Below are 121,896 nucleotides of genomic sequence, written 5' to 3'. Positions count from 1 at the left end.
CTAATAATTACCATACCCAGTAACTTCACAGACACAGTAAAAATTGCAAGATACATGGTAGTCAGGTGTATCTGATACAGATATATATACATTACACCAACCTATCCAGACAGTGGGGCTAGGAATTCTTCTGCCGTGATACAGATGTGTGTGAAAGTCTACATCTGTCCCATGGGTTGATGGGTAGAAACAGGCATTTGTGAGGCACAATCTAGCTCACGCAAAAGCAGAAGACTTCAGTCAGCCAGATGAACCATAGCACTGAAGTGCCTGTTACACTCTTTTCCAACGAAAGAAGAAAGCTAATTAATTTACTCATTTAATTGTAGACATTTGCAGTTAGATCAGACAAATTACATCATAGGTTTTAGGGAGAACAGTAACACTGACTAGCCTTTTGCAGGATAATGAACTCTAGTCCCTGTGGCAATCAAGGATTTTTTTGCTGTGTATTTAAATGGGATAAGATTGATATGCCATACTGCATTTATTCAGCCTCCTTTATAGAAAGAAAGATGTAATTTAAGTGCTCAATAAATCAGACTTGTCTGCACATATTTAAACTAAATGAGCTGGGTTCATTTTCCAAAGACATCTGTCTAGTTCCATTTTAGACAACTTACATGGTCTCCAGTAGCTTCTTTCAAAGGTCACAGCTCTTCCAAATCTCTCATGTCACTGCCTGCTGACCTGGTGCAGGTTCCTCTGATGGCACTGAATGCTATATTTAGTCAATTGAATCTCAGCAAATAATTAGAAAAAAGGCCTGTAAGCAATTCTAAAGATATACAATGTTTGTAGGAATAACTGTGTTAGTTCCCTGGGGCCATGAATCCACAGATGACTGTGTGCTGTACTGCAGCACCCATCTCCAGAGGAAGCCACTGAGTCAAAATGTACAAGTGTAGAAAAAGATGATGGTAAGCTGGGATGCTGTGTTATTTACTGTTGGGAGGAGATCATGATTCATGCAGCTTGTACTCAACTCATGTTGAGCAACTGCTCCTAGCACTTATGAAAACATTCTGCAGCCAGTTTTGTGCTGTGACGAGAGACTGAATGGCCAAAAGGACATTCTGATCTGTTGGAAACAAATGTTCGAGATGCCCCACGACTAAACTTCACTCTGAGTCTACATATGCTACGTGCATCGCAGAAGAACTACTTTAGAAGTGGTTTTCTAATCATGGCAAATGCAAGTGCTGTAGATTTTAAATGGAATGCTTAGTAGCAGCTATGGCTGATGGGTTTAGTGAATATTCTTGAAGGTGGACACCTGAAAATTTATATAGTCTGATACAAAGAATACAAGAAACGTACACGTCTATTCTCCTTTCAACCATCACGTAGTCTTTATTAAGCAGAATATTAAATTAAATATGAACAGCATTTATCTCCTAAAATTCAATTTTTCTGAGCATATGTCAGATAAAGTCCACTCCATCTTCTATCCGATGTTTAACTGCTTGCTAAAGCAATACCTATTGCAACTGCATGTGGTAGGAAAAAAAAAAAAGATGAGATAATTGTCTGGACTCAGAGTAAGGCATCCAAAATAAATTTGAGTAAAATGACCTTAATTCAACAAAGTGTTTCAGCTTTAAGCATGCAAATAGACAGTGAATCACATGCTTAAAGAAGACTCGTGTATGGTATGTGCTTCTTGCTAAATTAGGCATAAATTACATCTACATATCAAATGGCAGCAAAAGCTCAGTAAAAAGACAAAACAAAGGAAAAAAACCCCAACTAACCAAACAAACAAAAATCAGAAAAACGACCCACCCCACCCCCTGAAATTAAAGATAACCATGAAAGCTTTGGTTCAGGAGCAATAGTTTCTCAGATGTAATGCAGTCCACATAAGGCTTGTTTTGTTTTTACTCAGTTACTTTATTATTTATTGCTCAGTATCAAAAGGAATCAAACTGACACTGATTAAAGGCCATTGTGATTTGTAGGTATTATTCATATAATTCTTTGAATAGTATGATGCACATTGTAGGGATAAATCAAAGTCATAGAAGACTGAAATAGGAGGGAATCACAGTATGATGCAATCATGTAAACAATAGCACATATGTATAGATTAATACAGATTTCCTTTTGTCCACTTGACAGGCCTGATCAAAAGTAGCAAATATTGTAATTATAATAAACTCTTGAGTTTTTCCATTCAAAGGGTGAATATAAAAGAAAATCTTATAAATCAGAGTGGATTAAACGTGTCTCTACTGCTTTTCCTCTTGATCTTTAAGGCTTATTAGAATCCTCTCCCACTGAGTTTATTGGTTACTTAGGAAAATGAGCTGAGCAAATGTTGTTTGAAATGAAAAAAAAATTGCTGATATTTCCACAGAAGATATGGAATCAAATACTTTTGATCAGCCAGGAGGTTGTTTATAATCAGCATGGACTGCTTACATTACAAAGGGCCACATGTTCCCAGTTGACAGCCTTGCAGCTTCCTCCTCTGTAAATTAAATGGTACACAGGAGCTGCAAAACATATCTGTGAGAGGCTGAAGACCGATCTGCTCTGTGAACTTCTGGCCTAGAGTTGTCCTGGATTTCATAAGGCTCAGAGCAAGACCAGCTATTCAAATAGGGCAACTCAGCTACTGAGACCTGGATTGTGCAACGCAGATTCAAACTGCCTCAGTGTATGGGAGCAGGACTGGTAACTTCCTTTTTAGAAGTAGTGTCAACTATGCAAAGGCCTATACTAGCCTGCCTTACGGTATCAGGATTTAGGACATCAATTTGGGATGATTCACAGAAAGGACAGGCATTCAGTTTCAAGCTAGTCAAAGAAGGCATGAATTCAGCAGGGAGCTTTAGGATAGGACTTAATCTCTACGTCATAATACATGCTAAGCTGCTTAAATGTATTTGGTGCAATTACATCCAATTAAGTAGTTGGAAATTAGGTTCTCTGTCTTCAAACATCATAGGACCCCTGCTCTACAGCAGAATTGGCGCTGACTGGCTTGTGGAATTTGGTCAAGACCCACAGGTCCCACAGACTGCTCTCCAGGTACCAAAAGGTTCATGTGCCCAACACCTGTTTGAAGATGGAGGCTACATGGACAAAACAGAGATGTCTGCACAGTCTCACTAGGATGGAGAGCACTCATGGGATGGTCATGGTGGTTTATGCCAGGGAGACATTCATGTCAGTCTATTTACTGACGAATCTGTAAAACTTCTCTTTAGCAAATGAAGAGGAGAGCTTTAGTGTGTGAACACAACTAAGATACTCAGTGCCCTTCTGTCACGAGTTCTGCATTTTGATGATTACAGACTTCACTCCTATATGCAGCCTGTCCTTTTACTAGCACTTTCAGTCTTCCAGGGGTTAGTTAACTGTTTTATTTTTTATAAATAGGATTAATATATAAAATCTTTTTAAGTGCAATAAACTCAGAAAAATATAAAATGTTTCAAGCCTGTGGCTCTCTCCCAGACTTTTACTCATTTCACCAGATGAAGGAAACACAGAGGGATGCTTCCAAGCAGGCTTGTGAACTGGAGGACTGGCTATTTTTGAGAGCTATGAGAGCAGCCACCACACCCAACATAAGCTGAGAGCTTTTGTTCATATACACAGAAAACAAGGGACACACAAATTCGCTACTCTTTCATACGGGAAGATTGCACAGAAAGAGAAAATTGCCAACTTCCAGGGCACAGTGCATTTCTTGAACTGACATTCACGTGGTGTCTCCAAACTGCTTGGTTGTGAGACTGAATACCAGGACTAAACGCTTAAACTCATTAGTTGATACTGGGGACAAAACTGTAGAACCACAGCCACACTTTACTACAAGCATTGGACTGTAGTACGAGGACAGTTTGAATGGTATTTCCCCCCCTCCCCCCGAAATACACACTTCAAACAAGAAAGCAGTCCAACAATTTTCTAAGACACAAGAACAGGACAAAAGTTTAGTCCTTCAGAACAAGCTGTCTGTCTCCATCAGGGTTGTAGCAGCCATCTTGCACCAGAAATCAGCCCGGGCTTTTTTTTCCCCTTACCTCATTTCTGTTAGTATCCAAGGACCTCTCATTTCCATGGTGGTTTCTGACTATATTTTCTTTCAAACATTCAACTTATTTCTTAGTGTTGCTGTGGCAGTCTAATGTCTTTTTCTTCTTGTTGTTGCAGTTTTCTCACTATTTCCCTGAACATCTGCAAGACAGCCCAGCTGGGTTGACACAGTGTGAGATGAGGCAGACAGGCATTGCCAACAAAGGGCTCCTACTGCAGTGAGTGGGCTGTTGAAATCAGATGTTTTCTAAGACGTCTATGGGGACAAAGCCTTTCTTCTTCCCGCTGTATACTTTGATAAAGCCATCCTGTTCCTTTTCAGAAGTCACACAAATCTGAATACAAAGAAGGTATGAAAATATTAAACTCTTTGCTGTGATCAAAGAGACAAATTATTCCAGGGTATTTATCAGGTAGGTTCGGCATCCCGCTAGTTACTTCTATAAGTAGAACAATCCCTTTTGGACTCCCTCTGCTTTGATAAGAATCTCAGACTCATATATTTAGAAAGTTAACTTTCCCCCATCTCCCCGAAGTGCACATATATATGAGAGACATTAATATCATTAAGAACTTGTGGTTGATAAAAGATTTTGAAACTTGAATTATGACTTCAGCCAACTGTAATGCTTATGCTTTAGTTGTCTGTGGTGCAAGAGGAATGGGTGGTGAAAAGTAATCATGATGCCAAGGTGTGTCACTTGTAGCAGCTGACCTGAATGCAAACATATTCTCTTTTGCAAGTTTAAGAAGCCCAGGTCTTTCTCAGATGAGTAGTGGATAATGTTTCTTATTCAGTCCTTGTGCTTACAGATGCCTGTTTTGGATACCAAAATATGTGAGCCAAATTCAGCTCTGTGAGCGTGTTTGTATGACATCTACTCCAAATGGAGGCAGTTGTTGTGAAATCATATGGTCTTTACAATAGCACAAATATTACACTGTGGTAAAGGTTTTAATTTCCACCTTAAGGCCCTTCCTGAGACACCTGGTAATGGCCAAGCCATTTGAAAGCCTAGTGGCACAGGTGCTTTGGGCTGGGGACTTGAACACAGTGCCACACAAAATAAAGAATTGTTTTCAAACATCTGTGCCAAAGAGCTATATATTTCCTACTAGTCAAACCAGGCTAAAATATAACTGGAAAACTGATAGTCCTAGTGAGACCACTGAACTCAATGATTTCTCATGATGTCAGTGCCTCTCTATCTGGACTAGCACTCATCTCTGTCTGGTGAGTATTTACAGTGTTTATTTACAATAATTCAGAGGGTATGAAATTAATAAAAATAGCTCTGAAATGCTCCTGGGTAAATCCATTTCAGCATGACTGCTAGGGGTGACACCTAAATACCTCATCTGAACTCTGGGCCAGGTTGTCCTGTTGTTTCGTAAAATTTATTAACAACACCGATGCTGCCAGAGAGAAATGAAAGGTCATAAGAAGGAGGTGAAGCTGCTTCATATTTGCCACCTCCAATATTTGGAAATAGTGAGGTGCATCTCTGTACCTGCAAACAAAGTTTTGGAAAATAAATGGACTCATTAATTCTCTTACCTAATCTACCTACTCAACATTAACTGAATTAGATCCCTGGGGCAGAATGACTGAGCACACCAACAGGGCTGACATGCAATTAAAAAGAATAATGTATTATTGTCTGGGCTAAATCACATGGAAAGCATGGGAGAGGTATAGAATTGATGCTGTTTACTTTAGGTTCTGTTTCAAAACAGCAAAGCTTATTTATATCATGAATCCCCAGCACAGCATCTGCTTCCCTTGCAGTCAGGTTGCCATTCAAAGCAGAGGTGTAAAGCACATGAACACAAAAAGGAGTTTCTGATTACTGCTATGTGTTGTTCTCTGTCTCTGAGAAAGACTATAAAAACTGCAACAATGAGAGAAAAAGCTGGCAAAGAGGCACAAGACTAAGGATGGTCAAGTATGGCAGACTATGCAAGTGTGGGAAAGAGCATCAGTTGAAAGATGTCCCTCTCAGCCGACCCCTACTGCTGTGAGCTTTTGCAGCTTCTCCATAACTAGAGCTGGCTGGTTAAAAGAAATACCTCACTCCATCACTGTACTTTTCTCCTAATTGAAGATATCTACAAGACATCTAGCTTTTTGCTAGAATCCCCAAAATAATCACATCACAAGAAGGTCTACAGTGTTCACTAAACAAGCTGCATTTTTTTGTTTAACCTCTCTTGTGCTGTGCAAAACATATTGCAAGAACAGTGCTTTTCCCTGCTGTCTTGTATTGTCAGTATAATGATTTGTGGACAAAAGAAAAATACTGATCTTTCTGAACACTGATTTTCTTTATTTTGTATTTTGGAAGTGAAAAATTATGGCAGATTCATTCTTTTCCCAGTGATTTTTGTTTATTTGTTTGTTTGTTTTTTCTTTCTTTTCTTTCCCCTCATTCTGCTGCTGGTTTAAGCACTCCTTGAGCGAGAGTGCTCTGTTACAGCAATAACTTTAGATCTTCACTGGGCATGAGGAGTACAATGCCTTTAGGTAAGAAGTTCTCTCACTCTACATAATAATACATAGGTCTGAATTCTCCCAAATTCCAGTTGAAATTCTATCAAACTGAGATATTAAGCCCTGTATGTGATAGACCCCAGATGGCAGAGTTTTTTTCCCACTACTTTCCAAGGAAGGGGAAGTTTCAGGGACAGAGTGAGTTTGGACACAATATGCCACACTTCCATAATCCTGTGCAGCTCAGGAGGTATCTTGGGCCTGTGACAAATGCTGGAGCTTTGCAAAGACCTGGAGCCGCTCCAAATTCTGCCGTATCAGAAAAGAGTGAACACAACACCATCTTTGACCACTTTTGCTCTCATCCTCTTTTATGAATGCTGCCAAGGATTTCACCCTCAAGTTGTAGCCTGGGGATTTGGCTCTTGACTTTCTTACGTGGGTAACGTAACCTCACATGAGTTCCCGGTAGTATCCAGAGTTTTGGACTCCACCTGATGAAGCAGCTGTTGTTGAGGATTAGCGCTGATGACAGATGGCAAAGATGATGGTTGTGAAGGCACAAGGCACCACAGCTACCATCAGGTGATAATGGTTTTCTGCATAAAATTGGAAAGTGCTTAAAATGGCACCTACTCAGGCTGATATGTTCTGGGGGGAAAGCTGTTGGCCTGACAAGAAAAGTGAGCCAGAACAACCACTCTCCAGTGAATTTGGTAGGAACACAAATGGAGACAAATTGCTGGGTTTTTTCCCTCTGCACTCTGGCTCAAAAGATTAGTAATGGAATAAGCCATGGGGTAAGAAACAACAGCTCGGCCTATTTCTCACTCAGTAAGTGATCTTTGGAACTATTTGAAAGTGGGATCTAATATTATAAAGTCAATCTCCCATTTTTTCATCTCATTTTGTTTAAAAAATACCTAAAACACTCAAAACAAACCAAACAACTGTTCAGATCATGACTGTTGTCTGAACTTGTCAATATCTGTCCTGAGAATTTTTTATCAGTCAGTCAGCCCTGAGCAGGTGTGGCACATAAACAATTAAGAAACGATCCTTTAAGTTGCATGGTCATTAGTACTTTCCTGTTCTTTGAATTTGGGGTCAAGTGGCCAGTTCTCTTTGTCTGGGGGTAATTTTGAACTTGCCCTAATTTTCTGCAGCTGCCTTCTCTTCTTTCTTCCATATACTTAAGCCATATGTCAGCCATAGAATGGTTCTGGTGAAGTAGGAACTTGGCTATGAGGACAGTACAGTTTCAAGAGCTGTCCTGCAGCCTGCAAACAGTGCCAGGTCAAGAGGTCTGTAAGTTCAAGTCTTTTGTTTGTAAGAATGACAGCACAGGGACACTGTGAGTTTCTACACCTACTGCTGCCAGGGCACTGAAGTTCTTGCCTATGTGAGCTTTGTGGATAGAAATGATAAGCAGTTCAGTTTTCATACCCATTCAGTCCTAGTGCAAATGATGATGACAGATTTTATTAGACTTCATATGACATGTTTCATTAGACTTTGTTTTTAAAGAAGACCTGGACTAAACCTGATGCATAATGTCCTGTGTCCCTTGTTTGAACTGTTGTAAATTTTGTGTGTCACTCAGTATCTCTGAATGAGTGGGGACACCCATCCCTGCCCAGCAATACTGACGTCAATGGAAATCAGAGGTAGCTGGAAAAAGACACTGTTCCCTTTTAGCCTAGCTGTGAAGTGCAGCAGTTACAGCTGGGGAGCTGACGAAGAACTGCAACATCAATTTCAGTGCTGAGTTTAAGTAATTTAATCCTAAGGCACAAGTCACTGTGATGAAACTGATTTTCAGAGGCAGCTGACTCATGCTCTTAGAAGTTCAGCTTCTTTTAGAATATCCCAAGAATGTGGGTACATAAAGTACCTCCTAGACAACGAGGTGAAAAGCCAGGTAGCAAGAAAGCATCCAGACTTTTTTCCCAGGTCTGTAGACCCAGCCTGCAATCCTGCCTTGTTAAGCCTAGCCTTGTGGATACGTTTAAGCCCATTCCCAAGCTCTCCTGGTGGCTGGATCATATATCTGCACATAAAAACACTCTTTCTGAAATTCCTGTGTTGGGGTGTTGGGGTAAGAGGGAATTTTGTCCCCTGAACTGTGGTGTCAAGAGGATAGGAAGGCTGACAGGTCTGGTTTGGAGATTGTAGCCATCACAAGAGTAGTGGTCTGTTTGGTGTAACTGCAGGAACTGGTTAGGAGGTGTTTTCACCAGCAGGGCTAGTTTACATCAGTGACATTTATAAATATCCATCACAAAATGGATCTGTTGCACTGACATTTATATATACTCACAGTGCACATCTGAATGAGGCAAAGAGTTTCTGATTCTCAGTCTTGTTACAAATGTTACAGTTTGGGGTCATTTCTATTGCACAAGATCACTTAAATTAAAATCAATTGTGTTATTTAATCACAAAAAGCCCAACTCTAAAGTTGTTTGTATTAGTGTGACTGTAGATGTCAGAGGCAGCCAGAAAAAGTTGTGAGTAGGTTTTTTTTTAAGATTATTTCCTTTCTTTAAGTAGGATAAGAGAAGTAAAAACAGACATTCAAACAGTGGATTATTGTGACTTCATTACAAATGAGGATGACCAAAATGTTAAAAACATTTTACGAGGTGTTTTTCCAAGTATTGATGATATATTGGATATTGTGTTTGTGAGACAGCTTAAAAGAGTGGAAAGCCACAGAAATTGGCTGGATTTGGTTTCCCTGTTAATAGCTTTGTTTTAATGATACCAGGGGCTATGTCTGCCTCCCTCCCACAGATTCCCGATTGAGCCCTCTGGTGCCCCAATCTTATGAATTGGTTTTAGAACTCACAAATCTGTCAGTGAACCCTAAACTCCAAGATGTTGGGGTCTCTGAAGCAGTACACTCTTTCTCATATTTCATAGGGAAATTTTCAAAGGATCCTTTGTGAAGACTAGCTTGTGCATATTGATCAAGATGGGTGAGAAAACTGTGCTGTTTCTTCAGTCCTTTGTTGAGTATTGGCTTTGCCAGAAAGGTTCGTATGAAGCTGAAATTCAAAATTTTATTTCCAAGGCAGGAAACTGCCAAGTGATTGCAGAGAAAGTCTCACTTACTGTGCCTCAAACTTTGAAAATATCTCTGCTTGCCTAAAATAGCTTTTCTTAAGGTAGCCATGTGTCTTTGTTGATGTGAATATATTGCTTTAGCCTTACAAGAATAGACTGTGTATATGGGAACAGTCATATAAGGCACAAAGGGAATAGAGACCAGCAGTATAAACCACGGAAAGTAACAAGCAATATAAAAAAAATCACGTTATTTTCACTGGATAATTTTTTCTGTTGGCATATCCTCCTTGCCTTTGTTGTCAGAATGGCTCTAGACTCTTGTCAGACCACACGGAAATTGACTCAATGAATTAACAATAAAATTGGGGCAATTTGCTGTACTCTAGTCACAAGAATTTATTAGACCAGTTAATGAGTTTTTCCAGGTAAAGTGAGACTTGACAAGAATTGGTAGCAATGAATAAATCTCCCCTTTTTGCTAATCTGGAAGAAGTCAGTGCTTTGCACGTAGCAGATATATTGCATTCACAGCACTCTGGACTCTGCCCAGAGACAGGTAAAATGGCTAATGACATCCCACAGAAATTCCCAATAGAACAAAAACAAACAAAAGTTTTCCAAAGTTTTCTCACAAATCCCATTCAGATGACTTCTTTTTTTCTATACCTTCCCCGATTGCACTTTTATCTCTGCTTCACATGGAGAAATAAAGAACAGAAAATAAGAGAAATGACTGAAGAAAGAAGAAAGGAAATTCGACTTTGGAAATATAAAGTAAATTTTTAAAGTAAAGAATTCCCAGTAAGAATTAAAAATGTTTTTTCACAGTAAGAGTTTTTCCACAGTGAAGGCAGAATTCTTCTGTTAAAAAAAAAAGAAAAAAAAAAGACAAAAGTCGTACTCTGTGTTGAGGGACAGCAGGAAGCAGATGAGTGTCCATGGCCTTGTTGTGACTATCCTGCCTGGAAATTACTCAAAATGGCCTTTAAGCTACTTTAATGTATCCCTTTTGCATAACTTGTGTGAGAGTGGAGAGCAATCAGTTTGCTGCACTCCTTTCCCCTCATGTCCCTGCGACCACGTATTTGTGCAGTCTGATCTCTGCCTTCTATTTCACAACAAATATTTATTTCTTTCTTCCTCTGAAACTTCTCTCATGTGGAAAGAGCACCTGACAGTATTCACATTCAACCTCAAAATTTGTGTGGGCTCGCAATAGAGCTGAAAAAGTTTACAACACATGAGAGAGGTAGTAGACAGACAAGATGCATTCATCCCTTTCTTTACCTCCTGCCATGCTGGAGATGATGAGGCACTCCTGACTTCAAGCTCCCTTGTGAGCCTATTATGAAATAGGGATAATAGGAAGGTCTTGTGTTTAGATAAAGCTGCTAGACTTGCCTACTTGGAAACTGTGGCTTTGTGGCAACTGAGGAAAGAAACTGGGCTCTCGCTGCTTGCAGCAGCAGCCACGCTAACAGAGATGATCTGGTGTGCCCACTAACGAGAAGGGACTCAGATCTTGACCATTCCCTCATGTTGACATGCCATATTCCAACACTACCATTTCCCTAAGCTTTGCCCTTCTGTATTGCTTATTCTAGAACACAAAGCCTGCAGAAGCCCTTGTTCTGATTTGGTAATATTTGGGTTTTTTTCTGGTCTGTGTGCATATATAGAGAGCTATATAGATATATAAATATATAGATACATATACATCAAAAGAGGTGTTGGGTAAAAAAAGTTTAAGAACCTTCTCTCTTTCTGGCAACTTCAGGGCTGCCCAAAGTACTATGCATATAGGGGCAGTCAAAATATGGTCTGGTCACTGCATTGCTGTACCTTTCTTAAAAACCTGTGTAAACCCAAGGATTGTTAGCACCTGTATGTTTTGCTATGCCACAAGACAGCAGCGGTAAAGATATAAGTTAATCTTATCTGACAGTGCAGTGAAGTAGTACAGAAGTTCTGCATGGAAAATCTATGGCCCTGAAGTCCACACTGATTCTAACTCCTGTTCTACTTTATTAAAAACAGGCAAAAAATTACCGGTGAGGTCACATCAGTTGCCAAAGGAAAGACCCAACCAGGTGGAAGAACAATAGGCTTCACAAGGCACACTGAGAAAAATCTAGCTTTTTATTACATACAGGTGTCAAAGAACTCAAGCTGTGTGTCACCCTTAGTCAGCCATCCTCCTATTTACATGAGCTTAATGCAGTTTTTTGGGCTGTGGCCTTGCCTGGTGAACCCGCCTGAAGGACACAAAATAAAAGGAGCTGCTGAAAGTACACCAGGGTGAATGGACCCTGTAAGACCTCACTGTATGTGGTGTAGCTTATAGCAGCACTTATAGGTTAGAATATATTATGGCCTGTAGAGAGGGTATGTAAGTGGTGACACAAAAAATTAATGATTAAATAGAGTTTGCAGCTGGTGACCAAGAGTTAGATTTAAGTCTCATAGGTTGATGTGATGCTGTCTTAATTCTGTTCCTGCTGAAGCCAAAACCATGAGCTATGTTTAGATTTTTAGGTAAGTTAAAGTCTGGGGAGGGAGCCCCTGTCTTTTATTAGATTAGCTCTAATAATGAGGAGAAAAGTCGAACATTTTTCAGGCACAGAAGGCCTTCCACTAAGACTGTGTGTTTGTTAAACTGTCGCTCTGAGGGCAGTAAGAGAGTGTACAATATACAAAGGATCATTATGAACTTTTGTGAGACTGAAAAGGTTGGCTGTATTAGTGTGGTGGGTCTGGCTGAGCCGGAATTTATTTCCCCATAGTAGTCCTCACAGTATGGAGAGTTGCACAAGGCAAACACTGCTCTTAACTGGCTACTAGACACAATTGCCATGCAAATAACAACTCTTCCAGTAAAACTGCAGTGAAAAGAATCTGCCTGTCCTCATTTTGCACAATTTTTCCTCCAGTCATTGGTAAGACTGCTGGATGCTCTGGTCCGCTGAGGGTCCAGCACAGGAGATCTTACCTGGTTTTCTTTCAGAGTTATCTGTCCCTGTTCCTTGCAGCCAATGAATGTCCTGATACACCTGTAAATCTTCTCATTTTGTTGCACTCTTTGAACAAAGTTAGCAGGAAAAAATCCAGTTCTGTCATCAATTCTCCCCTATGGAGATAATGTATTAATAGAAGAAGATAGTTAACACCAGAAACTTTAATGCAAGTTCACAATTGAAAAGAATACATTTTTCCCTTTGGAAAGAAAACAGATATAAAATAATTAGCACATACCTTCCACCAGTCTTCATTAGTGTCTTCCAGAAGAGTGATCATGTCCCCTGGCCTGTAATTAGAAGAGGAATAGTAGTTGACTCTTAATCGCCATGATGAATCAGCTTTCATAATTCCCTTCTAATAAGAAGGTGTTTCTTTAACGATTATTTTTTCTGAGCATTCATTGCAGGTAGACTTAATGAGGTGGCAAGGTTTTCTTCAGTAATACATGTTAATGTAGAATGAAAGTCTCTGTATATTGGGGCTAGATTTGTTTTGAGACAACATCTGTGAACAGGAAGTTTTGCTTCCTGGTTAATAAGAAACTGTCCCTATTTTTTACAGGCATTATCTTTTTACTTGAAGACATTTGTTGGGACACACTACTTCATCATCTGTGTTTTCAAGCTGTGATTGCAGAAGGAAGGCAGCAGGAAAAGAGTTCTATTTAGCTGACAAAGGCAATTAGTCAGCAGGGATATAATTCTGCCCAAGAATGTCTTTTGGATTCAAATGGGATATATTTACCTTTCTAATGTGTGGTGCTGGGTTGTAATTGCTAAGTATCAGCATCCAGCTGACTAGTTCCAAAGCAGATCTAGAAGAATAATTTGACTGGAAACACTGATAGCAAAATGTGCTGAGCTGATTTCGTGCAGGTAGTTGAACAGTTGTTTGACCTCTTTCCCCCCATTGATGGAATTTCATCATTATTATGTAATTATTATAGCGATGTGTTGTAGACAGTAAGTGGCAGCTCTTTTCCAAATGGATTAATCTCAGAACACTCTGTCTACTTGATAACTTCTTTGATTTTAATAAAATTAAAGGCTGACCCCTAATTATTCAGTCTTCCTTGCATTCCCTCTTAGGCTCACTGTATTGTTGAGGCATCAGCACAAGAGCCTGCAAACACATCTGGAGCATATGATGGATAACAGGTCCAATTTAAAAGGTTATTTCAGAGCATGTGTAGAAAATGTGGATCTGTCCAGGATGCAGCTGGAGATAGGGTCAGTGGTGGGCCTCTTTGGTCCACCTCCCAAGGGGTTATCATTGCTGCTACAACTGGAGAAGTGGACATTTAGTCATCTAACACCATGCAATCTGAAAGAGTTTTTCAGCTTTCACCAAAAGATGCTTGAAGATTTTCCTCAAGCCCTCCTCAAGAACCTCTTTCAATGTGTTTGGAAGAATAAAATGTTGCTGAGGTGAGAAAGGAAGCTAGAGAAAATTAATAACTTGGTATCCCAGTGGTGATTTTCTTTTTTTTTTTTTTTCCATGGGAAAGGACATGAGACCTCTATTACAGTTAATATTTAATACAAAACACTCAAAGAGGTTTTAAGGGAACCCATGACTTCAAAGTGAGTAGACGGTAACATAACTGAAGCTCTTACACTGCAAGGAAGAACACTTTTAAGATTTAGAGAGCCCCATCCACCCAGTACTCTGCAGCCTGGTTGTTAGAAAGATAGCCTAGAAAATATAAAGGTATTTGACTGTCAGAGAAAGATGGCAACTGAACCTAAAGTCTCTCCATGTCACTGGTCTGAGCACTGAGATTTTTACATTTAAGACCTGCTGATTTTGCTTTCCTTTTTTTTTTTTTTATTCAGACAGAGCTAATGTAAATGGCTATAAACTCCAAAAAAGGATTCAAAATAGAAATCCCAGCTGGACCTATATTGCTTTTGCTGCCTAGATTTAGTCTGCTAGTCCCTGAACAGGGGTGACCTGCTTGGTGCTTACTACTGGTTGAAATCACTCTCAGGTCTCATCTTTTTCTTCTGTAAATTACAATCCTGGATAAGTTGCCTGCTCTGCCTCAGTGAAGTAGATTGCAGGAAGTGGTAAGACAGGCTGTCATGTAGGCGCCTTCCAACTATTCTATTCTATTCTATTCTATTCTATTCTATTCTATTCTATTCTATTCTATTCTATTCTATTCTATTCTATTCTATTCTATTCTATTCTATTCTATTCTATTCTCCTGTCCTGTTCTAGAAGTGTATTACTGCAATGTCCTATTATACTTATTCCAGAGCACTGGAAAACCTGATTGGCTGCTGCTGCTGTTGAGGAAGAAATCAAGGTTGTGGTCAGTACTGATTGCTACTGAAATCCAGGCTTCACATCTCCACTGCAGTAATCTGCTACTCATTGCATCCCCTCAGAGCTGGGATCTCCACAAATCTGTCCTAACTCTTCTTCCCATCTCAGGTCCTTCCCCTGCTACTTGCCTTTGCTGTTAGGGCTGGTCAGTACCTGGCTGGTTACTGACCTGGGTTCCCAGAACGGTGCTTGTCAGTTTTGACAAGATTGCTATGCTGAATCCACCTCCAGCACCACAACTGTGTTTGAAAAATGGAAATCCATGCAATTGAGATGAATCCTGCCTGGCTTTGCAGAAACCAAACACCACCACCAAGTATTTGGCATCCCTTATGAAACAGTGTTAACACATGTATTACTGAATTTCTGACCATGGGGCAAACAATGCTACTTGTAGCTGAGTAGTGCTAATCTTAAACCTCTCTGGTGTCTCTAGGCAGAGCCTGTTAGTTGCAACAGTCCACATTTCAGACCTCAGGTTGCTTTTTCCCCTAAAATGAGGGACAGGAGAATCTTCAAGGATGATGTGTTTTCTGGATTTCTGTGTCTGGATGAGGATGGTAGTCCAGTGCAGGCTTGTCTGAGTGGAGTTCTACTTAATGGAAAAAACTTGCAAGTTAGAATACGCTCCTAAAGGAGCAGGATGCAAAGTGGAATCCCTCAAGCAGAATAGCTGTCAAGTTGCACTAAAGGTTACTGTACACTGTGGTTATTTCTTGAAGAGCTGACATTCCTAAACTAACAAGCAGGAAATGCCAGCAAAGCAGAATAATATGAAAGCTTGTAATTTCTTCCTTACATCCCACACTTTAGTTCTAGAGTGATTAGAAGGCAGAGCTGGGAACAGGAAAAAGGCTTTCTGTGAAGGAGATGCTGACGACAGGGGCATTTGTCTGGCAATTCCCTAAATCCTGTGGCATGTGCATGATTATTTTGATATAGGGGATGCATTGAAGAGAGCTGACATGTTTCATGACAAGAGTTCTAGTCAAACCATGTGAAATGTGAGTAGCATGAGCAAACTAGTTTCATTGAAAAAAAAATAAAAGATGTCCTTTCCCTTCAGTGGGCTTGGATTAGACCTTGTAATGCTAGCAACTGATGCAGAACTGAGAAACGAAGTGCTAAAAATAAAAATAAACAAGGTTATTTTGCTAAGCTCAGGATATGTCTTTCTTGTGTGAAAACACTGCCATTCAGCAGCTGGACATCATTCCCTTTTCTCAGACATAACCTGAATATGAGGGAGGATCAAACAGGACTGGTAAAATGTTCAGCATTAGCATGAGAGCTGGTGATGAATTCCTATTTGAAAACTTCTGGTCGAAAAACAAAGCAACTGAAACCAGAGCATTTTACATCTGAAAGTCATCTTGCTCCTGAAGTGACATAAGTGTTTTAAGTCCTTGCCAAAACAGTTGGTCACCAGTTTTTTTAACTGTAAGAATAACTGTGTATCTACAAAGAATATCTTTGTATCTACAAGTGGATACCTCTATAAAAAATGTTTATTAAAAATATCAGAACAAAGCCTTTCTTCCCCAAAGTCATATGTAACCATATGACCATGAGTTAGAATGGGTCAAATCAACTAACAGATATTTTGGGGTTTACCTCATCTCCAAGTCTTCATTTTCTTGTGGTACAAATTTGTACAAGGCAACGTAGGTGTTCATTTGTAACGTGCTTTTATAAAATGGTCCCTTCAAGAAAAAAAGAGAAAGAGAAAATTTAAATATCTGTTCAGTACAGGAATTTGATTCACTTTGTTAGACATAGAGGAACCAGGACCTGATCTTACAATAAATTAGCCAGAACCATCTCACTCCTTTCACAGCGTGGAGGACTATAGCCCAGGTACATTGCGGGCCATTAAGGCAGTACAAATCTTCATTTAGAAATAAGATTATTTGAACCTCAAGATCAAACTCCAGGCTTCCAAAGAACATAAGTAGAAATCTGCACAAGCTGGTCTTTAGGGTGAAATCTTAAAAACGACTTTGCCTTTTGCTCTCTGCAGTCTATGGCTCTTATGAGCCCAGTAGTGTATTATTGGCATTATATAAGGTTTCTATTATACATTCTCATTAAGGATGGAGATAGAATCATACAGTGCACGGATCCAAAAGTTGGGGTACAAAAATCACTTTCTTAAAGTGATTTTAATGTGTGAAAGCTTTCTGTGCTGGGCTTTCCACAGAGAAGATGAGCTACTCTTTCTGCTCACTTTTTCCACTGTTAATCTGGTGGAAAAAGAAAAAAAAGGCAGCTAAAATAAATACCAAATAATTTTCAAAATCAAATCTGTGTTTCTTATGTTACAGAAGTTCTATTGTAATTACATGGCCTCCACACTGGATCTTTTGTATTCACAACATCAATTTGCAATAAACAGAAAAACATAAAAATGACCACAAAGGGTAAACCAAAAAGCCATTCAGTACTGTGTATTGCTTCTATCTATGGCCAGTGGCCCAGAAATGGTATAAGAACATGACAGTCAGATATCAGTGCCCCAGCAGACCTACTCAAGCTCCTCAGACAGCTATAAAAACAAGACTTTTGTATGACTTCCGTTCCCATTGCATTTGCACAAAATTTATGCTCATACCGGGGAATGTATACTTTTTGGTTCTTCTCCAAAGTGTTCTGTGCCATTTTCAGAGTATGTAAACACTGAAATAAAGCAAACACATGGCATATTAGGAGTAGTTTCAGACTCTTCACCTCAACCTTGATTTTTTTGAACTCTTTGCTTTCTCCCTTATTTTCTTTGATTCCCTGTGCTCTCCTCTGAACCCTTCTACACTCCTAACAAAACCACGTATCCTGCTGGCATATGACACAATGCCCTCAAGAATTTATAATTGTAACAAATAAATAATTTTGATCAGATGAATATACACAAGTACAGCATTAGGAACAGAACCTAGGTACTCTAAGTACATTACTATTTAAAGTCCAGCAGTCTTTTTCTCACATTGAATACTGTGTTTCCATTATCAGATAACCAGTATTTCTATTTAAAAGCACCTGCAAAACCTGATGACAATATATGAGCAATATCGAGGTAAGTTTGTATGGCAGACTCCTTCTTTCCCCTCTTCGCCCTCTATCTCTAAGTGTTTGATAGCGTTCTTTGATCCCTCTCTCCAGCAGTCTATGCCTGGGCTGCACCGGATATGCTGCCTCTCTCTTGATTTTACAGGAGGTACCTGATTTGTTTTCAGACCAGGAAGAGTAAACTGAGACACATTTTCACCTGTACATGTGAAAATTTTCTTCTAAGTTTCTAAATCAGAATCTCTTAAAATAAGATAACAGTCACAACACCTAACATACCTCATATCTAATAGGTTCCTCTCTATTGTAACTGATTCATGAGCTGTGCTGAGTTATCTCACTAGAAAAACCACAGTGGCTTTATTGCATTGACTGAATTCCCCCTTCACATTTTAAGAACTGCCTGGTGTTTCTTGCTTCTGGATAAAGTCTGAATACGACTTTACTAGCTGGAGTTTTTGAGCATCTAGAACCATCAGTGTCTTCTCCTACCATGTGTGTCTGCAGGTATTTCGAGCAGTCTCCAACAATTCAGAAAAAAATAACCAAAGTGGTAATAAGTATCAGGCTGACTGAGCACGTTTTCTTTTTGTTTCTCTGTCACACAGTTACATGCATTCAGGGAAAAGAAGCTCCACAGAACACCAAACCACCAAATTCTTCTCCTCTGCTCTTTCACCTGCTCACCCTTTCTTCCATTAACACATATTTCTGTGACTATTCTACACTGTAAGGGACAACCCAATGGAGATTCTGTGAAGAAGCTTTATGTGGGAAATAGTAGGGTTCTTTGATAGTAGAGAGTTGTACTTCAACTTTGAAAGACAAGATAGAACGTCTGTTCTATTCTGTAACAAATAGAAGATGGGGAAAATGGCAGCCACAGCATGCATAGGAAATATTTTGTACCAAGTGACATGCATCCATGAGCACACAGAAGCATATATTCTCTGATAAAATGTAAGACAATGTTGTAGTCATAAAGTCCAAAGTGTGAATATGAAGACAGCATGTGAGTTGATACTTGACACATTTAACCTGAAAATACCACAGTTTGTGTCCTGGTGGCCTGACTGTGGCTGAGCTGGGCCTCAATATGCTTCTCACCAAGTCCTGTTGCAAAGGCATCTGACCCTGCAGACTGTCACGAATACCAGAGGAAAACCTTACAAACAAACCTAATTTCCTGTATCTTTTATATAGGGGTATACGTATGTTTGATATCTGTATGAAGGGATGTAAACTGCTTCCATTACAATTTGGCAGTGTTTAAATCCTTCTCAAATTACTGTGCTTCGTTTAACACATCCAAAGGAAAGGGAGTTAGGGAGGCAAATTAAAGGTGTTCTGGTGAATACTGAGTTGGGTAACTAGCATCAGGACTGGGAGAAAGTAATTTACCAGACAAAGTAGAAGTATTTCAGCTTTGTAATTGGGTGTAATTGGAGTAATTTCTGCTTGGTGAAAATAAAGCCAAGTTGCTCATGTACAGCCCTGTGAACTGTGGAGCTGACCCTGCAGGTGGGGAAGGAACTGAACTGTATCCTTGTGTTTGCTGAGAAGTGCTCACCAAACCTGGGTTTGCAGGGAGGGGCATCCCATATTTGACTCAAGGGGAAAGTGCTTAAATCCCTGTAGATCACAGGCTCATACATGTCACCTAAAATACATTTTGGCTTGTGGGGCTTTTGTTACAGATGGCAATTCATGGCAGTGAAAGAGTGTAACTGGCTTAGAGGAGGCTGAAGGGCTAGAAATTAGGTATGCCATCTCACGGTTGTAAACTGGGAAGCTTTGCCTCATAGGATGTATGCCAGGTCCCAAATGAAAGAATCTGCCCTTGAAGTTGTTGTCATAGGAGTCTATGGGAGCAATTGCATGGCCATAGATGTACTGGGTCCTTTCACCCTTCTGCAGGCTGTGTCTTTGCTGCTGTTTCCCTTTACCAAAGAGTATCAAATGTATATTTTTCTAAATACTTATTTATAGAAGAGAGTATTTTAATAGGGAAAAAAAAAAAACAACAAAAAAACCCTGACACAAAACAACCCAACTGGAATGGACCTGAGTCATCAAGACATTAATGTGGCACTGCCTGATAAAGAGGTAGTGGACAACTGAGGGAAAAGGAGTCATGAATCATCCTGTAACAGCATTTTGAATTTAGTCTGTTAAATTTTTAATCTATGTTTAGCTCATGATTTCTGGATATTAATAAGAGGCACTCAAATCTGAAAGCCATAGAGGTATGTAGTTAATATCTCCACACAACAGAAATCTATCTATTTTCATATTTGTTTGCCCTAGCAGCAGCAGACAAAAAAAAGAAAAAAACCAGGATTTTTTATACTCTGAAAAGGATTTTACCATTTCCATAGCCTGTGCAAACAGTGCAGGCAGTTTATTAAAAATCCACCAAGAGGAAATTTTTGGAGTGACTGATGCATAATTTATACCCCGAGCCTCTGAAGGATGGATTGTAAAAAAGCCAGTGCTGATCAAAGGAATCGTTAATGTGCCGTGGAAGTTATTTGGAGGTTTGACACATGCTGAGTTTTTAAACTAATCTCTTTAAGTAAGTTCCTTGAATGCCTTTCAGTGCATTCAGTGAATACAGATCTCAGAGAAAAAAAGTTTCTTTGGGTTTCAGAAATGAAACTACTGACTAACAGAGAAATAAAAAGTTATCTGAAAACTCAAACAGGGTCAATTTAATCTCAGGTGGGCAGGATTAAACAATGTGATAGAGACTGAATTCTATATCTTTAACCAGGTCAGGTCAACTTGCAGTTGCAAGAGAGAAAACCTAGAAAAATTGTCAGGAGAAATCAGATAACATAGAGGAGATGTTCACGAAATGAGAGGAAGGAAAAATTGAACAGAGTGAAGAGAGGTGATAGGATCAAGAAGGGAGGAAAGGAACAAGAAAATAGCATAATATAGGAATGGACAGCTGAAGCTGGCATTTCACCTATATCAACTGGTAGCCTCATGTAAGTAGCACTGGGGGTGCTATGAAGAAAAAGCTGTACTCACTATGATTTGTTTATGTAGTGTACATATTGTGAGATTCAGCAAAACAGACTTCAGGTGCTGCTGGAGAAGTTACTCTGATGGTTTGGGCCTGAGTTTTTACTTAGCAATAACCCTCTGTGTTTATGACTTCCCTCACCATGGCCAAATTCAAGAACAGGATCACAAACACCAACTTTTGGTGGCTGAGGTTTCATTACTAAGCTCTCGATTGCTGTGATGGTCTTTAAATCTCATCATACTAAGCCTGTAAAAACATCACTTCTGCACTTCAAATCAAACAAAGGAATTGGGCCATTAATATTACTGGGGACACACTATAGTTGTATTGAGAAGTTGCAATTATAATCAAAATTCATTGTGTTGCATATTTTACAGCATATGGACATTTGGATGTTTTATGATTCATATTCTGTCCCAAAGAGGTTATGGTATATAAAATAATGCAGAAAAAGCAAACATATGGAAAAGAAAGAGAATATTATTTTTATTCCACTTTGCCACTGTGGAACTGAAGCACGTAAAGTGGTTAGTCTACAGTCATGTTCATGAAGTGAAGATAGGAGATAGGGATTGAACCTTGTTCAGTTTCACCTCTGGACACACCAAATTGAGAAAACTGGGACTTGAATTTCATCTCAGTGACAAAAAACATTCCCCAAATACTTGCATCAACTCAGCTCCTGCTTTGAAAACCAGAATGCCGCTAAAACATGGACATGCCACAGCCTCCCATCTCAAATAGTTTGTACAAAGGCCTATAAACCAGAAGATGTTGTCCTGGTCTGGCTGCACTCACCACTGTTGCTGCGTTTCCTGCTTATGTCAAGGGTGCCTGCAGAGCTATTGCCTTCCTCCGGAACTTCTACCAGGTCAGCTGTCTGCGGGAACAGAAAGAGTAAATGAGACAGGATGAGCCAGAAAAAGTGACCAAAGAAGTGAAATAAAATCACAGCAAGAGTCTTTGGGAAATACAGTACTTGGCTGCTATCAGAGCAGAGCAAGTCAGCCTAATGGGATCACAAAAAACACTGGGTCCAGTGATGCACAACATATATCTACTTCACAGGGAGCAGTAAAAGCCCGGAAAAAAATACTCCAGACCAAGTTTGCAATCTGGAGTACAAAAGATTTCTGCAGTATAAAATGAAGTGAAAGTTAAGGAACAAAGGATTATGTTCAGCAATGTGGTTCTCTGTACCAAATAGAAAGAGCTTGAGGGAATTTGCAGAATCTGAAGGTATACTAAATAGTTACCTACCAAGGAGAGTGGACATTAGTTGAAACTATTGACTATTAATATATTAGCCTTGAATATATTATTCAGTAAAATAACTGTAATATAAGGGTTGTTTTAGTTCTGTTAAAATCCTGTAAAAGAAAGAGCTGGAGTGCCATGGAGTTGATGAAGTCAGTTTTTAAATATGTCTGCCCTCACTTTCTTTTTAAACAGTCATCTGGCTGGTATGGTTAGGGAAAAATGAAACCCAAATGTTGTTGTTAGAATTACTATGATTTCTTACTTGTACCACATTAATGTCAATCATGATTAGGGACCCAATGTTCTAGAGTGTAGAAAAACGTGGGATGACATAATCTTAAGCCTCAGAAGTATACTCTGCACAAGGCACCAGATTCCTTGGTTGGGTAGTCAGCTTCTCCTTGTACAGCCCAACAGGAGCCAAGAGCTGCTCCAAACAGCTCTACCCGAATCTTAACGAAACTTCAGTTACTGAACTCTCTACATCTTTGATTACCATAAAAAACCCAAACACTGAACTTGAGTCAGGTGCTTGCTCTAATCTGAATAACTATAAATCCTGACATGCTCCTAAGCTTTATTTATTTCTTGTTAACAGTATTTTAAGACACATGAAGGATCTAACTTCATTATTCCATGACATTTGTACTGTACACATAGCTCTCTCTATTGCTTTGCAGACCTTTTCCTGCATCACAGAAAAAAAAACAAGATGAGGAACACTCACTGCTTTTGTTCAGGGAGCCCAATCTAAATTGCATTATAGATTTTATATGACCTTTTTTTTTTGCTTTTACTAGTGTTGACAACAAAGCTTTTTTTTAGAAGGTAATTTCACCTCTTTATTTCTCCTATCTAGTATTTTCCTAGCTACTTCTCCATTCAAGGAAACTAATGAACAGTTGAAAGTAGACTTGTGCCACAGGTGTCTTGTGGCTATCCTGTTTCACTTGCTATTTAAGAGCCTTCTACTTCACTGCTCTGTTACTCCTTTTTATTAGACTCAGCCTTTTGCAGCAGATCAGGCTTGCCTTATGTCTTGCCCAAAAGGGTCATCCCAGGATGAGAAGGCACTGCTATAGCAATGTTAGCAGAGAGTCAGTGTAGAGCCTATCTGTGGATTTCTAGTGGCTGGTTGGAGAAAAGAAAGACTGGCTTTCTTGAAATAGTAAATCCCAGATATTTTTCAGCTCATTGCTGTAACATGTTCCTCAGTCTTCATAGACTAGCTTTATAATTGTTGATTAACTTTGTATTTTGTTGGGTACTACTGTATATGGGATGTGTAGTCACTGTTTCTTCAGGATATACCTAGTCCAAAACTTCCTGAAATAACCCCAGTTACCTTTAATTATTTTTCAGTCAAGAGTTATATGACAAATATGACAAATTCTAATAGAAATGGTAGAGCTACAAAGCTGCTTTTGACAGGAGCTGATGTACAAAAAAATAACAAGAACTGGATTCACATTTACATCACCTCAAGTGCCTTTCTGTATAAATGTGGGTTGCAGAAGCACAGTTTTAAAGCAAGCAGTAGGTAGTAAATCTGGAGCATATGGCCCCTTTCTTTTATGGGAAATGCAGAATCCGGGCTGAAAAATCACAGTACATACGTCCACACTGCTCAGTCATGTTAAAAATACCTTGGCTAGTTCAGAGGAAGATGGTTATCTCTACTTTGTGCAGAGACATGAATTCCATGCAGTCTGGAATCTTCATGGCTGTAGGGGCAAGGCACAGATCCCAGGCTAGTCACCTTTGCTTTTAACTACCTTTAGCAGCAGCAACAGCTATGCTACACTGACCCAGAGCTTGGCCTTTGACATCTTGGACATCACCTGTGACGCAAAGTAGTAATCTAAGTATCACCACAACCCTGGTATCCCTAATTTGGTGACGTTGCAGAACCCTGAAGCACATTCCAGCTCTCGGGGCTGGGACATGGCACAGCTGCAGAGCCCTTTTGCTGCTGTGAGCCTCACAGCTGAGAGGAGCAGAGCAGCACAGAAGTGAGGATCACTTGTGAAAGATCCTAGTCACTGTGCACTATTAGCTACACATGTGCTTCTAAGGGCCCTGTGTCATGTCCCTGTTCTGGTCACTAGTCAGTGTCTATTCCCAGGTCACCATCAGTTTTAAAGCTCCATGGTCCCATGGATTTGTTTCAGGGTTGTGTCTGCCCTGGTTTTGTCCTTGTCTCAATCCACAGGCTGGCATTGGCACAATTTATGGTTTCCAAAGTCTGTTTATTCAGTTCTCTAATGTTTTCTATTTCCTGTATGCTGACACGTTATATTCTCTCTCAGCTTCAATACCCTGGGGAAATTCCTGTAACAAACTTGCGTTTCTCATTCTACACCCACATCCCACCTAGTTATGATCAGCTCCCTCGGGTAAGCTGACACAGCATTCGTGATTTCTATGCTTGAGTTGTCATTTATAATTCAACATAATGCTTATTGATTTAGAAAGCAATAATTACATTTGTAGAACTTCTGTTTCAAAGTAAATTAAATAAATGAAAGAAAGAAATGTAATCACAATGCGACAGGTGGTGGAGTCACTTTGGGTTTTAAAAATGAACGGAAATTACCAAATTTCTTTTGAGGCATAAACAGAAGTAGATAGAGGACATGTCCCTTAATACATTCCCTGCAGACTTCACTTAGTTCTTGCTTAAATTTGTGTGTCTTCTTTCCCATCTTACATGGATTGAAGTATGTTTAGAGTCCACTTTTACCACCTTACAGTTCAGCCATATAAGTGAGCATACATTGAAATGCAGGGAAATGTTGTACCTAACATACACAGATATTAGCACAACTTGGAATTAAACATCTGAGTATGTTTTAAGGCCTGGAGATGAAGTCTTATCATGTCTCTGTGCCTGTTGATTTTTATTCTTAGGTGAGTGCAGAAGAGATTGTCAGGTAATGTGGGTCTGATTTTTAGACATGACAATCAGCTTTAGCCTTCAGTGTATTCAGGTATGATTTTTTTTTTTTGGAGTGGTGTGGAGTTGGGAGGATCTTTTTGGATGGGAGTGTATGAAATGTTCTTACAGCAACATGAAAGAGCTCCTGATCTCATGGATCCCAAGACTGCTGAAATAGCCATTTCTGTGAGGAAGAAATTGATAACTATTACTTTTGGATATAGTAAAAGCAGGGCTAAGGGAACTACTGTTTCCCTTGTCCTTCTCCACCTCTTCTGCCATGGTCCTGAAGAAAGTGACTTTTATGATAGGAGAGAGTGAATGACAAATGTTAACATAAAAGCAAAAAGCTCTCTGTCTGGATACAACAACCTGAGCATACTTGCCTATATTTGGGTTTTGGAGAGAGAAGCCCAAATCTGTAATGCTTCCCTCCCATGATTCTACACTGGACTGGGTGAGGGTGCCAGTCCACTGCCTTGCTGTAGTAGCAGTAGCTTAATTTTGTCTGAGAAAAACTTATGCTGTGGATCTTGCACTTTTAAATCTATGTTCTGAGGACTTCAACCCATCGCTATCGCTTGTATGAAGAGTAAATGACCACCACCAGCAAAAGGAAGTATGCATCTACTCCAGCATGACAGTTAAATACGTCTGTTACACATCTACATGGATATGCAAAACAAAAAGAATAATATTTCCTTTTCTAATCCAAGAAAAATAGTTTATTCATTTAATTAGTATTTTTCTCTTTCTCTCAAGAGTCATCTAAGAGATACTTAAAACTTCAGTTTGCAAAAATAATGTATTTTCTGGTCTCAGTTTGGAAGCTGAGAGCAAGATTTTTTAATTTTTTTTTTTACAGTGTTTTTAGTTCAGTTTGAAATATTGAAACTCTGAAAGTTTTGGGAGCTCTGATACAAGCTCATGTGAATGAATATCTGTTGCTCCTCTAGAAAGGTAATAGAAGAAAGATGTGGTATACTTACAGAGTTTCTGTTGGGAGACTCAGATCCACTCCCAGAACTTCCCTTTTTGGTTTTCTGAGCTAAAGAAGTCCCAAAGCGGAGAGTTTCATACACAGGGTCAACCTTATTTCCACAGGCTGCAACAAAAGGAGCAAGACATGCATCAGTACCTTGAAGATATTTCTGGTCATGTTCCTCTTCACTTGGAGGAACACCTACTTGTACCAATATGTTGGAGTGTATGCTTAGTTGAGAGACTATCCTGATAAAAATTGTCTGATAAACTTAATGGAACTGCTCTTTCCTAGCAGTTTTCTGCTGCGTCTCTACTCCCATAAAGTTTATTCTCCCCTCATACAGGCTCTTCAGTTCTTGGCCATTGTCTTGTCTCTTTTCACCTGCCAGTCTCCTCTTGTCACCACTGGTGCTGCCTATGCTGAGGTAAGAAAGACAAAGTACCAGAAGATTTTAGTGCATGTCTATTCCTACCACTGACCTCTTGAGTTGCTCTCAACAGTAGACACTTGAAGGAAAAGCTCTGCATTTTACCTGAGCATCCTTGTCATATGAGTGGGTTGTTATCTTGATCCATCTACCCTCACAGTGCTCCTGCTTGGCTATTGCATATAAACAGGATGGACTAGACCTTCCCTGAAAGGTACTGACATCCCCACTCTGGGGCTTTACGGACTCTGGAGGCAGGCATGAGCAGACACCTGATTTTAGGGATGTGCTCTAGCTTTTTCAGCTCAGCCTAGGGGTTACCAGAAAGGCCATCACCCCACTGGCATATGTCTGTTCAGTTCTCACTCCCATTCTTCCTTATAGTTAGCCACAAAAGCCATCTCCTATGGAAAAAAATGTATGTCTTCAATGGGCACAGGTAATCTCAGTCCAGACTCTCTTTTACATACTGTATTATTAGCTCTCAACCTCCCTTGAAATGCAAGGTAGTAGACTTGTAGGATACAGTACATTTGTTAACCAAAGTACTCAGAAAATACAAGATATTTTGGATTTTGAGTAGAGCAAAGCACTTCTTATTTGTTAGCCAGAGTTTGTTCAAAATGCTTCTTCTGATAAAAATAATGAATACTTTTTGGAAAGAGAAGCTTTGATGAAATCCTGGTAACTCAGGTTTTTTTAACTGCTGCAAACAACAATGCAAATGTCCTCAGACAAGTAATTTTAAACTGACTGCCTAGATTTGATTTTCATTTTTTTCCACTTCCAGATTTGCCTGGTTAGAGTAGCATCAGGGAAAAAATATTTTCCTGAATAAATTTAACTTCTCAATTTCAAAATGTTTTTTCTTTTTCAGGAATATGGTATTACAGTGAGCAGAAAATGGTCTTTTAAATACTCTGAAAATCTGTAGACATGATCAAGTAAGGAAAAATGTGAGGAAAGTAAGAAGTGTGCATGAAAAAGGACAGTAACCTAGTGACATCCTTCAAAAGCTAGACCAGTAATTTGAATGTCTCCTGCTGTTTTGATCTCTCTGTCTTTTCTTTATTTCTTCCCAGCTGAGACCTTCACCTCTGTATTCAAGTGTTTCTTCACTTCTAAGTTCCTGCCTTGATTTCAGGTAGTTATTGTTATAAACAGGGTAATTGCTAAGAGGTATGTATATGGAGTTTTGAGTGAAACACACAATAAACACACCCTCTCCTCTTCCAGCTTTGTATCTTTGAAGTGGTCCTTTCCTGAGACGGCAGAAGGACATGCAGTCAGCGAAAGGAGCTGGAAGGCTGCTGAGGGCAAATACCATGGCTGGAAATCTGCAGCTGCTGTTGCAGAGCACTGCCAAAGGAAGACTGAATGGAAAAGCAATCAAAACCTACCAATCGGCATCACTTCTTTGATGCAGCCAAACTGTTCATGAATGAGTAGTGGTGAGCTGTAGTACCGTCGAAATCCCTTTGGCTGGAGGGAGAAAAAGCAAAAACAAGTGAAGGGCATTGCTGCCTTGATTGATGTCATAGAAATAGCATTTTGGTTAATGGTGTAACAGTTCTGTGAGTCTGGAAATTTGCCTCCTGTTGTTCAGTCACTGTGGGGTTTAGAGATAGGGGTTTATTTGATTTTTCTCCTGGAAAAAAACAATTTCCTGTATTTATGTGGAAGGAGGGGCTCATTTTCAGCTCCCCTTTTTCTTTTGTCTTTCACAAAAGCAGCACTAATTAATTGCAGCACAAGTGCTGAATCATCAGAGGTTCTGGGAAGTTTCCTTCTCCCTACCTTCTTATATAACATGAACTGGCGTTGTTTTGCATTTGTTATACATCTGACCACCCTTCCCCACCCTACCTCCAAATCCTCATATTCCCACATATACACTTGTGAAACCCAAGAAATTTAGAGCCTTTCTATAGATTTTTCTAAGTTTTGCTGCTGACTGTCTGCAGCTTTCACTGCCTTTTTTTTTTTGTCTTGTAGGTTCAAAAAACTCTCCAAGTTATCAGCAGATATCCCCTCAGTGTACACTTGTATAGAAAGGTACTATAGCAATTCAAGCTTTAATATTAAAGAATACCACAATATGGCAAATAATGGTGCCCTATACAACTCTAAAAAACATTCTTAGAAAGTTAAACATTTCCTGTTGACTATTTAATATCTTAACTCAGTACTGATCATTTGATTAGTACTCAAAATGAAGGTGCTGGAATCTTTGCAAATGCCTTTTAAGGCATTAGAGATTCACAAATGATCTCTTAGACTTCTAATGTTTCCAGGCTGTGAGAACTTCTAGTCATGGTGAAAAGTGGAAAAGATTCACAGAAATATGCGTATTTTTCATATCCTATGTTCAGTATACATCAAAACATGACAGAAAACTAATTATTCAGCTAAAGAGCTGCAGTATAAGATCAGGAATGAGTGGACTGATAATCTTGGTTTCCTAGAGGAATACATTCTAGATTCTTCAGCCTCGGTTTATCTCCAAGATTCAGATGCAGCATGAGCTTACAAAACTCCTATGACTTTGCTGACAACTTCCTCATGTAAATTTGGTGTCTATTATTCTGTTTTTGTAAACTAGTGACCACAAGAGCTGAGGCTGGAATCAAGAAATGCATGAATCAGTTACCTTGATGCAATATTTGGCTTGTCTGAGGCTTGCAATGAGGTCATTCAGCTCTTCACAGACCAGCTTCCTGAACCAGAATGCCTCATGCTAGAACTATGATTATGGTTTAAATACATAAAGACTTGCCTCAAGGATATAAACAACAACAGCTTTCACTGAACACTCTTGGAGAGAAAAGATGTTTCCAGTGAAAGGTGAGTTTTGTAGCCCTTTTCAAGTCAATACTTGCATTTTTCCCATCATTTAACACAGTGAAACTGTTTGGTTTTAGCAAATATTTGCCCAAGTGCCTTCAAGTTGCAACAAATCTGAGAACACATGAAACATGAATATATGTATTTAGTTTTCATATTCCAAATGGTCTTTTTTTCCAAAAGTGACTAAAAGAACCATATTCCCATAAAAGTCAATCATATGGTTTAAAATTATCTAACAACTAAGGTGTTGTGTCTATACAGAGGCAGGCTTCTGCTCTTCCCAATCCCCAGCTTAGAGATTGCTTCAAATTCTTTGTTGTCATACTGAAATATTCTCTGGTTTACTTTTTAAGATGAATTATATATTTTCTTCAAGTCCTAACAGTGGAAAACCCAATAAAAAATAATTTGAAGGATTTTTCATTTGTTAAACTCAATTGAAATGTTTTGATTAATTTATAGTATTCCTTGAGAGATTTACACTTCAGCAAGCGCAGTTTAAATCAAGGTAATCAATTCTGTTATTTATCTGGATTTGGATTCTGCAACTGCATTTTCACATCCACAAAAACAGACCAGATTTGTGTTTTGGTTTTCTTTGGGTTCTTGAGTAGTAGCAATTGACCAAATTGATAACAGGGCACTACCTGACTTTACGTTTCCCACCTCAGTAAAGTGATCTGGTGTCAGTTCTGCTAATGCACCAGCTAAATGGCAGCTGGGGGTCAGACACACAAAGTGCAAGCTGGTGCCTCCCACTTCTCTTTCTGCCTTGAGCTGCTCACTTACCAGCTTGCCCATGCAGCGCTGCTGTCCGATACTGTCTGCACACTTGTGATGGATGCTCATCTTACAAGCCTTACAGCGCAATCCGTGCTTAGCGTTTGTCCCTGTGAAATGCATGGAAATGATTTAATTAGACAAAATCAATAGTTTCCATGCATTTAAACAAATGACCTGAAAGAACTGATGGGGTCAGTTGCCATGGAGCAAATATCGACAGCTTTCTTTGCCTTACCTGCTTTTCAAAATGCCCATTTATATACACATTTTCTTTACAGTCTCTCCATTTTAGGCATTTCTCCCCCAGGCTCTTTCCCAGGCTATTACTGCCTTTAGACATATGTATTGGATCATGCTCTGCTATATGATAGTCTTATCAGTGATGTCTCTGCCTCATGAACATCAAGCAAAATCCCTTTGCTAATTTGAAAGGGCTTGATATGAGAGCTGTGCAAGGCTGTGCTCCTGTGAAGGAGCACCCATGCTCTGGAGCTGTCCTGGAGAGTTTGGCCATCAGTTGAGGCCTGGTTTCATGGGTGAGAGGTAGCTCCGAGGGCAACAAGGGCTAGACTGGCTCCTTTGCCATTATCCACCCATGGGCAAACACAACTCTGTTTGGTTTCTTTTTCCTGCGTGGTTGCACTTGGATTAGTGTACTATGAGAGTTTTTTTGGTTACAGTTTCTTTTCAATTATAGATGCTCAAACCAATATTGACAATTGTGCTCAGGGATTGCTGCTCTCACCATCCTGGGCCAGTGTTCAGGGGGTGCTGAAAGGGCTCCCTGTGTATCCCTGAGTGGAGCAGTGAGGATGCTACGAGTCTGACCTTGCTCTCCTTCACTGGCAGTGAAAAAGTTCTGTGTAACAGCTAGGGGAGCTACAGGAGAAATTTTGTCTTACAGAAGCAGACTTGCCCTATTTGGCCAACAGTATTTCTGCATTATCTTCAGGGTGGACCTACTCTTAAATGACAGACCCAAGTCTGTTTGCTTCCAGGCAGGAACAGTCACTCTTATTCAGACAACCGTAACACTTCCTAAACCATGCATAAGCAGTCATGCTGCAGCAACTCTTTTATCCCCATAGGACTGGATAAATGAAATGAGTAAACAACACGTCAGTTCATTATCATCTACTGTGGGAGTGAGTAAGAAACAAGGTAGTAAAAAATCCCCTAAAAAACTCTTGACATTTTAACCAGCCTTCATTAGTCAGACATGATAGGAATATTAGTCAGAAGGATCCTACATCTGAAAGTACTCATGTAGCTCTTAGTTATTTGAGTAGTCAGTGCCGTGTACATGCTGTTGGATTCATCCAGTGAAACACTATGTCTGAAAGAAGCACTTCAGGGAAGGTTTCATCAAGTTGGTGCCAAAATCCCAGGTTTGACAAGACCACTTTCAGGGGAAGAGGTGCCTGAAGCACTTCCAAGCCAGATAAGGTAGGCTGAAGTAGCTGTGGGTGGTTGCAGTGAGCCAGGCTCAGATGTTTCACTTGTGTGCTTCTTGTAGGAGAGGGAACCTCCCTGCCTTCCTATTGAGACTCCTGAAGAGATGGAGAGTTAATGGGGTTGAGTAGGGTGTGTCCCAGGGACTTCCATGGAGTGGGGTCAGTGACTGCTCACTGCTTCTTGCCTACCTGGCCACTTTCAGCCCTCTCTCAGTATGTGCAGACATCTAGCAGAATTTACTAGACAGAATTTAACACAGAATTTGCTAGAACACATCCCTGTTTGTTTTGTTTCTTTTTCCTGTGTGGTTGCACTTGGACTAGTGTGCTGGGGATACTTTTCCAGTTATAGTTTCTTCTCAATTTCAGATGCGCAAACCAATATTGACTCCAGAAGCTTTGTGCTTTTATTACTGATGATGAAATGCTGAATCACCCTTCCTGATGATCAACAATTGGCATTGAGGAAACAGTACTTCCTCCACAACTTTTTATTATATTTATAGGAGAGAATGAAAAAAGAAAAATGACATCATGCTTGCCTAGCAACACAGCAATGGTTACACTGGATCTAATTCTCCTCTCACTCTGGCCTATAATGGCGTAACTCTTACCTGTTCTACCAACTTACTCATAAGATTCAGCTGCGAAAAGGCAGACAGTCTCACAGTTCTTTCTGCTGGCTCTCTTATGCTCTTCCAGCCATTTTAGTGTTCACATTACCAGGAGGATATCGGTCCTTATACGTTATAACAATGTGATCACAGAAGTTACGCATTTGTCAATAAAATTGTTTGCCCAAATGATGTGCAAAATGAATCTAAAGTATCTGTGCTGCTTTCAAAATTCAAACCCCAACATTTTCCAGAACAGAAATTTGTGATCATGTGAAACTCTGTAAGACCATTACAAAAGAACATGCCGTATTTTACATGTGGGTAGCTAAGTAGTGACTTCAAAGAGAGGAAAAGCATTTTGGTCATCCACTTAAGTCTACAAGAAGTCTTTGTAAATCAAAATGAAATTTCCTATAGCTACCAAAAGTTTTGATCTTCAACTTCTTCTTATTTCTAACTTAGTTTGCTATGGGACTAGCTTGGAAAAGAATTTTCATGTATCTCCCTGCCTCCCACTGAGGAATAACTAAGGGCTTAGAGAAGAGTCATTTATGCTGTACTTACACTTAACCATCATATCTCAAGCTCTGAAAATGGCATTTTTACAAGACACATCTTCTTTTTTCCACATGGTAATTCTTTCTTCTTCAGTTTTATCCCCATTACACTAAATCAAACCACATAAGAGAACAATGGCTAAGCTATTTCAAAACTGCACGCCAGGGATTAGACAACTACATATTAGCAGTGTATCTAACCCAAAAGTTCCTGAGATTCAGAACTGAGGCACAATCACAGCTCACATCAAGGAAAAGAAATCATATTTTGTATAGGTGCAGATGAGACCAGGGTTTGATCTGTTGCATCAATTACTGGCATCCCATTTAAGCAAACTTGTTGGCTTTGCAGAAGCCTGAATGGGGCTGATTTTGGAAGGCATCCTGGTAGTTTGAAATAGTGAAAAAGCAGGCAGAACATGGATTTTGCAAGGAAGTTATTTAAAGCTGAGTGAATACAGTGAGTGTTCTACGGTCATGCACCAGTATAAGAGAGTTATTTCATGATACCTAAAGTAGTGGCACAGCAATATGTTGAAACATTATTTGCCAATAAATTCCCCCAGAGAGAAAAAGAAAGTTAGGAATTTAGCCTGAACATAAATTAAACAGTAGAAAATAACTGGTATTTATGACTCAAAAAAGTAAAAAAAAATTGACACTGACAAAGATAGTAATAGTAATAGTTATAGCAATAACAACAGCAACACAATAGGGTAGACTTTTTAAGGAGAATTTGTATTATTTTACTGCACTGCCATAGGGTACCAGTTGAAAACCTCTCTGCAGTGTGCTTATTCCCACTGGTTCAATCTTTCTGTAGACTGAAGCATGGGGAAGGGGTAGTGTAAGGAAAGAGTTCACATTTGAGGTGGTTATAGCAGTGTCTGGAAGGTGCAGTGTTCCATCTAGTGAAATCTAGGATACTAAAACACTCTCCTCAGAGACTTCGGCTGAACAAGCTCTGATGACCTGCAAGCCTGACCATCACCCTCTAGTTTGATTCCTGCCCCCCTAAATAGCTGACAGCTTGACTGCAACCTATTGTTTATTCCAAGCAGCAGATATTCCTCTATGCCAACCTTAAAGCAAAGCTGGAAGCTTCTGGTATAGTACTCACTGATATGTCTTAGCCCACCTGGAATAATTTTAGTTTGTGGTGGATCAGAAATACAGGAAGCAAAGGCTTAGCAATTAAATAAACTTGGAGCAACCTAGCTACTTTTTCTATGGTTTTCATTCAAAGGGGAAGTAGAGTAAGAGTTTTGATGGATTCTCTGCTATTACCTTCAAAAAGTAATCATCCCTCCTACCCTCTTCTCCAAAGACCCTTACTGAGGTTACCTAAGCCAGTTGTTAAATATGGAGCAGGCTAGAATAAAGTTCTGCTCAGTCTCTTTTTGATTGCAATCTAGGGATATGATTGTCACTATTTTGATTCAAGGCACACTACTTCATTCACTGAACAGGGCAGACAGTGCTCGATGAATAGGCAACTCCAATCAATATTTCTATTTTACTTTCCTTGGTCAATGTGTGTCCATAAGCAACATCTCCTGAGTACCACGCTAGCCTTGTTCCAAATACAAAGTGATTATCAGCCTCATGAGCTTTCCAATGGGCTCACCGTCTTTGTCTCTTGCTACAGCTTGTATGGGGAGTCTCATTCAGTGAGACTGAGGAGTAAAACTGTCAGAGGTTTCACTAATACTATTTCAGTCCAGATGATGGTGTTTAAGTTGTAAAAATTGCAAACTCTAAAACACGGGGTTTAGGATGGAAAGTACTAGGTATGCTTAGCTGGCTTACAGTGTTCATGAACATAACTGCAAATGTAGTCATGAAAGTCATATAGGGAAAAAATGCAAAGACATTTGCACAAATCTCCTCTGTGTCCTATTCCTTAATGTATCAATTATCTCATAGTCTGTAAAGGCTGGTATTCCTTTTGCAAACGAAAAAGCCAAAACTGACAAAAGAAACTATATTTCATGGAAAGCGAATGAGGAAATTTCATGTCAGAATACCTGAGTAGCTCTTAAATAAGCTTACAAATGAGTCATTTTCCTTGCATAACAACTAATGTATCCAGGCACCTAGCACTGGAAGGGTGCACTTTGAGAATGTGTTTTTAGAAGCAGGTCATGTTTAATAACACCTTGATAGAAATACTCTATGACTGGGTCAGCTCCCATTTGAATAGCTAAACCAGCGGCTAGGTTTTCCAGAACAGTCACAGAAAACTGAATCTTAAACTGTTCTGATAATATGACCTTAAATAAAACTAAAAGGACACACTGCATCACTTTTGTAAATCCAAGCCTTTTTTGGAGGCAGCCTAAATGGAAACAGAACACCTCAATTTAGGTGAATGGAAATATTTGGGAGGCAGAGACAGGCAGGGGAAACAGGGCAGAATTTGATTCCAACTCTTTGTGTCTCCTATAAAAGCACTTTAGTAACTACTGTTTCAGGAAAGTGACATTTATTCTAAGGAATGCAAATGAGAATTGGTTTGTCACGCACATGTGAAGGGAACCTGTATTATCCTCTTGGCCAGCACAGGTATGGCCACAGCACTGCTGGCTGATTTGTGCCCTTTGTTCCAAGACTCAACATAGGATTAATAGCTGAGAGGGAGAACAAGCCCTACAGTCTTGAGAAATTTCAAAGAAAACTGCATATATTGGTAACAACATGATGTTGCGCTGACTGTATAAAGATAAATACGCTAGGCACTTATGTTGAAGTGTAGAACAACAACAAAAAAAGAGAGCATAAAAAGATACAGGTCTATAAAAGAAAGAGGAAGGGAAAGGGACACAAAGAGACTGTCACCTCCAGCTAATCCAGCTATGACCCAACCATTATTTTTTATCATTTCAGCTGAGAGGAACATGCCAGTCAGAAATTGTTTTTATTTAAAACTTGCACAAATAAATGCATTTAGAATTACGTCTTTTCCATAACACTTCAACTTCTGCTGTGGGAGGATGATAAAAATAATGAGTGCCTTGCCCCTTTCTCCCCAAATGCATTTACAGTTGTCACCAGGAAGCTGCATCCATGCCAAAATCTATGGGAAATGGAGAATTTTAAGCAAGCCTGAGCCAGTCTTGTAGCAGTGAAGGGTTTAGAATGTCACCTTAGAAGGAGGAAATCCCTGAAATGGCACTGGTGCCCCTGTGGTCATCTCTAAGCCTTTGTGCACCCTCTTCTCATGCCCCCTTCTCCATTTTTAATTAATTGGTTTTGTGTAAAAGCTCTGATGCTGAAAGAGATGACTGTTTTCAAAAATTCCTCTATGGCTACTTCCTGCCCCTGTGGGTGTCTGCTGCTGGACAAACGCTTGCCCTCCTCCTTCCCCTATTCTATCTCAATCAAGAGATAGAGTAGATTTGAGTACATCAGAGAATGGCACTTTCTACACAGGACACCCACATCTCTAAAGTTAAAAATCTTGAGCTTAATTCCCCCAAATCGTTAGGTTTGTAAGGATGAGCTGGGAAATGCTTTTCGTCCTTTAGCCTCCCTGAATGCCTCCTGCCACCTTGGGAACTACCCCTTTTCTCTGTCCTAATGCCTGGCACCCTTCTGCTTCTTTTTCTTAACTGATGCTGCCCCATCACTTGCCCCAGAGGACATTGTGGAGAGGACAGAGGCACAGATTCTCATCCAGTCATCAGGTGAGCTACAGACCAAAGCCTGAACCCAGATTTCCCCAGCCACCCTGGATGGTTGAGCACTGGAAGCCACTGCTGTCTGATGCCAGACTGATAATTCAAATTGATGGGCACAGATTTGCCAGGTACATTGACTTACACACAAATATTCACCTCACATAAAATTACCAGTACTATGAACAATCTTACTATTGCACTTTTCACTGTTAAATACAGGACTAGATGGGTTATTAAAAAAAAAAAAAAAAAAACAACCCAACAAAAAGAGGACATTATAATTTTGTGGTTTGCTGCATGTCATTCCTAACTGAGCCACAGAAAATATATAATGGCAGTTCCTGGCATTGCCATTTTGAATATCCAGAAGTATTAATTTTCCTTTTGTAAGAAGATGAAATTGAACTTTAAGAGTACCCTTGTCTTTTGACCTGACTAGATAGCCTTCATTCATTTGAACACTATGACAAAGGCACTTTTATGCATGAATAACAGATGTATAGAACAAAAAAGTTTAAAAAACAAAGAGAAAACTAGGCAAAAATCTTACTTAGGCAATTTTTCATAAATGATAGCAGCGTGAGATTGACTTCAAAGGTTTTATTCTTCAGTAATGGATTTTTTTTTTTAATTAGGTTGTGGGCTTGGTGGTTTTTTTTACAGTTAAATGTGCTAGTTTAAAATGTACAGAGTTTTGGGTGGGTTAAGTCGATAGTTTCTCGGGATGGGAGTATACTGTACAGGGATGTCCAACAGCATGTTGGAACTAGAGGAAGAACCCCTTCATTTGGGACCAAGCTGTCAGGTCTGAACCTGACACTTTGACTGGCTGAAGTGTCCTGTTTCCCTGAGTCCACCTTATGTCAGTCTAAACCAAATGGGGTGTGGAGAGAAGCTGGAACTTATATATTTATGTTCTGTAGAATAGGACTTGATATCCAATCATGGTGCCTATCCTTTCAAATTAATGAATTTTAGATTATATGTCACTGAGAGTATGGGTCCATTTGAGTGCCTACCCCAGTTTCTCCATAACTATATCCAATGTTTAAATAGCAAGAAAAGTTGCCTTGTATATAGGCAGGCAACAAAACAGTGCATAAAATTAGAACTGACTTCCTAGTGACATCGTTTTCTTTAGAAATGACATGCTGAGAAAAAAATGAGGCAGTAATAGGCAGGTTTTTTCTGCAAGACTGTTATAGAGATGAAAAATATCCCTGCTAAAATAAAGTCTTTAAAAAATTTGGCCACAAGAGGTTTTTTCTTTGCAAAGCACTTTTCACATATTCAGCAGCTTTGCTATAAAAGTCTGTCCCTGAAAGGAAATATCCACCTCCGTACTTCTTAAAATATCATCTCAGGGTTTTGATCATCTAAATGTTAATTAAGATGCTGGAACGCCACGGTAAATAAACTAACAGCTATTATTGAAAGAAAAAGTCCCAGTTCATTAGACACTACACATGATCAATCTTATCTAACCTTCTTTGCTCTGAACAAACTGGCACTGATACATCAACGCCTACTTTTCTAGACAATTTTCTAGACCGATGAGCCTGTGCTTGTAGGTCTTTGCACTGGGCTGCTTTGCTGAGAAAGAAAACAGCCCAGAACACTTGGGTACAGACTTGCCTATGGGAGGTGATGCTGAACTGCTTCAGAACTGATGATGGTAGCAGAGCTGAACAGGACAAGGGAGAATGGAGAAATTAAACTTGGTGTGTTGTCCCAGTAGAGGACAAGTAGAGATCAATGGCTTGGTGTCAGTAATATTAGTAAACCAGACCAATATTATTTGGTCTCAGTAATATTAGTAAACTCTTCTTGAGATGAAGATGATGAAAGTCAGATTTCAAACGATCTCTGTTGGCAGGCTTAGGTTATTTGCCCTTGTGTTCTCACATGTGTTGAATTGAAAAGTCATCCAGTTGCAACCTTTTTCTTCTGTGTTTTGAAATGGTTTGAAAAAGTAGGGCCACTTATATATGCCAAAACTTTTGTCTTTCAAGGGCCTTGTACCATTATAGAGGAGCTGGAAAACACAAACTCAATATTTGAACAAAAATTACGATGTGAAATGAAGAGCAGGGCTATGAGCTTGCTGAAAATGTGGGAAAAGAATTACACAACAAACAAAAGAACAGTCTGTCCTCAACAAAGGGATTTAATATCCTCACTGGTCTCTTAATGGATTTTTAACATTGCCTGTTGCTTACGTAGCTTCATCATCATCAGTGAACTTGAAATGAGAGGCTTCTATTTGCCAGAAGATCAGGACAATCAATTAGAACTAAAAAAGGTTTAGTTAAAACAAACAAACAAACAAAAACACCAGGAAAAAAAGCGCCCCCTGATTTGTAAATACCAGTTGCTCTATGGCTTTTGCTGTTTCAAGCTTACTGAGGGTTTTGGCTCTTCCTTCCTGCAGCAAAGCGCAATGCCTCAGTGTTGTTCTTGGTCTGTGTTAGCACAGACTGACTGGCAGTGCCTGTGGCGATGGGCCTTGCACGGGAGATGCTGAAGTGTGAATTACCATGACCACAATTCATCTCCCTCCCTCTTTTGCCCATTTCCCAGTAACTAGTGATGGAGACGGGAAATGGAGCTTCCACCTAAATCTAATGGCTGGCCAGGATGTGGCCACACACAGAGGTTTCTGCTCCAAAGCCATTTCTTCCCTTGGATCACACGTAGCTGAGGTGGTTTTCATCAGAAGCTACAGTGTAATTGACACCACGATTTGCTTGGATCAGAGATAATTCAGGGCATCACCATAAGTAACTGGGGAGTTATAACAGTTTGGTGGGATCAGTTTTTGGAAAATTTATTTCTACATTAAGTCACAATGTGTTTTTTCCTTTCAGAATTTTACAATTTCATTTTATAACAAAGTGTGTTTCAGTTCCTTTTTCCACATGGGAAATATGGAATCATAGAATCAGTTAGGCTGGAAAGGACCTCTGAGAATGTTGAGTCCAACCCAAGACCAAACACCACTTTGTCAACTCGACCATGGCACTAAGTGCCACAACCAGTCTTTCCTTAATCACCTCCAGGCATGGTGACTCCACCCACCACCTCTCTGGTTAGCCCATTCCAATATCAAACCACTGTTTCTGTGAACAAATTCCTCCCAATGTCCAACCAGTGGAAAAATATTCAAATTCAACCTTTCTCACCAAATGCAGGTATGTTTCTTTTTGGTTGTTGGTTTGGTTTAATGTTTTTTGCCCTCAGTGACATCACAGAGGCTGGGTAGTAAAACCACTTTATTTACTACTGTCATCTACTCAAAGAGGCAATATCTCAGCCTTCAGTGTTACAGCCTGGGATAATTTATTATTTGAAACATAGCAGCTTAGAAAGCACCTAGAGATACACTTCCATGAGGCATCAATTATTGTTGAAATGAATATGAAAATTTCTACAAATCATTGTACAGAAGTTTATGTGGTTCAGCAAAGCAAAAATAACGTTACCTGCCTCAGGATCAATCTGGGAGTGAAAAAATACAGACATTAAGCTGAAATATCTATTTCTAAATATTTAAATCTTTAAATCAAACCCATGAAAAAATTGCTTTCTAAGATTTAGTCTATCAACAAAAATAATTCAATGCATCATACATAAACTGTCCATGGTTAGAAAGTATTTGCATAATCTGAATTCACCCTCGATTCTACTAGGAACAAGCAAAGTCAGCTCAAGCCATAGCTCTTCTCATCTACACATGTGGTTTGCACCAGCATGACTATGTTTTTTGCTGTCCAAAAAGCTTAATTAACATCAACTATAAATGTGCTACCACTATCAGAGATAAGTACACCCATAAGGGCTAGCAATAGGCTTGGCAGCTATAGCTATCTGTTGTACAATGTGTATAATGATATAACATACAAAAAAGTCCAGCAAAATCCATGAGACAACCCTGCTTTTAGCAAAATGGCTTCCAGTGCTAGAGGAGCTGTTGGTGAGATGTCTAAAGGCACAATTTGGAGGGGAGAGAAGAGGAAAAAAAAAGCAGATCAATGTGTCAGAAGGTACTGGCACACAGCTGGATGTTACTAACAGATACTAAGATTTAGGAGCTGTCATAGGCAAAAAGGAGCTGAAATTGTGAACACAAACAGGCAGCAGATAACTGCGTGTCAATGCAGGGCTGAATCTGTGAAACTGAACTCCCGAACTCTCAGACAGGAGACTGCTACTTGCAAGCTGCAACCACTATTGGCTGCTTGGAAATGTTGATAACACTTTGACTAAACAAAAGTGCTGCATCCCCAAGCCTCCAATTAATAAAGAGACAGGAGAACAACCCACTGGTTAAAAGGCTGGCCATGTGCTGTTTTTATGCACACATATTATTTAGACTTTAGGAACTGGGAACATGGTTTCCAGAAAGAAGATCTGGTACCAAGATATGAGTTCTTGAAAGGAAGAAGTAGTGTCAGAAAGCAGAAAGGGGCCCAGAAAGAAGTTGAAGATCCTGCCCTGGGGCAAGGTCTGGGAAACAAGGGAAGACCCTCAAAACAAGGAAACCGTGGACATCAAAGCCAGGGACTCTGACCAGTGGCACTTGAGATGAGTAACTGGAAGGAGCATCACAGTAGGAACAATGCCCTCCTGCCCAAGCTGCACAGGCTGATAGTGACCCCTCTGCAGGGAAGAGGAGACTTTGGGAATTAAATGCTGGTGGGGAGGGAGGGAGGGAAGGAGTGTGAGAAAAATGAAATAGGATAAAATCTGCACTGTCATTGTTTCTTCAATAAAACCTAGTATTCAGATCCTCTCCACACTGGAATTTATGCTGTCTCACCCTTGGCAAGAGCTGAACTTAATCTTTGATTCTTTGATTAAGAATCAGTCTAAATTTTCAGATGGGGTATTTTGAAAGAGCATCTGTGATAGACACGCTCAAATCCCATCAACGTCTTAAGTGTTTTTTCAGCTAACTAAGAGTTTGTTGCCCTTAGAGAACACCTCTAAGCAGTCTAGTCAAGCTTATTGATGATGGACCTCTCTAAGCAATCAGCAATGTTAAGAATTCGTACTCCATGCTTCAACAAAAAAACAAACAAAAACAAAAAAACCCTGGGGTAGAACAAACTCTGTCTGGAGAGTTTGATATGGCACAGATCTTGGGATATGAAAGGTTGCTGCACTTCTGAGAGGTGTAGCTAGAAAAACAGGCAATATCAGCACTGCAAATAAAAGTCCCCTCATCAATACACCCAATCCTCATTCAGAGGGATCATCCTATGTGCATTAAACCTATAGCCCTTCTTTTGTGATTTCCAGGAAGCCAAACAGGAACATACCGACTATGATGTTGTAGTTCATATTGGCTCAGTGATTATACCAGCTGTAATGCCACTTCCTCTCCTGGCTGTGAAAATAAAATTGTTGCAAGGAGGGGAGGGAAGACATAGCTACTTTTTTTTTCTTTTTCTCTCCCTCCCCACCCCACCCCCCATTTTCTTTCTTGCTTCCATCCCTTCTATTAAACAGGAAATTATCTAGTGCTCAAAAAAAGAAAAAAATCAAGATTTTCAAGATCACTCCCTCTATGTTATAAAGGAAACTGCAATGTAATCACAATTTTCAACTGCATGTAATTTTCAACTGAGCATGTCTTCAAAATTAGAAGTAAGAATCCAGGTGTCTACAGCATCCTTCAGCATGTAAGATAAACTTATCCCAAAGAGCAAAACAGTTATAGATTGTGCATATCTGGAAAACTAAAAATTCGGCCGTTTAGAGAAGGTAATTGGTGAAGTTGCAGTTACTTACATTCCTATCACCAAAGCACAAAAACACGCGATGCTCCATGTGAGCCACCAGGATCACTGCTCTCTGAAACATCCTTCTATATTAAGGACAGCAACAAGCAACTGTGGGTAGGCATTTTACTCTACGTGATGGCAGTGTTCTATTTCTTGCAAAAGCATTTCTGCTAATTGCCTCATTTTAAGGCTTCTGCAACTCACGGTAAGGTGAAGCTTCTAATGATTTTGCTTCCAGTTAATGCTTTTGTTCACTATGCGGCAATGTAATTATGCGCATAACAGTGGTACTCTGGTAGACAAAGACTCTAAACAGAAAAATAATGTTTTTACAAGAAGGTCAGCTTTAAAGAAGATGCATTTAATTTGCTTTTCTGTAAACACCTGATGTCCCATATGAGCTCAGGAAAAGAATATAGAAGGACATAAAAAACCCCTCGTATTCTGCTTCATCTAGAGGCCTTTAAAAAACCCTTAAGCTTACCATTATGTTCTTCACTAGGGCTGATTTCAGGAGTGATGGCCACTACTGACTAGGGTATTTAGTGGGTTTTCATGTAGTTTTTGGTTAAAAATCATCATGGCTAACGTCACATTAAAATACGGATTGTAGATGTACTGGAAATTTTTATTGTTTTTCATCTAATTAAACAGCAAATGTTGTTCAATATTTTTAAAGTCTCTTTTGACTGAGGATTAATTGCAATATCATATTAATAGCAATTTCCTCAAAATTACAGTAAGCTTGAAAATTATCTAGTAACAAGTGTGAAACATGTTTGATGCTGTTCAAGGACAAATTAGAATTTAAAATATATTTCCATCCTCTTTTCTCAGCTAAGCAGTTCCTGATTATCCAATTTACTGATAACATTCTTGCCTCATCTCAGAGGAGGAAGCCCTCCCAGAGGGTAAACAAATGAGACATTTACTTTTCAATATTTGCTTTAAAGTTATGTTTAACTCTTTGTTACCGAAGAAAAATAATAATTTAATGCAAGGATAATGTGTGGCACTCTGTAGGTTCTCTACAAACGTGGGGCTGTATAAATTGGATACTTTTTGTCATGTTTATCAAAAATAGTAGTATCAGTAGATGGAGCACACCTATACTGTGTATACCATACATGTTTCTACCTCTTTCCATCTGTTCATCTGTTTGGAAATTCTGGAGAGTCCAGATGACATTACCTATGCCTGACTAGTCTATAACTAATGGTTAACTGCACACTGTACTGTTTGGTTACCATAGAACTTAAATTCATATTTCCAGAAGGCTTTTGCTACCTTCTTACAGGGCTCCCCTCAGAAGCAGGAAGGTCTACACTTAGGGAGACATTTTAACTCAGGAAAGATAGGAGAAGCCAAGTTCAATTTCAAGCCAATAGGGTAAAATAACTATTTTGCACCAATTCTTTGCAGATGTGTGTTTACAAAATATAATGTTTTTGCTTGCCCTACACCCTAGTACAGCGGGTGAGAGATGACTTAAGCAATTCTTACTCACACTGATTCTCAAAAGTGCTAGAAAATTTAGGTGCCCAGAGCCATTTGTCATCATCAACTGGAGCAAGAGCCTAAGTCTCCTAAATCCAGGAGTAAATTTAGTGAAGGAAAGGAGGAGGGAGAGACAGACTATGGATCACTCAGTAACATATGCAATGGCACCTAGTACCTGTCATTGAAAAGTTTACACAACAGCCCTTTTTCAAAGAATCCCAGAATGATTTGGATTGTCAGGAACATCTGGGAATAATCTAGTCCAATCCCCTGGTAAAGTAGGCTCACCTAGAGCAGGTTGCACAGGATTATGGTCAGATGGGCTTTGAGTATCTTCATAGTAGGAAACTCCACATCTTCTCTGGACAACTGTTCCAGTGCTGTCAACCTCACAGTAAAGAAGTTCCTCCTCATCTGCACATAGATCTTTCTGTGTTTCAGTTTACGCCCATTGGTCCTTGTCCTTTCACTGGGCCTGGCTTCATCTTCTTGTAAACCCCACCCCAGATACTTCCACAGACTGATGTTATGTTCTCTGTCATCTCTTCTCCAGGCTTATCAGGCCCAGCTCTCTCTGCCTTTCCTTGCAAAGGAAATGCTACAGTCCCTTAATCACCTTTTTGCCCTCTGCTGGGCCCGCTCCAGGAGCTCCACGTCTCTCTTGTCCCCAGGAGCCCAGAACTGGACACAGTACTCCAGGTGAGGCCTCATCAGGTCTGGATAGAGAGGCAGGATCATATCCCTCAGCCTGCTGGCAGTGCTCTTCCTAATGCACCCCAGGATGTCCTTGGCCTTCTTGGCCACAAGGGAACATTTCTGGCTCACGGACAGTTTGTTGTCCCCCAGGACCCCCAGGTCCTTCTCCGTAGAGCTGCTTTCCAGCAGATCAGCCCCCAGTCTGTACCGGTGCATGGAGTTATTCTTTCCCTGCACTTGTCTTTGTTGAATTTCGTGAGCCTCCCCTCCGCACAAGTCTCCAGCATGTCCAGGTCTCTGGATGGCAGCACAATGCTTGGGGTATCAGCCACTCCTCCCAGGTCTGTATTGTCTGCTATCTTGCTGAGGATGCATTCTGTTCCCTCATCCAAGTCATTGGTGAATAAGTTGCACAAGACTGGAGCCAGTACACTGGTAGCTACGTGCCTCCAAATAGACTCTGTGTCACTGATCACAACCCTCTGAGACCTGCCATTCAGCCAGCTCTCAATCCATGTCAACATCCACTCATCTAGCCACACTTCCTGAGGTTGTCTATCAGAATGTTTTAGGAGACAGTGTCAAAAGCCTTGCTGAAGTCAAGGCAGAAAACATCACTACTCTCCCCTCACCTACTCAGCCAGGGTAGAAGTCCTTTAGATTGGTTGGGCACAATTTCATGATTCTTCCTCACAATCAAAACAAAAGGAGGCTGGATTCAGCTGCTTTTGAAAACTTCTTTTCATAGGGAAACTCTTAATAATAAAGAACATTCAGACTTACAATTTTATACCATAATAGTAACAGGGTATCATCTGGAAAATAGATGTGGGAAGGCTCAGCTGTGACTGCACAAGCCCGTTGGAGAGATGGTCATGAAGCTGCTGTCACAAGCTGCTCCAGAGGTATCTCCTCCTCACTGGCAGCTCTTTACCCTGCTCTAGAGGGGACAACTCCCATATTGATGCAGTGGCAACACAGATCTCTTTCCCCAAGGTCATCTGGGTTGGAACATGCTAGAGAGACTGGGGAGAGTGGAGGGCAGAGTGAAGACTAAATGAATAACATTATTTTTGTCAAGCATATTCTTTATGAGGGAGCTGATAAGACTGGAGGCAGAAAGCACTGTGTCATAGTTCCTGTGAAATTTTGCTATATTTAATAAACATCCACATAAATTACAGTTATATAAACACTTCCTCAAACCATGGAGTTTTTCCAGTACTTATTAGTCGCACTTACTGATAGTCTTAGAGGAAAGGTTCAGATGCAGCAACTAATGAAAAAGGGGGACCAAGGCTCCAATCCAGACCTCTTTCTTTCCTTTATTTCAGCATTTGAAAAGCTGGGCCAATTTATCAACCCTGAGCTTAACTTTATGGAGGATGTTCCAGTACAGCTTTGGGGATAAAAGTAGTTAAAAGTTCTAGTAGCCACAACTGCACAGTGAAATAAAGAAATACAGGCTGCTTTTAAAAGGTATGCTGAGGAACAATTATTCATGGTACTGCTTTGGTTGTTTGAAACTCCAGAATGACTGGCTAAACCAGAACAGACGGTGGTAGGAGTGAGTCGATGCTGAAGGAATAGCACAGTTTCACTGCTTAAGTCTACTGATTAATAGACTGAAAGTCTATGCTGGAGTTATATTTTGGGTTTATTTTTTTACTTGCTTGTTTATTTTCTACAGGTTTCTCTAACTAACCTAGTTAGTTACTTGAGGAGATAGCTACTGAGCTATTTACCTCCAAAGTTGCAAAGGTCTGGAGAATCTGCATCCAAACCAGAAAATTGTTTTTCCTGAGAACACCTGTAAGTTCATATATCTCAGTTACCTAAGCCAGTGATGGCCATGATCCAGAAGGACGTGGCTTTGACAATTATTGGACACTGCAGACCATAATTTTGTCTGGTCTTTCAGAAAGTTTGTGGCCATCTAGCATATTTTTCCAGGCAAACATATTCTGACAGGTGTCAATAAAACAGGTGTTTGGTTAAAATCCTGTGGCGGAGCTAAGGTTAAGAATGGAATGAAATAGCTAAGTACATTTAGGAAACACAAATAAACATTCAATGATGTTGTGATAAATGAGCAGCTATTTCTTTAAAACACAGCTTTAAAGGATTGACTTTAAAGTAATCTATTTTCAAAAGCAAAGTGCTTTACTTCTTTGCTGCATTACTTATATTTGACTTAGATGGGAATACATTAATTTCATGTCATATGCTTGGAATGTGTGGAAAATAACATATTTTCCATGTGAATCAGCACAGGAAATGATCTGCAAATGAGTAAAATGTTGAGAAGTCTACAGATGGAGGTTTTTTCAAAAAATACACAATGTTTTTCAACTGTAGAGTACTGACATCATATTTTTTTCAAGAGTGAAGTATTACAGAGATGATTGATGACACATCAGAGACTGAAGACAAGCAAGAACTTACTTCTGATCAGCATAGTTTTAGACTGTAATCTAATGCAACATTAATTTTACAGTATCCATCTTTGCTAGTGCTAGGCAGTTTTGCCTCCCTTTATTTGCCATTGCCAAAGCTTACCACATTCTTGCTAAACACGGAAAATGGCATATAACGAATCAAGTCAGCGGTATTCTGACTTGATTTTCTTTTCACTGTGATGTAAAATTAAAAAAACCCCAAACCCAATGCCTTCTAAATGATGATCTAGTGATACATTCCATAAGATAGTTTGATTTTCAAAATTTTTCCTTGCTGAGGTTAGATACTAAAATAGTAATAAATACTATTACTAAGAACAGTAAATTAATATTTTTCTAAGAAACATACTGTGAGAGGATATTCAAGGGTGGATATGTTTAGGAAAATACGTAATCTACCATGGAGCTGAAACCTCAGTCCTAAACTAATGAACACTAGGCACTCACAGCAGCAAAACTGTGGGTGTGAGAAAGGAGTACAGATCTGCTCCAAGACACCATTGATTTGCTCTGAAATTACATAAATTATTACTGTTGAATTATTAATTAGAACTGATGATTTTATTGGAGTATTTGACACTGTAAGAAGCCACCATTATCGTAAAATGGATCCTCTGTGCACTCCTCAAACCTCCCTTGAATTTGAAGTTTCCTCCTTTATTTCATTTCAGAGGAAATTACTGCTTCTCTATGAAATTTTTCCTCTGTTTACTGAGGTGGAAATTGAGTCCCAGTCTTGTACAGATAGTAGTTACACTTTGACTCCTGCCTTTAACGTGAGGTATGAAGCACACTATTAATACTAGCTTTTTCTTTTTTCAAATCAAATCAATAAACAGGGTTTCTTTTGAATATGTTGCACTGCACTCTCTGGGGTGCATAAAAAACATTTGAAAGAGTAAGTTTGCATTATACTGATGGTAGTAAACATTGTCCTCTGAATGTTGAAACCAATTACATCTATTTGGCCTTTATCTTCTGACTGTACTTCTGTCAAATGAACAAACAGGCACACGGGCTGCATCCCAAAGGCAATATTTTGCTCATACTGCCCAACAGTCAAGGAGAGATGATCAACATATTTTTTTTGTAGGAAGATAAACCCTTGCAAGCTTCAATTTCACCATGAAAAGAGCAGCACAGGGAGCCTGCTGCCTCTGCTCTAAGTGTCCTGTTCGCTCTGAAGCTACAGACAGATTCTGCCATGCAAGTGAGACTGAAGCGTGCACTACAAGTTCATGCTACGCACAGTTCATCGTGCTGCCCTGTACCAGAGCTGCTTGGTTCATAGATCAGAGAGCCATTTAAGGTGAACCTGGAATCATTCTTGGTGGCAAAATTAAAACCATCTAAAGTCAAAACAGGATTTTCCTGGACTCTTTCCTCCAGTCTTCAAAACATGTGTCCGTCTTTGCCTTTATTCTCATCAATAAGGAATTTAAAGCCATAGACTCATTACTCTTAAATGTCACTGCCCATGAACAATGCAAATTCAGAGTCCCTGAACAGAAGAGAAGTTTTTTCAGTCCGCCTTTGGGAGCCTGCTTTGAAAGGGTTTCCTGAAAAGCTGCCTGCTTTGCTTCAGCATTCCCATAAGCAACAGTTGCATAACTTATATGGATTAATTGAACTGCAAACAGTAACATCTAGATCTCCCATGCTGTTTAAAATGCAATACAGCAAAACCAGGCATGACTGCAGTAAGGATCAAAGAGAAAAGATTACAGGAATGGAGAAGATGTTTGTTTACAAGAATTAGGGCATCTAGACGTTAGGGTATTATAAGGTAAAACTCTTAACATCTTTCCTGCCTTACCTCCAAGAAAAGATGAGCTGGAGGAGGTCAGAGAAATTCACCTGACTCAGACTGCCACCAGACAAAATAGGTCACGTTAGCTTCTTCAGCAGTTATAAAAGGCTTCTTTAGCTAATGAAGTGGCTGAGACACAGAACAAAAACCCAAAATGCTCAGAGGATAGAAGAAAAAGTTCAGAAGGCGGGTGGGGTTAAAGCTGATGTTTTGAAGCTTGGAACTATGCTTCAGGACTTTCCTATTCCAGGCTGACACAGATTGCCCAGCAAAGGAGAAGGGCATGGGTGTTTATGAATTGGATTTACTCCCTGCAAAGTTTGCTGCCAGTAATAATCCATCTTGAGCAGAAGTATTTTGAAACACTATTGCTGAGTTGTGCAGATTTGTGATGATACTAATCTCCACACAACTTCACAAGAAGCTGCCAGAAATGCAAAGAACTTATATTTGCAGTATATATTTGTGAAACTAAGTTTTGGTAGAACATCCATCCACATTACAACAGGAGACAAGTTCTGGGCCTGTTTCCATTTAAAAAGTTATTTCAAGTAACTAATCTTCCAGACTTCTTTTCAGTCTCTGGACTGTGAACTTCCCTGATACTGATGCTTTACTCCTCCTCTCTTTCATTTATTTTAGCACTTCAAGTAGAAAAAATTTAAAAGACTGGAAAATAACACCAAAAATTTAGGGTTAAAATTCCTCAGTTTCCTTGGATTCAGTAGAGCTGTGGTGCAGAGAGGATGTGATTTAATTTATGGAAGCAGGATTGTCTTGCATCAGATTTAATGTTCTGTAGACAGCTGCCTTTTCCAAAGAACACGAGTTCCTCACTCAAGTGGGGAACACTGAGCACCCTCATCTGAAAAATGTTGAGCAATCCCATCAGCATCCTTCAAGAACTTACCACACTGTTAGCTGAAAGGCAGTGACTTCCATGCCAAGGGGCACAAATTTCTTACAGTAAGCTATACAAATTACTGACAATATTTTGTACTCAAAGACCTATACTACTTCTACATGAAGCTATACCAGTTTTTAACTTCTTGCCCTGCCTTAAAACTTGGAAATCGTGTCACTCACTTTCACATGGGTAAACTGCCACTGAATTAATTCCTGATCTGACTGTTCTGGGACGACTATATGATACATAGGCAAGAAAACCAAACCATGCACAATGTCCTAGCCACAAGGATGTGAATTTCTAGGATCAGATTTCTGATTAGCAACTCCTGCAGCTTCCCACAGTGGCGACCATGCATGGTCTACATCTCCAGCCACTTGCATTTCTTTCCTGATCTGCCCTTGCACAGCCCCGTAGATGAACTGAATGAAGACAGTTTTTTAGGTATTCACACCGCACTGAAAATTACCTTACATATTACCTTATGGAGTTTTTCTCTGCACATCAGAGAGAATAATAAAATTAGCTCCTCTGTGTCAGTCAGTCAGTCCCTTCCAGGAACATACTCATGGACAGTTTCAGAGAGCAGACAGGCCTGTCTTTCAGAGGTATAAAGTTAGTGTGAGGTTTTATGCACAACAGGGATCAGGCAGAAGGATCCCAAGAAAGTCTGCAGTGTAAGTTTACCTGTTATATTTGTTCTGTTGACCTGGTCTCCCAAAAAATGTGTGTCCTAGACAGCCAACACACACACACACATACAAGCAGATCAGAGCCTCTCACCCAGCAGATGCTACTTCTTGTCAATTAGGTGACAGTGAGGCAGCTGGAGGAGGTAGATATGGTCACCACAGTGAAATGGAACTGGGGGCAATGCAGCAGACACAAGGAGCAGGAGAGTTAGAATTACTGCTGTGGAAAAGAGTGAGGATACCAGACACAAATTTGCAAGATGGATTTCTGCTGCTTCTAGTGTATCATACAAGAGAGCTTGTGCTTGGTACTCAGGATAACCTGAATGACAGAGGAATTTGACTGCAGTTGAATCCCTCACCTGTAATTTGTGACAACAGTATGTGTCTACAAGGCAAGACATCTGTCAACAAATATAGAACTTGTGCTAACCTGTGGCAGATGTGACATAAGTCTCTATGCATGAATATTCTCAAGTTAACATCCAGGCTCACAGAAGTTATGGAAAGGTCATCCCGCAAGTTCTAGCATGGACACCCACACAGATTTAAAATATTTTTTCTTACCAACAATCATATGGTTGCAGACATCGCAGAAGGTGGGTTTTTTGAAGATGTGCTCCTGGAAGATGTGAGTCTTGTTGTTTTCTGGCAGCTGCTGGGCTCTGGTGGGAGAAGATGCCTGGCTCTCTGAGTTGGGGAGCTGTCCAGTGCTTGTGCTCACCTCAGGCATCAAGTCTACCTGCAGTTTCACATCGCTATTAGTCCTCTGGAAGAAATTGTCTGCACTTTTACTCCGCAAGCTTTTCGTCTTGAAGGAGAGTGATCGCTTCAGTTTCTGCAGCTGCAATAAATAAGCCAGTTATAATTACTACTTTTTCTACTTATAAAAACAATGCAAGGCTCCTGGTTTTGGGGTGTGCTGTTGCCAAGTGAACCTTGAAGCCACTGGCAGACCTTGAACCACCTGAACAATAAAATTGACTTTAGAATTTAAATGGCAGTTTTTGAGCAAAGAAAGCAGATCCCAACCAGAAAACAAACTACACTACAGATGCTTTCTGACAATAAACTTGATAACCCTAATGAATGCTTCTATTAGTCTTCACTTTCAGATATGACAGTATAGAGGTGCCGCTGAAAGTTGCATGCATTGGAGAATATATCCTTTGTATTCCAGCATAAGGGAACTTAGAGTATTATTCATCCTCTAATAGTATTTTAGCAGCCTGTAAAGCCATTACAGGAACAGCTGTTAAATGGCAGTGCAAGACAAGTGAACTCAGTAAATATATTTAATATATTTAAATTTCTCGAATTTGGCATAAAAAGAGTTTATATGCAGTTTTGACTGCTGTCTTGTGCCATATCAGCAATCCTCTCATCCTTCAAGCCTCCCCTCCATCTCCCAATTTTATATGAGGCTCGGAAGGGCACTAGGTGAGGCACAGAAGCTATCAGGATATCAGCCACACAAATTTGTGGGTCCACAAATTAGGGGCCAGGTAAAAGGAAAAGAAGCTCTGCATCTGCTTCATATTTACCTTCTTTGAAGTGCAATAACCCTGTATCACGTTTCACTCAACATTATTCTAACCACTGCAAAATAATTTCAACCACTGCTGCTATTCTCTGGGTGACTGTGATGTAACAACTGAAATTTTCCATGCCTCTCAGGCTGTCTGTGGTGAGCAGCAGGAATGGTTTATATTAGAAACTGTTTATGTTAGAAGCAATGATGATTGGGGACCGTAATTCACACTAATATAAAGGGAAGGAGTGCACATGCTTTCCCAAAAAAGCATAGCAATGGTCCGTCACACTGACTTACTGGCCTCAGAGCACTTGCTCTCCCTAAATTTTATTCCTGATCTACCCATTTTCTTTATGATGCAGCTGAAAGCATGCTGTTGGAGAGGAGAGGCAAGACAGTCTGGGGGGATGCCACTCTTCCACCTTCAGAAGCAGCTTGTTCCTGGAGAGGGAGACACCAGCTTTTTTTCCCAGTGTGTCTCAATAAACTCCCCGAGTCAAATGAATGGAGAAGGAGCTGCCATTGCCTCCAGTTAACTGTGTTTGTGTTTGCTGCATGGAAGCAAACTGCATTCTGCTTGCTGAAGCGTTCCTCCACAGTGGCTCTCGGAGTAGGGAGGGGTCAGAGCCTGGGGCCCCTCCCATATGTGCCACTCTCACCCACAACTCAGGTTTCAGAGGAGGAGCCCTGGATTCAAACGAAGGAAATACCTATTTGCAAGGAACTCTCAGTCTCTAGGGGAATGTGAAAATAAGAGCAATTAAGTCATTAGATGCCAACTATGAGGTAAATGCAGTTTATGGTTTCTGAAGCTCTTTTAGCTGAAGCCTAAGCCATGGACTTACTGAGCCCCAAAATCACTGTACAACTGCTCTATCAGAATATGAGATCTTTCCTCTTCTTCTTGGATGTTAAGTTACCAGCTCTTGAAATCACTGAGGTTATTCTGTTCTGAGATTACTTCATCTCCCCAGTGACAGCCAGGAACTCAGCAGTAATTCACCCCCTTGCTCCTGAAACACTTCTCACTGAAGTCAGACCTAATTAGTGTAGCAAAACACAGAGAATTACAACACCACAAGGTGACTGAGATGGCATCCATTATTGATTTGCCATCCATTTCTACAGTGCCACATGAAGCTAATTAAATTTCAAAACACTGCTTCTGCCAGAGAAAGAAAACTAAGCTGTGCAATACAGTATTGGTTTTATAATGAAACAACTGTCCTGCTAGTTTGGACAATGTAGGCAGTATATTTGAAGAAGCTCTGCATTTACTATCCTTATTCCATTCTGTTGTGCAGAACCATTTGCCAGCCAAGGGATGTACCAATGGCCTTTCCTCCCCCAGGCAGAAAAGTCAACAATTTTCCAAAGAAGGGTAGTCCAGTATTAAGGCTATAGATACCAACAGATACAAACACACTAAGGTGAGCATGAAACTGTGCATACTCCATACGCATCCCCATCCAGAATGTTCAGAGGACACATAGTCAAGAATGAGTTGACCAAGTTACCTTCACAGATTTGGCAGATATCTCTGCACAAGCTAATAGTCCTCTCTGAGATTCCCTGAGCACTGCCTTGTGTTCATGTGCTTAAATAATTCCCAGACAAGATGGGCATCCTTGTCATTAGCCAAATACAGATTTTATTCTCATTTGCATTCAGACTGGAAGATATATACATGTTTGGCTTACATTGCCTATCTAAAACACCAGTGGAAGTCTGGGATTATTATATCCCAAATAGATTATGTGTGTACAGAAGTGACTATGCAAGAATGCAGAATATTGGCAATGTTTAGCATTTTGAACACCTAATTATACACTTTCGTCAGTACTGTTAAAAAGCACCCCTCAGATCAGTGTGTTTTATAACCCTCATGTACAAGTGAGAGTATACAGGGCAATAGAAAATTGGCATCAGGTTGTATAATTAGATCCAATTTTCCTTTCTCATATTAGGCCCATGAGAGAATTTGAAATAGGGTACTGGTATGTGATTGTTTACTCAGGAAAAGTTGGCTGAAGCAAGGGCAAGTGCAGGTTGTTATACAGTTAGAATAAACTATAAAACCATAAAAGCTTAAGTGATTATTATGCCACAGCTAAGTGAGCATTGCTTCCCTTACTTAAACGTCCCCGTCTCCTTATTTTGAAATTTGCTGTTCTTTTATTGCAAGATTTCAAAAGTAATTAAATACAGACATGTAATATATGCCTGATTTTGGTCTGCTGTAAACTGATTTAAAGCACTTGTAATGCCACTGGCTTCTAATAGAGCTGCTATAGTATTCACCTGAGGCAGGAATCAAATCTTTCAGTAGAGAAGAACGTATGCAAATTTTAATATTTTTATTTTCTTTCTGTGGTGTGAATGAGTTCAAAGTCAAATCTTAGGAATAATCACTACTAAACTTTTGAAAAAACCTGCAGCTAGAGTTGTTCTACACTCAGTACTTACTTCAACACTTCAGTGAAAAATCATGTACTGAGAATTAAATAAAACCTTAAACCAAGCACAAAACAGCTCTAAGAAATGTATTTGAAATAAATCTCCTAATCCTTTCCCATTTTCTCCTCTGCAAGCAAGGCTACAAATTAGCTTTCATTTAAATAAAAATAAAATTCCCAGAAACATAGGAATTTTTCTAGACTTGGGGTAACATCAGAAGACTTCACAATTTTGAGAGTTCAGAAACATGAACCCTTGCTATTAAATCCAGGATGTTCCTGTGGTTTGAAATTTGAGTAAAGGAAAAACAGTTTGTCTCTAGTTAAAAGCTTTTTATCAGTCACACAGACTCTCGGTGACTGCACATACTAACCCCACAGGCGAGGTAGAGATAAGTGCAATGGCTCAACCTCAGCGCTTGATTAAGCTTTTTTTTTTCTGTATCTTGCAGCAAAATCTCAATTTTTTTCTGAGTCCCTGAATGTTCAAGCTTCAAGGGATCAGGAAGCTCTGACAAACCACAGCTTATCAGCACCTCCTCTGTTCCTAATGCCCCTATACTACAACACTTTAGCTGTTATAAGCAGAAAACAGGAGGCAGCAAAAGAACAGCTCTTCAAATTCATTCCTAGTATTAGCTAGGTGCCACTGCTTTTGCTGTGAATGGGCATTGCACCTGAGCTCACTGAGACTTCATTTTATGTAATAGAAGCATCCAACGCTTCTCTACAATTTTCATTTAAGTAATTCCCATTGAAGTTGGAAAGATACCAGTGATTTGAGCTGTTTTATAATTCCTAGCTTTGCAGTTACAAAGATATTTGTCCACTCTGATGAGTACTTTTTTTCAGGTTCCTAACTGCTCTCTGACATCTAGAAACTCTTTTCGCCTTTATCCTCCAGCTTGTTTACATTAGCAGTCAGCGTGGCTCTGTAGAAGCAGATTGGAGAAAGAAACAGGAACTGTTGAGGACCCAGCATGCCCACTATATGCATTTCGGGACACAGAGTACTCTGCTCTGAACCATCCCAGCCCATCAGTACTGGCATGCATTAGGTGCACACCTGGAGCACAAGCAAACCCTCAGGTGATGCAGCCTGTGCATAGAGCACAAGGACCAAAGTAAGGTGAGTAGCAGCAATCTCAACACTGGGAGATTTACTTTGAAAACACACTCCCAAAACAGCCTAAACCACTATGATGGGTTTCCCTTATGCCTTCACCGTTTCTCAATACAATTTCTTCATCTCACCTTCTCACCATTCAAAACTCGGAGAAAGCCTCACTCCCACCACATCCTACACACAAATGCTTCCTTCCTCTTCCTGAAGCTCACTCCTTAGTGTGAATGGTGGTTACTAGGGGATCAAAGTGTATATTGCATTACTTTATATTATATTATTTTGTTTGCTTGGACCATGAGCTTCAGCATTCAGGGCAATCCTTGTGGAATCTGCCCACATCAGCTTATTTTCCAACATGCTTGGTCTTGTTGCCTTCTCAGTCACTGCTAACATCCCTGACGGCAGCAGAGGCTCCTGTGCAGAGTGGAGCCAATGGGGAGATTATTTTTATACATTTCCACTGTTAACTATCTTCCAGGAGAAATGAACAAATGAGCCACACATCAACTGAACTTTACTAACCTACTATACAACGAAGCCCTCGTTTTCAGACATCAGTTGTCTGCTGTATGGTTGCTGTGCTAGCAATAAACAAAAAATATTGTGTGCTCTTCTCTATCACTTTCTTTACACTGCTGTTAACAATACCATTAGATCCATAAAAAGTAATACAGGGTATTAGCAGAGTTGGAATGAACCATCAAGCCAGTTTGAATCCTGAAATTCTTATAAAACATAGCTATTTTGTTTAGTATGCAGACTAAAAATGCTCTGTCAGCAGATTTCACTCTGCTGTGAGATAAACATCCACCTTCTGTAAGGAACCACTTCTTCCTTGCAGTTTCTTAGAGCAAATTTGCACATTATTTGACTCTCACTTTGCTGTAAAAAAAAGACTTCAACACATAAAGCTCAGATGATGTTGTGTAGATTTGCTAGAGAGCATGTCAGGTACCTGGGATATTAGCAAAATGGATGCGGACCAAAAGCCTTTCATATAAGGGAGAGAACAAAAGTCTTGATGAATGGTATCTCCTCTACTGAGCACAGTGCATTTTCTGGGTCAAGGAACATTCAATTTGTATTAGCAACTCTCAGAATATACTTCAGTTGTTTACTAGCTTTGTTGAAGGACTGGATGTTACCAGGGTGTAAGCTGGCCTGGCGGCATTGCTGGGCTTCAGCTAGCCCTGCTGATTCACAGCAGACAAGGAACAAGCTCAGATACGAGTGCTTACTTCTTGTGAACATGAAGGCTAATGATTTTCTTCTTAAAATTGAGGGATACAAAAGTAAGTGATTTTTGAGGACAGACAAGAGTGGGTTTTTTACTGGGTTTGGTTTGAAAATCCACTGCCTTGGCATTTTAATGGGCAAAAATAAGATTATAACATACCTAGAGGCAGTATGCAATTTCATAAACAGTATGTGTATTTGCCTGCTGATGAGAGAAGTACTATGTCTTATAGCATTAATAAGATGAAAGGATATTTTTAATACTTAAGGGGTTGGTATTGTTTATTGCCAAAGCACCCATGATAAATTTTGTAAGCAAAGCTGATTCCTTTTCTACATTCTTCTTTCTAAATGATAAATAGTTGAAATACTCTACTAGTACAATCTGAGTTAGCTAAACTGACTTCAATTGTAGCTGATTTATACAGTCTGAGAATCTGGCCCTACCATGTACTTGTGTCTGCTCTAGCCATCTTTCTTGGAAGCTGAATCCTTTTAATCCACTATAGACAAAGAGGGAGTGTTTGTTATTGCACAGTCTGCTAGGTATTATATTTGTGTATTTTCCCAAACAGATTGCATAGCTAGCATTAGAACAAATATATTTGCTATTGTTGTAAAAAGTAAATAAATCAAACTGTCTGCTTGAATATTGTATTGAAATTGTCAAAGAGGAGACATTTCCCATAATACCTACCAATAATAATATTGTTAGTGATTCACTGAGTACCTACAATTGCTCTGGCTAGCTCTTGCTCCTCTGATCGTCACCCTCAGCTTCTCCTTCCTGTCCTACAGTATTTTTTAAATCCACTCTGGGATTCTCAAAAAAAGTTAGGATATGAACCTTTTCAGACAAGGCTCTTTCTATGATTTTATTTCACTCATGGAGTCCTAAACTACAATGAAATTCTCTGATTGACATGCCAAAGTGTAGCAGCAAAAATGCTTGAAAGAGGTTCGGGGTTTGAAAGTATGAAGTCTGAAGGGATGCTCAGGTGTCACTGCTCCCACAGATGTCACTGTGAATCCCCCACTGTCCTCAGTCCTCTCCTGATGTACTACATCCTTGCCAGCTGTGCGTTTGCATCTCTAAGTAGCAGAACTCTAAATTAGCAAGAGGTCAGCTTGCACATGTAGCCAAACAGTGTGTTTGCATAGCAGACCTGTTCATTCCGTACGACTCCCTGGTTTGGTTTGAACCAAGCTGAAAAATTCATCTAGTTCTCAACAATTGCTCCAGCAGTTGGTTGTAACTTATCCTACATTTTAGGGTGAGTAGTCTTCTAATATCACAAGAAACCAGAATTAGCAAATATGTGAGAGAAATTTGAAATAAAGTGCTCAAAGCTTTAAGGCCTGAAAATACAAAAAATTCTCCGTTATGCTCCCAATTCCTTCATATATCTTCAAAATTCAGCATAAGGTGTAACAGGATAAACTAATGAAGTCCAGGGAGCGATAGATTTGAGGAAACAGAATTTATTAACTAGACCAATTGCTACCAAATTTCAGGGAAATCCTTTTCTGTCTCTGTTACATTCAGAATTTTCTATTTAGTCCTAAGGCATAAAAGGAGTAAACACTCTACTAGATATTCTGCAACTGTGACTTGCAGAGCTCACATTAACTTCCCTGCTAAATTATATTTTCGTAATAACTTCAAAAGTCTCACAGTCATTTAAACAGTTTAAAACAGCTTATGAAAAGGAGGAAACATGCAAAATAAATGGAATGATACTTGTATGCATGAAAATGCAGAAAAATGTAAGGCTTTTAAAACAAAAATCTAAGTAAAATCCACACCCAAACTCTCAAATTTTGTAGCTAACAGCATTTTTGCTGCTCTGTTTTTGAACAACCCTATTTTGGTGTATTCCTTTGATTTCCTTTATTCACACTGTATTAGAAAGAGTAATCTAGAAAGAAAAGAGTGCATATTACATCATCTTCCTGAGAGATCTGTTCTCTATCAATATTTCTTCAAACTTCCTAACAGGTTTGATTCAAGTTTATTTTGGGGAAAACGCTTGCAATATCACAACCATGGCCTGCATTCAGCCTACTTCTGCAGAGAATCTTCCTCAATTTTGCAGTATTTTAAGCTAACAACTCACAGTATCTTTCAGAGAAGCTGTGCTGTAGCTTTCCAGAGTTTATAATCTGAGTAATGAAAATCAGATTAACAGTCCCAAAGTAAGATCTACTAGGTTCACTGTGTTGAGCTGAAAGATCATCAATTCTTCCTTCTTTACCAACATATGCATACATCAAAACACTTTACAAATCGAACTAAGGAACAGTTCAGTCATAACAAAAGCCTGCTGCTTGTTTTATAGCGGGATTGCAAAATGTTCTGTCCCTTACATCTCCTCTCCTACCTCACCTTGCAAAAAAAGAACTGCTCTTCTCAGGAGTAGAGGGAAAGACCACAAATCCTCTATCTATATCCAGGATTATATTCTCCCTGCTGCTAAATAACTGTTTCAAAATGGGTGACACCAGCTCAGGAGGTCCTTTATAATTCAGGTTACGAAAGGTGTCTTGTGTAGACCTCTGTGTGGCTCCTATCTCCCTTTCGTGATCTGACAATTGAACTCTCCTGAAGCCAAAAGGAAAGCTCATGAAGGAACAAAGAGATAGTTAAGAACAGCTCTTCCATATTTTTTTTTTTTTCAATTTTAAAATCAGCCTGCTGTACTTTCAACTTCAAGACAGGTAGGTTTTTATCTTGTTTTGTACTTTGGGGTTCACCTCAGGCACCTGGTTGACAAGCAGCTGATCATATCTGTACTTTGCCCCATCAGGATGTTGTTGTTATCTCTTGCCTCTTGATGTAGAAGGCATTTGGAGTGTTATCTCTGAAGTCACTTCTGGGAATCCCACATTTTGCAGCTCTTTTTGGATAGCTCTTTTCCATATCAGTTTCTAAATGGAACACCAATCTCCCTTTGGTAACTCCCGATTCAGTCATTTACTAATATTTGCTGTTGTGAAAGTGGGATGATGAAATTTGGAGATTAAAAGGCTAAGAATCAGAGTGATATAAGTCCAGGACGTCCTAATGAGGTGAAAGAAGCTACATTGGTATATGCTTACGAGAGTCTTCGAGAGTGATAATAGGACCTCAGTTTTGCTTCTTTTACTTCTCATGAATAATCTGGTGAGAATGTGATTGTGAATGTAAGATTAATTATCCTTGGCTGTATCTCATGTCTGTCCATCTATGAAGTGTGCATCTCCCCTGTTGATCTTATGGCTTAATATGAAACCCTTGACCTTTAAAAAAAAAACCAAACACAACAGTGTTCTGCTTAAAAATGCTGGGCTACCTATAGCAATAGTTTCTACTAATTTATTTTACCATTTGTTTTTCTATCCTTATTTTTTTCTTTTTTTTTCTTTTTTCTTTCCTTTTTTTTTTTTTTTTAACTTAGCTGTTTTATAATACTTTAAATGGTAGTATGTCTCTGAAGCAAATATGGAAATACATCTGGCAAGGAGGCTGATACTAACTAAGGGCAAATTAACATGAACCCCACAACCCACCCACATAGTGTATTATCACATTTGTATCATCTTAAAACAAAAAGGAAGACTGAGATCTATTGGGAGTTGTTATAGTTAATATTCTGACAGTGTTTCCACTCTTACTTCTGGGTTCAAAACTTACACTGTTAAAATTACTTTGCAATGAAAACATGTAAGTGTCTCAGCTCTACAACAAAGTTGTTGTCATTGGGCCAAATCCTAAGGTCTTTGCTTATTGCTAACTCCTGCTGACTTCAGAGAGCATGTTTTCAGAGTGAAGCTCAAGGTTTGGCTGGGTTGCTGGGGTTTTTTTGTTTGTCTATTTTCAAATTAATTTTTTAAAATGTTTTATACACTGTGCATTAAAAACAAAGGATTTCTGAATACAGTATGAAAAAGCACCTGGCCACATTTGATATTCTGTTATGTGGCTAACTTTATTCAACTTTTCAATTCCCTCCTCTTGTTTTTAAACCATCTTTGTCAATCTCTGCTCCTCCACAACCAAATATAGAGAGATCCAGGGGACACATATGCTCCTGCTTCTTTTGTCTTTCCTAGACACTTGTTTCAACTCATACTTTGCATGAATTAATTCTGTCCAATTCTTGCTTAGCTACTGTGCTTTGAGATGATATTACTTTGTTTTTCAGTCGAAGAGAAAATGAGAACACAATGCCAGAATTTGGGTGTTGTATGGCCGATTGGCTTAAAAGAAGCGCCCCTCCCCCTCCCCAATATTTTGTCTTACTTGATTCCACAGGTTTCTGCACTCTCTTTTTTGCTGCCTGTCCATAAACAGAGATTCAGATCCAAATTTTACAGCTTGTTTCCACGTTTCCATTTCAAATAATTCTCAGTGGAAGATGGCATATGAGCTTATACCTTACAGAATATTAGCAGCATTTGTTGGTTCCCTTCCAGTTTTTCTTTTTCATGGTTCCCTTCCTCTTCTTGTGCATATTTTTGCAATCTGGGAGCAAATTTGCTGCCTTCCATCTTCCTTTTATCCCTCCTGAAGACTAACACTGTCCCACCATGTGAACGCTGCTTCTTGCCAGCTACTCTGGAGGCCAGGGCATGTACCCTCCTCTGTTCTGACACCACAAGTCTAACAGGACCCATATGGTCCTGATGCACATTGCTGCCCAGGCACCACTCTGGCATGAAACCCTTGATCTGGAGGAAGAGCTGACAGCACAGGTAGAGCAAGGCCAGTTAAATCCTCTGGCCTTCTCAAGGCCTCACCTGGGTATCCACAGAGTTTCCTTCATGTCGTATTTCCAGTTCTAAAGTCCTATAGCATCTGCCACGTACACAACAAATGCTGTGCCAATTAAAATTTTTTCCTACCTTGATAACCTCTTCCTTGTTATTTGTTGTGCATCCAGTTATCTTACTACCCACCATGACAAAGGTCTGTCTATTTCCAGATCCGGTCCAGATCTGGTACATTTTCCATTAAAGCTCTTCTCAAAGTGGAACTTATGACATACGTTTATCCTTTTCAACATATCTACCCTAGTAGGTTTCTAATTTTCAAAAAGTATTTCCAAAAATGTTTGGGAAAGCCATCCTTGTAATACAATTTCCAAGGAATCTGTTAGTAGTACAGAAAGCTTCCATCTCAGTCTGTCTTTTGTCTTCTTGTTATTACACGTTAGTCATGCCCAGCAAAAGCTCATTCAATGTCCTTCATAAAGTATAGGCCAACTCTCCACACAGAAAATCTGTTTAACTTGATGATGGTATTGTCATATATATGGCACACAGTTACTTGGCACTTTATGGAGATGTTTGAAAGCCTAAACATTGCTTCCAGAACCTGACAATGTAAATACATATATTTGGAGATATTAATTAACAAGAGTTGTTATGCATTAGATTTATCATATATCTTTGACTCCTTTTGCCTCAGGCTAATCCATTTCTTTTATATTTTTTCCGAAACCTCCAAGCTGCTAAACATATCTTTAGCCAGCTATTGTTCCAAGATCAACCCTGCAAAATAAAAACATTTTATTTTTATCCTCACCAGCTGCACAACTTTCCTTCTCAAATTACCTCTATCAAATTTCAGGATTATAATGAGTGTTTGAACTGCAAAAATATGGTTTGATACTGAGAAAGCTGGTTCTGTGTAAAAAGATAGTTTATACAGAATACCACAAATAGAAGAACTACAATTTTTTTCTGAATGTTAAGAATTTTTTTTAAGTTCTTCAGAATTCTCTAAAGTTAAACTGTTGCTAATGAAATCCTGCACATGAACATCTAATAATAGTAATAATGATTTTGAAAAAAAAGCCTATAATACTGTCATGATGTCACGCTCACCTAATAAATGAAGCTTCATAGTTTTGGTGTTGAGAGAGAAAAGAGCTGTTGGCATTGACGTAAATTACCAACAGATTTAATAGGAGTTACTGATTTGGTAGGAAAGTCAGGGATCTTGAACCACTGAAACTGTGAAGCCTTGTCTGACAAAAATAATGTCATTGACTTCAACAGGAACAGCATATTGCATGGGGCTGCATGAGAGATTCAGGCAGACAGGAAAGCAGAGAAATAGAAGGAAGAGGAAAGGAAAGTCAAGTTAGAACAGAGGGAGTTTTAAAGAATATGAATATGAACCCTGTGTAAGAGGGGGGATTTCCATGAAGAGCTTCACTTTGTCTAGCCTATTCCACTGTCAGAGTAGGTGCAAGTCTTGATATCAGCCAAGTAGCACTGGCCTAGAAGGCATGTGAAATGTTATAGCAGAGACACAGCTGCTGTGTACTGCTGTACTAAAGAGCAAACACAGTGCTAACTTCTGAGATATGTATTAATTTTCTCCCATCAGTTGGGTTTTTTTTTTATATGAAGCAGTCACAATGAGTGTGACTGTACTGAAGGGATGTTAACTTAAGGAAAGGAGAGGGTTTTTCCTGGAATTCAGCAGCTGTTACTAAAGACCAAATGACATTACCTCTATTGCTACTGTGGGAATATTGTATTTATTACAATGTATTTCCTATAGTGCCAGAAAAAAGTAGGCTAGCTTTCTCATCTTGTTTAAAAAAGAACTGATATTTTTTTTACCATACTGAGTGGTTAGTTCTTATGGCCAGCATGTAGTTATGGCTGCATTCTCCTCAGAGGAAAATCACTCTGTTAAGATTTTGGTGTAAGGTTTGACTGTTGGTTTGTAGGGTTTTTTGTTTGTTTGTTTTTGTTTGGGGAGGGTTGGTTTGTTTGTTTTGTGGGTTTTGTTTGGTTTTGGTTTTGTTTTGTGTGTGTGTTTTTGTGGGTTTTTTGTGTGTTTTGCTTTGTTTGGTTTGTTTGTTTTTACCTTTGTAAAAAGCTTTTAATTTGTCTACATTCTAGCAGGATTCAAGTAGGTCTATTACAGCTGTTGGCATTCATTTTAGCTTTGATAATTTCTAAGGAAGATGTCCAGAGCATTTTTCTTGGATGCCAGGCAGGAACTGCTAAAAAAGCCAGTGCTGGTGAAACACAGAATTGAAGCCTGGGGAAGTCTGTGGCAGCTTAAGCTGCTGGGGGAGGCAGGAGCGAAAAAGCCCTCCACTGGCAGTGCAGTTGAAAAGGGATCTTCTGAGTTGCATTGGCCTTCAGCTACCTACCCAGAAAGGAGAGGATAAGATGGGGAGACTAGGAAGTCTGATTTGTTACCTCTCCATAAAGAATGTTTTCTATTACTTCACTGCCTAGGTTTTAAATTTATGTATAGTTTTCTGCATATACATATAAAGACACTATAAGGTTACATCAAGAGATAAATAGGCATCCACATGCAAGGAACAGACCATGTAAAACCAGACAGTGTGAGGAAATTAAGTGAAACTTAAGTAATTTATTTGTTAATAAAGCGGGTATGGCTTGGGTATAGGTGAAAGGGAAAGTGCAAACTGTGGGGTTTGCTTTTTTTCAAGTGTACTTACGGCATGAGCACCAGCATCCGCACAGTGTTTATAAAAGGTCCCTCCCCCTAGCAGAAGAACCGCCATCCATTTTCTTAACAGGAATCTTTAAACTTGGCTAAGCTTGGAAACATGGAAATTTTTCCTGCAAAGACTCATTGTATCAGAGAGCCTGGTCATGGATTAAAGCATTTGTGCGAGAACAGGAACAGAGAGGAAAGAAAGAGAGAAAAATTGAAAGGCAGAGAGCGAGTGGGTAAGCTAGCAAAAAAGTTAACCGTTTGCCTGGATCTTTAACAGTGAGGAGGATGAAGTCCATTTGTCACTATGACTAACTACAGGAGACAGGTCTAACTGAAGTGAACCTGCCAAAGACTCCTATGTGCCCATACTTCATGAAACTGGTACACGATTCGTCTTGCGGCTGCAGTTTAATAGCAGCACTTCACATTTTGAAGCCTGGATAGTCTCACATTTCACTCTCTTTTTGTCATAGGTGCATAACTTTCCATTATAGGACTGGCTGGAAAACAGCAGTTCCACTTAGCAAAAATTAACAAAGTTTGAATGATTTTGTTCCACATTGGTATAAAAACAACTGCAGCTTCTCAGAATGTCTTTGAGAGAGCTGAGGGCAGAAGAGGGGAAAATCAGATGGACTAGCCAGCCAGGGGAACAGCTGCTGACCAGTCTTTGTAGGCAAGATTCAAGACCTCACTTGGGGAGAATATAAGTAGTGTTCACCTTACTTAAATTTGAGCTTTTAACTCAGCTGTAGCTGCCTGCTATGGTCAGTGGAAAGATATTTCTCCCAGAGAAGCTAATTTAGACCACATAAAGCAGGCTTTTCCTCTAACTAAATGTTTGATAAAACAGACTTAAGTCTGTGTTCCATTTTATAACACAGGGAGTCTGAACAACTAACTTATCTGCCTACAGTTGCTCTCTAATCACAGGTGGGGCTGTACGATGTAACCTAGGATGCTTTTTTCTCCTCTTTTGACTATAAATTTCACCTGCAACCAGGGAAATCTCCCTAATAAAAGTTTACACAATCAATTCCTCAAAACCAGATGCTTTGACACTGAAAAATCAGCGAAAAAAAGCATTCAACAAGCACACATTTCACTGGAAGGCTCGTTACCAGAAATGTCTGGCAGATCATTAAAAGTCACCTTATGTTTTATTTGTAAGTAACTCCTTAATTACGTGATTTAAACTAAAAGAGGATTTGTGAACATACATGAGAAATGAACTAATCTCACTTATAAATAATATAAGTAAGTACACTTAAATGTACAACAAAAATTGTGTATGCTGGATCCTTGGGTTGACTGATACTGGTTGATAATTTAACAGTAGGTGCATTTTAAAGACCCATATAAACCTGAAACATTTAAACAACCAGATTCTCAGTTTAGCTGTGCAGAAGTCAGGAACAGTCTGACAATTTTACTGTGTTGAATTTTGCCCAGCATGTTTCGTTTACTTGTGAGGATAGAGATGCCTAGTCCAAGACCATTTATCACTGAGTATGTACAAAGGCAATTGAGGCTGGGTCAAGGTTTTTAGCCTCTCATTTCAATCTCAAGATATTTTGATTTTGAGAATCACTACCACGGCATTTAAACTGGCAGGGAAAACACTGGTAAATAAAGGTGAATAGTACACCTGTATTAGTGATGTTTAGGAAGTGACTTTTTTGCATCATGCCAGAAAATGGACCCTTGGCCAACAAAAGCTGATGTCTTCCTTCACTATGCATGAGCAATTTTTGTTAAAAAAAAAAAGTTAAAAGAAGTTAAATACTGGCATGATTGTGATGCAAGTCTGTCTCTAAGATAATATTCAACAGTATTTGCTATAACATCCTGCCAGGCTGAATTCATTCTCTCACCTGGGGTGTGCCTCCAAAGCAGACATTTCTTTGTCTTACTCTGATGAATAAGCTAAAAAAAAAAATTATTCTAACTGCAGATTTTAATAGCTTTGTGAATACCAGTTTATAGTATTTTGCTCCTTTCTTAGTTAAGCCTAATCATCAGTTACTATAGATCAGCTGTATTTTCCTTTTCTATTCAGAACACTAGACTGTTAAAATGATCTTTATTAATAAAGCATTGCATGTGTGGCATTTTAATCAAGGTTTTAAATGGCACTCAGAAATGGAGTATATTAGGTCTACAGAAAAGAAAAGCATTGAAGTTTTCACTGTTACTCGCATAGAAGACTGCAATTTCATATTGAACTTGCAGCCTCCTGTGGCTGGGAAATACCTCTGTCGCAATTATTCATGCTGTGGTATTTTTAACACCACTGCAGCCCCTAAAACTGTAAGACTACCGTTAGACAGTGCTGAGCAAACTACTCTCATCACTTAAAAACAAGTCAGCTAAGAAATGCCGATCTATTAATGAGAAAACTACATGAGCCTCTAGCACATTTATGTGAGACTACAGACATGAAACTAAATTTTGTTTTAATAAATAAGAAGATATGCAAGCCATATGTCTATATTTAGCTGCTGATGTCAGAGATACGAGAAGTCTGATTTTAAGTCATCTATCATAAATATGTTTTGCAGGGTCCCTGAGTTAAACTCCCTGACAAGAAGCGTTTATTGCATCGTTTGATCTACTGAACCAAGGATGTTTCCTCAAGCAGAGGCATATGTCGAAGGAAAACAAAGTCAAATTATTTCAATCATTCACACATACACTTCTCATTTTCACAGCTGGTCCTCTTTGTTAATGAACATGCAAAGTTTGCACTTGCCTGAGAAAGACAGTGCTCATTTAAGGTAGAATGACTACTTGCCTATGCAACTGGAAGTCGTGCAGGACTGAGTACTGTGTTAAGAATACTCAACTCACGCTCACATCTGACAGACTAGTCCTCTACCTGGCAAACATGAGCACAAATTTATCAAATATGCAATCTTCTACCCATCGGGAGTATACAGCAGAGGACTGGATAGGCGATAGGAGAAATGTTTATCATAAAAAGAATTATAGTTTTCTATCAAGTGTTTATGATTTACTTTCATTTAAATTACGTAAGGTGCATGAGAAAAAAGGACCTCCAAGTCATATTTTGGATTTAAAAAAGATAGCCTTTGATGTGCTCCGTTCCCTTGAAGAAATTTCAAGCCTTTGGCACTCTCAGATGCCTGGGGATATATTTTAGACCACATCATGCTTTGGAGTGTTACACAGAAGGACTATTATCTTTATGAAGGTATGAATGGTTTAGCAGTGGTCTGGAAAGCAGCAGAGCTGTATAAACAGGTCATTGAGCCTGATAAGAAGTGCTGGCTCTCAGCAAGTACTGAGTGCTGATGAACCCAGATGACCACTTGTTATGGAACAGCCTTGGCCTTTGTAGACTTAAGGTATCAGTTAGAGACAAACTTAATTGATAAACATGACTGATCAGAAACGGTCAGAGACTTGAACACTCTTGGATGTGTAAGAGCCATATAACTTCTTCAAAGCTGGTAATACTAACACTAAAACTATGAAACAAAGATAAATCAAAAGATTCTGTGAATGTGTATTCCTGGAAAAATGCATGAAAATAGTTATTTCAAAAAGGAAATTTGGAATAAGCAGAGTCCACACTGAATGGTGGGGAGGGGAACAAGAGCAAAGAAAAATAAGAAAAAAAAGTGGTATGCAAATAAAATTGAATCTTTCAAGCACTATCATTAGGTCTAAGGATATTAATTGCAAGAAAAGCTGAATGAGTCCTTTCAAAAAGTATTTAAGGAAATGTCAATGGATTGATTCAGGCTAGGGAAAGAAAAAGGCTGTGGTACAGTAAGGATGGGATAAAAGGCTGACTCAGAATTTCAGCAAATACTTCAGCTTACTTTCTATACAGAACCATGAACCTGAGGAAAAAATAATAGGAATAAAAGGAAAGAAGTTGCAGAAATTTCGGGTAGTACATTAAAAAATCAGATTAATGTGTCTGTTGAGGTAAAAGGGAGAAAAGAAAGCAGTAAACTCTACTATAAAATTTTACTTTGAAGGTCTAGAAACAAATTTTCTTAACAAGCTTTATCAAGACAGAAATGACACAAAGTGAAATAGAGGTCTCTGTCATCAAGCAGGAAATGTGATCCCAGCAAATACAGATGTGTAGATCTGACCTCAAGAGAATCTGACAAAACCAAAACAAAACTAAAAAATGTTAAATCTTCCTGGAGCAGTTGTAATGATGAACAATTTTTTAGACACAGAAAATGTTTTAGGGTCAAAGGTAGATTGTATCTATTTGGATTTTGTTACAATTATTGAATACGTTACTGAAAAGGAATTTATTAGCCAAGACAGAAAAGAAGGAAAGTTGTAAATAAATTTTATGGAAAGTTCAAGAGGAAATAGTTACTATTGAAAGGAGATGTTGAGAGTTGGTTGTTGGTGGAGTTCATCAAAGAACACTGACCTAGTATTAGGGTCAATATTGTTCTCTTTACTTTTATTACTGGATTTGATGCCAAGACTGTGCATGTCATAAGGCATTCTTGACATACATTTAGTGCAGACAGCTTGGTGTGCAGCTACATATTGAGCTCTGGGTGGTTGGACACCAGGCAAGAGGCTGTGAATTGCAGATGCTTTGCACAACAAAGGGCACAAGGACCTCTGGTCCAGCCAGGCTGACGGGACACTCAGAGACACAGCAGGAGCCAAGCACTCCAGACTTTTACACCCTTAGACTGTGAGGGTATAAAATCCCAGAGTTTCCTTTCTTCGGGGCCCCTTCTCAGAGGCACCCATCTCTAGCTGCTATTTTGTTATTGTACCATGATTAAACTGATTTAAGGATCAAGACACCTGAGACTCTGCTATGGGAAACCTGAGGTCAAGCCGGTAAGGAAACCCGGTCTGACTGCGTGAGTGTGGTGTGTACAGATGCGAAGGGGCCTCTGCCCCAGCTCAGGTGGAGCAACAATAACAGCCAGAGTGGCTTCTGGATGGTCAGACAAGAAAACCTCTTTAACAACTGTCTGTGGGAGGCATTGCCTTGCATGAAGAGGCCTGGGCCTTAAGGGATGGAGTTAGGGAAAGGTGATGAAGTTCAGCTGTGGAAATGCAAGCTTGTGTGCCTGAGACCTGATTCAAAGCACTCTAGGTGAGGACAGACAAGTGTGTCCTGGATCCACAGGAAATTACTGAATAATAAAATGGAGACCTCTGGTTCACCAAGGGCTGACAAGGAGACACAAACACCAGAACCAAGGTTTCTGGGAAAGTTAGTAAAGGAACAGTAATACTGTATGAAATCTCATATAGAATACCATACAAAAATTCAGTCACCCTTTTTCAAGAAAGATTATTCAGTACTGAAGCAGATTCATGGATCTGCAACTAGAATGAGGTGAAAAATGGAGAGTTTATCTTATGTCAGTCAGGATTACTTAGCACAGAAAATAAAAGGCTGGTAACAGACATAAAAGTCTATTCTTACATGATGGAAACAGGCACCAAGAATGGAAAAGAGATGTCTAAGCTTAAGAAACATTATCAAAATTACAATACTAAACAAGCTGCCAAAAATGAAACTTCCACTGGAATCAGAAGAAAGTGAAGGGTAGAGAGCATCTCTTAGCCATTAGAGCATATAGATGTTGGAAGAGGTTTTTAAAAGTAGTGGTAAAACCTGAATTCAACAGAATTACTTTATGAAAAAGAATACAAGCATAAGAGACAGGGATGGTATGATTGGACTCTCTTCCAGCTGTTAAACCAACTTGTTTTGCTTCAGTGAAAATTTGTGCTTTTTAGTAAATCCATTTTTTTACCACACCAGAGTTCAGTCAAGTCATCTTCAGTTGCTGAAAGATAATAGATGTTTTCTTCATTTTGACACAATTTTCTTCATTTTGACACTGTTGAAAGTGTGGATAGAAGAGAATGAACTGATCACATTTCTGTTTTACTTTAGATATCTTGATATGCCCAGGAACTGATCTGACATATATATCAAAGTGAAAACAATACCAGAGTGTTTTAATCAGAACAAGAGTAAGTCAAGGACAAAAAGTCAAAATAAATGTAAGCACAAGAATGAGTCTGTGGAAGAAATTATTGATAGGGTGGAGTATTACTTTCCTGCTTTAATAAAATCTTCCTATATATACTTTGTTACAACACTTAATCAAAGCACTTAAAAATACTTAGTCTAATTTCTTTCCCTTAGTCTTACCTTCATGGCATGTACTCACCATTTCACAGAGGGGCATGGAGATAAGTTTAAGAATGAGAACAATTTTTTTCTTCCCCTTTCACAGGATGCTTTTAAGCTGTTTGGTATTCCTTTGAAGACCACAGCAGTAGTTTACGTACTGGATATTTATCACTGGTGTGGAGGGTGAAACACTAACTGTACACCGTAGTCCCTGCCCTTTTAAAATATTAATTGATTAGTAAGCGTCTATGGAGCCTCATAAAGTATTAACTCTTTAAGTGGAGAAGATCTCTGCTTAACAGCATAGCACAAATCCTATGTGATTTAAATCCCACACAATCCTGTTAAAATCCAAAGAGCTTCAAGGTGTTTACCTTAGTTCAATATCTGATATTAACCTCATGGGAACAGTATTGCTCTCTTGGTCCAGCAGGACAGGAAGGTAAGTTCAAGCTTCTTGATTGATGCAGGAATATTAGTAAATGAAGTCTACATCTTGAACATCAATGCTTAATGCTTTTGTTGGCTTGCTACTCTTCAGCAACTTGCATTTTATGTACTGCATACCAGGTTAGCTCATATTTGAAAAATCATCTACATCTCCTGAATTGCCATACCTGAATTTGAAGACAATGGTCTGCATTTCCCTGAATATCAACCACTAGATAGTGTATGGAACTGTCAGACTGAGACTGACTCATTTATTTTGTGAAATACATAGTCCAGATGCCATATTTGTTTGGAAATCCAATTTATCTTTTTTCCTTTATTTTTTAGCTATTCAACTTACCTAACTCACTTTGCTGTAAACAATTTATCAAGCCCATGAGTTTATTGTTCAGAGGAAAATTTTGAATCACTGCAAAGATGCATGACTGCAGTACCTCACAATTATAGTGGGATTTTATAAAATAAAATAGATGGACGTGGGCAAAGCTGTGGATAAAAAAATTGGTATTCACAGAAATCCACTGCTATCCACAAAAAAGTAACTTTTAACATGACACATTGCCTGCAATGGCTGGGGCAGGACTTGATAGCCCTTTCGAGGTGTATGAGAAAGCCTGAAAAATGTTTAACATACTTGACATGGAGCACTAATGTCTTGAAGATCAGCAGTGCTAATAAATCCTACTGGTCCTAGTTCCAACATAGTAGGTGCTTAGGCCTCCCCTAAAACTTAAAAATGGAAAGGGAATTTTCAGATATACTCTATTGGCTATGAATAACCACAGCCACTATTCACAGTGGAGCAGTAAGGACTTGACTCACACCTAAAGAAACCAACAGATGGGCTTTTTCCTCTTCATATAGAAATGTCAATTAAATAAAAGAAGGGTAAAGTTAACAGTTATGTGTCAACTCTGTCAAAACATAAATAAATAATCCCATTTGTAGGACTCTTTAGACACGTATTTTAGTTTTAGACACAAATTTTGTTTTAGACACAAATTTTAGTTTTCTTTACCAAGTTCCAAGATAGATTTACATAAGGGACATCAGAAATATGATCTCTGAAATATGATCTTCTGCTTATATTGCTAAGTGAGTGGTTGAACAAGTGTTCAGTGTGTCTTTAATTAGTACCACAATGAAGAAAGTTTCCGTCGGGATTTATTAGCTAATGACTGCCTCCCTTGCTGAGCTATAAATCTACAAAGGTCTTTGGCAAACTGAAAATTTACCTTATTGGAAACAAGATGTAAAGGACCCAAACAGGTGGGAGCCATAACTACAAACATATGAATGTAATAAAATTAGCAATTATATGCATTTGAGTAGTACCCCCTAAATTTATTCTCCTAGTAAGCTTTAAGTATCCACTCAAGTCACACTTAAGTGTGAAGTGTATGTTTTCAAGAGTCAATAAATTAATTTAATAAATTAAATATTAGTTTTGAAACATCCTTAACTATTCAAGCTGTAGGGTTTTTAGCACAGTAACAGTATATGTATTGCTACAGGATGGCTCAGTACAGCATGTCTGCTAGTCTTCAGACACCTTTTTGAACAGTGAGAGAGTACATTGGAGGTATTATATGTACAGTACCTGAGGGCACACAATCCAAAAGACTCAGTCACGTTATGTAGCAATGTCTATACTATAAGTTAAACATGTACTTAGAATATGCAAATGGGTTTGCTCTTAAGACCCAGGAAATTCAGTGAATTGAAAGTATATTTGAATTTCCCCATTCTAAGCAGTTGTTCAGGTGTTATGGTGCTCATGAGGAGGAGGACACGCAGGACAGCACAGTCCTTCAGCTTTCAGCAGCCAGGTGTGCTTACCTGCAACTATTTCTTAATCCATAGGAGAAGGTGGTGAGAGGCTTTAGTACGTGTTAAAGAGTGAGCTGCGTTCCTGTGACAGAGGTGTGTGACTAGCACATGAGAGTCACCCTTCCAAACTTCAGCTACTTGGTAGCAGCCAGAAGTTCTGTGTCTCAGACTCACACCAGTCAGAAATTGGGGTGTCTCCTTCCTGTCATCTTCTGAGTACAGTCTAGAGGGTGCTAGATGAAACTCCTTTCGGGAGTTTGGTACTACAAGGGACTATCTGCTACAGTTGTCTGTGATTACATTGGACTGGAAGCAAGCTTGCTGCTATTAGTTCTACATCATTTTTTCAAAATTGCTTTTCTGCTGAAGTGTTTTCAAATGCATTTTGAAGGTTGTTATTATCCATGTTGTTTCTGTTTCCATATTTGGAGGCATATAAGTGTTGTGCTACAGAAACAAGTCATTGTGGGGTAATTAAATACTGCACAAACTGTTCTGCAATAAGTGCAGCAGGCATGAACTTGTTAACCTAGGTAGCAGAGAGTACCTGAAAAAGCTTAATTTTCTGTGAACGACAGGATAGCTCCCTCAGCAGGAGACACCACAGAATAAAAGCACTTGACTTATGGCTCTATCAGCCTCTAGTTTTTGAAGTACATAAATTCTCTTAAAAAATAAAAAATGAAATCACAGAATTTTTCCATCCTGCTATTTAGTTGGACCAAAAGAAGAAGCCTTATTACCTCAGAAATCAGAAGATTCTTTTGAATCCATCTACTAAAATGACAATACAGCATGTTATCTGATCATATCTGCAGCTCTAAAATGTGAATGCACAGATTATTTGCTTCCTAAAAATATCTGTATGCAAGTAATGGCATCAACTACACGGTCATAGCTTTTGTTTATTCCACTGTACCACTTCAAATGCTGGCAAGACTGAAAATAATAACAATATTAATAATAATAATGTTTGAGTATAAACTATTTTGTAGCCTATTTGTTCCCTGGCCAGATGTGCCTTAATCCTGTTGTCATCCTTGGAAACACATAGGTGTGCAAAAAGCAAGAAGGAACCCTCGGTGCAGCTCTTCGCTTTCTCTCAGTTTTGGATCCACACCAGTCAGTTTGTTTTGGGAACAGCATTCTGTGATCCAGTGGGCAAGTCCCTCTGGCATCATCGTTATCAAGTGGCACATGGAGCTCCTTAACCATTCAGGCACTGCGAGAGGACTATAGCTCACATGGAGCACACAGCCCACCAGGCCCTGTGCACAGCCCAACACACTTGGGGAGCTGGTGCTGGCAGTGCTCTGAAGGCTGGAGTAACTTTTGGGACCTCACTAGAGGCTGAACTTCCCACTGTCCAAATAACAATTCAGCAATTCCAGAGAAGTGATCTCAGGGGGTGGGATTTATGTACCGATCAACCATATCCTTTTGGAGCCTGTGGTTAAACCAATTACCCGTTTAATTTTCATTTCCCATTAACCAGGAAGACTCCGGCATTGTCCCAGTAGTGCTGAATGTGTATAGTGAATATTGTATGCTATTGCTACTGGAAGAGCTCTTTTCTTTTGAAGAGGTTGTGTTACATAGGGAATACCTCAGCTCTTTCCTTGAAGAATAGCATCTAAATAAATATATTCAAAAAAAGTCCAAAGCCCATGTCAGAACTCTACCCACACAGACAGACAATTTTGATTCACTCTCCAGAAATCTAGCTATAGTTACAGAATAATGTACTAATCTTTTTATGTTAGACCCAGCCAGCCACTGCTTTTAAATTCTGGCCAGCACAAACCTTCCCTGTGAAGCAGGTGTTTTGCTCTCACAGTACCTCCTAAGGCTCTACCCACCTGTAAGCTGCTAGTGACAAGGACCTCCCTATTTTTACATGTTTACACAGCACACAGCATCACTGTGAAGTTCACAGAAAGATCTGTCAGGTGCTACCATGGTATCAATCATAAGTTAGTAATAGAGGATCAGTAAAAGCACATCATCCAAGTAAGCTGCAAAGAACTTTCATTATGTAAGGCTACTACTTTACCCTTTACCTCTCTATATTCCAAGTAATATGCTGGCAGTCAGAAAAACTTTTAATATAGAAGTTGATTAAAAATTCAGAGGCCATGCCATTTGAGCTGAAAGTTGGTTTTCATTAAGGTAAATTGAACCACATTAAAAAATTCATAAACCAAAGAAAGGCTGTGGAAAAAAAAAATCCTTTTCTGCGTAGTGTATATAAGGTTCATTGTGATAAAAATGTCACTTACATCCTGTTTCAACTGCTGCCTCATTAAACAGTGAAAGTTCATTGATAAGTCTGCCAGAGAAGGTAAGTCAGGTGAAATACCCCAAGCCCTTGTACAGAATTCTCTTCTCTGAACCTTTGAGAAAAATCAATTTTTCCAACCAAACCCTTTAAGTGATCTGATGCTTGGTGTGAAAATAGCTAACAACATCCATCGGCAGTGATCACCTCCCTGAGCCCCATCGTTACTCCAGGACCTTACTGTAATAAGGAGTGGGAAACACAAGCAGAAGTCCCCAAACCCAAACATCTGAAAAGGCAGGTATTTTCCCAGTTCAGACTCCTGAGGTGACAGGGAGAATTCAGCAGTAGGAGTGTCAGATCAGGCACCGCAGTCAGAGGTGGCTCATAGCACTCTACTGCTGGGCAGGGCTGGCATAGGCTCCAAATAAAAATCAAAGCAACACATTTCTTTTCAAAACAAAGAAAGAGTGAAAAAAAAAATCTCATACTCTGAGTACCTTTGATTCCTGGCTGGTAGTTGATGCTGGAGAGGGGGGTTGCTCTGGGCTCTCCACTTCATTCTCTTTCTCCCCACTGTCCACGCTGTCTTCAGTCATGCTGCTCGGAGGAATCATTTTACCTCTCAAACACTGTCACTATAAGGAAAAAAAGCTACAGACTGTTCTTGCTGTTTTTCATTTAACGTCCTCTTCCTTCTCTGCTCTTCTAGAGCAAATGAACTCCGACTGCTTGGTTTCACTATATTTGCAAGACTAGAATTCTCTGGATTTTCTTTTTTTTTCCTTCTCCTCCTCCTCCCCCTCCTTCCTCCCTCCCCTTTCCTATGTAATTCTGCTGCGAGGGAGTAAGTTATCGATGGCTCTGTATGTCAGTTGTGTGCCTGCTTTTCCCCGATACTCCTCCCCTCCATAGGAACCCTGGAGGTGTGGAGCAGAGTCGTGACCGTCAGCCCCACAATCAGAAGGGAGTGATTTGAAGCAGAAAGCCCAAGCCACACACACACACACACACACACGGGGCACTGGAGGGAGGAGTTGTATTTCTAATGCTGTGAATAGCTTTGGAGGAGCATGTGCTGTCATAGTAGTAAAAGAAAGTAATGCGCGCATGCACACACATACACACACACACACACACACACACACAAGCAGGCAGTGTATATAAGGTTTTGAAGCATTTTACCTTTTAGCAGGCTGGAGAAGACAGAGTTGAAGGGGACTGTTATATTCTTACAAATCTTTTCCTGAAGAAAAAGAAGCCCTGAAAAAGGGGTCTGGAAACAGAGGAGAAAAATGAATCTTCCCTTCCCTTGTCCCAGCGAAGCTTATTTAAAATTCTAGCTAACCACTGTCTCTAAAGCTCTCACCTTGCCTTACATCCCAAACTTACTAGCAAATGACATGACAGAGTCAGGGCAGAGTTGCCTGTGGATCCACGTGTTCCTTGCTCCTTTCCCAGGCAGGGAAGCCCAGCTCTGAGCCATGCACACGCAATCTGGGTCATCTGGAGCTCCCACTATCTCATGCATCCTATACCTGTAGGTTGTCATAGTGATAATACTCCATCAGGCAGCAACAGAACAAAGGCAGCCATTGGGAAGAGCCTGTAGGCTTCCCCCAGTGCTGTCATTCCCAAGGATGCAGCACCCAAAGTCACGGTTGGGTCTGCGGTACTACCAGCAGAAGGTCAGCATGACTTTGCTGGCTGGCTCAGATTGCTTATGTTGCATGAGGTTTTGCCTCTGATTTAAATCTGCTGCAAAGGTGCCTGTCAGCTCTCTTCCTTGCTGAATTGAGGTCCGTATTGTGAAAGGTTGAGAGGATCTGCTTTCCACCAAATATGCTTTGCTGAGCGGGAGCCATTCCATATGGCTGGTGGAGATGACTCCTTCCTTCAAGGAAAACAGAAAAAACCAACACAAATATGTTTCTAATAGCAATACCCTCATCCTGGAAAGTGAGAAATAAAAAATAATTGCTTTGTTCATCTATACAGGTGTTGTGAGGTGATTTGCTGAGATCTGAGTCAGAAATGAGCTTTAGTACCTTGTAGCTCTGGGAGAGGACACCAGATTCCCTTTCAGCCCCATCCCTCAGAAAAACAACTGCTACTTTGAGCTGCCTTGCAGACACCCTCCAACTCAAATATTGTGTGTGAAAGTGAAGGCAAGTTTGCAAGATAGTAGAGGTTATGCAGATGAAAGCCAGAGCAGAAATTGCCCTGCAGCCTCTGTATTCTTAATAACTATGCAGAAGCCAGGAAAAAAAAAAATTCAGCTTTTCTTTGAACACGCAGTGAATTTTCAGGACTGATACTTAGATGTGGAAAAATCTTTATGTTTCTGAAACAGAGCATATAAGATACCAAACTCTTTAGCAAACAATAAAGATGAAGTTCTGCAATGCTATTTGTACCGCTACTTCAGAGCAAAAGAGTGTCCTAGGGGTCTGCCAGAAGAACCTATTATTTGGCCTGGAGTCACTAACGCCATTACAGGGATCAAAACGAGAATACTACTTGCTTATTGAGGCAGTGGCAGTGACAACTGAGATTGAAGCAAGGAAATACCGAGCTCAGAGGGGTAGATTTGGCAGGTAAGTAAAAGAATATATTTCCAAGGGTTTGCTTTCTAAAATACAGCAGTCTTAGAGTGTTCTCCTCAGAGTCAGAGGAATTCTCCTGGAACAAAGCTCATTTCTTCCACTCAGCAAGTGAGATTTGGGCTTTGCTATAAAATCATCTCCTTAACAATGTGCAGGGATCGGTCAGAGTCACAGTTTGGCAGAATTAGGGCAGCTGTGGGCAATGGAGATCTTGGCACAGCAACAACAACTGAATGCTCCAGCTCTGGCAGGGGTATCGTTCCCTGATGGTCCAGCCTAGAAGAGCCAAGCCATGACCAGGACATGGGGTCTGCCCCCTTTAAAGACTATTCTGTGTTCCCAGCAATCTGACAGATGAGAATCACAAAACTGCATTCTGTTTGGTCCCCCAGCAGTGTTGTGAACCTGTCTTTCCCTTTAAGAGGCTCAGAAACCATCTTCTTACGGTGAACTTGTAGGTTACCTTTGAAATGGAACGTGGAGTGGCTGGTGAACAGTTAATGCTTGAAGTGTTGTAAAATCCCGCACACGTTGTGTACGAAGAGCTTGTAACGTCATGACTGTGTAAGCGACTATCATGCCACTCTTTACTCATTTTTTTAAGTTGTTTTACCAAATTAGTACTGACACCTGCTGCACTCCCTCTCTTCTCCCAATTACTCACTTGTCAACCACGACGGATCTGTCAGTTGTTTGACAATTAGCCTGGGAAAGATGACTCAAACCTAAAATTTTACCAAAAAAGCAAAAAGAAAAAGAAACTGAATTTCTCATATTTTTATTTCCTTCCACAGGAACTGGCTGTTGAAGATCAAATATTCAGTATAACAAAACAGACTGATCAAATTGGATGAACCTACATCTCTCTCCCACGCTTCACTCCTGAGAAGTTGGACTTGTGATTACTGCTGATCAGTCTCTAAGTGAAGGTACTAGGTGGAAATGTGAGCACTCCAGCACAGTGCTAAACAAGAGGAAATTGAACAGCTTATGTAGTGTAGAGATGAGTGTAGATTTCTGGAGTGGGGAAAAGCAATTTGGATGAATAAAACATTAGTGCCAATTCTCAGCCCCCAGTTGAAGTTGTTTCACTCTGTAAAGGCACTTGTATGTTGCTTGGAGTCACTGCCAAGCACTCCACTGCTGGGTGGTCTGATGCTGACTGCACGGGTTCCATGCCTTGTTCACCCTCATTCCCTCCCATTCTCTGGTCCCACACGCAAAGGTGATGTACATGCATAGGGCTGGATTTCACTAAAGGAAGGATATGAAATCAGTACTTATAAAATATGTTACTCCTGTTTAGACTCCCACATATTTACTAGAGCAAAAATAACAAGTCAAAAGGAAAAAGGAAGATATATAGGTATCACTATTCACTGCTTGATTCCTGTGAGCATGCTCCTGAGCAAAGAGGGTATAAGGGTACATAGAGAGATGATACTGCTGTGAGATGACACTGGTGGAAATTACTATATACCACTCTCTAGAAATGTACAAAGCAGTGAGGAATCAGTCTGGTTGCTGCAGCCTGGTTGCCTCCAAAGCAGAATCCTGAAGCAAAGAGGGATTAAGTCTACCAAGAGTCCAACTTCCAAGAGGATGAAGACTGGGAGACCCAGAAAACTATTAGACATGGAGAAAAGGTTGCAGTTCTGCCACTTGCAGTGAAACTTGATCACCCTCACCCCAAGTCTCTCAGCCCAATTTGTGAGTGTTCCAGGTGAGAATTAGTTTTGTGTTTCTTTGTTTATCAGATTTTGCCATTGTGCAAACTGTCAGCAGGATATGTACTTAGTGTCATCTGTGGTGGGACTTTTACTTTTGGTATGGTGCATTTTGCCAGATGTACTGGTGGATGTTTTCATTGGGGTTTTCTCTCAAATATCTGCTTCACTCACAGCTGGCTACTGGACTATAAGGATCATTACTCCAGTGGAGTATTCTTCTGTGTTTCCAAGTGACAGGCATGTGGGCTCTTCTCTCCAGCAAACACTGTACCAACAGAGAAAATGATATTAAAATAGTATCAGGTAGCTGGGTTTTTTTGTTTATAGTCACACACCCCTTGTTTGCTCTCAGTACAATCTTGGCAGTCCATTGAGCAGCTAACACACTAACAAACCCCTGTGGATTCTGCTTTACCTAAATGCCATCTAAGGGCTACAATCATCAGCCCATCAAGCGTCAAGTTGAAAGCACAAGCTGGTCAATGCTTTGAAAGCATTCTCAGTACTAAGGGAATACTGGTGGTTTGCATTTTGACTAAAATTATCTTGAAGTACTTTTTAGAGTTAAAGTATTAAGCCTCCCACTTCTTCAGGGAGTGTAGCAAATGAGTAACCATGGAGGGAGCCAAACTATCAGATTTGTGCTTGTACTTAAGTGGGGAAAAAAATGGAACCTCTGCCTGAGTATTAATTGCAAAACTGTCTTTCCCTACATCCACAGCAATGCCACAGGGAGTGATGCAGAGATCACACTGCGTCTTGGGCAACTTGAATCTGTCTTTCAGAGAGATCATGATGAGATTGAAACACTGCTACACAGACATCTAGACTAGAAAAAAGAAGAATGCTGCATCCTCTTGTGACAGCAAGAAATGTGTGAGAAGGAGAGAAAAGGATGTAATTATAAAATATGGAATTTAGCCAAGATAGAGAATGTAATATGTTCAGTCTTACAAAAAGCATTGCAATACCTTTAAATAACCAGTGACAGTCCTGACCTGATTTTACATCTCTGCTGGCAATAAAATTCCTTCACACTTTTTATAGGAATGCGATATAAAAAGAAGAGGCCCATAGAACCAGAAGCACCATTTCCTGCGGCTCACAGATGCTCCTAGAAATTCCTGCCTTTTAATAACCAACTACTGATTTGGTCCAATATGACTGTAACAGGAATGACCTGAATTAGTTCAATGGATTGCTGGAGTGGTGATTTAGCCATGCACTAAATCCTTTCAGGGTATCCATCAGCAAATATTTAAAGAGATAATATAGTTATGATAATTAACATAATCTCCTCTACTCTTTCTAGACTCTGCTTTACTCACTTCTGTTTCCTTGGATAGTTGTTAAGAGTCTTCCTTGTGGCTCTTAGTATCACTCAGAAGGGTCTCATATAATCATACCATCTCAATCAGGTCTATCCTCAGCATTTTCCAGGATTTGGTGGGAGGAGTCCCCCACAGGCTAAAAAATGCTGGATCTTGGGCTTATTTCTTTTTTTGCTGAAAGGTTTTTGATAGAAGGGGGCTTCAATCACTTCTTTCTTCCCTAGACCTTCCTTGACCTGAATTGCCCCTTAAATTCCTTTGTCTGGTTGCTAGCTTTTCCAGGCGTGAGCTGGGTATTACAGTTCGCAGAGCTTTATTGGATTTGTTTCAGGTTCCTGTTTTTTCCATTTACTCTGGTATTGAATACCGTCACCATGAGCTATTTCTTAACTAATGTCAGTGAAAATGCATTGAGAGAAATGTTTTGCTTAGACTGTAAATAGAATCCAAAATAAGATCTGGCAAACATTCCCACCATAGCTGGTGGTGAACACAAGTATATATGTATATATAAATATATATATATGTATATATAAATATATATATGTATATATATATATAAGTGTTGCGGGTTTTTTTGCTGCAGATATCCTATAAGTATGCACCAATTTTTAAAAGGCTGTGCATGCACAGTATTTCCTGTCTTAGGTAGTTACAGCATGCTTGTCACTGTAATATTTTGCTACAAACATGCATGCTGAATGCAAAATGAACCTCACCATCAACTGCAAACCTGCAACTGTTACACTAACATATTTTGCGTTGGAAGACAAAAGGATTTCTCAGTGTACTAATGACCTTGGTCAGGAAAGGGGGCTTTTCTGAAGAGTTTGGTAGAATTCAATAGTGTACAACAAATCTTTTAAATGCCTTTGGACGCTATAGGATGAAAGGTTTTGTAGAAATAGCAGAAATTATTATTATCAAGATAAGATTTCACTCTATCAGATTAGTGCATGTGTCAGCTGGAATAGAAGTGTGTATGATGAGGGTTGCCCAAAATTATGTAACTTAGTATAATGATCTATCACTGCTCTCAAACAAGAATAAAGTAAGTAAATATTCAGCCTGTTATAAATCTGATGAGAAAGTGAATATCTTGCAAATCAAATATATTGGGTTTGTTCCTTAAATTTTGATGAGATGCAAAATTTGAAAGATATTGATGGTATCTGGGTTGTTAGGTCTCTGCACAGTTACCAATTCAAAATAGAAATGGCAATAAAGGTTTAATTGAGCAAAAAATAAACCGTAAAAGCACTACAAGAGGTTATCTGTAATGATTTGTATTGTTTTATTTAAAGTAATAAAAAGTCTTAGGGTTCAGTGCAAAATGATAATAGGAAGATAAATTTGTCTTGGTAAAGACAAGACTATTCACTGTCCCATGAGCCTATGAAATATACCATTTTTATAGTATTTAGGTCAATTTACATTTAAAAAAGTGAGTTCTTACTATTAATTCTACAAGCAGTGTTTAAACCACTAAGCACTGTAGTTGAGAATTTTGAAAACCCATTTCTTCAGAGAAATAACACCTACTTTTTATTGTGCTCCATTGCATACAGTTGTTTTATCTTATCACTTAAAGCAATAGGAGAGAATTTGATCACTTACATCCATTTGAAATCTCAACCGAGAGCATTCTGGAGTCACCACTTCTTTTGATAGTTACATATCACAACCTTCTGTTATTCAAAGGAGTCAAGTTCAGCTGCAAGAACAAATGATTTCACTAGCAAAGATAGTCAAGATTTCAGAAGTACAAATGTCAGAAAAGAGGAGAAATGAAAGCAGAATGAGAAAGAAATTGTCCAAAGTATGAGTGCCTTTACCTTCCACATTCATAACTATTTATATTCTTCATTGGAATCAAGAAAAAAATCACTCGAGGTTTTCTTATGTTTGTTAGTCATACCACCTGCTGTAATACCACTCAATAATTGTCATTCTGATGTCTCAGACTGTCTGAAGTGTTCAGGCAGAATGGGATTGCACACCAGACCCAGTGAGAGCTGGATCTCTTCTGCTGTTTCCATGGAAAGGGTTATCTCAAATTCACATGCCTAACAACTGAACTCTATGATTTCAGACTTTGAATAAGCAGAGTAGTGAAGTATGTTGTAGATTTATGCAAATCCATTGATACTGATAAAATAACTGAGATACTTAAAGTTATATGAATGATGATTTAGATAATATATCTCTCTATAATTTCAAAATTCTGTTTTCATTTTGTAGTCTATAATAGCTCTGTATCTTATTAACCTCTTTAACTGGCCCATGAAGAAAGAAAAGACTACTGAGCACTGAGCATCACAATGGTTGAAATATAGCCAAAAACCAGAACTAATAGAACTGAGCACAGGTAGCTGGCCATATGTAAACTCAACACACCAACAATTAAAGACAGCAGAAGTTTATAGCAGAAAGTATAGCCATCTTCTCCTAACACAAGGGATTCTTTCAAACTAGAGCATTCATCTGGAAGGCCAAACACAAGGAAATCCAGCAGACTCTTCAGTCCACACAATCATTCAACATTCAAGAGATGACATATTAGGAAAAGATAACTTCTGTCAGAAAAAGACTTTGATTCACAGGAAAATATGAAAAGAAAACCACTAGTAATCAATCTGGAATACAGCGGATGTTGTCTTCACAAAGGGGTGCTATCAGCCCTCTGATATGAAATCCTGCAAACAAAGAAAATTTGTATGCAAATTGTGAGGTCTTCGAGGTAGGTATTGTTTTTCTATTTTGAGTTTGTACAGCATTTAGGAGGTTGGGATCTTGTCTGGTCTTAGGCATTACAGTAAAATAAGCAATCATTTTAAACAGTGGATATGTGTCTACTCAATCCCAGTGGCACTGTAAATCTAATGCATGCAGTATTTGACTGTGTTCAAAAATTTTATCATTGAAGTTTTCCCTTTGCAGCTCTGCTTCTATCATTCTGTTGTGATAAACATAATGCTGTTCTTCACTGATTACTAGAAACTGGAGGAAGAAGAATAAAACCATTTAAAAAAAAAAAAAAGGCGCAGTGGTAGGGTCACATAGTGGCTTTCAACACTGAAAGCCTAAGCAAAGACACAGAAAAGCAAAGAATGTGGAGAGCTGTGGATGAAATGGTTTAATTGCAGATAGTGGGTAAAGGTTTTGGCTTCTTTCAGATTTATTTTTTTAATCCGTTGCACCCAGTGAAATCATAAAGATGCTTGCAAATGTGTCTTACAAGCCATTTCACCATGAAATGTAATACACTGTTCTCAGATCATCATGGGATTTTTCAGAAATGCTTAATGGACCTTTCTCTTCTGCCACAGATGCGAAAGCTGCCTTCCTTTGACCTGAACCAAAAACCTGGACCATAATCAAGCACTTAGCTGAAAATCCTAACACCACTTCAGTCCAAAACAGATTTGTTCTATTTTCTTTTTTTAAAATTATTGTTATTTTATTATGTTATTTTTTTATTATTATTAGGCACCTAAAAATTACTTCTGGACCCTGTGCTCAGAAACAAAATAAGAAGTAATATGGTTCTAGCTTCAGTCACCTCATGTACATATTTCTTACTCCTTAAAAAATCAGGATTGAAACCTTTTTTTAGTGAACCAAAATATTATCTGAGATCTAAATGCAAAAAGTAAGTTGTAAGTAGAATAATGTCACGGTAGCAAGCAGCTGCAAACAATTTTTTCTGGTCCTTTGTTGTTAGGTGGTGTTTGCTTAGCAGCTGGTAAATAGGCTATTAAAAAAGACTTCGGGACAATTTTCCAAAAGACATGCGTGACACCCAAGTACTGAATTTTAGTTAACTACAGACAGATAAAGCTAATATTTTAGTTTAAACAGAACACATCTCTCTCCCACCATGAGAGACACATTTTGAAAATTACAGTAAAAGCTTCTGTGCCAATTCTAAGAAACGTTTCTCTGAACAATACAGCTTTGCACATGAAGTTTTGGTCCTGTTATTCCACTGACAAGGCAGAATCATTCACATTGAACTATCAAAAGAATAAATATTTTGAAAGTGGATTATCTTAAAGGGAAATTTTGAGAATGCATGTAAAATCCTGGGACCACTGAAATCAGTAAAAAGTCACAGAATTTCATCCCTGAAAAACAGGCTGCTATCTGTGGGAATAAAGTAATTCCAAAAATCCAGGTCATAACAGTTATCTGGCAAACAGATCAGACAGTGTTATTATAGTCAGCATGCAAGCCATTTTCCCTGTTAATTATATGCATCTAATGTCAGAGATCTAATTATCCAAGAAAAAATTAAAATTCCTAAAAGAGCACAGAACTGAAAAAAACCCTGGAATACAGCCAAACTTCCCTGAAGTTTTCACTCATTGAAATGTTAGGTGGAGACATAAGCATCAGTTCTGACTATGTTTTAACTATATTGTTTTGGGATTTTTTCCAAGTGGAATAAAAAAATAGAAAAAAAAAAATCCTTGGATTTATTACTTTCAAGTTTTTATCTTTTTCCAGTGCTTTTTGCACCATCTCACTGTACCAAATTAGCCTGATTATTTTTCTTTTTAGTCACTTTGAGAGAAGCATCACTGGAAACATACAAAATTATTCTGTGAAAGAGAGTTTTACAGCAGTGTTCACTTTAACTCTGAGAAGACGACTCATAAATTCCATAAGGCATGAAAGAACATGAATAACTTCTCTGTTGACTAGTTAAGCTTATCAATTGTGATTAATATTTAAAACAGAAATTAAATTTTAAGTGACATTTCTTCCTGAAAATACGTTTTCTCTGCATACGTGTCCTGCTTGTTTCATCTAATTCAAGAAATTCTGATGAGTAATATTACAAGGTTTCTTTCCATCTTCCACCTAGAGGTTCCCTGGACTGAGGACCAGGTCTCTTGGGAAGCACTATCCAAGTCAACAGCACATTTGCATTTGGCAACTTTAACCCACTGTTCACAGCTGAAGTAACTGGTCATCCTCTTGAGCTGAGATGCTATGGGACTGTGCTCTCCATACAGAAGGTGGAAACAAATGTGAATGGAAGAAGAGGGAAAATTCTGTGAAATGTCCAGGTACTGGGTTGCCCCCCATTGGAAAGCAGATGTGCCATAATCCAAGTTACATCTGAAGGCACATGTGGAAATCTCATTTTGTCGATCTTATAACTGTTCTTTTGATCAAGCCTAAAGTCTCTTTTCCCAACCTTCAACTTCTCTGCTACCAGAGGGTATAATATGAGCTGAGGGCAAGTTTTTCCCCAAAAGGAGGAACAAGTATTAACTTGACATTACAGAAACTATATTAACTACATCACCTGGGACCACAGAGGAGACACAAATTAATGGAATCATCGCTCTCATTTTGTAAGAATCTACCCAGGAGGGAACAACTTGACAAAATATCAGTCACTATTTTAAACGACAAAGCTGAACCATTTTGTCTTAGCTGTCAGACATTCCGACTCACAAAGGACAGTCCCTGTTTTTAGCGCACACATTCCTATTTTCTGTATTTTTCTGTATAGTCTGTCTCCTAAAGAACTGTAACTATTCCAATGCATTTCAGCACAGTTTAAAAGCCATGTCCCTATTTCAGCCTCAGGGGTTCCTATTAATTTCCTTCAAATGTTTTATGTTAATTCAGGAAACAAGGATTTTCTGATTCAATTTGTCACCTTAGTTATCAGTTCTTATTCCACTATCAGTCCTGAACATGTAAATGATTTATATATTCTCACATAAGAGTAGCTTTGATATTGAGGGCCTTATCTAACAAATGGTTTTTCAGGACTCTTCAACTAATTTAACCTAATATTTTTTCACTCAGATTACACCACAACGTTATAATCTCTATTGGGATTTATTGGCAGATGTAAATAATCATGTTTTCCAGCTTAGGTAGTATTGTAACCAGCTGGATAAGTTTTCCCAAGGTGGAGGAGGTTAATTGCTGCTCAGCGAGAGCGTTGCTTGTGCCTTGGCCTTTAGTGAAGACTCATTGCAGACCTGGAAGAGAGCCATCAACAGTAAGCCTTCTTGGGGGACAGGTTCTAAATGTATGTGAACATGCTCCTTTGAGCTATGGCCAGAGGATCTTCCTTTCTTCACCAGGTGGGGAAGGAAAGAGCATAGAGTTTTAGGGTGATTTGTCTACACAAAACCTGTGTGCCTGTGTTCACACCATGGGGACTCAGGAATGAATTGCAAGTAGATTTCAGAACCTGTTTAGGAGAAAGCTGGGGTTTGGCCATTGAATAACTGGTGGAGGTGAGAGGAAAAACTGCTTCCTGTTTATTAGAAATGAACACCTATCCACCATAGACTCATTGGCTGTTTTGGCATGAAGGTCTGTTATTCAAACTGAAGAGAAACAAGTGGCTTTTTTACTCCTTGAAATTCTAATTCAACAATGTAAAGTATCTTATAAAAGACTGTTGAGCCTTTTCTAAGCCCAGCTTTACAGTTGTAATGCCTTAAGTCATGTAGGCATGAAGACATTAGGTAATACACTCTGCAGACTAATACCTGTATTACTCACTGAAACATCAAACATCTCCTAACTCCCTCATTCTTAGATCAGTGCAAACTATCGTTTCCCACCCACACTCTACCTTGGCCTTTGACTGCAATAGTTGTGCACAATCTATCTCATCTCTTCAGACAAATCTCGCTAGTGTTTATCATTTCTGATGTGGACAAAGCCTTTCAAACCCGTGAGTCACTACAGCTTGATCCAGCCATGAGTAGACATGAAAGGAGGAAGGAGTGTGCTTGTGGAAATGCTTTGCTTTTGTGTCTATTGTGTCTGAAGTAAGACTTTTTCTAGACAACTACTCATAAGCAATGGTCTTTCTATAGGGAATGTGCTGAGTATACTGTGTTCAAGTGAGCTTTTAATGCTCAATGCAAAGTTCTTCTTGGATGTCATACGTACCGATGCATATTTGAAATGGAAAACAGATTAAATGTTGCACAGTGCTGCAGCTGGAACATCTTCCTTGTCTTTCAAAATGAAACAATTTGATTTTTATTTATTTTATCCCCTATGAATAAAGAAAGGTAAAAAAGCAGATTATTAAGAACTCAGATCCTTACAAGGAATGTGAGGTTTAGTTTTGCTGGGTCAGGTACATGGATGGTGGAATTTACTGCAGTGCTTTCAAAGCTAATGGCAGCAACTCTAAATTTGCACAGCAGAACATCAGATTATGAAACACTCTCACATGCAATCAAATGAAACCGCAAAAAGTGCCTGTGATTTTGATGTAAATCTGTCAGGTGGTTTATCTGTTTTAGAGGAACATGATTTCTGCAAATTTCGATGCACTTGACATTAACCATTACTTAACTGTAACAGAAATTAAACCCAGTAGAACACCTGATAGTTTGAAGTTTCCAGACACTTAGAGACATTTTCCTTTCAAGGGTCAACAAAAAACGAACATTTACCCATATTAAATTCACAACCCATATTAAATTCACAGCTTATATTAAATATCGCAGCATTTCTGTGACTGCTGTCACATTGTTAAATTCAATGAATAATTTGAAGGCTGTAATGTAAAAGTTACAGTTTCTTTGAGAGTAGAGCAATTGCACATTTAGGAGAGAGTTCAAAATTCAATTTTATGTATATACAAATATGCACACACACGCATGCGCATATATATGAATGTTGCAAATGCTTTTCTAGGCATGGTGCACTGAAATAATTATTTTGATTACAAAAATTACAGCCAGCAGAGAATTAGCCCCTGGGCCACCACTATGGAGTGAATAAATTTCACGCATCCAAACATCTCTAAGTTTCAGATGTATAAGACCAACCAGCATCTGAATTTTGCTTCACACCAGGCAACCTCCTTCTCTCCCCTGTTCTCCTGTTGATCTTTTAGCCCAGAAGCCAGACAACTTGTTCCAGGTACAACTCTGTCTCATACTTCTTGATGCTCCAGTGTAACTCATCATCACTGTCCTCATGTTTTCATGGTGCTTCTACTATAAAAATCTATTTTTATGCAACACTGGATGCTGCATTTCTGAGGTCAGTGGCTGTAAGCAAATGTCTCAGTCCCTGGAGGAGAATTGAATGGGATCACTGAGTTACAAAAGGGCTGCAAGAACTGGGGCCTAAAACTACATCTGCTGTAGGCTGATAGCCTCTGAAACAAGTCGTGCTTTTTATTTTATGTACCTTCTACAATACAGATTTGAAGCTATCTGGGATGGCCAAACTACCTTTAAATGTAAAATGAGTTCAATCAACCTTCACTTATCTCCATGGTTCGATCACTATTATGGGAAGGTCTGTCCAAATCCTTAATCTGTGAACTCCGTGGCCATTTCTTTCTCTCAATGCAGCAACAACGTATATTTGTGACCTCAGTATATTCGTGGCATAGCTTACCCACAGCATGTCAGCAAGACAGGTTTTACTTCTTCAGCATTACATTGGTCATGCATCTTTGCTTCTAGCTAGAAGAGTGGCTCACAAAGGGCCTCAGCAAAGGCTCATTTAACACAAAGCAAAAGCAGTTAGAAATAAGGACACTGAGCCAGGCACACCTCTCGATACAGTTGTCTCATCGCTGTGAACTAATCAGCCTAATTAGACAGATGTGATGAGGAGCTACTGTCCTCTCTAGAAATACCCAGCTGTGCACAGAGCTGGCAACAGTAATCAGCCTTTTGTCTGAGAAAAGACGCAAAACATTAGTGCCGCAATTACCACAGATTGACACTCTGGGGCAAAGCCTTGTCTGTCTGTGTGTGTACAACACTGGGGAACTTTTAGGTTGCAGTGAAACTCTGCTCCAAGTATCTAGACTAACTAAAAAAAAAAAAAAAAGGCAAAATTAAAGAAATTAAAGATGGATATTAAGTTCTAGAGGAATTAATTGAAAACTGTCAAAACTGCGAGATGTTGAAAAAAAGCTCCATAAGAGGCAATTATATACCTGCAATTTTATGAAGTTATTTCTGGTTTAATACAAAAAGAATTGAATACAACTTATTTTAAAATGTAGAAATGAGACAGAATTTCTTTTCATGCTGTTGTATCTGCACACTTTTTTGAAAAATTACCATTTCCAGTCCTTATGATTATGACTACAATTTAGAAAATGTTGATTGGAACTCTATACAAAGTAGAAGTGTCTGCAGTTACTACCTGAAACAATAGCTTGGATGCATATGAATTAGTTCATCTACCTCAGCATATATTAACTCTGAAGGCATATAAAGATAATACTATTACCATTTTACTACTATTCATTTGATTTGAAATATCTAGCTAAAGCACATATCTTAAAAACTCTAAACATAAAACCAAGCATTCTCTCTAAGCATAAAATGCTCCTAACTATATTCTGTGTAATCAAGCTTGAACAGATATTCTTCTTCCAAACTGTTGGTTTGTTGGAGTTCCTCTGACTGAAATGTTTTCTTCTGGCAAATGGTCTCTTTTGGCTCCTTTAAAAGGGTCCATTTACAGCTAATTAGGAACTTTCTATAAAACTAAAACATTTTTTCTGAGGCTAAAGTTGTTAAAATCTGAATTGACAGATGCAGTTCCTTTCATATTTGGGTTACACTCTTTGTCTGAGACTCTAAGGACCCATGAAACTGTCATTTCTGCAAAACAGGAGTTATTTAAGCCTGGCCCTAAATGGTGTCTGAGTTCCTTCAGGATCCAGTTAACCTAGTTACAAACCAGACAACAGAAACACTGGAAAGCTTTTTCATTAATTTGGTTTGTGTTTTTTTCTCCCGGTAAAACAAGGAACTAAAGTGAAAGACTTAGTTTTCTTCTAGTCTAATTCCTCTTATATCTTAGCTGTATTGTTGGGTTTTTTTCCCCTCACGGAGATTTTTCTTTCAGATGCAGATCTGGAAAGTAGTTCCTTGTGTCTAAATTTGTGTCATGGGCACAATGAGCCAGTGGGAGATGAAGGCAGCGGAATTCCACAGGCCCCCCACGGACTCCAATTAAAATGAGGACCAGAAAGCAATTACTCTGTGAAAGTATATATATCTGCAGTCACCTGGGAGAAGTGGCATTAATAAAGAGTTTTAATGCCGTTGCCTAATTAGGAGGAGGAGGAGGAGGTTAGCAGTTTTGTGTGTTGCAGTGATTCAGAAAGTGGCAAAGGGGAGTGAGAAATAGTACTTTTAAGGTAAAGGAATCTTCACTTTCAAGCTGACAGCAACTACACTTTCATCTGATGCCTGCATGACAGATGGAAGGAAAAAGGAACAGCCCTAAAAAATCACAGCCTAAGAATCATAGAATTGTCTAAGTTGGAAAGGACCTCTAAGATCATCCAGTCCAACTGTTAAGATGTGTCACATATTCTGGGAAGCCTCATCTTCAAGAAAAAGGAAATTCACCCCCATTGGTCCTATTAGGAAAGGAGACATCTTAATTGGTCTATTTCTTTTGAACCTCACTGCTATCCCACTACACCTTTCCTCTGTCCTTATGTCTCATATTTGGGCAAATGTCAACTCAGTTCAAGTGACTCTTTGGACTCTGGGTGCTCTTCAAATTTGCTGGTGTTTTGATCCTTTCAGCATTAAGTAGCAAGAAGTTCAGGGGCTGAAACATCTCTCTTAATGTTATCTGGAACATAGTGAATTAATTTAACAGGGTTCATCATCCTACTCTCAATAGTCAGGTTTCCTTCCTTGCACTCAGAGTGCACTTGACTGCACTCACTGAGTGAACCTGCCAGGCAGTTGGCTCCATCTCCTCCTCTCAGGTATTCATACACCTTTATGAAATGCCAGATCCTCACTTCTCAAGGGGTTGGAGGAAGTTTAGAGATCAGCTGTTCAGCCAAATCCAGCTGTACTACAGGGTTTGCTAGGAAAATTTTTCTAAAGATGCTGCTAAACTAAAGTACTCTTTCTTATGTGACAAGTTGGTCTGCACCAATTTACACAGACAGATTCATTGTATCATGTTCAGTTTGTAATGCCTGTCTCAAGTTCTTCTTCCAGTCAATTTTCCTTACTAGGATGGATAGGAAACTCCACTCTCATGACAAAGTGTATGAGACCATGGTATGCCTGTTGTTCATCTGAGCCTTTGTTTTCAATGTTATTAATCTGGCAGCATGTCCCCTACAGCTAATTTGATCACTGACGAGTGTGAGGGGGAAGCATGCCCCTTCCTGCATTGTTCCAGGTTTCCAGCCACTTGAAACCACCCTTACCCTAGCTGTATTATTAGAATTTATGAGGCCATGACCCCATGGAGTATATGTGCTGCCTAGAGATACAAATCCAGCAGTTTTACATTGGATGAATTGGCACCGTATGCTGTTTACCAACAAAATAACTACTTCCCATGGGCTAATTATTTACTTTGCTGCTGGAAAATATGCCAGACTAATATCAACATAGAGCAGCCAGCATATAACATTTACACTGAATTTTGAGTCATTTCAAGTACTGCTGGAACAAATAAGAATAGGAATCTTTGAAACAGCTACTGTTGTTGTATATTTTGAGTATGACCAGCATAAGCTCAATTGCTCTCAAATACTAGCATCTCCTTATATATAGTCAGAGGGGTTAAAGGTGGTAAAAGTCGGTATTTATATATACTTTTCACTCCTTTGCTGCACAATTAAAACATTGTATATATACATTTCAGTAAAACTGTACAAGTCTTTTTCTCCAGGGCTAACTGGTGATGATATTTTTAAAGATCATTCAGAAAGATATATGAGCAAATGCCTTTGAACTGCCACCTAAAAAAAGAAAACCCACCTCATCCACCCTTCTGACAGCTCTCAGTTGCACACTTTTCCTCCCTGCAAGCAGCCAGTTGAGCAGGTCAGACAAGAGCAATCACTGCATTTTAGGTCATTCAGAAACTACTCTTTCACTCTTACTCCCATAAAGGGGAAGCAGGATGCTTAAGGAAATCTGGAGAAGCAACAGCACTTTCTTCCCTTCTCAACACCCACACAACAGGTCCACACTCAGGAAGAGGAGAGCGCTTCTAATGGAGACAAAAATATTGTCCTTCTACTGCCTGTGAGGAATTAGACACCAGGGCTCTGTCTTAAAAACCACCATCCAGTTCACAGCCTCCTAAGTGGAGCTGCACAAGCATGCAAGGATTTCTGTTGCTGTGAAAAGCCCTCTTATTAATTGCAGCTGAAGCTTAGCATGATTCACCTGCCCTACCTTGCTGGGCACTCTGCACAGAATTCTTATAGCAATAGTTTTGGTTAAAACCAAATAGGGGACAGAAGGCAGCAGTGAAACTTAAAAATACAAAAAAACCACAAAAACCCCCCAAACAACCACCAAATAAAGACTTTAAAAATCTGTGTTAAATCAGAATGATACTACGTTTCTGCATTTTCCTGCCGTGAACTCTTGTCCCTCATACATTCAGTTCAGGAAGAGGTGAAGCATTTAGCTACTCCCCTGGGATTTTGTTCTCCCTTGGAGCACTAAGTCTGAGTGGACTTCTCCAAAATCCAGAGGTCTGGACAACTCTTCTGCAAGCATCAGCCACATCACACATATACAGAACCTGGATGCTCTGGGTGAGAGAGGCTTGCCCCAGGACAACTGTATATAACCTAAATGTCTGTCAGACTAAATTATGATAGAAATACAGATGCATTCACTGTGGAATCATCTTCATATGTCTGATAAATCCAGCGAGCATCGGGTTCACTCTGAGTGGTTTTCTGTGTATTTGCACATAGATGACACCAGGGGAGTCCTGGACCAGCACATGGTGTTAATCTGCCATGAGAGAATAGGGAATGGTAGTGCTGAGTAGCTCATGGTTTCTTCTACATTACACTTGGAAGTGTAGAAGATTTTATGATGCAATAGCAATGCTGCATCTTTTCAGCATGTGTCTGCACCCCTGTGATTGTTTTAGTTCTAGTCTACCTGACTTGCTTTTGCTTGAGGCAAATGTTTCACTACAGCTTTGACTCCATTTTGAAATGCTTTCCTTCTGTGCTGTTCTTGCTACTTGATAATTCTCTCCTGAGTAGCAGATTTCTTAGAGTGTTTCTGTGAGGATGTCTCTACAGAAAGATTCCTGAAAAATGGCTGTTAATATCAGCTATAAGAATGAAAGGCAGAGGTCCTGACTCTGTCAGAGACTACGAAGAAACAGAACAAAGACTCCAACAGAACATGTGAGAACTGATTCTTCTTAAGGGGAATGGGGGAAAGATGGAAAGGAATTAGGGATTTCAAGATTATCTCCTTAAATTAACAAAAGGGACAAAATGTGGTGCTCAGTTCTGGTCGTACAGTCTTCTGATTCAATTGTCTGCATTTTCTCTCCATTCCCTCAGTTCTCATTCCTTCCCAGATGCATACAGAACATTTTAGTTGCTTGTTGGAGACTTTTTCTTAATGCTACCACTTTGTGGATACAATACATTTCCTCAACACAAAACTGAAACTTTCCCCTCTGGAAGTGGAATTGAAGAACTATTCTCTCAATTTTTATTTTAAGGTTGGCACAATACCCACGAGTCTATAAATTAAATCTGAGATCAAGGGGTCTCTCAGGAAATGCTGCAAACAATATTAGACTGTGGCACATCATTCTTGGAAAGAAGTGAGTCATCCTTTCCAGGCTGACTCAATACTTGCACAGCTTTTCCTTAACCATGTAGCCCACCATCAGGACCTTTTTGGCCTATGAACCCAAGTGTAAATCTAACCCTCTACCTTGGAGGTAGCTTATGCTAAAGCCTTGCCCTCCCAGGAATGAATTAGAGATCCATCCAGCCTTGCAGGCCAGCCTCACTATTTCTGGTATTCACTGAGCCCCAGCAACTGTTCAGCCCAAGCAGAATATTTGGAGACAGAAGGGGACTTTGAAGACAAAATAAAAAGATAGGAAGAAGAAGAAGGTAATTTTACTACACAATTTTACAGCAATCAGTACTGATTGCTGCTCATTACCAATAGGCATTGACACCTTTATGAGCATGGTAGCTTTATAATAGAATTACAAGGCCTGGAAAAAAGCTGGTATGACAATTATGTCTTTGCTTATAAGGAATATACATCACAAGCCACTGTAACATCAAGAAATTGAAAAAACCCATCAAACAAAGCTAACCAGACACACTGCCCTCCAATTAATCTCAAAGTGGCCTGAATACTTTTTTTTTTTTTTTGATTGCAAAAGAAGTTTTACTCAGATTATGAAAAATAAAAACCATAAAACTTGCCAACAAAGGCATACAATTTTTTTCTGTTAGCAGAATACACAAGACTTGCAATTCTCTATTCATCACAGGAAGAAAACTGAGTTTTGACTGAATATATTGGCAAATCAAACAAAGAGTATCTGCAGTACCATTTCCAGGAACTAGTGTCTGCAAATATAGGATGGTTTTTCAAATTCTTTCTTCCCTTACCAAGGCAAATAACTTATTTTTTGTTTGTGTGTTACTTTGAAAACTGAAGAACTCTCAACATCTTGCTGCTGCAACATTGGTGGTGGAATTTTAAACATCTACCCAGTCCAAATTCTTGAGCTCTTTGAAAATCCATCCTCTTATCCTCGTGCCTAAAAGCTTACTGTGAGTTAAACCAATTTGCAGAATCTGGCCCAAAATACGAGGACCATCTAACTTGTGCTCAGATTAGATTCAAAAAGATAAACAGCCTAACAACCACTGACAAAAGCAGACTAGAGACACAGGCACTTTAAAACCATTGTTTTCAAACAATTAAATCATAAAATGTCATTAAACCATACAAGGAAAACCAAAAGCAATCTGCCAGTTTAAACAAAGAGGAACTGCTCACATGTCTTTTTGGTTCTGTAGCTCTTGGCCAGAAGCAGAACTATTTGAAACTATTAAGACTATCTGGTTTGGGGTCTGCTGATAAGGATGAGAAGGCAGAGAGGCAAGACTGAGATGACAGCAGTCATGGCATGCAAAGAGGCTGAACAGGCTGAAGATAATATAAAGTGCATGGGCACACCTGCAAAAAGGCACAGAGGGTGGCCTATGTAACCCTGGGATCACACACCGAGATTTTGATCCCTGAGAAAACCTGACCTCTGTGCAAACGCAGTCTACATAGAAAAAAATAGGCCTTCAGAAGTGTGCCAGTCACCTTTGCAAGCAGTGAGCTCTTCAGGGTAGATTTCCACTCAGGGGCAGTAGCTGCAAAACAAGTTCAGGAGCTACGTGTGGGTGGGACACGTTTGTTCTGTGGTGAGGGCAGCAGGAAAGGTGCTTGCAAAGGGCACAGTTCTAGCCAAAATCCCCAGGGTGTCACCACAGCCCTGGGGTTGCCCAGTAAGGCACAGAGTGGTACAGCCCAAGGTTTCACAAGGCACATGGACAGTGCCCCGTTCATGTGGAGCACTGTGGCCGTGCTCTGTGGCTGTGCTCTGGAAGTGCACAGCCCTAGGATGTGCCCTAGGATGGAGAAGTAGGGTCTGTTCTCAGCCAGCTTCAGCCATGCTCTTCACGCCAGCTCCTACTGCCAGCACAACAGGGGCAAAGTGCACAAAAAAAACATCTTCTGTGGACTTCCAGCATGCCAGGTGATGTGCTTGCATGACAGTTCCCAGAATTTCACAGCAGACAGACAGCTGAGGTCTTTGGTCTTGAATGTGCTGCTGGGGATGTCTTTACAGGACTATGTAGACAGAGCCACTACCATGAAATGTTAAAATACTTTTCACTTCTACAGGTTCACAGCCATAAGGATATAAACAGCAAAGTCCCTGATAGTGTTTTTGCATATTTTTTGTGCTAGCGTGAATGCACGTTGGTTTTGGTTGGTTGGGGATATTTTTTGGTGGCTTTTTTTTTGGTTTGCTTTGTTTGTTTTTAAGCTGACAGCTAATTTCTAAATAGGTTGACAAGGAAGCTGTATGACGAACTCCTGCTATTGATTTTTTTCTCTCCCTCTTCTTTCAGGTGGCCAAAACAGTGTATCTAGTAGGACAAAAAACACAAAAAGAAGATTTTAGAAAAAGACTTCTTGTTATAACAATTTTAAAAATAATTTTGGAATGAAGAATGCTTTTCTAAAATGGCATTTCTGTTCCTGAGGAATGTGATAAAACACACGGAATAATTAATCTGAACTCCCTGTCAAAAAAACCCCAAAGCTAACCTAACAATTTATATTCTTCATTACAGCTAATTCCTTTTAGGAGAGGTAGAGGGGAGGAGATTATTTTTGCTTAAATGAAAGATGTTCATCAAAGGTTGGCAGAGTCTTAATAGGTGGGAAGCTCAGGAATCAGTCAGAGCCAGTATGAGGCCTTTTGAATACTTCTCTAAAGGTCTTGCAGCTTTGACAAGTTCTCTCGACCTAATAAAAAGAGGTCATCCCATGAGTTTCCCAGACTCATCCTTCTAGTTCCATACATAAAAGCAAGACAGTCAGCTTTCCTTCTGCTATGTTACAAGTTATATATGAACGCAGAAGTCCAAAGTTGTGGGAATAATTAATGAAAATATCAAAAATGTTAAGCTACTTTTCATCACAGCACTTGGAAAGATGGAACTGCAGAAATAATCAATTGTTTGGAGGTAGTGACTGAAACCATAAACCAGCCAGCAACAAATAAAACCTAGCATGGACAAGATGCTCTGAACTACTCTATTTCCTTCTCCAGTTCATCACTAGATTAAAGGAAATGTAAAAATATTTTTTTAAAATTTAAAGCTGCACTTTTCTGTTGGCACTGGGTATCTATTTCTTAAATTTTAATTTTGTTTATCATGATCAAAAATGTGGGTTTGGAGAGAGAAAATGTTTTCACTTTGAAAATGCTGCATGAAATATGAAAAAGAATATTATAAAGTCCTGCAATTTTCCTGAGGAAAGTTTGTCTGAACTTAGTTTTCCCACTGGGAGATTGCTTAGGTCATGCAAAAATTGATTTTCCAGCTAGTAAACAATGTGACTGAAAACTTTTGCTTTAATCTAACATTCCATCCAGTTTTGTCTAAAACAGTTCAGTGATCCTAACCTAATTTCTTAAGTTATTTTCCAGATTTCTTAACATTTACTTAAAGGCAGATAAAATCAGATATGCCATTCAATCAAGTAATAATTGCAGATTCAACTAAATCATATGTATTTCAGTAACCACACATTTATATGAAGTGTATTAAAAGCTTTGGCCTTTTCTGATTGCAAATTCCCTAGAATTTACTAGCACCCACTACCCATCATTAACACAGTGGGCCTCCAGGTCCCTCTAAGCATAATATGAAATCATATATGAAAAATGTGTAATCATGAAAGAAAAAGACATTCCTCCATTCACAGTTATGTATTTATAAAATAAGCTTACAGACAAGCGTTCACATTTAGCGTTCTGTACACTTAAAAAATGTGATTATGTTATTTAGGGACATTTAAAGAAAGTCTACAGAATACCAGGACAGAAAGAAATATCCACTTCTACAGAATTTCAGTCCTGGAAAAGACTGGAAAACAACCTGTGTGTAACAATGAACAAAAATATAACTGGTTAATAAAAGAATTAGGAACAGGGTAGATAGCTCCACCGTGGCTGGGAGAGGATGCAAAACCATTAGAGAGACAAAATAGACAACTAATGCAAGTTCTAAAGAAGGGAGGACAGAAAGGATTATAAAACTTTATGTCTTGGCTGTATGCTGTATGGCAAGTACACCATAATATGTTTTTCCCAAGAAAAACACATACACGTATAAACCAATAATTAAACAGGATTACCTTTCCCAGCCTTTACCTGCAAGTCACTGATGAAGCTGAAGGACAGTGGTGCATAGCAGAAATTCAAATGGTCTGCCACGGCTTTGGAGCCTATAGAGCTTCTTTGACATAATTCATGGCAATTTCTGTAGCCAAGAAAGATATTATATTTTACTTGTCCATTTGAAGACGTCAACAATCTCATTAAAACTGACACTACTAGGTTGTTACCAACTCGTGGAGGTAGCACTAAAAGAATCTTGTTTTGGAGAGGCAATTTCTCATTGGCCTTACTTATGGCAAATTACATGCTACGGATATGGCAGGCAATGCTATCAGAAGATACAACATAAGACCATGCCTGAAAAACATATCCAAGCTGCAGCCATCAGTGTCAGAACTGATTGTGTCTGCTAGGAAATAATCAAGATCTGAATGCTTCCCAGGAGATGTGAGTCTCCCATCTTTGCTCTGTTAAACATCATGTGGGAGAGAAGGCTGAAGATCTGCATTTCCTAAGAACAGCCCAGGATAACTTTGCAGCTCAACACCCCAGACCACAGACAACAACTTGATGAGAAGCTGCTCAGAGGCAGCTCTTGTCCTCACTATCCATTTTGAGTTTGGAGTATTTTACCAAATTAGAATTCTGTTTCTAAAAACCTTGGGTTTATAGCTTTTTAGTCATAAATTCAACCATGACTGGGGCTATTGTTTTTCCCTAGTAGCACATCTCACTGATTCATAGTTTGAAATGATTCATTTAAAAACTCGGGGACATTTACAAGAGGTTATTTTTGGAAATGGCCAAATATCCTAGCATTGCAATAGCATCCTGAGGAATTACTTATCCAAAGGCAGAGGAGATGACTGGCTGAGGGATTGTAAGCAGCTGAACCTTGAGCTGTGCTGTAAACCAGTGTGAGGAAATGTTCCTATGTGTATGTTCATTTGTGTGCTAATAAGAAACTAGAAAAGATGGTAAGCAAAGCAGTGATATGACTCATTAGGGCCATCGAATAATTTTCTTCACCATCTCGATATTTCCCCTTTAGCTTTTTATCTGGTTTTGGGGGGGGGGAGGTGTTTTTTTGTTGTTGTTGTTGTGGTTTTGTTGTTGTTGTTTTTTGTTGTTGGTTTTGGTTTTGTTTTAATTTATTTTATGACTAAAGGTTAAAAAAATTGGAGTGCTAGAGAACACGCTTTTGGATTTGAAAGGATTTTTAATTGAGTTTCCCTCAAGGTAAATAATTCTCTCTAACTGTTTCCTAACTAGCAGGTCACACCAAACCCACTAGTGATCCATGTTGTAAGGGCTGGAAGAAAATCCTGTCAGTAGAAAGGGAACAAAGTTTTTATTTCAAAGGGACACAATTCCACAGCCCTCCCTGAGTGCAATGGATCGGTGCAGTGGGGTGTGTTCAACGCAACATTGCTCCACTCAGCCCCAGGTAGACAAATTCTGCACTTAATGGGAGACAAAAGAGCTTCTCACCTGATTCCCCACAGCATAAAAAAATGAATGGGGACAGCAATAAGCATCCTGAAGCAGTCCTGGTTTCTCTCTCTTGTCGGTAGAAGAGAGCGAGCTGTTGAGAGCACAAAAGGGAAGACCATTAGTTTATGAAGAAACCACCCTCCCTCTAGACTGAAAGGGAGTTTCTCACACTCATCAATTCTGATTTTATGGCCTTCTCCATAGTATTTTTTGCTGTGTAAGGAGCTGTGCAAAGTACCTTCTCTACAGGCTGCTTTGCAATCGAAAGGCTAATGCCTCTCCACAAAACTCTCTCAAGTAACCTACATGAGCTTTACCATAACACTCACTGTGAAACCAGTAACAACCAAGGAGGTGCAGGATTCAGCATAAAAGAATAAAATTTCTTGACGACTAATTCTTGTTCTGAAGAGGAGGAAGAGAAGTACAAGATGAATTTGCTCTATGCTTCCTGGTATCAGCAAATGCGTGTCAAAGGAAAAAGTGAGAAAAAAAGTCTGAAAGGCTCTGGAATACAATCTGGCTCCCTGTATAAAGACAGTTTTGGAGTGGAATGCTTTTTTGTTTACATTCAGTTTCTGCAGCTAATCTTTCAAATCCTGGCTTGTCAAAAAAAATTGCATATTCTCAATATCTCACTTTCTATACATATCTACCTTCTGTGTAGGAAATCCCTTCTAACACAACAGAACACATCATTCTGCCTGCATTAGTAGCTCCTGACAGTGAATAACAAGACTTTCTGAAAATTCTTTCTTTCTTTCTTGCAAGGGTCAGGACTCTTTTGACATTACACAAGCAGCAATTTTGTACTCCTGGTGATTATTATTCTCTCATACTGAATTTAGGAGTTTGTGACTCTTATGTAGTCTGTCCATGCTCTATATTTAGATTCATAAAACTAACATCCTTCACTCAGAAAATATCATGCACTGTCAGACTCAGATCTATCCTTTCATACTCTGAGAATTTCACCACTGTGCAATAGTACAAAGAAGACAGAAAGGCTTAGTTTTTTCCTATATTTAGTCGTGGGACTATATCATAGTCTGAGCTCTCTTTTTTCCCCTAAAAGTGACGGTTTTCAGTAAGTGACTCAGCTGCTTTGCCCATGATCGCATTGGAAACTCTGTGACTGATTTCGGTACAGGAAGAACATTTTAACTTGTTACACCTAAATTTGATTGAACACAAATTATCTTTAGGTTACCACAGTGATATTTACTCTATGCCATTATCTTTTTTCCACCACTGGTCAGTAGGTTGATATAAAGAAAGGCAAAAAATTTATATATTATGGACTAGGATGTCCTTTGAAAAATGCCTTTCTAAGGTACTGAACTTTAGAAACTTCATGACATTTAATTTTGTCTAATGCAACTAAGCATTCTTTTTATCAGCTGAGGTGGAATACCAATAGTAAGTAACATTATTTTGCCATGATGAGATTGTATTTTCGTTGTGGAGAACAATGCAGTATTACTCTCCGTTAATTGTTTCCTGTTTTCAAGCATCCTCACTTGCTGGAAGCTTCAATCAAAACCTAATGGAATGTCAGATAGGGTTAAATGAGAGTACAGATAACTAAGTGCAACATTGATTTTCCTGGTTTTAAGTACCAGTTTGTTTGGTGATTGCATGTTTTACATCAGGTTGGCTGCTTACCATATGACAAAGCATGGAATACACTATAGAAAAGCAGTTTAAAACAGGTAATCACAAGGAGTTAAAGCCAGAGACTCTCAGCTACAAAGGAAGAAAAAAAAAAAAAAAAAAGCAAATCACAGAGAAAGATAATGAAGCAAAAAAGATATTTGACTTGAAAGATGCTCATTAAAATCAGATATAGGATAATATCCAAGGCATGGATTACAAAAGCTATATGCAAAAGAGAGAGATGTGTGTATTACATGGGGGGTCTTAAGCAAATGAGAAGGTTATTTATGGATGACTTCTATGCATAATGTAAGTACATAACCTATTTTTACATATGCATACAGCTGTAAAAGTACCTGAAGTAAAATGAGCACGAGCTTTCTGTTCATCATGTACTTTATGTGACTCAGGTGGTTCTTCCAAATCTAACTATAAATGGGAACAGTACATGCTAGCAACTCAAGTCTGCACTCAGATAAAGTCTTCTCTGGCTTGTGAGGCTTGGTAGAGCTCAGTGAATATTCACACATTGCGAATCTCAGTGCCCAGAAGGTACAATACTCTGATTTCCTGTTTATGGCTCTGTGGATTAAGGTTATTAACTTAAATGGATGAAAGCTCACAAGAAAAAGGCACATTGTAATACATTGGGAGGTGAGATACTGAAAAACAAAAGGTTTCTAGGAAAACTGAAAGTGGCACATAAAAAGATAAAACATTACAACCTGATCTCTACAGGAACCAAATTGAAACACAATTTTCAAAGCATTCCCAGTGTGTCTTGTGCCCAGTTGTGACCTTTCAAACCCAAAACGGTAACAATCTCTCTGCACATCTGGGAGAGATATATGCAAATGGTTTTATCCTTGAAGGTAGAAAGAGTAGTATTTTTATTTTGTGCACTTGCCAAGAACACTTCAGATGACACCAAGTTGGGAGGGGGGGAAATGTTCGTCTGCTGGAAGGCAGGAGGGCTCTTCAGAGGGACCTGGACAAGCTGGAGAGATGGTCTGATTCCAACAGGATGGGGTTCAACAAGGCCAAGTGCTGGGTCCTGCACTTTGGCCACAACAACCCCCTGCAGCGCTACAGGCTGGGCACAGAGTGGCTGGAGAGCAGCCAGGCAGAAAGGGACCTGGCAGTTTGGATTGACAAGAAGCTGAACATGAGGTAGCAGTGTGCCCAGGTGGCCAAGAAGGCCAATGGCATCCTGGCCTGGATCAGGAATGGTGTAGTCAGCAGGAGCAGGGAAGTGATCCTTCCCCTGTACTCAGCGCTGGTGAGGCCACACCTGGAGTATTGTGTTCAGTTTCGAACCCCTCAGTTCAGGAAAGACATTGAGGTGCCAGAGCAGGTCCAGAGAAGAGCAATGAGGATGGTGAAGGGACTTGAGCACAAGTCCTATGAGGAGAGGCTGCAGGGAGCTGGGGTTGTTTAGCCTGTAGAAGAGGAGGCTCAGGGGTGACCTCGTCACTCTCTATAACTACCTGAAAAGAGGTTTTAGCCAATTTGACATCAGTCTCTTCTCCCAGATAACCAGCAGTAGGACAAGAGGGCATGGTCTTAAGCTCTGCCAGGGGAGGTTTAAGCTGGATATTAGGAAGAAATTTTTTATGAAGAGAGTAATCAGGCATTGGAATGGGCTGCCCAGGGAAGTGGTGGATTCACTGTCCCTGGAGGTTTTTAAGATGAGACTGGATGTGGCACTGAGTGCCATGGTCTGGTAACCATTTTGGTGTTGGATGAAGGGTTGGACTTGATGATCTCAGAGCTCTTTTCCAACCCGGTTGGTTCTATGATTCTATGATTCAGAATTACTGTTCTCATTCATACCAAGGGAAAAAAAAAAAATTCCAGCACCTGTGGTAAATGAGCAATCACAAAACATATGTTTGTAGGAATTGTTAAGTGGGCCTTAGCAGTGGGAAGCAAGTTAAAATCACAAAGAAAAAAAGTATATTTAAGTTGGGAACCCTGAATGTAGTGGTAGGGAAACAAGAATTACTTGAGAGAATAATTTTGAAAACAATGAGCTGCATTCATTTTGTATTTTACTCAGTGTTTGATCTGAAATATGGATACACAAAGAGTTACAGCAAAAGCAGCAAAATGGATTGGTAATTACTTTGTTGATAACTCACCTCTCAAGACCTGATTTCTAGCAGATCTGCATCTGAAGTGTGAGGACCCTCATAGATGCGCCTAACAGAGAGCAAAGTTACTACCTCTTCCAGAGTGACACAAGCTTGAGTCACCCTCTCTCACTCAGCTTGTTGTCATGAAAAAAGTCCCATGTTTGGCAATTTCTTTAAGGTTGGCTAATGGTTTGTATCAAAGTTACCATGTATAAAAGTGAAGAAGAGGAGATTGATAGCCAGACTTTGTGATTGTCAACATTTTGCTGGCCTAGGAAATGCAGCAAAAAAGATGGGAAAATTGTTCTCTGACACTACTTAAGGGAGTTAAACATTAACTTTAGCATTTCTGAGGGTATGTTTGTCTTCTGGACCAAAGTGACAGCAGAGAGGTGTTTGTTATGCCTCCAAATAAGGTTTGAATAGTAGTATCACAGGCCATAAGACATCTTGGTTCAATTCCTGCTTGCTTAGCCAACATGGCAACTGTCACAGTATCATAAATTATCTTAGAAGTAGTTCTGGCAGCATTCTCTACTGCATCATTCTTAACTCTTTATTTGGTAAGTAACAATATCTGTAACATTATCTGTCAAGTAAGCATTAGTTGGGAAAATAGGGCAGAAACCGAAGAAAGAACTAGGCAAATGTCAAACAAAGAAAGTATGGCTTTGTTTTCAGCAAAGTAGAATTAGGGAGAGGGCATCTCAGAGAGTAACAGCAGCAGAGCCAAGTGTTTTGCAAGTACATGTAAGACCTCATGATCAACTTTAATGAAAGTGCTTCTTCAAAACAGTGCATAATGCACTTTGACTGTTCAGAAGCAGACTGGCATAAGAAAATAAGACATGTTTTTCTAGAATACTGCAAATAGAAGTGATGAAAAAAAATTCCTAACATTTAGAAATATTTTAATGCCCCTGTCTCCATGTCCTTAAAGGTCCTAATATAACAAAGTAGGAAAATTTAAAGCCTAAGTGCCTAAATGCCATCGTCTTTATTAGAACATTCCTGGCTTCCTACAAAATTATTTGGTAAAAATCTCAATTAAAATACAGATCATTAAACTGTAATTATATAAATTTATTTCCATATTTTCCCCATGCTGTCATGCAGGACACTGTAAGCAAATATTTATAAAACATACTGTGGCTGTAATTAAAGAGATCATAATGTTGGTAGAGAGAGGGCTGAATTGGTTTACATCAAAGTGTTCCTCTCAGAGCCTTTATTAATTTAAGATGCTAAGCTGTTCACAATTTTTCCAAGTTTTTGAGAAAATCTGAAGGGGTCAGAAAATAAGAGGAAAGGCTCTTTCTTCCTGTTAAGCCTAAAATGGTGTAAATGAAAAAGATTTTATTAGCTTAGTTAATGATCAATACTATTTATGTTAACCATCAATATTTCCAGCCAAGTGTTTAAGTGAAACTAGTCCCCTTTCCTTTGTGTGCTTCTTCTTTGGTATGAAACTTGATTTTGTTTCTTTTTGCACTGTCCAAAATCTGACAACTTATTTTTCGCTTAAAGATCAAAAAATGTCTAAGGAAACCTTCCTTTTTTTGTGCTCAGGTAGAGAGCTTTGATATTGAATTTTTGTCTTGGTTAAAGACAGGAGATTCTTGCAATGCAAAATGGTCACCCCTTCTTTAACAGTACAAAGGGCACAAAGGATCAGCTGGACCTGTGTTGCAACGGAGCTGTGCCAAATCCATACCTTTCCCTACAGAATGAAGGTGAAAAATATAGCAGGGTTTTTTTGTATATTGTGTAACAATCTCTAAATGCTTAAAATTGTGCTCAATAACTGTATTGGCTACTTCAACACAGCAAGTTAGACTAAACATCTAATTCCCAGGCTTCTTTGCCTTTGAAATCTGCAAGAGAAAATGTCCTTGAACAGGAGAGCCAATGAATAAGAAATGTGTGGAAGAGCATCACCCATAATAAAAGTGCCCACTTAAAATACCCACTGGGGCAATATTTACTGCCTTGAGAAACTTTGTTGGTACGAAGATAAGGAAGACTGCCTTAAAATCATCAGTGTACAACTACAAACAGCACGGAGAGGGTGTCAAGGGAAGTGTTTACCCTGCTTTTGTGCGGAAGACAAGCTGAGGCTAGAAACTTGCAGGTAAACTGTGCCAGTCACTTCCCAGAGCTGAGAAGTCAACCTGGTGGCATTTTAACTCTAAGTTAGAAAATGATATTTTTCTATCTTCTGTCTCTTTGGTCTGTCTTCCATGGAGAGGGGAGCTGGGCTTTTGACTCACAGCCAAACTGCAGAGCACCAGCCCCTCACTAGTCAAATAGCCCCACCACACTCTAACTGCTAATCCTTCCTTTTCTGTATCACATTCACCACAAACTGCTTTGATACAGCTGAGCTACAGCTGCAGAAATGTGCTATGCAAATGAAATGAGAAATTGCTTTAATATTCCCTTTTCATGGGCTCTTTTAAGTACTGAAGTCTCATTTTCCCAGTTTCAAGAAAAGTGCTGCTTGGCTTTTTGGTTTTGAGGCGCAATGTTACATGATGCCCACAAAAAATGATTGTTCTTTTCAGTTTTGTTCTTCTTTTCAAAGGAGAAATGACACCTAAAAATACCCAAACCGAACCAAAGGAAAAAACTCCAAAAAACAAACCAAATCACCACCACCAAGACCCCACCAAAAATAACCCCAATGAGAACAACAAAAAACAAACAAAACCCCCCACCCTAAACATTTTGACTGATTTAGTCGTGGTTTGTTTGTTTCTGCCTTCCATAAACAATGTTGTAATGAGTTCATTTTAGTTCATTACCATTTTAGGGGTATTACGAGTTCTAGCATTATCTCTGCACTTAAAATGGAGCAGACTCTCTGGATCTGGCAAAGATGCCACAAACACTAAAAACTTTCTTTAATGTGTCTGTTAAATTTTAGATTTAGATTACTTAATTAGAACCAGTGGGGAATTTTTAACTTCAATAAGTTCTTGACAGAAATTATAGCTGGGGGAGGGGGTGGGGGTGGATTAAAGGTTTTTCAATCAGAAAAAAGCTTAGTTTACACCAAGAAAAGAAACTATTGTGGTTTATGCCTGTTCAACCCAGAATATTTTAGTTTATCCAGTTCATCAAAAGCATTAAGCGCATATCAGTTTAATAAAACTCTATCCTCATATCACAGCATAGACTTGAGAAAAATGAGTACAAGGTCTGATTTTTTCCCCATAGTGGTGGATTTCCTGGAAGTGTAATTCTTTCAGGGTAAGATTATACAACACTCTTCATTCTATAGCAAAAACTGTTGAACGTGTTCCAGCACCTGCCTGTTTCTGTCTCCATCTCCCATGCCATTCACTCGGAAATCATGCTGTAACCTGGAACACTTGGCTGACTAAGACTTGGTACTGGAAGCCTATTTTTAATCTTGTTTACGTTGTGACCCTCAAAATCTGTACCAGCATAGAGGAGTGGAAAGAGTTTGTGAGGACCAGAGCATCTCTGTCTGGCTTTAGTCCCAAGTGCAGCAAATCCTCAGACTGTTCCTGTGCAGTGGCCCCTGCAGCCATCCATCTAACTACCAATTTGTTATACACAAGGTATGGGACTATTATGGGAGATGCATCCCATGGGATGGATTCTCTGCCTGAATGAAGATCCAGAATGACCAATATTCCGAATTTTTTTTTTTTAAAATTCATACTGATCAGAAAATGTCATGTAACCAGCTATGTCAAAGTATTGTATAATTTCAAAGAAATCATCCTTTGAGAAAATTTAATTGGAACTGCTGGAACATTCCTAAATTGCATTACTTTATCACACTTTCACCAGCTGACAAAATATCTTATACTTTTCTATGAGATAGAAAACCTTTGGGTTTTTATTTCATTGTTATCAGAAGTCATGTAGAGAAATATCTTATTAACCTCTGTGTAGTGCTTTAAAGTTAGATAAATACTCAAAGAGTATAATAAAATAAGCTGCTACTGAAATAATTTAACAAAGCAATTTAACATGTTCAGGGGATGGACTCAGAACTTCAGTTCTATTTCGGTTAATTGGACTTTTCCAGCCTTTCAGGGGACATGGGAAGATCCCTAGGGAGCAAAAAAAAATTAAAAACCCCAAATCCCAGGTTTCATCAAAGAAAGTTGATTGTTTTCAGCATGTTAGTCACAGCAAAATATACTTCTATATGTGAGGTATTATCAGTTTGGAAAATGTCAGTGCAAGAAGTCCCAAACAAAATGCTTGACTCTCTGCTTTTCTAAGCAGCTCAGCAAAATAAACAAAATTAGTTTGGTCAAGTCAAAGATACAGTTTTTGGGTGTAAAATAATTCTAAAAATTTGTTCCCTTTTCCACTCCAGCTACTTTTTGGTGATCAGTGCACATGGCTGATACATCCAGTCCCAAGCCCAGATGCTGATGATTTACTGGAACAAATGAAAGATGGAAATGGAAAACACTTGCCATACTCAATGGCTGCGGATAAATGCCCATGGTTCGTAGTATTGCAAGACATTATTCTTATAATGGCAGAAGAATAAGTTTGGATTCATGCTGGAGGCATCAAAAAGATTATAGTTCTAGTCCTTCCTTTCTTCACTATGTTGGTATAGAGGAGGAGTAGGCTTGACTATAAGTCATCTTTGCATACATAAGCTTAGAGCACTCATCAGGTTTTGACATAATGTGTCCCTAGGCATCAAAAGAAAATTTCAGAGAGAACTGGCTGTATTGCATTAGGAAAACTAATTACCAAAAGTACAATCTAATTTAGATAGGGCATTTAGGGGACAGGATCCCAAAGCTATAGTTTCTAGTGTATGGTATCATATCTCCTCTATACCCCACATTAAGTCAATGCTGTTTTCCAACAATACTCCTGAGAAATCACTTCCCTGCTTGAGGTCTTATATGCTATGCAATTTCTTTATATACCCTAATGACTCTAAAATATGTGCATTAAGCGTAATATATGGGTTTCTATTTCTACATCCTGAGGACCTCTGTCTTTTTATTAGAGGTAATATAAGCCAGATATGAGCATGAATATAACACAAATAGTTTGTACAAAGCCAGCCTGGGTTTGTAAATAATGATACTTTATAATTACTCTTTAATAGCCTCCACAGAACCAGCTCAATGTATCTTGGAAAAAAATAAGAAATCAGCCATTTTACACACCTAATCTACAACACTCTATAAAAAGCTTGAACAATCAGCTTTTTCAAAACCAACTCCTTCCATGGTCTCCAGCTAGGTACCCAAGTCAACAGAAATCTCACTCTTTATAAATATCCATGCATCAAATTGACACTTCAGATAAATGAAAGAAGTGAGCAATTAAGTCCCTCACTATTCCTTTTTTTTTTTTTTTTTTTTTTTGTAACTTGTGGGTGGGTGAGGAAAAGGTGAGAAGATTTGTTCTAAAATCTGAAAGAACATTTCTGGAAAGTGGAGTTTTTGTCTTATTTCTAGACTATGCCTTCAGCTATGGGACTGCCCCTTCTGACAGCCTCAATACAGGAAAAACAGCATGCAATGCTTGTCATCAGGTTGTGGTCTGGGAGTGAATAAGTGGCTCAAAAAGTTAACAGAAACCGATATATTTAATTAAAACAGGTGGAGAGCATGTCATCATGTCATTTAAAATATAGCTTAGAGAGAAATTAAAAACAAAACAAAACCAAAAAAAAAAAAAAGGCCAGAAATATGAAAAAAAAGTTGGTGTTCATAAAGCAGTGACATTATCAGAATTATCAAAACATTATCAGAATATTTCTGCTGGTTTTCCCAAGGTTTGATTGTGTAGGTCCTTTGGGATTGATTTACTATATGTCTGGACTTCCTGTTGAGAATGAACAGATGGGTGTAGTGGGAACACTGGACCCATTCCCGTCAAATTTTTTTTAGTGCAAATTTTGGACAAACACTTTTAGGGAAGTCTTGAAGTTGGCCTATTCTGTGGCAAAATCAGTCTCCAGCCAAGTAGAGAATCACAGAGCTGTCATCATTTCTTCTGTTGCTTTTGTCTCTGTTGACAGAGGAGATTTAGGTCATGCCAGAGAAACTGGCTCAAATAATTAAAAAACAAACCCAAAAGAACTCAAACAACTGAGGGTGAGGGGAGGGGGGCAGCTGTGGTGAGAAACTAAAGAATGAGGGAAATAGTGTACCTGAAGACAGATTTTACCACTTAAACCTGTTTATAAATTTAAAAATCTATTATGTATCAGATACTTAAACTGTAAAACTGAAATAAAAATCAGACTGCAGATGTTACTTAAATAATGGTATAAAATAATAGATAACCAAAAATATTTCAGGTTTATTTTGTCAATTTAAAATAAGCCATAGCAGTCAATGAGAACACTCTAAATAGTTATTTTTTTAAAAGTAATTGTTCTAAGGTAACTGATATATCTCCCAAACCTTATCCTGAGATACTCTTTCCTAAGGTCACACATAGTACTTTATGTAACTAATTGTCTTTCAAACTCTTACTGCTCACAGTAAGTGCCACTTTTCAAAACTGCAGTTTGTTCTTGCATATTAACACAATATATATATACACTGGAGCAACTGCAGCAAATGAGCTCTGAATGGGCATCTGAATACTGGGAATTGTTATGCTTCCTGTGGAAATATGGAATACAAATGACATTTTGCATGCTAATGAGATTTTGCTGAAGTTATAAGTCTATTGAGATATGAGACTTATTATCCAGATGACCTAGCAGCTACCTAGTTTCCATGTCATTTTTGCAAGTGGGCTGAACTGAAAATGTTATGTGTAAGCAAGAGAGTTTATGTTTATAAACTAATAAAATAAATTGAAAGGAAAGTTTTATTATAGGGTACAACTACACCTTCATTGAACCCAAATTAAGCCTACTTGAAGTACTAGACTGTTAGAAACTTCTGCTGCCAGAACAAAGCCACAAAAATCATGATCAATTAAGTCAGCAATTCAAATAGCCATATCCCTTGCTCAGAGAAGCAGAGTCTTAATATATTCCTAGTGAAAATATCAAAAGAACACCATATTTTTCTATTTTATTTATTTTAGCATGATACTCCTTATGATTTGGTCTTGTGACAACTGGAAAACTTATTTCTCTTGTTTTCAGTCAGTTCCTTCCTGACTTATAGTTGCCCAACCCTTCAGTTCCAACTTCATACAGAGCAAGGAGGATGTAACTTCTCAGCCTGCATTGCTGACTTTCACTGCTCTCCTGGTAAATATGAAAATAATCTTACTGCGTGCTTTCTGTTATTCTAAATGTGAAGGTTGAAAAGAGCAACTTATTAATAACTGCAGTATTGCATTCTTATCCACATCCACTGACTTCCCTAAAACTCTCATTTCAAAAGTTACAGAAAGGCACATATTAGTGCCCATTCCTCTCCTCTCTCCTACCTTGTCACAACTAATCACGAATATTAGATTACTGATGTGCTAAATATACTCATCATCATCATCATCATCTAAGCATTTCTTTACATCTTCAAACTTGTCTTCATCTATCTTGCATTTCTATCCTAAATTCTAGGTGAAAAATATTTTTAACTATTTGTATAGCACATAAGTGAGCCTAAACCATACCTTGATCAGCACTTGTAAATAATATCCTTTAATAATGAAATCTCTTCCTACACTTAAAATAACAACTGCAACAACCTCTTTTCCACAGTGCTTAAAGCATTTGGAATCTGAGCTTTCCATGTATCTCATAGTTATGCAACAGCATCCTGTATAATGACAAAATAGTAAAAGATAGAAACAAGTACACATGTCATAGTTTAATAGTGATAGACAAGTGTGAGATTATACTCATAGGTGACTGTTGGTGACATCACCCTGTTAACTCTTTTGGCTAGCTCCCACACTAATTCATGGATACCTCTTGGAGATGCTGTTTGTGAACCAAAGTATCTTGTCTCAAAGTTTTCCTGTTTTGGTTTCAATATTGAAGTGAAACACATAAATTTGATTATCTATTTATCATACTTTGCTAAATTGATCATCTAAATTGGAAAGGTTTTAGCAGACATAACTGGGGATGAATTTCTTCAAGGATTTAGCATTCACTTAGGTGCCGAAAAAGATAGCAAGCTTTTCAAAAGGACTCATCATGGTAGATACTGAACAAATCTAGAAACAGGGCCCTTATTTATAGATCTAAATATAAACTTTTTTCCTCTGAAAAGCTTGCTGTTAACACCTTACAACAGTTTTTATTTGAGTCCTTTGGCAAGTTCTCAAAAACTGAGGCTTTGGTACAGTGTTTCTTCAGCTAACCCAGACTGATGCTTCTCTGGAAACGGAATGAAGATAATACTAACAGAACAGTGAAAAAACATTAAATACACATGGAAGACATAAAAGTTGTTCTTTCTAAATAGTTGTTGCTATCCACAGTGATGCTGCAACATCACTACAGCATCATTAAGAGATCAAACATAAGACATGAGCTTTATTTAAGAGAAATATTTACAGAAATTAGCAGAAGTGGCTAAGATAAGAAAAATGAGATGCAAAGTAACTCTAAAATCATGAAACCCCATAAGCAAAAAGTCTCATTGAGCTGTTGTAGGAATGCCCTGAAATGATGAACCCATGAATAGAAACTTCTAAAAATTTTTGATTTATGGAGAGCGAGTTTGGAAGCAAAACTTTCCAAACCCTTTAGTCATTAACTTTACTCAACTTAAGGGGAGCAAAGGAGCAATTAAAGGGCCAGTTATTTACTGACATCCATCTTCACAGACAAGTACAACAACAGTGAAAGACCTAATGCTTTCACCACAGCTACAATAAGATTTCTCTCATGAAAGTTTCCTGTGGGAAGCATCCAAACTTGCAGAAAGGCCAGAGAACATGACATGTAAGAGAAAGAACCACCTATCTCACACATGGAATAAAACTGAGAGAAAGAGATTTCAGAGTAGCTCAGCCCAGAGAAATACCCAAGAAAATATGTGCCTTTGAAAGGTTCCAGAAAGCTGACCTTCCTGGGCACAATGAAACGACCATGTTGATTATTGGCTGTGGCTCTTCTACTGAAGCACTGCTACAGCTTCAAAATCAAAAGCTGGAGCATATTTTAACTATACCTATGGTAAAATAATATTGAACTATTTTCCTTGGAGAGTTCGAACTTAAAAATAACCATAATTCTTCATCTAAAGATAGCAGCATGGTGGCCATCAAAACAGACCACCAATTAACTCAGCATGTTACCAAAAGGCCTGAAAGCCATTGCAAAGTGCTAATTGTTTGTATACATGTAGTATCAGCAGAAAAGGAAAGGATCTAAGGAAAGGATGTGATCTGAATTGACAAACAATGAATGGTTGTAGACAAAAGCATTTTGTTTCAAGTATTTGTCATATGATTCACTCTAATGTCATTTTTCTAATTAATCCCTTCCACAGAGGATATTCTAGCCCTATTCTGCAAAATTCCTTGGAGCTATGAAAACAAATAGATCAGGATTAAGAACCATGACAAATCACCAGTTTAGTAGGGATTTTGTTCTTGTTTTTCTTTTTGCAATTATTATAAAAAAACCTGTTAAAACACCTCCAATATCCTCATGGAAGATGGGCGATAATTCCTTCTCCTCCCCAGCTAAGACGCACACACACATGCACACACACACAAAGTGTCATGCAACATTTCACACCTCATCTCCAGAAAGAGGCTGCATATCTACCAGGATGTTTACCAGGACAGCATTGTCCTGTTTGCATCATTCAATTGCACTTAGAAAATAAGAAGTTGCCCCTATGGTCTAATTCATGTTTTAGCAACAAATAAAACACTAGCGTGATGCATCAAATGGAAGAACGGGAAAACTATACATACTTTCTTGAAATCATGTCAAAATAAAGAAATTTTATCCCTCTATTTGCTCCTAGTCCCTTCTCCCAGTTGAAAAATATTCATACTCTTGACTGACTATTGTACAATATGTAGATTCAAAGAATCAAATGATCACCATTAATAAGAATCGTAGTGCAATACTATATGCTCCATTATGCATGTTTTCTTTACCAAATTTTTAAGAATATTTGAATAATAGGATAAGAAGCTCATAAAAATCCAGTACTATGAGACACAGATACACTAATGTTAATTTTAAGGCTACCTTTTTAATTTAAGTGATTCAAAAGCCTCACAGCACATAATTGAATTCTCCTCTGTATATGATATGAATCACTGGAAACACATCAATTGTCATTAGCATCAGTTCTAGATCAGAGAATCTACGTAAACTACACGGATTTTCAGTTCTAGACCTAACTTTCCTCTTTATTTCCCAGTGGTTACTACAAGTCACATATTGCACCACAGCTTGTTTTATAAGCAAAGGCATCTTTATGCATCTAGCATGAACAGGCTCATGCTTTGCACCAGGTGTTACCAAATCAAGTGGTTCTTCACCACTCAGATCTATATTCCTTTCATAAGCAAATAAACTGAAGACAAGATTTAGTGACTTGCCACAACTATTTGTAGAGTCTAGTAGAGATCAAGTCCAGTGCTTTGCTGCAACTTAGTACCCAAATGCAGCAAAAATCTGTGGTGAAATCACCATGAGCGCAGACTTGCTTTGGATTACAGCATCCAAGGAAGAAAATGGAGAAGTATTAGCAGTTCATGAGTGAAGTGGCATAGTCTGAAAGTCCATGCTCACTCCTTTATGCCACTGGAGCACTCCATTTTGCATATTCTACTTTTTAAAAAAAAGTCTTTCATGACAAAATAAGTTAAAATATTTTCAAAAGAAGACGGAGTATTTTAGATAAAATGGTCACAAAATCTGTTTCTGAATTGTAACTCTTCATTGTTACTCTTTTTACTATAGTTGCTATCATTTCTGCAGAAATATTTTAAAATCTCAGGTGGAAGCCACAGGTTCATAATCCCTTGCATCCAGAACAGGTGCTGGCAGCTCAGTGTAACCAGCATGGCTGTGAATGCAGGTGAGCCTTTGTCTGGTATGTTCCAGATGACTGCCTGTGCTCCTCTCAAGTTATTTTCCATCAGCAAGAGAGGTGAAGCTCCTGCCTTTTAGTAATTTTAAAGTGGTAAGAATCCTTTGTAAGATAAATGCAGTGTTTTTCAAAGGGCAGAACTGTTTAGTCTTCATGAGATTACTCTAATTGCATGGCAGTACTTTATTAGGGCTGGGTTCTGTCATTGCGAATCAGGAAATGGATTGCTGGAATGCCTAGCACAAGACTGTGGATGCTGTAACTTACTCATTTGAATACTTTAAAAAATCCCAACAGGTTTGTTGTGTTTTTACTCTCAGTTCTTTCCCCATTAATTTATTGACAAGCTGCAGAGTAGTCTAGAAATTGAAAAGACTTTTATCATTAAAGCCACGGTAAATGGCTCCATTTTGGTAAACAAGCCCCTCAAATAAACCCAGGGCAATTTGAATCTTAGTTCTCAAGTTCTTATCCTTCAAACGACGTGCAAAATATTTTCCAGTTTTTATTCCAGCTTCAAAGCATGGCACTGAGGTAGGATACAGTTTTGGAAGAGGTCTGTAAGCATTTGAGAAACAGCCTGAAAGCAAAACACTAGAAGTACAGGGAGCCCATGTCAGAGACTCTGCTCTTCTCACTGAGACCTGTGTCAGGCTTAATGGTGCAGAGGATTTCATCACACTTATAGCTGCACCAAGATCAATTGGGACTTTGTCTCTTCAGCATGAATTAATACAGACCAGGAACAGTTTACACAGCAGTTATACAGACAAGGCCAGGGCTGGCCTTGAGGTAACTTTCTAAATCTTCCCTCTCTCACTCCTTTCCCCTGAGGCAGGGATGGAGCAACGATGGCATCCATGCAACCTCTTCCTGGGCTGCTGCTTAATTCAGTAGTACCAAAATTAAAGCAGCAAGGAGTAGGGGATGCAAGACCTTCTGAATGAAAAAGCTGTACAATAAAAAGGCACCATCAAACTGCACATGAGCCAGAACTCAGAGGGTCTATATCTAACTAAGGAAAGTAAAATTAAGTTACTGAGGTCTATAGTTAGAGAGACTGCTACCTTGACCTGCAAAAGAGTGCTCTTTTCTATTTTTTTTTTAACTTTGTCCTCTATTTAAAACTGGCACAAGAAGCCAGCAGTAAAATCATTAAGGGATTGCTTCCGAGTTTCAGACTTCAGAGTTTTTCTTAATAAATACCATGGTGATGGGACAGAGTAATGGGAAGAGATTTTAACAATTAACAGAAAAATTAGTGAGCACACATTATTTTCAGATCCCTGCTGGTATCATTCTGGATGCTTGTTCTCAAGTGTGATGTTTTGTCAAATCAGGTGCTATGTACTGCAGACTCAAGTTATAAAATAAAAATAGGAGAGATAATTTCAGCTCCATCCACAGCACTGGGAGTTGGGGAAGGGAGGAAAGTGGAGGTGGAAAGGAATATTTGTGGAGTGGAAAAATTCAGAATTTTGGGGGGGGTGAGAAAAGAGAAAGGATTTATATAAAGGCTCTGCAAAAACTGTTGAGAGAACAGAACACAGTTATTCCAGGCCTGGTTCACATGCAGCTTTGTGAGAGTCTGCCAGTCTATACATACAATGCTGTGTACCACATATCATCAATACAATTCTACTGTGAGCCTGCTTACCTGGAAACATTTGTACCATAGGCCTTTGCACATATACCCTCTTCAGTCAGATAGCCTGGACAGAATAAACAATGCAATTAGTAAGTCTGTGATAACTTGACTTAGGCTTTAAAGAGACTGGAAAACAATGACACCAGAACTATGAGGTGTGCAACTGACAGCTATGGGTTCAGCCAGCAAATGTGATGCAAGCAATTGGCACAAATTCCTAGATGGGAAAAAAATCTTAAACAGAATTAATCTATGTTAGGATAGTCAGGAAAGGTTATCTGTAGTATTTTTAGATGTTGATTGGCCACATAGTCTTAAAACCTGTAGGTTAACACTTGCACAATACAAGAGCAGCCGGTATTCAGCTTCCCTTAAAAAAGGAATAAAATTAAACAAGCTTAACTTCAGCCATTTGGTTCACTGATAAGAAGTCCACAAGAAAGGTATGATATAGTTCAGTTATAATAGAATTATATCCTAAATTTTCTGTAATAGAAATAAAAACTTCAAAGAGATAAGCCTAGACATTACCAGAAAAAAACTCATACAAGAAGAGAAAATCTTTCCCGAACAGATATTCATATATATATATAGGCGCTCCATGCTAACAGTTTAAGAGCAATTTCCTCTTTTCAAATGTGACAAAATAACATATGCTGATTTATTACAAATTCTGAGCAAAGCAGATTTTCCTACACTTGATATTCATAAATTCAATGAGGCAAATCTTTGTATCACACAATCTGTGTTTTTAGCAGAATCATCCTCTAGGCAGCCAAATATGTCAATTTGTGGAGTTTAAAAAGACTTGGTTATAAATAACACATACACATTCGAAGGAATTTTAGCCATTATCCATGTGGAAGGACCAATGTGGGATCTACAGACTGGTGATATTCTCTCCTCTCTCTCTCTCTCAACTCTCCACCTTCATTTCTCTCCTCCCTTGCTTTGCATGGCTATCATATTCTACTCCATACTCCATACCATAGGTTGCTGTGGCAGTGGGGAGCTTGCAGAAGAGTGTTTGTGCTTGTTAGCTAGCAGTTTTGAGAAATTCCTTGTCAGGAGTTGAGAGCTTATTGAAGTGGAAGTCTACTGTACAATTTTAAGGGCTCGTTAGCAAACACCTTTTGAGTCTAAATAGTGGAGTAGTGCCGGAGTTAAGGTGACTACACAATAAAAACCAGGAGTTTCCTGACAGGTGGTCTGGTGTCTTTGTTCAGCCTGATGAGAATTTTTAACAAACATCATGGCCCCTACCTGGGAGGCTGTCAAGGGTGCCAGCTTTCCTGCAGTGCCAACTCTTGTGGCTGCTGCCTGTTGTGTCCTGCCATGCTGATGGCACCCACCCGGTGGGGCTGTCCTTGGGAAGTGTTCCAGAGCTGAGAAAGGTCCTGGGAGAGAGGAGAGGAGAGGAAAATCTCATCTCCAGCAATGGACCCGGAACTCTCCAGCATCTTTCCCTGTCCATATGACAGGGGAAGACACTTGTTGGTCTGATGGATAAGGCCCTGCACGGATCCCATAGGATCCTTTGACCTACCCACCTGTCCTGCAGCCACCACTCTGGGGACTTTGGGTCTCTTATCAGTCTCCTGACATATCTCTCAGCCCTAGTCAAGGTCTCATGCCGCAGAGCGTGCTTGCAGGGCATGTTTCTTTCCTGCTGAATTTCAATCAAAGGCCTAGCTTTTTCTCTGGGCTTCTCCTGCCTGATGATCTCCACCATCAAATTCTACCTATCCTATGGTCTCCAGTGTCTTTCACACAACTGTTAATAAAGGATTATGCAGCACTAAGGGAAGCACCCATGGTCCCGGGCAACTTGTTCTAGGTGAGCCAGCTCAAGCAGGAGAGCTGGACAAGAGGACCTCCATGGATCACTCCCAGTCTCAGCCATTTTGTGTGGGTTTGTGCTTTGGTCACACCCCTAAAGCACCTGAACTCAGTCCTGATGCCTCCTGGAAAGGATTCTGAGACAAGGCATGATCCCAAACCACTCCCCTGGGAGTCATCACCAAATAACATCTCCCCAGGCCAAAACATGTCAGATATAGTCAGAAGAAAAAAAGAAAAGATCATTTTACTGCAAACATCAACTTTGAGGGTGAGAGGGCAGGCCCAGGAATCACAGGTGTTCATCTGGTGACAGGAAAAGCACTGATGAACCCACAGAGTCAGGAATTGGTGTGGCTTAGTTTCCCTCTCTTTGGGTAGCACAGCTGACAAGGAGTTGTTTATGGCTCAGCAGGGAGCTCTTGCTAGCATTGGTTATGGGCTGGCTCTGGGGCCTTATCCCCATGGGAGGTGCCCTTAGAGACCTGTGAGTGTGCAGAGATGCACAGTGCCCCTGTGTCATGCAGAAGGGTTCAGTGGCAAGCCCCTGGAGAGTGCCATGGAGCTCTTTCCAAGCCCTGTCCAGCACCATCCCTTGCCAACCCTTGCCAGTGACTTGGGCTGACTTAGGAGAGTGTTGGGAGTTGGAAAAAATGGGCAGCACATCCTGGTCTGTACCTGGGCTTCTTGACTTGCCAGAACTTCCTGTGTTTTTCTGGTCCTCCTTTTTCTCTCTTCCTTCTCTTTCTTGTTGCCATTCCCTCTCTCCTGGCCAAGCATCTTCTTTATGCCTTTTTCTTTTGTTTTAAAATTTCCCAGGGCACCCTGCAAACCTTTACCCCCAAAGTTTGATCAGACATGGTCTACAGGACTCAGTTCTTGTTTGAAGCAATGCAAGCTCATTTTACCTTCTGGACTCTCAAAGGTTCATCAGTGGTTCTTTGTGCACCAGGGACTCTGTTGAGCTCTTGGAGGTTTTGGAGGCAAAGCTGGAGGTGCCTAAACCAGAAATGTTGAAGGTAAGAACTGGCAAGAGACAGCCTGGAGTAGTAAGTGACTGATTGACAAATTGCCACCTTAGCTTCGCAGAGAAGATGCTGCTTTGCATCATCCACATCTTACAAAGTCCACCTACCCCAAAATAGACTTGAGGAAGCTGGGATGAAGTAGGATCTGAGCAAAATCCCTCTCAAGTTGGCAGCTATTCCCCTCTATCTTGAATTTGTAGATATTTTGTACTTTGTTTAACCACTTGCCTAAAACATTCAAGAAAAAAACCTGTCCAGTTTCCATTATGATGTGTCATTGAGGAGGAAGGAAGGAAACCCAGAGTCCCAAGAAATGAACTGTCAGGAGAAGGCACAGCAGCTGCTTGGCCTCATCAGAAACTTCCTGATTCTTTGGGATATGTTGTCCCTACTAGTGGACACATGCTGATGGAGCAGTACATGGAGCAGTACAATCAGCTGCTTGAGGAGGAGGAGATTTGAAACTTCCCCAAGGCAACTTCTTGGACACTCTGAGGGAACAGAAAGACAATATTCATCAAGCAGATGTTGCCCACAGCTGCCCCCAAAACTTGAACAAAGTGGGGGACAGCCAGCAGCTGTGTTGCACAGCTCTGCAGGTGTTCTTAGCCAGTAGTCAGGGCTCCTGTGATTGAGGAAGGAAGCACATCATTGCTTCCCAGCTCCTGGTTTCACCCAAGCCTCCTCAAGGGAAGGCTCCCTGTCCATTCCCCCGAAATCTGACCCCAGCGCAGCAACAGCAAGCTGCCAAGAAAACACAGCATTTTATGAGACCTTCCCCTTTCAGGCAAATCTGGCCTTTGCTGTTCCTATCTTAATAATCATTCAAATAAAGCTGTAGCCCAGGGCCCTTACCTGGAAAGTTAGTAGTGCTTGGAGGGCCAAGCTCATCTTGGAATATACAACAATTTTAAGTAATTAAACAAACAAGTACTAATTAAAACAGTATCAATAAGCTTCTCAGCATTAACATTTGAAGTGCAATAACTACTTTATGATGATTCACATTGAAGGTCATATTTAGATCAGGGAACTTTTCTCATGCAGAGTTTAGGCTGGCCATCTAAAATTGATTTAAAATTGGAAAAGTAGATTGGAAACTGAAGGATTTTTTTTTTTAATGGATTTCTAAAGTACAGACAGGAATTAACTGTCTTAATTGATCCTTTAATTACCTTATAAAATCCTGTTTAAAACAAATCTACTGCAGAACTGGGCTGATTTGATACTAAAGCGTTTACAGCTAAAGGAAACCATCCGGTTTTCGTAGACATCCATGAGGAGGAGCTTGAAGGGGATACTTCAGATGAAGTCCTGCAATGCCAAGGGCTCCTGGTGAGCTTTGAAGTTTCTAGCCTAGCCAGGAGCATTTCCAGCTCCAGGTCAGAAGTACTCACCTTCCAGACAGCGGCCAGAAAGAGCACAGGGTGGCTTCCTATGTCAACATCCCCACTTGTGTGCCATGTGCAAGCTGCCCGAGGGACACTCAGCCCCATCATCCACATCACTGAATATGAACAGGATCTACAGAGGACAGCACAGGGGGTGCAGACATGCACTCTGATACCATGCAACTTCTCACAAAAGGATCAGAAAGTCGGGGAGGAAATCTCATCATTTTTTGGTCTATATATATACAAAATGGTCTTTTAGATATATATATATATGTGGTCATATATATATATAATGGTCTTATATATATAGAATATATATATATATTTTATTCCTGCAAGGTATTTAAAGGTGTTCAAACTGTCACAGTTTTCATTTGGATGTTACATCTCTTCAGAGTGCTGAGGTGATGTGTACATCAGATGGGATTGTACTCTCCCATAGATTGCTGGATAGCACATTGCCTAGATTATTAGATAGCAGACTATCTGCATTACTGGTGATAGCACCAGTGGCAGGAGATTGCATCTAGCTCTTGAACCAAAGGATAAAAATCAAGGGTGGCTGTTAATCAGCAGGTAATTTCAGTACCATTATGAAAATATTTCTCACCTGTCTTGAGCCACTAGTGCCCTTTCTGAGATGTTATCTGAGACCTCAATATTTCTTTTAGCAGTTTTAGCAGCAGGTGAGACCTTCTATGTCCATGGCTATCCCAGTGGCCAGACTAAGTCAATGTGTAATTTTTCCAGTGATCCAATCATCATCAGTCTTAGCCCAAATGACTGACATAGGATGACTGAATTTCTGTGAGTCTGAAGTTAATGTTTGTAAGCATCTTACTTGCTGCAGGAGGAAAGTGTGAACCTGGGCAACTGTCATGGCCAAGCACAACACTGACACACCTAAATGCAAAGGAACAGAAAGCTGTCTTCCCTTACTTCCCAGATATCTTTTTAATGGAATTATGTTCACAGTATCACTCTCATCCAGTAGCAGTGACTGAAAGACAAGTCATTCTGGAAAAGGGTTGTGCAAGAAAAATAATTTCAAGGCAAAGTGGATTTAAACAGAGCGTCACCCTACAACTTCATTTTTGTAATTCCTTTTCAGATTCTGATCTCTGGTTGCTCCACCAAATCAACCGGCTGCAGGAGCAAAGCTGAGCAAACCTTCTCCTTTATCTGATGCTTGTCTCCCAGTTCCTAAACAAAGCCCTCCAGGACAGCTGACCAGTCACCCTACAAAGGCTTTCTGTCATGCTTCTCACAATGAACTTTGTTAAAGGACTGCG

At 39.3% G+C, this 121,896-nt stretch overlaps 1 protein-coding gene across 2 annotated transcripts; it reads right to left on the bottom strand.

The window, feature by feature from the left end:
* Positions 1-1,327: 1,327 nt before the first annotated feature.
* On the bottom strand, positions 1,328-76,328 carry STAC (SH3 and cysteine rich domain). 2 transcript variants are annotated; one of them, XM_050332102.1, is made up of 12 exons: positions 76,202-76,328; positions 75,517-75,654; positions 51,025-51,301; positions 30,306-30,406; positions 28,070-28,151; positions 26,247-26,362; positions 21,858-21,939; positions 17,574-17,638; positions 16,577-16,665; positions 12,866-12,917; positions 12,603-12,740; positions 1,328-4,385 (listed from the first exon to the last, which is right to left on the bottom strand). In XM_050332102.1, the coding sequence occupies exons 2-12, from the start codon at positions 75,631-75,633 to the stop codon at positions 4,287-4,289; spliced, it is 1,218 nt and encodes a 405-aa protein (XP_050188059.1). In that variant the 5' UTR covers positions 75,634-75,654; positions 76,202-76,328; the 3' UTR covers positions 1,328-4,286. The 2 variants fall into 2 exon arrangements, with proteins under 2 accessions (XP_050188059.1, XP_050188050.1); XM_050332093.1 differs by lacking the exon at positions 76,202-76,328 and having other exon boundaries at positions 75,517-75,919.
* Between the last annotated feature and the right edge of the window lie 45,568 nt (positions 76,329-121,896).

Source organism: Myiozetetes cayanensis, unplaced genomic scaffold, assembly GCF_022539395.1.
Source record: "Myiozetetes cayanensis isolate MyiCay16 unplaced genomic scaffold, myiCay2020 scf1, whole genome shotgun sequence".
Taxonomy (NCBI): Eukaryota; Metazoa; Chordata; class Aves; order Passeriformes; family Tyrannidae; genus Myiozetetes; species Myiozetetes cayanensis.
The sequence above is the reverse complement of the archived record's forward strand: the minus strand, read 5'-3'. Positions and strand labels throughout refer to the sequence as shown.

Coding starts and splice junctions, on each gene's coding strand:
- STAC (XM_050332102.1), bottom strand. CDS start 75,633: ATGATTCCTCCGAGCAGCATGACTGAAGACAGCGTGGACAGTGGGGAG. Junction 26,363..28,069: donor CAAAGAAGTGATGCCGATTG/GTAGGTTTTGAT, acceptor CTTTTGTTGCAG/CCTGTGGAAATAAGGTTGAC. Junction 12,918..16,576: donor AATGAAGACTTGGAGATGAG/GTAAACCCCAAA, acceptor TTCTAATTACAG/GCCAGGGGACATGATCACTC.